The following is a 142,752-nucleotide window of genomic DNA, read 5'->3' as shown; positions in this document are numbered from 1 at the left end:
AATGTATTTGCTAAACTAGTGCTTTTTATCAATATTTTCATGGATCCTCTCACTGTTCTTTTTTTCTATCTGAAATTCATGACTGGAAATAGCAAGCCTGTTTTCTCTCTCTCACCACATAAAAGCAATCGGATTTGGAATTATGTTAATACAGTTTGCCCGAGTTGGAGGGAAAGCATTTGCAAATTCCCACTGTGAGAATATCTCTAAATATTAGTAAAACATTAGGTGGCCACAGAACACACGTGGAGGATTTTGAAGTGTGTTAACGGCGGGCTCATGAGCAACTGGCTACTTTGGCTGAAAGATGTTCCGGGGATATTTTTTCATCTTCATTTGTGTTTTATTCAGAACTCCAAGAATAAAAAAGCAGCACTATATGTAAGTCCTGGAACACTTGGTCCTTTCCCTGAACACACCATGATTTTGGCAATCTGAAAGGGAAGTCACAGTCCTAAAGTTTCACATGGAGCTGTGAGCATGAAATTTATTTTAATGTTTCTAAGTAGCATGTGTACAAATGAGGTTTGCAGTTAGGGATGCTCATATTTTCCCAAACCTCTCATTCATATATGTGGGTTTTTTTTAATGTTTTCTAATACTCTAAAAGGAAAAAAGAGAGATATTTTTCTTTAAAATCAAAGTCTCTTCTCAGTAATAAATTTTCACTTTAGAACTCAGTAGGGTTTCTCATGAAAGGAAATGAAACAGTTTTGTCTTTCTGTCTTAGTGAACAGGAGATTTCCCAAAGAGTCTACAAGTCATAATTAAACCAGTAAAAACCCCACAGTGGAAATCTATGTAAACACATATCCCTGTGTTTGATCCAAGCCAAAGTTCACCAGTTAGGTGGTTGTCTAGACATAAATGTTCTTTGTGTGGCATCATTGCATCTGGAAGAAAAACGAAAACTCTAGCTAGAGCCTGTCCAAGCAGAGACAACTGCAATGATATTCCAACTGAGGAAGTGACACCAAAGACCCTGGGAGACACAGCCCTTGTTCCCCTCCACCCGACCCTCCACACCTAGCTGGTGACTCTTCTTTGATTGCCGCCACGTCTGGACACGGACCTGCAGTGCCTGTCTTGTTTGCGTGCGGAGTAGTAATTGCTGATAACATCGATGCAGCTGGTGAAGAGCTCAGAATTGATCACTGCCATGCCGATCCAGGCCAGTGTCCTGTTCACAATGGGCTCTGCCCCCCAGGCTGGCTCCCCAGTCTCAGGACTCAGCCTCTCCTGTGGGATGGGGCTCCCTCTACGCTCTGGGGGCTTTCTTTGTTAATGGAAATGAATGCCAAACCGCTGAAAAGAGGGCCTTGTGGCATAACTCCTGGCACAGTCTGATTTCAAACTTCTAGAGAATTCCTATTGAAAACTTCTGGCAAATACCTATTGACAACTTCTAGCAAATTCCTTTTTCAAGCAGTCAGAAATCCCCTTTCGGCAGGTAATGCAGACACCTCAACCAGGTTGGTGCCAGCTGCACGGAGTCCATGAAGAACGTTTAACCAGCAGAGTCAGAAAATGAAACTGAGAAGAATCAGGTCTTTCATTCGGAACACATTCCTCCTGTTGGATGGATTTTCAAACATGCGATCATTTTTCATCAGGCCAATTTCCACAACAGGCAAAACAGATTCAGTGCCCACCTGGGGATGTTGCTGAGTTGTCCAAGAATATATGTATGTCATTTGTAGCCTCCAGCAACGAACTGACCACTTCACTTGCTCTCCTGGTGACTGCTGGAGGACCAACAGAGTGAAGCAAGCAGGCTGTGCCTTGATCATCGTCCTGACAACATGCGTGGGGGAAACCAGAGCTCTCTCCCCGAGTGAGAATCGGTGGTCTGATGAGCAGAGGCCTGCGCACCTACCAGACAGACACAGAGGCCCAAGCACTGCTAGACTAACAGCAAGATGGAGAGTAACCTGGGTTTTAAAGCAAACCCACTGGTGCTGCTGTTGTTGTTCAGCCGCTCAGTCATGTCCAACTCGTTGCAAACCTGTAGACTGCAGCACACCAAGCTTCCCTGTCCTTCACTATCTCCCAGAGTTTGCTCAAACTTGTCCATTGATTCGGTGATGCCATCCAGTCATCTCATCCTCTGTCGTCCCCTTCTCCTCCCGCCTTCAATATTTCCCAGCATCAGGGTCTTTTCCAATGAGTCAGTTGTTCACATCAGGTGGCCAGAGTATTGGAACTTTAAGCTTCAGCTGACCTCTTTCCAAAAACAAAACTGTTGGGTCACAAGCTGCCCTTTTAAAAACATGGAAACGCCATATGTGGGTCATTCAGTCCTAGGACATGGAATGAAGCCTGAATTGTGAGGTGTGCTAAATGGACCGCCTCTCATCACCACCCTGCGAGCAAGGCAGCGTTCCTATAGGTGGCTGGTGTGTCACACAGAGTTAAGGCTTAAAGGTAAGGACACGTTAGGAGGAGGAACATCAGAACAGGCGCAGGTCTGTAGTCATGGGACACATGAGTGAGGACCCCACGCTCCCTCCCCCGGCTCTGGCTCCTCCTGAGCCAGGGCTGGTCCACCCTGGGTGTGAGTGGTCCAAAGTTCAGGGAAGGACGGACAGGAGGCTGAAATGGGATCTGGACTGGGAATCACAGGGGTGCCTCAGCTCCCAGCCATCAGTTTCCAGTAAATAAAAATAAATGTAAAGTCCTACTCCCACTTTTATGTACTCTTAAGAGCTTTCTTTTTATGGTTTTGCTTCCATCAGTGTGTGTGTGTGCGCGCGGGCACGCGTGTGAGACTGGAGTGTGTGAAGACAGAGATTAATGGCTCTCCTGCAGATCAAGGCCCCGCTATTAGCTCGCCTGCGCCCGAGCCACCACATCACTCATCTAAAACACCTTATAATAGTCTGATTGAATGGGAGGGTGATTTTTATGATGTGAGTTAAATGGAAATTAGGGTGATTTTTGAAACTCTAACATATGGCCCCTACTGATTACTTTTCCCAACAAATTTTTCATGTGGTCATAATCGAAATTTAAATAAGAGTCTTTGGGGGGAAAAAGCCGGTGTATGAATGCCCTGTGCCCTCAGGCCTCCTAGGAGGACAATAAAAACCAAATTTCCTGAAGTCGAAGGAAAATGCGAGGCAAGTGGAAAATTAATGGTCAGGAAAAAAACACCTCCAGAAAAAAAAAAAAAAAAAACTCCCTGCAAATGTCTTTCCTAACAATAGTTTTCAGCCAGAATTGACAAGAGAGAGTGGAGATTTTCTGATAAGGCTGCAACCAGATCTGCAGAGCTTTGTGAGGCAATCAGCCCAAACCCTGACATAAAGCGGCTTTAATTGAGGGCACGTCCCTTCTAGATCATGCCTCCTGATACAATGCATGTGGTGAAAACGTTCCTAAACCATCTACACGGTCTTTCTCAGTCTAAAACCACCTCTTTTTAAATTACAAAAGAAACACGTGCACACTGTGGACATTTTTGAAAACGCACAAAAGTATAGAAGAAAAGATAAAAAATAGAGATATATTAATAAAAGCCCAAGACCCAGAGGTACAAGCTGTGAGTAGCTATTACCATCTTCATATTCTCTAGTCCTTTTTTTAAAAAAAAAATATGCCTTCCTAATCTAAAGTATTTGAGATTGTGCTGCTCGTCAATGTAGTCTGCTCCTTCTCACTTAATTTCATAGGCTCCACATTTTCCAATGCTGTTAAAGACTCTTCATAAAATCCTTTGTAAAACCATAACAACACATGACTGTCCACAGTGTCCACCATCTGCATGGGTGCCACGCTTTCACAATTGCATTTGTAATTTCCCTTCTCTACTACCAAATACCTAGGACTAATTTAACAAAATGTGAAAGTGAAAGTTAGTCACTTAGTTATGTCCGACTTTTTGAGACACCAAAGACTGTAGCCCACCAGGCTTCTCTGTCCATGGGGATTCTCCAGGCCAGAATACGGGAACACATTGATTAAAGAAATTGTATTCTTTTTCTTAAGATCAGAGGCAGTTTGGTAGCTGTTACTTAAATGCCCAAATACTGGAAGGGATGGAAATTTTCAACGTCTTTGGAGAAAGATAGGGGTTGAACACCAGGAATTAAGTCTTAATTTCAGGTGTGCAGCAACGAGATTCAGAATATATATCTTCTTTTTCAGACTCTTATCCATTATAGGTTATCACAAAATTTTGAACATAGTTCCCTGTGCTATATAGTAGGTCCTTGTTGTTAAATCAAATACACTGTAATTTTTAAAAAATGAAAGGAAAGAAATTGTCTTTTCAAGCTATATGGGAAGGTTTGATCATTTTAATATAGCACATTCCCAGGGATTTTAATAGATCACCTATGTAATGTGTTGTACCTGTGAAAAGAAAGACACCTTCTGTGACCAAGGCAGGGAAAGGCTCCGCGGTGTGTTGGGATCCTGGAGATTGCTCTTGAGTAGGGGTTGGGGGCCGGGTGGAGTAAGGTGCAGGGTTGGCCCCTTACTCCTCCTCAGCGACTGGGGTTTTAAAGGGCCACAGGGACCATGCAAAGGCTGAGTATCTTGCTCATCACAGGAGGTGCTCGGGACAGTCCTGCTGCTGTGCTTACAGCTGCCAATAACAAGCCTAGCAGCTATCCACCACAGTGCAATGTAGTTATTATAATAACATAGTCAATGATGGTATGGCTGCTGCTAAAAATATAGTTATTACAATACTATAGTTATTAGTGATACAATGCTAATAATAATGTCAATATTATAACATAGCTATTAACAGTATACTATAATACATAATATGCCGCTGCTGAGTCGCTCAGTCGTGTCTGACTCTGCAGCCCTGTGGACTGTAGCCTGCCAGCCTCCTCTGTCCATGGCATTTTCCAGGCAGGAATACTGGAGTGGGTTGCCATGACCTCCTCCAGGGCCTCTTCCTGACCCAGGGATTGAACCCACATCTCTTACATCTCCTGCATTGCTGGCAGATTCTTTACTGCTGAGCTGTCGAGGGGAAGCCCGATACATAGCACACTATATTAATATTCAGTTTAGTTCAGTTGTTCAGTCGTGTCTGACTCTTTGTGACCCCATGGACTGCAGCACACCAGGCTTCCCTGTCCATCACCAGCTCCCAGAGCTTGCTCAAACTCATGTCCATCAAGTCGGTGATGACATCCAACCATCTCATGCTCTGTTGTTCCCGTCTCCTCCTGCCTTCAATCTTTCCTAGCATCAGGGGCTTTTCTAACAAGTCAGTTCTTCATATCAGGTGGCCAAAGTATTGGAGCTTAGTTAGCAACATTTCTTGTCAATGGTGCTGTACAGGAAACAAAATGGCATTAACATTCTAAAGATTTGATTACACCTGTTCATTTTCATATGTGTGTATACATGTATACCTGTTCATATATGTGTATTAGAAATTAGATATGTGGGTGTATAAACTAGACTCCTTAGGGGAAAAAACTAGCTTTGAAAGGGCATTGGAAAATTTTTAACTCAAGAGAAGATGATTTGGGAAAAGTAAGGGTGGGTTTTTTTCTAAATGTTGATGCCAAAATTGGCTATCCAGGTTGGGACAGCAATTGCAGGAAAGATCTCAGAGTAGAGGGAATGGTTTTAGTCCTGGGTGGTCTGGGAATGGAAGATGGTAAAGAGGGCTTAGGAGGAGATATAAACTAGGAGGGCCAGATCCTAGAAGGGAGCCCAAGGAAGTTTATTTTGTTGGCAGGAAACAGAGAATGGGTTTCTCTGGAGGGACAAGGTCTCAGTTGCAGGTCACCAGGTCCGGAGACCCTTCCGTCACCTCAGGCTTAGCATCTGCCTCCCTACCTCCAGAAGGGAGAGAATTCTGCCATCTAAGCATCCTCATGAAGCCTTATTCAGTGAGACTCAAGCCACTGCAATCAACCCAGTGCTGAGACCAACACAGTAACTATTGTTTGAATCAACTTTATACCTGGAGGAAGTTTCAGGAGGAACACGTGAACCCCAAAAAAGAAGTAGAGAAAGAAAGCTGACGTAAGAAGGTGGGTGAGTCCCACTGAGACATCGAAGGGAGGCAAAGGCCACCCACCGGAACCAGAACTGGCCCGCAGGAAAGGCTCCATCTCAGCCCATTACCTGCAGGTGAGTGTTTAAGAAACCAAAGAAAAACAAAACACCACTTTCACTGGGGTTCATAATAAATCTAAACGCTTCGCTAATTGCCTGTCACCACTACAAATAATTCATGTTTTGGGGGAGATTTTATTTTTTTAAAGCCCTGGAAATAAAATAGAACTTTTAATTCATTTGAAGACATGGAGAAAAAAGAGGGGGCAGTGCTCAAGGATAATAGGGAGGTCTGGAGCTTTATCTGAAAAGTGCAACTGAGAGAGGTAAAGACGAAAACACAATCGAAAGCCAGCCAGAAACAAGCCTCCCAGACGATGGAAGTGCTGATTGTTTATGTACCATCTCTTCTAATCTAAAGACCCGGGGTAGCACTTGGGCTGAGGGAGGGGAGGTTGGAGGATGGGACAAGGCGTAGGGGGGGCAGCGGTTCCCAGAAGGAGTGGAGGTGAGACACCCCACCTTCTCTGCAGGCCTGTGGGACCTGCAGGTGTATGTTTACATGCTGGTTTCTTCAGCATCTCCAGATGTCACTTGTGGCTTCATGACACTTCTGTTTTTTCTCAAATGTAGAATTTAATAAAGTATCAAATTACATCACTCACTGTGCCTGGAAATCACCTCTTAACTTCCACCAACCGACCGACAGAGACGGCATGGCATCACAGGGGACGTGTCGCCAGAACACGTTTGCTGCCAGTGCACTGCTGACTTCTTCCAAGAACGGTCATATTCAAATAAAATGTTAGGAAATGTGAATGCAGAGCTTCGATCCATGTACCGATAATAATTATCACAGCAAACTTGCTGTGCTGAATCCCCTTAGGGTTTTAACAAGAAAAATGTCAAACTGAGATATAAAGTTTAGGCTAGAAATCTAGAGCAAATTATTAGGGATGACTAGATGGAGCATAGAGGATTTTTAGGGTGGAAAAAACACCCTGTGTGACACTATAATGATGAATGCTGCTGCTGCTGCTGCTAAGTCACTTCAGTCGTGTCCAACTCTGTGCGACCCCATAGACGGTAGCCCACCAGGCTCCCCCGTCCCTGGGATTCTCCAGGCAAGAATACTGGAGTGGGTTGCCATTTCCTTCTCCAATGCATGAAAGTGAAAAGTGAAAGTGAAGTCGCTCAGTTGTGTCCGACTCTTAGCGACCCTATGGACTGCAGCCTACCAGGCTCCTCCATCCATGGGATTTTCCAGGCAAGAGTACTGGAGTTGGGTGCCATTGCCTTCTCCAATAATGATGAATACATGTCACTAAACATTTGTCCAATCCCATAGAACCAAGAGTGATCCCTGATGTCAGTATGGACTCTGATGATGATGCATCCGTGTAGGTTCATCAGTTGTAACACAAGGACCACCTGGTGGGGATGTTGATGGTAGGGAAGAAAGTAAAGGGAGGGGGCAGATGGAAACCTCTGCTCCTTCTGCTCAATTTTGCTGTGAATCCAAAACAGTTCTAAGAAATTATTGTGGTTATTGCTCAGTAAGTCAGACTAAGTCGTGTCTGACTCTATGACCCCGTGGACTGCAGCATGCCAGGCTTCCCTGTCCATCACCAGCTCCCGAAGCTTGCTCAAACTCATGTCCATGGAGTTGGTGATGCCATCCAACCATCTCATCCTAAAAAATAAAGTATATTAAAAAAAATCTATAGCAAATTATTGATCAAGGCTATTAAACTTCATTCAGAATCAAACTGAGACATTCTTTTTTTTTTTCCAATGCCACTGTGAATTGCTTTAAACTAGAAGACCTTGTATGTTTACCTGAGAAGGTAAAAGGACATGCAAGTCCCTGCTGCCAGGAGAGAGTTCAAGAGGAAGAGGTGGAGGAAGTCTGAGTCTGCCCCAGACTGCATGTCCTGCCTTTACAGAGCGGGAAGCAGACTTCCTGCCGCCTCCCACTCCCGGGCCATAGGGACCCTGTCTCAGCTTCCCTTGGTTTTCCCACCCTATCCTCCACCAGGTCACCACAATCAAATCTTGGTGGTGGAGGACTTCTGGGGTCAAGGACCACACTCAGCCACACGGCCATCTGGATGCTGACAGGCACAGGCATCGAATCAGGACTTTGCTGATCCCGGAGCTCTCAGATGGTATTTTTGAAGCATGTCAAAGCCATGCTTTCATGGGAACTGCAGAGAGAAATATCAGGGTCTGTTTACCGGTCCAGGCACTTGGCCCACCCCTCTCATTCATTCCTGGATTAGCAGTGTTGACGTTTTTCCACAAAGCCAAAGCCTGGAGGATTTGGGACCTTAATTATTTGTCGGTGAAAATAATTAAAGGAAGGTGACATTGCATCCTGCTGTTTAAGTTACAACGTGGTTTTCCAGGATCCCTGCATCAACCCTTGCAACCACCCTACTCCATAAGCAGTGCTATTACTTCCTTTATATACAAGGAGACAAAGGCTCAGAAAAGCTGAGTAACACTTGAGGTCACAGGGATAAGGGGGAGGGGGAAGGTGGGGGCCTCAGATTCGACTCCCAGGGCCTTTCTTTGGCACTAAGAGCACCCCTGCCACTCTATTCTGTCCTAGGAGCTCTGACTGCTGGAAAACGAGAATCGTCTTGTTCGTAGTAGGAAAACTTTTGTTTACGTATATATATATAAATATATAACACATATATATAAATATATAACATATATATTTTAGAAAGCTTATGCATTTTTGAATAGCTAAAAAATTTGTGACATTTTAATTCCACTTGTTTGACTTAGTATGAATAGAATGCTAGATTTCTAATTTATAATCACTCAAAATTGTGATACAGTTGAATGTATTTTGGCATCTAGGATTATTGCTAAAAGTCTAGAAAATTTATTATCTTTGTGAGTAAAAAAAAATTTGAAAGAGCCTTGAATTTTCTAATCCAATTCTGAGAATACAAATAAATATTATGTTTTAAAAAAACAGAAAATTAACATGTGATATAGTATTATTAATTAAAGTAAATTTTTAAAAGGAATGTTGGCTCCAGGTAACTAAAGTAACATCACCAATATTGTAATTAAAATGAAAAGAAGGATTAAAAAAAAAGAATCGTCTCTTTTTTAGATCCAATCACATCCCACAACTGAAGAACCAGTGGGACAGCACAGTCATTCCAGTATTTGAGTCCTCATTAGAGCCAATACAGGTTTAGGTTTAGCTAATAACATAATAATCAGCAGTTAACAGACTTCCGGGGCTGATTGACCACATGTGAGTGGGTGTAACACAGATCCAGTCTGAGATTGTGTTTGTAGGTTTTGCTTACACCCACGGCCAAAAACAAAATTAATTCTCTCTTGTTATTTATTATGGAAGCATGGTAGTCATGTAAAAAAACAATAGGAAGACAGGAGGAGGCAGCAAATTTGTGGAAATAGAATTGAGGATCCACTGCCTGCATGGAAATAAAAGCCTTTCGAGCAAAACGGTGTATAAATAAAAGACAGGTAACTAGCATATGTTATAAATAATGCCTTTCCTGCCCTGTGTGTCGTAAAATGCTTCCTGAAATCTTAGAAAGTCCAGCCTGGCTAGAATGTAATGAGGAGAAGAGTAACCAGCATCAGGGGGATATGGGGATCATGTGGCCACTGGAAATGACCAGGCTTCTGGCCTCGTGGCAGCCCGTGATCCTTAATAAATAGCACGGTAGTAAACCCAGTTAGGATATAATCTGTGCAGCAGGACGAAAATTAGTACCATGCCATCTCTCACTGCTGATTTCATCACACTGTGTATGGTCGGGGGTGACTTTCTTACATGAGGATGAGTTTTTATGAAATATGTACTTTTCCTGACATTTTAAGGGGAGAAAAAGATGTGCCGTGAGAGGCAACGTATTTATTTAAGGAGTAAATGCCTGAATTTTTCAGTGAGATGGAGCTGAATGAGCGAAGGCTGGAGCAAGTGGGCCATTAATATGACAAGCAGCTGGGGGTCCACAACCTGAGCACCCATTGCCCGGCAACAGTGCAGAAAGAGGAGCCTTGCAGGTAGGACCCAGGACTCACTTCTGTTCACGCTTGATGGATTTACTGATAATTCACATTAAGACTCAGGCTTCCCAAGAAAGCAGAAAAGAAAAGAAAAAGGCTTTGTCACATTTCAATAAAGATAAATGATTCGGAGGTCAAAAAACTGGCAGAAATGGGAAATGAGAAAGCTGCTCTGTGAATTACTGGGAGACCTCTTTTAAGTACCTCTTAACTGACTGTGTTCTCAATTTAGCCCCCATTCATTTGTCTTCCTTTTGAAAATACTGTAACAAATGCAGAATTCCTTAGGAGAATGCTTTCAACTAGAAATACAAGCAAGCACATTGGGAATTTTTAATTTTCTAAAGCTCTTTGCAAAGGTAAAAGAAAACAATGAAAGTAATTTTTATAACATATTTTATGTGGGTAACATATAAATATGCTTTTTGATAACATATTTTATGTGGGTATTTTAGTTTGGGTAAACTCCGGGAGTTGGTGATGTACAGGGAGGCCTGGTGTACGGCAGTCCATGGGGTCAAAAAGAGTCAGACACGACTGAGCAACTGAACTGAACTGAACTGATTTTATGTGGCCCAATACAACTAGAGTTTTAATTCAACAAGCCATTGATACAAAAATGATGTTGATGAGGTCATTACACTCTTTTTGTGACACAGAGTCCTTAAATCCGGTGTGTGTTCCACCACACGGTGGGTGGGCCACATTCCAAGCCTCCCGTGGTTTTATGTGGCCAGGAGCTGCCCTGCTGGACAGCAGAGACTCCGGATATCTGGCTTAACCAGGTTGTAGAAATTGGATGCTCTAAATAGAATTCTAATTTTTTTATAAAACATATTCAATGCTACAGCATTATTTTCTTGGCAGTTAAGACGGTTTTGAAAAGAGAACAATGTTGTGGGCATTAAGTCAAATTTAAGCATATTTAAAGAGACGTTTCATGTTCCTACGTGTCTTGACTGGATGACCTCCTACAGATGAAGTGAGTCGTAGTTTTCATCATTTAGGAGTTTGGGAAGAGCTGAAGGATTATTAGTGCAATAATTCCAATCTGCTTTTAACAAGAAATAGAAGTTTTTAAAAAGCTGAAATTCATAGTATTAATAAGACAATAATTAGTGAATATAATAAAATAAAAACAGACTCACAGACATGGAGAACAGACTAGTGGTTTCCAGTAGAGAGAGACAAGGTAAAGATAGGGGGTACAAACTACTATGTTTAAAACAAATAAGCTACAAGGATATATTTATAGCACAGGGAATACAACCTACATTTCATGATGACTTTAAATAGAGTGTAACCTTTAAAAATTGGGAATCACTGTGGTATACACCTGAAACATATAATATTGTACATCAACTACACCACAACAAAAAGTAAGATCTAAAAAAATAATAACAACAGCATAGAGCAGACCCTAGATGTTAAATCCATGGTTGTACAGTCCTCAAAAGTCTATGAAATGAGTACTATTACTAACCTCATTTTAATACTTTTTTAATTGACTGTTGGAAAAATAAATACTCTGCTTAAGGTCACAGAGTAGGAGCCGTGTGGAACCTGCAGCCCCTTGACCCCCTCAGTGGGCACATGGGGGGCCCGGGCCATCTCTAGGGCAATGCCCCAACACACTGGTAGCCACATCCCCTCCCTCCAATGTCTTCGAGGCTGTGCTGTTGCCTGGGATGTGATTCCAGGTTGCCTGTGCATCCTGATGACCTCAGAGGGAAGCATTTTCTGGCAGAACAAAGAATTCAAGAAACGTAGAAAGGAAACAAAGCTCCTAAGAATCACTTTTGATCAACTTACTAAATGTTTCAAATGGTATTCAGGTATTCAGGAACCAAAACCAGCCACTGCGATTAGAATATGTAATTTGGGTCCATCATGGTGAAAGTGGGCTTGCTCCCTGAATCTCTTTGTTCCCTGGATTCACAAAGCAGGAATTCTCTTAGGAACATTTAGGAAGATTGCCAAGATGAGGGAAGATGATACACCAGAGAGACGTAGGCAAGGAGGAAGGAAGAGGCGGGAAACGGAGAAAAAAAACAGAAGGAATCAAAAAAGGACAGGATCACAGAGAAGCTTTTGGTTTTGTGTTTGCTGTTTTCCCTCTTGCTCAAGACCTGAGGAGGCTTAGTTCAGTCCGGTGCTTCCCCCTCGTGACTGAAAGGCAGAATGCACTCGTCATGCTCTGAAAAAGATTCGAAAGTCATAAACTCAGACCCTTCCGCCTGACCTGCACAGAAGTGGGTTCTTCCTCCATCCTGTGCTCGGAGTCCAGCCCCTGGACAGCCAGGCCAGGTTCTGCTCCTTCCCTGAACCAAAGACCCCCCATTGTTTCTGAAATTCCTCAAAACAAATTATCACAAAGATCCTTGAATGCAGAATCCTTCCAGACTTTTTAAAATTTCTCAGTCATATATGGGCATCTCCATGCATCAGATTCAACCGTGTGTTTTACCCTTTTTTAAAATATATTCAAGCAAAGCTTCCTGGAGAGAAGACGTGTCACCCATTCTTTCTGATCTCATGTTTCACGGGTTTACCTACTATTTAGTGAGATGACGGCATTTTCTACTATTTAGGAACTAGGCCTTATCTAATATTTAGTAAAACTTTGAAATTGTGGATTACCTAATCCTTAGCTAAATTTTGAAATGATATCAAAACAGAAGACACCAACTTGGAACCAAGTAGTAATGAATACATTGGTCGAGGCAGCATCGATGGGTGCCCAGCAAGCCGTGAGCATTGGTCAGGGCAGCTTGGGCCCTGGTTGGTGCGTCTGTGCTAAGTTGCTTCAGTCGTATTCTGACTCTTTGCAACCCCATGGACCGTAGCCCACCAGGATTCTCTGCCCATGGGATTTTCCAGGTAAGAATACTTCAGTGGGTTGCCTCGCCCTCCTCCAGGGATCTTCCCAACCCAGGGATCAAACCTGCGTCTCCCATGTCTTCTGCATTGGCAGGCGGTTCTTTACCACTGCGCCACCAGGGAAGCCCCTGACAAGTGCAGCCCATCACATAGGCAGAATCTGAGAAGACAAGGTCCCCCAGGGTCTGTTGGTACTGCCTCACCCCTCTGCCAACCCTGCAGTTCAAAGGGCCTAATGCTGCTGCTGCTGCTGCTAAGTCGCTTCAGTCGTGTCAGACTCTGTGCGACCCCATAGACGGCAGCCCACTAGGCTCCCACATCCCTGGGATTCTCCAGGCAAGAACACTGGAGTGGGTTTCCATTTCCTTCTCCAATACATGAAGGTGAAAAATGAAAGTGAAGTTGCTCAGTAGTGTCTGACCCTCAGCTACCCCCATGGACTGCAGCCTTCCAGGCTCCTCCGTCCATGGGATTTTCCAGGCAAGAGTACTGGAGTGGGGTGCCATTGCCTCCTCTGAAGAGCCTAATGGGAACCTGGCTATTATAGTTGTGTTAACCTATGATTTCCCATGACCTTACCCGGGTGAATGTTCAGGAGATGGCCATTTGAATAATAATGTTATGAATAATAATGTTAATAACCCTGAACCTCTTCTTGAGTAATGGGCAGCCCATCAGATGAATCGGAGAAGGCAATGGCACCCCACTCCAGTACTCCTGCCTGGAGAATCCCATGGATGGAGAAGCCTGGTGGACTGCAATCCATGGCGTCGCTGAGGGTCAGACACGGCTTGAGCAACTTCACTTTCACTTTTCACTTTCATGCATTGGAGAAGGAAATGGCAACCCACTCCAGTGTTCTTGCCTGGAGAATCCCAGGGACGGGGGGAGCCTGGTGGGCTGCTGTCTATGGGGTCACACAGAGTCGGACATGACTGAAGTGACTTAGCAGCAGCAGCAGCAGCAGATAAATGCTCTCTTTTTCAACATAGAAATAGACAGGGTTGTTACTCACTGTGTCTTATGTCCACTGAACTTGTCAGAGTATCAGGGGAATCCACAAAATATTGAACCTCTGCTTTAGAAAAAGCAAAGATGATAGATTTCCTGAATTTCAGGAGGCAGAAGCCACAAAATAACCAGTGTTTGCCGGTTCTCAGTACCAATCATTCTACGGGCTTTTGGTCTGCACGAGGTTATATCTTCACAAGGTCCTTAGCTTAATCACCCTACGTGTTTTTATGCTGAAGACTGTTTTCAAGTGTTTGAGCATCCAGTTGAAAAACAACTCTGAGACACATTTAATGAACTTCAGGTTTTGCCCCGTCATTATATAAATAATAACTTGTTATTTTTAAAATCAACTTGGGAATACGGATGGGAGATTCTAATCCTTTATTATTTGTTGCTGTGTCATCTCACCACATCTGCTGTCAGGCCGCTAGCCCGAGGCAATGCTTGTCACAGGACTTGGGTGTGGGATGAAGGAATTCCTTTTCGCTGATTGCTTTTCATCAGGAGGGCTGGCCTGGCCAAGGACACCTATGACGTCCTGGCCTCCAGGGAGCAGGGTGCAGGCTCTTCCCTTTGGGGGTGGCCTGCTGGGCAAGGACGCGGGTCTCCTGGTGACTGGTCCTGTGTTCCAGCTCCAGGCCTTGAGCCACACCACTCACTGCCCTTCCTGGGCCCCCAGCTCGCAGATGGCAGGGCAGGGCAGGGCAGCTCAGGGCCTGCCCAGCCTCCATGACAGCCTGCCGGCCACTCACAGTAAACCTGCGTCCGCCTCTTGTCAGTCTGTTTCTCCTGCCCCTCCCTCCTCCCAGACCCCCGCCTCCCACCCCAGCCCCTTCTTGGAGTAAGAGGCTCTCAGAGCCCTTAATGTTGGAAAATTGAGCCCCTCTCTAATGTCCATCTTATCTTTTCTCTCCTCTGACTGGTTTCACATCTAGTGTTTAATTTGCACTGGTCTCACCTCCCTGTGGGGCTTCCCTGAAAGCTCAGCTGGTAAAGAATCTGCCTGCAATGCGGGAGACCTGGGTTCGATCCCTGGGTTGGGAAGATCCCCTGGAGAAGGAAAGGGCTACCCACTTCAGTATTCTGGCCTGGAGAATTCCACGGACTGTATAATCCATGGGGTCACGAGGAGCCAGACACGACTGAGCGACTTTCACTTTCACTTTTCCCACCTCCCTGTAAAAACAAGTCATGCCATAATAGTAAAAAATAAAACCAGTAGTGACAATTAAAAATAAAATGACCATGATCATGAAATCTCTACATTGTCACTCATTCTTGCCAGGCCTTAATTGTAACTGAAGTCAGGAAACAGAAAACACATTATTACAGGTTTTTACATCTTTGCCAAGATGAAACTTGCTCTTTAAATATTGACCAAGAGCTGGTTTCCTGTGTTTAAAGACTTCTTGTGTTCTCTGAAAGGGAACTAAAATAGGGAAAGGGTAACAGAAGAGGAGGAGCGGACCTTGTAACGTGAATTACCCCCAAACCCCCTTGCGTCTGTCTCCAGCCCTCAGACGTGAAGCGGACGACTCCTCTCTGCCCATGGGGAGTGTCAGCCATTCCTAGAAGCCTTGTGTTCCTGTGTCTTCCTGGTCACAGTGTTGCTTTTCCTCTATTTTCCCTGCCGGTCCTCATTCTCCTGTGATTTTCTCCTTCCTTGTCCGGTGTCCTTTATCCTCTTCTGTAAAGTTCACCTTCGCTTTCAAGGGTAAATCCCTTTGTATGAGAAAGACACACGGGAGGTTAAATGGAGCTCAGGTTTTCTCTCTGCAGGAAGACTCCCAGCACCACTGACTAACTTAAGATTCTTCCACAACTCATCGGGACACAGAACAGGGGGCCGCCGTCCCAGGCCCCATCATTCTGAGACGTGCACAAGCTGAGGATAGTTGTTTCCCTTTGGGAGCACTACCTTTCCTGTTCCCTATCTTTCCCATCAAGTGAAGCCCACCTACCTAAGGATGAGGCAGAACCCAGAGATGGAAGGGGCGGGAGCTCTGACAGCATCAGCCCGGATCAGCTGAGCTGCATCGGAGCCACCCTGGACTTCTGGGTGGGAGTCAAAAAAAATAAACAATCAACCACCACCGTGTGTTCATTGACCTAGTTCACTGTGTTTCTGTGATGCTCATTAAAGAGCCTTTACAAATACAGTGACACAGCCTCCTCATCCTTCCTAATTTCCTTCCTGCCACATTTCAGATGGGAACAGGCTATATGTGGTTTACGCAACCAAGAAATCAATCGATTGCACGCAAAACTAAGTCAGTACACAACAACACTTCTCATCATGATACTTTAAAATAAAATACTGATGAAGATTTCAACCTGTATTACAGAGGACAGCAGATGCTGTATTAAAATATCTTAAATATATTTACATATTGAATTAGCTTGCTGACTCTAAATGCTATGTACATAACCTAAGGAATAGACTATGTGTAATGTTTTATTTAAAAACTATGTGATTTCAAGTCATTAAGAATATATCTAAAAAAAAGAAAATGTCTAAACTTATCATCAATACCAGAGGTTTTTAGACAGAGTATCATATTTCTTTGGAATTCCACTGCCAAATTGTCTAACCTTAACATGTGCATGTGAGCTCAACCACTCAGTTATGTCCGACTCTTTGTGACCCCATGGCCTGTAGCCCAACCAGGGTTCTCTGTCCATGGAATTCTCCAGGCAAGAATACTGGAGCGATTGCCATGCCCTTCTCCAGGTGATCTTACCAACCTCGAGATCGAACCCACGTCTCCAGCACCTCCTGCATTGGTAGGCAGAGGCATTCTTTACCACTGAGCCAGGAAACCTTAATATGCCTTGATATACATCTGAGGGAGGCAGAGAGAAAGAGAAAAATTGGAACAAAAACAGACAAAACATGTCACTGAGAAATACGTATCTGTACAGAGGGTAAGTGTTTTAATAGTTTTCATTACAATGAACATATATGGGACATATGGACTGTGAGGAAAACATAATATGTACTGAACGACAATATCAAACTTAAAAATGAAACTCTCAATATAATTTTTAATTAGCCCATCTGTATACGGGTCACCAAAACACATTTCTGTTTGGAAGAATAGCCCTCTATCACTTTCCTATGGGCTAAGAGGTTCTCCTTTCCACTAGCCTGCTGATTTCCCAGAAGAAATCAGACGCAGTCTGGGGAGTGTGATCTCATTCTAGAAATTACATTTAAGAAAACACTCGGGTTTGCCTGGGACCACCAGTCCTGCAGCTGCCAGGATGAGTGCTTACATGGAATGCGTCCTCGAGTACCATCTGAAGCGCGCATGGCCTCCGAGTCAAACACGCTGCCTGTGGGGTCGTGGGGGAGTATATCCTACATCCGGCAGGTGAATTTCAGAGACTGGAGGGGGCCATTCCTGAATTTTCTGCATGCGCGTGAGGCTCTCCAGGGTCCAGTGTGGCTTGCAAATGTTGATTCCAGCACAGAACAGAGCTATTTCTACCCCAAAACAGGTTTCCATTCCTGAAATACATCGAAAATCATGAGAAGCTCTTTAGAGTCTGTTCTGATAGACGTGTCGTTTTATCATTTGCCAAAGAGAGGCTCTTTTGTATGCTGTGAATTTTATTTGTTAAATCTTTTGAGTGATTCTGCCTCTCTTCTCTGTTCCGTTAAAATAAAAAGAGTGGTACAGAACACTTCTGAAAGCTTACATTTTATCTACTTATCAGTTAAATGTTGCCTAGAGATTTCACATTTAAAAAAAATTATTGGAGAATAGTTGTTTTGCCACATTTTTAAAAATCCCAATTTCTCATGAAAACTGGAAGTGGTCAGACTCGGACCCTGGTCGTCTGGACTTGAACCTGTCCCCATCTCTCTCCCCGTATTCACTGCAGACCCCAATAGCTCTGTTTTCCCAAGCTGCAGAACTGGGTCAGTGTCACATTTATAAAAATCAGCTCGCTGTGTTTGTGAAAATCCACTTAGAGACCCTCACTTCTAGTCTACTGATCAACCCTCATGTCAATACTACAGTGTTCGGTCATCATTGCTTTTAAGTATGTTTTAAAATCAGGAAATGTGAATCCCCTAAATTTGTTCTTCTTCAGGATTTTTTTGGCTATTCTGGGTCCTTTGCAATTTTCATATAAATTTTAGAATCAGCCTGTCGATTTCTATAGGGCAGAGAGCTGGGGTTCTGATAGGGATTGCATTGAATCTGTAGATCATTTGGGAGTGTACTGCAGTTTCATAAAAATATGAAAATTATATTTCCATCCATTGACTGTTTCTTGAAAACATGAAGAAAGTGAAAGTGTTAGCTGCTTGGTCTTATCTGACTCTTTTTGACCCCATGGACAGTAGCCCACCAGACTCCTCTGTCCATGGAGTCCTCCAGGCAAGAATACTGGAGTGTTGCCATGTCCTTTTCCAGGGGATCTTCCTGACCCAGGGATTGAACCCAGGTCTCCTGCATTATAAGTAGTTTCTTTACCATCTGAGTCATCAGGGAAGCCCAATAAAGTAAGTCATAAAAAATGTGGGGCTTCCTACTGCATATAAAGGAGAAGGCAATGGCACCCCACTCCAGTACTCTTGCCTGGAAAATCCCACGGACAGAGGAGCCTGGTAGGCTGTAGTCCATGGGGTCGCTGGGAGTCGGACATGACTGAGTGACTTCACTTTCACTTTTCACTTTCATGCATTGGAGAAGGAAATGGCAACCCACTCCAGTGTTCTTGCCTGGAGAATCCCGGGGACGGGGGAGCCTGGTGGGCTGCCATCTATGGGGTCGCACAGAGTCGGACACGACTGAAGTGACTTAGCAGCAGCAGCAGCAGTGCATATAAAAGTCTAGTTTATACTGTAGTCTATTAAGTGTACAATAGCATTATGTCAAAAAAAATAACATACATGCCTTAAATAATGTTATTATTCAAAAAATGCTAACCATCATCTGAGACTTCAGCAAGTCATAGGAGTAACATCAAAGACCACAGATCACAGATCCCATAGCAAAGAAAAACAGTTGAAACCACCAAAATGTGACACAGAAATATGAAGTGAGCAAATGCTGTTGAGAAAACGCGCCATTAGACTTGCTGGATGCAGAGCTGAGACAAACCTTCAGTTTATGAAAAACACAATGAATCAAAGCTAGATAAAATGAGATATGTCCGTACTTAGATTTTCTGGAGTTTCTTTCAACATTGGTAGTTTTCAAAGCATCTGCCTTGTAAATCTTTTGTTAAATTTATTCCTAGTATTTTATTCTTTTTCAGGCTATTGTGAGTGGAGTTGTTTCCTTAATTTCATTTTCAGGATGTTCATTACAAGTTCATAGAAACACAATTGATTTTTAAATATTGATCTTCTATCCTGCAACCTGGCTGAACTCATTTATTACTTCTCACAATTTTTAGTGGATTCTTTGGGATTTTCAATATACAGGTCATTGATTTTCATTATTTTCTACATTGAGTAAACCTTTCTATTGTGTATACTGCTTGCCAGCCACTGTTTTAAGCCCTCTGCAAATATGAACTCACCTAATCCTCGGAACAGCCTCTGAGGTGGGATGGTTTCTAGCCCCTTGGCAGATGGGGACGCGATCCCCGGGCCATCTGAAATCAGGGCAGGGACCGTGACGATCATTCCCAGCTCATCCTGCCCTCCACCCTCTGCTCACCAGGCAGCACACAGACCCTACTCCCTTTCGGTCATGATGCCGAAAGCTTGGCTTGTCTGTACAGATGCCAAATCAAATCTCAGGGACAGAGTTTTGGATGAAGTAGGAAAGGATAGCTTTACTGCTTTGCCAGGCACAGGGAGACAGGGTGGGCTCAGGCCTTCAAAACCAAATATCCCAACTTGGGGAGATAGCAAGAAGTTTTATGGTAATTGTTTAAAGAGGGCATGACCAGTCCACGGACATTTTTCTGATGGGTGGGTGGTGAGGGGGGTCAGCATTGTCAACCTTCAGGTCAGCTGGTCTGGGGTCTCCATGCTTGTGGGCAGCCATACCATCATTAATTTCTGCCACCTAGAGGGTTTTTAGTCTTGAGCAAAAGAGCTCAAAGACATGGTTGTATGTATCCATTGATGGGAAACCGGGACCCTGCCCCAAGGCTGCTCTTGACTGCTTCTGCCTGGTCTCACCTCCCCTCCTTTTCCTAGTTAACAACTGCTTGAATCTCCCCACTGGGACTCAGGGAAGGTCGTGGAGGCTGAATAAAGGCTGCTCCCTGTAATCACAGAAAGGGGGGACACAGAGGCCTTGTGCCAGGAGCTCCGCTGGGCCCGGCTTGGTGTCAGTCACTCCATCCAGGCTTTGCTGCCCCTACCCCGCCCTCTCACGGGTAAAGCTTCTGCTCTCTGGCACCACAGGGTTCTTGCTCCTCCAGTTTTCTCAGAGTTACCTGGGTGCTACATCATTTCTCTGAGGGTCAGCTTCAGGCAGCTCCCCGCCATCTATTGGACGCAGAAGGACACAGGCAATCCCAGGAAATCAGTGCTACCGACCATGTGGATTAGAGTCCCCAGCCTGCCCTGGAGTCCCTGTGTCGCTCAGGAAAGGCTCTAAGCTTTCTGGAGGAGATGCTAGGAGAACCCACGTGGGCAAGGAAAGAGCCACCCTCCTGCTAGACGGTCCTGGCGAAGACCCAAGAGTGTCCTCCAGAGTCCAGGAGTCCACTGGATCCCAGCCCCTTGTTTGTATAGGTTTTCTGACACATGATATCCTTATTTTTTATTCTTCTCTTTTTTAAGCAGATAATCACCTTTCAGAGAGTGTGGTTTAGCCTGTGGGATTTAAAAAAAAAAAGAAAATCAAACTCCAAGAGTAGAGAGTGGAGGGGTGGTGGTCAAAGGGCACTCACTTCCATCATCGGGTACATAAGCCCCGGGGTTGAACCACAGTTGAGACTCTAGTTAACACACTACTGATCGGAGACATATTAGCTCACAGGTTTTGGTTTCTGCAAAAATCCCATGGTCAATAGTATGCTAGCAGTAGTGCATTGTATACTTGAAATTTTCTAAAAGCGTGGAAGAGTGGATCTTAAGTGTTCTCACCGCAAAAAGAAAATAAAGCCATAATTATGGAAGGTGATGGATGTGTTAATGTGTGTTAATTAGCTTGATTGTGGCGATCATTTCACAATGTACGTGTATCAAACCACCACATCATACACCTTAAATAGGCACAATTCTTATCTATCAAAAATAAATAAATAAGTAACATTTGGAAGACAAAGAATTACACTTGGACCCAGAGAGCAAGTGATTGTGAGCGAGAGGCAGTTGGAAAGATGCCGTTTAGGGTTATGAAGACAGGGCAGGTCCAGGGCTGCCCGGCTCAGCATCCTGCCTGTGGAAGGGGGTTTCTTCCTAACCAATAACTAAACTGAGTCCCAGACTGAGTAAGAAACTTGGGAGGGTGACCCAGCCAGGGCTTTGGTCCTGTGGTACTCTCAGCCCAGCTCTGTGCCCTGCTCCTGGCGAGGCCCTGACCTGCTCAGTCTGGGCTCTCTCTGAGCCCTCTTGTGTGGCTGGCATGTGGGAGGGGATGGCCTGCCCACTCAGCTCTCAGCAGGACTCACTCCGCACAGAACACATGTCCCGCGTGTCACCCGGCCAAGGTGGGGGGAACCTCAGGGCCATGATGGACCCAACCAGCTGAGACCCAGCCAGACCTGGGTACCCAGGCTTGGGATGAGGGGAGCCATGTTCTCACTGGACCAGGTCAAGGGGTGGTAACAGGTCAGAGGAGGTCTGGTGACCCAGTGATTCCCTGGGTGAACCCTGCGATTCCCAGCAGTGGGCAGTGGGTATGCTGTTCTCCACCTGGGGCAGCATCAACCACTGCTCCCAGGCAGGAGAAGTTTGCATTTCCATGACAATTAATGGTATTGGTCTCTTTTGCTTCCTTGGAGAAAAGAACAATCTGTTGCTGGTGCTCCTGATTTGTGCTGGCCAGAGGGATGCTGTCAGCCCAGGAGCCTGCCCGCTTCTGTCCCTTGTTCACTTGCATTTTCCTGATGAGCCCTTCATGCTGGACACAGCTGGCAGGGTCAGAGGGCATCCTCCTGTGGAGGACGGGATGAATGGGACCAGGCTGTGCGTGAGTGCGTGTGTGGTCCAGCGCCATGCTCCCTCTGGTGGTCTCGTGCAAGTCTGCGCATCCAGGAAATGTCAGGGTGACACAAGCAAAAGTGCCCAAGGTGCATTATTCATCCAACAACACTGGACATGAGGAGGCCTTCACCACAGCACGTGATTCCCTGTGCTACAGGAGTGACATGGAATAAAAGGATGCAAGGGGTCATAGTTTGCCTCCAGAGCTGCCTGCCCTCTAGCATGAAAGGGCAAGGTCTGTACTCAGCTCAATTCAGTTTCGGTTGCTCAGTCAGGTCCAACTCTTTGCGACCCCATGGACTGCAGCACGCCAGGCTTCCCTGTCCATCACCAACTCTCAGAGCTTACTCAAACTCATGTCCACTGAGTCAGTAATGCCATCCAACCATCTCATCCTCTGTCGTCCCCTTCTCCTCCTACCTTCGATCTTTCCCAGCATCAGGGTCTTTTCCAATGAGTCAGTTCTTCATATCAGGTGGCCAGAGTATTGGAGTTTCCGCTTCAGCATCAGTCCTTCCAATGGATATTCAGGACCGATTTCCTTTAGGATGGACTCCTTGCAGTCCAAGGGACTCTCAAGAGTTTTCTCTAACACCGCAGTTCAAAAGCATCAATTCTTCGGCTCAGCTTTCTCTATGGTTTAACTCTCACATCCATACGTGACTACTGGTTTGCATTAGTGTGAGACTTTCAAAAGTCAGCGTGGATCATATGAACCAGTTATAACCACCAATGCTACAGTTTCATCTACATCAGTACAAGGGGTCACAGTGCATGGAGCTCGGTACCCAGGAGCTCGGGTGTGTCCAGGGCTGCACAGGGCAGGTGCTGCTGGAAATCACCTCATTTGATGGAGTGAGAAGCTCTCAAAGGAGCAAACTCTAGTGTTCATCCCTCTTACCGACAGCTGGGGGAGGTTGGGCCATGGAGAATGTGGCAGTGCCTGGGTTCCGAGCAGCCTGCTGTGACAGAACACAGACTGGGAGGCTTACAAACTACAGACATAGACTTCTGGAGCTCTGGAGGCCGGACTCCAAGGTCAAGGCTCCACCTGGAGCCTCGAGGGCTAAGCTGCCAGCCCTCTGGGGTAAGGCTGGAGTCACCAGGTCCCAGCACACAGCCCAGAAGCGCAACAGAACACAGATTCAGTATCTGAACACAGATATCAGTGAGGACCCAGAACACGGATTCAGTATCCGAAAGAAAGAATTTAATGTCTCCAAGATTAATCCACCCAGAAGTGAAGTGGAAAAGACATTCAATAACTTATTCACCAAAAATTGATTTTAGGCTTCCGAGGGTACATGAGAGTAAATAAGAGAGCCTTGTGCCCTCATGTCTAGGGTATGTGGGCAGTGTAGCAGCCAGGGCTCATGGTTCGAAACCCTAAAGCCATGCACACAGGGCGAAATGCTCAATGCTGCCTCCCTGAAACTTTGAACAAGGCCATTATTTCTCAGGGACCATAAAACACAACTTCGATCTAGGATTCTTAGACTTCCTGGAAAACATTCCCAGTGCACAGCTGTATTTTTAGCAGAGATAATTAACACATTGGGAAATCATCCTGTATAGTCAATTTATGAAGCTGCTTTCAGGAACTGAAAGTATGACGTTGTCCGAGTCTGAAAAAAAAAAATACAACATCAGGATAAGGAGGTTAAGATTGAAAGAAATAATGTCTTTTTATTATCTTGGTAAAATATACATAACATAAAGTTTACCATTTTAATCAATTTTAAGTGTGCACTCAGTGGCACTAATTCACATTGTTGTAAACCATCACCACCATTATCACCAGAACTTTCTCAGCTTCCCAAACTGAAAGTCTGTCCCTATTACTCAACAACTCCCTGTTCCCCCTTATCCCCAGACCCTGGACCCCACCATCCTACTTTCTGTCTCTATTACTTGATTCTCTAGGGACCTCATGTAATGATTCCTCATGGATTCATACATTGTCTTTTTGTGACTGGCTTTTTTCACTTAACGTAAAGTCTTCATCTGTGTTGTAATATGTGTCAGAATTTCCTTCTTTTTCAAAGCCAAATAATATTCCAGTGTATGTTTCTACCCAGTTTTGCTTCTCTATTCATCTGCCAGTAGACACAGAGAGGCTTCCATGTTTTAGCAGGCTTCCCTGGTGGCTCAGTCAGTAAAGAATCTGCCTGCAATGCAGGAGATACAAGAGACTCAAGTTCAGTCCCTGGGTTGGAAAGATCCCCTGGAGAAGGGCATGGCAACCCACTGTAGTATTCTTGTCTGGGAAATCCCATGGACAGAGGAGCCTGGTGGGTGACAGTCCATGGGACTGGAAGATTTGGGCACGGCTTAGCCACTAAACCATCCATGTTTCAGCTATTGTGAGTAGTGCTATGAACATCTGCTTGAGTCTCTGCTTAACATTGCTTTGGATAAATACCCATAAGTGGACTTGCTGGATCATATAGTAATTGTATATTTAATTCTTGAGAAGCTATCATTCTGTCTTTATGGTGCTGTACTGATTTCATGCCCACCAAGAGTGTAACTGTTCCAATCTCCACATCTTCACAACACTGGTTATTTTCTGCTTTAAGTTTTTTGTTGTTGTTGTTTTTGGTAATAGCCATTCTGACATGTGTAAGTGGTATCTCACTATGGGTTTGATTTACATTTCCCCAGTGATTAGAGATGTCCAGCACCTCTTCATGGCCTTTTTGGCCACTTGTGTCTCTTTTTTAGAGAAATGCCGTCAGCTCCTTTTCCTATTTTTTATTTGGATTTATTTTTTGTGTTGAGTTAGTAATGTTAATCTCTTAACATACATTGAGACCCTATGGTAACATTCCAAATATTCATTCATGAAAGATTTTTATTTAAAGATGTCTCTAAGGGGATTCCCTGGGAGTCCAGTGGTTAGGACTCTGTGCTCCCACTGCATGGGGCATGGATTGGATTGCCAGTTGGAAAGCCAAGATCCCACATGCCACACAGCATGCCCAAAATTAAATAAATAAAAGTTTAATAAAATAAAAATTTCTCCAAAAAAAATCTCAGCTGTGAATTATGAAAGCTTACCTTTATCAAGGAAGAATTATGAAACCTCAAGCAAGTTCACATGAGGTAATGTAACAGCCAGTCCATTAAATGCTTAATTCCCTGTGTATAAGGTCAAACCTATTAAACAATTTTTTGTGACCAGAAATGCTCCTTTTTGCAATACAGTCAAGACAGGGACATTTCTACAGTGGTCTCTCCTGATTCCTCACAAAGGAATTGTGAGGAAGGAATTCACAATTCACAAAGAAACTCACAAAGGAATTCCAGCACACTTTCTAGAGCAAAACCTGGCTGACTTTTTCCTAATTATCCTCATCATGGTGCGTCTACCCAGCCGTACCTATGGTACCATGCTGGAAACAGCTCACACCACTTCACAGAGTCTGTCACATGAGTCACACACGCCCACCCAGGTGGGAAGTGACACAGTGGACACAGCCTGGCCACCTGGCAGGAGGTCCTCTGCCCCACCCCTACCTCATCACAGCGCAGAGCCCAGTAATGACTCTGTGCTTGTCATTCCTGCCCCTCCCAGCTCAGAATGGGCCACCCAGTCCCGTCTTCAAAAGCAGGTTAAATGTTTGAGAAAAAGGCCAGGGTTCTCCAGAGAAACAGAACCAAAGAGAACCAACAGAATCTCCAATATATATACATATATATAGAGAGAGAGAGAGAGAAATTTATTTCAAGAAATTGACTCATTTGTGATTGTGGAGTCTTGGTAAACCCCCTCAGGTTGGGGGAGGCCAGTGGGCTGGAGGCCAGGGCAGCTGGAGCTCAAGGATGTCTACTGGACAATTCCCTTTTGGTCCAGGGAGCTCAGTCACTGCTCTATCCAGGACTTCAACTGACTGGATGAGGCCCACCACATTTGGGGGGTGGAAACCTGCTTTACTCAGGGTCTGACCATTTCAACATTACCCTCACCCATAAACAGTTTCACAGAAACATCAAGAACAGTGTTTGAGCACGTTTCTGGGCACATTTATTCCATCTGTCACAGAAAGTGTGACACATGGAATAAACCATCATAGCCAGCTAGGAGAACAGTTCCATCAGAGAAATCACCTGCATGAAGGGGAAAATGGGACATAAAAGCAATAGCCATACAAACATGGACACACTGAGTTGTCTTTATTTATAAACCTATTTCTGTGGCCTCTGGTTTTCTTAGCTGGACTGAATGATCACAAGGAAACAGCAGGCAGGCATTTGAAAGGAAAGAAAGACTCGGGGTTGAGAACCACCCAAAGCCACATCCTCCAAAGTGTGAACCAAGTTGTTTTTCCATCTCGGAAATGTGTCTTCCCCCCAACACACACACACAGTTCTAATGTAATTTTCCATAGACTCAGGAAGGCGGAATGAGGAAGAGAAGACAGCGCTGGCCCCACATTTCAGCAGTGTAGGAGGAGACAGGAGAGAAACTCGGTTCTGTTCCTGAGTGCTGTGAGAAGCTGTGTGGGGACAAGAGGAACTGAGGGGTCCAGGACTGAAGGAGATGCTTCCCTAGCACGGGGCGAGGATGTCCATCTGACTTAGCGCTCGTTCTTTGTGTGGCATCACTGACGGAGCAGGTGGGGTGCAGGCAGAGCAGGGAGCGAGGGGGAGCTGCTCACAGGACTCACCTCAGCCACAGAATCCACACAGTAAACCTGCATCTCACCTGTGCGAAACTTGGAAATGAGAGAAAAGTCATATTCTGCCCCTCTATGGGGTGGGGCTGCCCAGAGCTGGCCAGGCTATTCCTCTGGGTGCATATCTTGGGGGCAAAGACACCCAAGCTCACCTATTAATATATCTCACTTGAATATTTACTTTTTTAATTTCTTTCATTCTCCATCAGCTGCTCTAGCAGGAGAGGAAAATAAGAACTTAAAGTCAAAAACATAAAGCAAAAAAAACCAAGGAAATTGGGTATGAACCAACCTTGCAGAGCCTTGTAGATTTTGTGTGGACCTAAGTTACCTACATGGGCTTCCCAGGTGGCGCTGTGGTAAAGAACGTGCCTGCCAGTGCAGGAGACATAAGAGATGCAGGTTCGATTCCTAGGTCAAGAAGATCCCCTGGAGGAAGGTGTGGCAGGCTCACTCCAGGATTCTTGCCTGGAGAATCCCAGGGACAGAGGAGCCTGGCGGGCTACAGTCCATGGGGTCGCACAGAGTCAGATACGACTGAAGCGACTCCGCACGCTCACTCCTACACACCTTACAATGAACAGAGTCGTGCCCCAGCCCTGATCCCTGGAGCCTGTGAGCGCGAACCTAATGGCAGAAAGGACTGCATCAGTGTGATTGTATTAAGAGTGGTGAGATGGCGAGGTTGTCCTGAGAAGCAGTGTGACTACAGGGGCCCTCGGGGGAGAGAAACCAGAGAGAAGGGGCTACATCCCAGCTGTGGAGAGAGAGGGGCCTGGAGCGGAGGGGAATGGGAAGGACCAGGTTCTCCAGGACCCTCAGCAGGAACCAGCCCTGCCAAGCCCTTGGTTTTAGCCCCGTGAGACCCACTCTGGACGTCTAATTCCAGAACTGTAAGACTGAAATGTGTGCTGTTTGGGTTTTTTAATATTTGTTTATTTTTATTTATTTGGCGGTGCCGGGTCTTAGTTGAGGCATGTGGGATCTAGTTCCCTGACTGGGGATCAGGTCCCCTGCAATGGAAGTGCAGAGTTTTAGCCACTGGCCCACCAGCAAGTCCTTGTGTGCTGTTTTGAGCCCCTGAGTTTGTGGTCATTTGTTACACTAGCAATTAGGAAACTGAGGCTCCTCTGTCCATGGGGTTCTCCAGGCAAGAATCCTGGAGCGGGTGGTCATGCCCTCCTCCAGAGGTAGCATGCTCACTCACTCACTCACTCACCTGAGACCAGGGAGGAGTTAAACAGCTTCCCACAATCACCTGGGCAAAAAACTAGACCAGAGCGAGGACCGTGAGCACTTTGGAGCGAACCTGGTGGGGACCTCCAAGCACAGCAAGTGCTGGAGGTGACCTCGGGCTGGGAGTAGACTGGACACAGTCCTAGCTCCACCAGCTGCGGTGTTGCAGTACCTGTAATACCTGTGCTTACCTGCCTCACTTCTGCCTGGGAGGCAATACTGTGCTGCAGTTGACATGACCAAGCCAGGGCCAGATCTGAGCCCAGGTGCAGCTCTTCTAGCTGTGCAACGTAACCTCTGTGTGCCATGATTTCACCTTCTGCAAAATGAGGAAACCAGTGTGGTCTGTTGTGGGGTTCAGCTCTTAGCCAAGTGTCTGCTCAAGACAGAAGACCTGTGGGAGCTAGGTTTTATGATGACTGAGATGATGACAGAAATGTTTCAAGGAAAAGCAGTGCTATATTGATTTAGGATCTGCTGTGAGTGTTGAATGAAATCAATGGACAACTTCTCTATTTTCAGAATCAAAGTTCACTCTTTTTTGTGATTAGAGCCTAATATTCTGGTTTCGTTTCTGATAAAGAGCATGATTTACTGCATGACCTATTTTGTGTGTGTGTGTGACTCAGTTAAACAATCTCAAGAAGAAACTTACCAGGTACCCGGTTGCTTCCAAGTCACTCTTCCCAGGAACAGATTTACTGAAGCTGCAAAGGTAAGTTCCCTTTTCTATCAGTCCTCCAGGACTGGGGATGTGGCCAAAGGCATCCTGGAAGCTTCCACCTCCCAGGCACTGGAAACAAAATGCAGAGTGAATGTGACACTCCTCAGAGTGGTGGCTTCTCTCGAAGGAGCATCTACGACCCCAGTTACGAGCTCCCCATGTCCAAACTACACCATCCCACCATCCCACCCCCGACCAGGACCCAGGAGGGGCCGGGGTCAAAAATAATTGTAATAAAGGAAACAAAGATTTTGTTCTTGCTATCAGATCTTAGTTGGCTCTACACTGCCACTGAATTAAATTTAAAGTGTAAAAATGGTAAATTGTTAGAGTCGATCCAAAAAGAACCCCCTTCACATGCTTGCCATTAAGCCAGACATGTAAGGTTTAACAGGCTTCACTGTCACATTAGAACATCAGATAATACCAGTGAACAATAATGACTCAGAACACCAACATTTAAATAATTTAAAACCTAAGGTATTGTTTACAGAAGGGATAATGGTATTGATTCTTTATAGACATGAAAGAACTGCTTCTTGACTTAAAACATAATCTACTGCTTTGACTCCCTTGGCGTCTTAACCATCAATTTTGAGAAGCAACAAGGACACTTACCTTACTGATTAGTTTAGAGGGACAATTCAAATTACTGAGCACACATCCTGTGGTTTGTACCAAAAAGCTAAAGACACAACTGATAAACCATTAGTACCTAAAACTCTGTGCTGGGTGATGGTAGAAAATCAAGTTTGCAATGGCCCTGACCTTGGAAAGCAACTTACAAACTAGTATCAAATATGACATGTACATGTTACAAAGTAGAATATAAAATATAACATCGAAAATGCTGCATAAATGTGAATGTAGTTCAGGAGGGAAAAAAAGTTATGACCAACCTAGATAGCATATTAAAAAGCAGAGACATTACTTTGCCAACAAAGGTCCATCTAGTCAAGGCTATGGTTTTTCCAGTGGTCATTTATGGATGTGAGAGTTGGACTGTGAAGAAAGCTGAGCGCCGAAGAATTGATGCTTTTGAACTGTGGTGTTGGAGAAGACTCTTTAGAGTCCCTTGGACTGCAAGGACATCCAACCAGTCCATTCTAAAGGAGATCAGTCCTGGGTGTTCTTTGGAAGGGATTATGCTAAAGCTGAAACTCCAGTACTTTGGCCACCTCATGCAAAGAGTTGACTCATTGGAAAAGACTCTGATGCTGGGAGGTATTGGGGGCAGGAGGAGAAGGGGATGACAGAGGATGAGATGGCTGGATGACATTACCGACTCGATGGACATGAGTTTGAGTGAACTCCGGGAGTTGGTGATGGACAGGGAGGCCTGGTGTGCTGTGATTCATGGGGTCGCAAAGAGTCAGACACGACTGAGTGACTGAACTAACTAACTAACTAAGGGGGAAGTTATTAGACTTATGTTAACTTCTAGGACTCAAGATGCAATGTTCTTTCCTTTGAACCTGTCAGAGAGAGAAAAGATAAAATTTCTGCATCAATAGTGTATTACTCCACAAATACCTTGGAATATACTTTGAACCTGATCAAGAATATGGGACTTCCCTGATGGTACAGTGGGTGAACATCTACCTGCCAATGCAGAGGACACGGGTTCAGTCCCTGGTCCAGGAAGATCCCACGTGCCCTGGAGCAACTAAGCCTGTGCACCACAGCTGCTAGGCCCATGTGCTGCAGCTACTGAAGCCTGTATGCCTAGACACGTGCTCCACAAGAGAAGCCTCGGCAAGAAGAAGCCCACACACTGCAACTAGAGAGGAGACCCTGTTCTTGTAACTAGATAAAACTCATGTGCAGCAATGAAGACCCAGTGCAACCAGAAATAAATAAATATATACATAAATAAAAAAGTATAGGGACTGAACTTAAAAAAAAATAAAGATGTACCTGGGGAGGAAGAGGAGACCGTCAGTATGGTACCACTCCTGCTCACCCACACCCGAGAGGCCTGGTGCCCAGAGATGCTGCCTCTGTAATATACAAAGGCTGGTGGACTGGAAGAATGGAGATTTTGTGGCTTGATTATTTGTGTTCACAAAGGTAGTTTCCAAAATTCTTTGTTATTCAGTTCAGTTCAGTTGCTCAGTCGTGTCCAACTCTTTGCGACCCCATGAATCACAGCACACCAGGCCTCCCTGTCCATTACCAATTCCCGGAGTTCACCCAAACTCACGTCCGTCGAGTCGGTGATGCCATCCAGCCATCTCATCCTCTGTCGTCCCCTTTTCCTCCTGCCCCCAATCCCTCCCAGCATCAGAGTCTTTTCCAATGAGTCAACTCTTCGCATGAGGTGGCCAAAGTACTGGAGTTTCAGCTTTAGCATCAGTCCTTCCAATGAACACCCAGGACTGATCTCCTTTAGAATGGACTGGTTGGATCTCCTTGCAGTCCAAGGGACTCTCAAGAGTCTTCTCCAACTCCACAGTTCAAAAGCATCAATTCTTCAGTGCTCAGCTTTTTTCACAGTCCAACTCTCACATCCATACATGACCACTAGAAAAACCATAGCCTTGACTAGATGGACCTTTGTTGGCAAAGTAATGTCTCTGCTTTTCAATATGCTATCTAGGTTGGTCATAACTTTCCTTCCAAGGAGTAAGTGTCTGTTAATTTCATGGCTGCAGTCACCATTTGCAGTGATTCTGTAGCCCCCCAAAAAATAAAGTCTGACACTGTTTCCACTGTTTCCCCATCTGTTTCCCATGAAGTGATGGGACCAGATGCCATGATCTTAGTTTTCTGAATGTTGAGCTTAAGCCAACTTTTTCACTCTCCTCTTTCACTTTCATCAAGAGGCTTCACTTTCTGCCATAGGGATTAGCTGTACTTTTTCTATTGCTTTTATGCCTTGTTGTTAACATTTAATCAATTGTTATTAATAGCTTCTTCTAAAGGGCCCAAGTGCCAGGCTGGCTGGTTAGTGCTCTGTCTCTAATCAAGTCAGTAGCCCGATAGGTTGGCTTATTCTTGCTTCATAGATAAGAAAACACAGAGCAAAGGCTCACCTTGCTAGCAAGTGGCTCAGCTAGCTGCCAAGCAAAGTCTGACTCCAAAGCCCAAGCTCGTTATCTGTGAATTACTGTTATATTTAAGGGTGGGTCACTGTTGTGTGAGGAGGGCCTCGAGAGCAGTGGCAGAGCGTGTGGCTGGTGCTCGGGCCACACTGCCCGCACCCGCCCGTCCCGGAGGTGGTCTTGAGCGAGGTCACGGATGTCAGTCACTCAGCGCCCTTGACCGGTTAACGGGAACGAACAGGACTTTGCTCGCAAGGTTATGAGGATGGTCACAGGAATCAGACATGCCTAAAGGGCTTGGCTAGCACTTGGCCCCGAGCCCCAGGATCACTGGGAAACTGTTCAGCTTGATGCACCCATTGCCAAAGACACTCAAGTTGACAGCCTGTGACTGAGACCCAGCCCTGCTGTGCTGAGCTTCTTCAACAAAAGCTCCCCAATGGGGGCAATGCCAATCTGACTTGTATCATATTAGTATCTGCACAGTATTTGTTGGCTGTGATTTATAATCATAACCAACATGGGAGGGTAGAAAGTTTGCAAAAGACTAAACCCATGAGTTTGTTGTCTACCCTCAATGATGGATAGCCTGTGTCTTCCAAGGTTGCAGTGAAAAGGAAAAAAGAGGAATGAGTCTTCCTTTCCTGAAAACAAAGAAAATAAAGAGGACAATCAGCAGGCCTGATCACTCCTACGTTTTACTTTAACTGATCCTCATCTGTAGTCTGCAACAAAGCTTGCTATTATTCTTTAGCTCTATGTTAATTACATCCTGTATCTGGTGCTCACCTTTACAGCTCTCTTCAAAGACCACCCCTCAGAGTTCTTCTCTTTTTGCATTACAGAAAGAGGGAAGCAGTACCATACACAAAAGACAATGGACCCAATTATTGGGCTACCTGACATCAGCCTATGACCATTTTTCCTGAAACAACACAAGAGTATAAGGTCCTTACACCTTTCTTCCTCATCACCTCCCCGACTGTGAGGCCTCATCTTATATAATCCCCCAGACTCCTCAAGGTATGGGGGGAGGGGTGGGGAGGGGGGAAGGGAGTAGGGGGGAAGTGGGGAGGGGGGAAGGAGGGGCAGTTGAGGCACGAGCTTGCTGTATGTCCCCCCTCTGCCGGCTGAGTATTAAAACCACCTTTTTCTTTCCTCCAAACTCTGTTTCCATAATTTTTTATTCGGCTTCAGTGGGCAAAGAAAACCAAGATAGGCACAGCCACACCAGCTCAACGTGGAGCCCTTGTGAAGACAATTTTAAGCATACAAATACTTTCCTGCGTCAGATAAGTAGAACAGATACTTAGGAAAAAAATCTCAAAGATCTCAAGGTCAAATGTATGAGGCATTAATTCTTGTTTCACAGAGTAGAAAAAAATAAGACACAGTAAAGAGTTGTAGTTGTAAGTTCCTCTTTGTTGCTGGGTAATTTTAAAATAGCTTTATTTGTTTTGATAAGAGAATTTGAGGAACCCGGAGGCATCAAGTGAGTCAAAATGACCCTTTCCTCCAAGGATTAGGAAAACTAGTCCTTTGTGTATAACTAAGAATTCCATTTGGTCCCTGTGACTAAGAGAGGTGAAGCTGAGAACAAGACCTTTCAGTGTGGACATTCTTAGCTTCCCCTTCTAAAAAAAATTTAAAAACTTGAAATTAATAAATCAGAAAATTCCCAATGTTTTCAATGATCATATCAGAACCCAATCACTCCTGTAACCATAAGATTAATTGTTCCTAAGCCTTGGGGTGTTCTCTGTGTGTAGTAAAGTCAAGTCTTTCTTTTAGGAATCTTTCCCCTCTTCCCATTTTAATATTTAATGAATCAATTTTTCTATAAACGTGGGAACTTCAGGTCCAGAAGGAGAGCTCAGCTCCAAGAGGCATTCATCATGACTCAGCATCATCTTAAAAGAGACTCCTCAGAGGACTCAGAGCCATAATTAATTCATGTCTCTCCAAGGCAAATATTGCTTTCATTAGGCCCAGAGAAACCCTTAGGGCTGAGTAATGATGCAGCATGTACACACTGCTGTATTTTAAATGGGTAGCCAACACGGACCTGCCGTGTACCACAGGGAACCCTGCTCCCTGTTACGTGGCAGCCTGGATGGGAGGGGAGTTTGGGAGAGAACAGATACATGTGTATGTATGGCTGAGTCCCTTCCCTGTTCACCTGGAATTATCACAACACTGTTAATTGGCTATCCCCCAGTACAAAATAGAAAGTTCTCTTTAAAAAAAAAAAAAAAAAAGAACACAGTATACTTATGTAACACAACAGTCTCAGTCTGAAACCATCTTCCTAAAGCCCAGGTTCTGTGCAGGGGGATATTAGCACGATGTTCTACATTCCTTAGCACCAGATTCTTCATTACCAACAGCCAGTGTCAACCCAGGACATCTAGAGCAGTTTATTCAAGTGGAAGTTCCTGAAAACAAAAAGCAGCAAATCATTCATAGTACTCAGTGGAATATGAACCTTAGAGATATGAAAGGGACTTTGGTTCTAGTCACTCACAACTTCTCAATAATTGATGATCACTTTTATCTTCCATTATTCAGGAACATTCTTTCCTGGTCAAGGACCTGGATCTCACTTAATTCTCAGACCCCATCACACTGAGCTTTCTACTTCTCCTTCCAAGGCTTCTATTCCAAAATGTAGTCTGTGCCTATAAACTTGTCCAAAGTACAGTTTGTCTATTCAGTTGATTTATGCTAAACTGTGCTTCTCTCTGGCACGCTCTGGAAAACTTGGCTCAGGGCTTATAGGAATGATACAGCTCTCATCGGAGTGTGTCTTCGCTTCCTGTAAGAGGATTTGTTTTCCTCTTTCCGCTATGGCAACGGGGGTGGGGTTTTAAGCTCATTTTATTAGGAAACCACTTTTTACTTAGAAGAGGGATTGAGACTGAGTCCTTTGTTTGAGTAGCACAGTGACATGTCCTGGCTTCCCAAGTGGTATAGTGATTAATAACTGCCTGCCAATGCAGGAAATGTCAAGAGATGTGGGTTCAATCCCTGGGTTGGGAAGATCACCCGGAGAGGGAAATGGCAACCACTCCAGTATTCTTGCCTGGGAAATCCATGGACAGAGGAGCCTGGCAGGCTACAGTCCATGGGGTCGCAAAGAGTTGGGTGTGACTGAGGGACAGAACATGCACACATGACGAGTCCTACATGTAGGACTAACACTAGACTCTCTTTCTCTCTCACACACATACTCACACCAGTACTATTCAAAAACATTGCTGTTTATTTCGAGCTCAATGTCATGTGGGTTAAACACAATTATAAAGCATCTGAGACTTGATGATTATATTTACATTTTGGCTGACCAGATGTATAATGAGAACCATTCACTAGAGGACCCCATGCAACATTATTGCTTCAACATTACAAAAGAGAGCTGCAACCTAACCATGATGAATAACTACTTTTTTAAAACAGGACAACACCATCTGTGCTGAAAAGCAGTTGACTTCTGAGTCAGGGAGATTTTTCAGCAAATTTTAAATTTAAGAATCTGAAATAAAATAGTTTGTCTACATTTACAAGTGACTAATGTTCTGCATTTACTATAATAAATGCATGTCTGTGTGCATTATATGCTGCTAAGGGAAAATATTTTGTACAGATACATTATCTTATAAACATTGAAGCAATAATGAGCCATTTCATCCTTAAAGCAAATCTGTTGGAGCGTAAGACACAGAATTCCATAGCTTCAGCCTAAACTGTTTCTGTTTGAATATAACACAGAATCCATATTTTCACATCGTACAGAACATATCCCTCTCTCTCTAGGCTCGTTTGCACATATTTCCCTTGGGGAGAAAGATAATTTCTGTAGAAGTGTTTTAAAATGCAGGTTTTATTATTATTCAGGGATAGGTGGGGCCAACAGGTCAGGAGACATTGTCCTTGACAAGACGGTTTGCTCCTCATGGCTCCAAGAGGAGAGGGCCCCTGCCACACCATGCAGGGCTCTGAGGGTTTGGCCACAGAGGGGCCAGGAGCGGGGACTGGGGAGGCAGAGGGAGTAGGGGTATGTACATAAGAGCCCGCAGTGGAAGGGCATGTAGATTTAGGATTGGTACTTTGAATAATTTCTGTGGGTTCCGGGGGAAAGAGGCTGGTTGTCAGATGCCTAGCCCCGTAATTAAGGCAGGGGGAGAGAGACCAGGCATATAAAAGCTCAAGAAAAAAGGCGGTTTGCAGGGTGGGCTCTGAGTTGATTGGTTTGCATACAAAAAGGCATACCCTCAGACAAGTCCTTCAGAGTGTCCAGGGACAGCTACCCCTGGCCAGGCCCGGGGTAGTGGTCAGTTCCTACAGGACCCTAAGGCCCCAGATGTCAACAGATCAGGAAAAAAAGGCTTGTTTAACACACTAAGAAAGCATGAGTGTCTGAACCAATGCCTGTAAGGACTGCATGATTTCAGAGCCTTGGGGAATAAGACTTCCAGGGATTTTAGTGAAAAGCAAATGGAAACAGAATACAAGCCCACAGCCAGGGAGGTACTGGAGGAGGAGCAGAACAAACTGGCACTTCAGGACAGTATGCATGCATGCATGCATGCTTAGTCCCTTCAGTCGTGTCTGACTCTTTGCAACCCCAAAGACTATAGCCCACCAGGCTCCTCTGTCCATGGGATTTCCCAGGCAAGAATACTGGAGTGGGTTGCCATTAAGTGTCCCTCTAATGGGACAGTCTAGAATCTCTTAGACTCAAGAATATTCATGTAGATTCATACCAAAGGTCAGTGCATCAGAAGCCACAAAAATATCAAATACTGGGGAATAAAAAATTTCATTTTCTATCACTGTCTCATAACAATAAAAGAAGTAAAGATGGGTCATGAATAAAAGATGGTAATCCAACTTGCTGTTGTCATTGTTTAGTTGCAAAGACATGTCCAACTCTTTGCAACCCCATGGACTGCAGCCCACTAAGGTCCTTTGTCCATGGGATTCTCCAGGCAAGAATACTGGAGTGGGCTGCCATTTCCTTCTCCAGGGGAAATTCCTAACCCAGGGATTGAACCCACGTCTCTTGCTTGGCAGGAGGATTCTTTACCACTGAGCCACGAGGGAAGGACTGGTGATCAAATACCATCTGTTCAAATACAGATAACTTTGAAATTGATTTTAAGGCTTTCTTCATCAGAAACTAAATAGTGGGGAAGGACTTTTCTAGAATTGCAGCTAGACTCGTGTGGCCCAGTAACCAGCGTCAGGAGGAGGGGCCTGGGTGGGATGGAGGGTGGAGGACACCTGGCAGGTGAGGCCCAGCTCTTCTGTCAGGCTGTGTAGACTCTAGTTCTGGCTCCTGAACCGCTCCAACCTGAAAGTTGGGAGCAGCTCTGACCTTCAACTTCCACAGCAATGAAATATGGGTCCTGAGAGCCCTGCTTTATAAGATGGTGATGAGGAAAATCATACACATGCATTGCTGAAAGCAGTGTCTCACACACATCACATGCTAAATAAGCTTCAGCTCCCTTTATACGACAATAACATAATTCTAAAACCCTGAGGAGATTGCCTGTGTCTCTCTAGCTGTCCATCTGGTGATTCTGTCCTGTGATGAGCAGATTAACTAATGAGGAAGGGGCCACGGTGAAGGTTAGCGAACTGTCCCAATGTCAGAGGGAAGAGTGCTGCAGGATCTGAACCAGAAAGAGGGGAGATCCCAGCAAGTCCGTGCCCACCGGCCCAGCAGAGCACATGGGATCTCCTCCAATGGTTCCTTCCTGCTGAGAGAAGCTGAGTATCTCCAAGAACAAGGAAGAAAAGAAAAAAGTGAAAGCTGGTCCCAGGGGCCATCTATGGATCTGGCATATAAAGGCACATTTCCTAGTTTTCATAGAGAAGCAGAAGCGGTCAGTTTCGGGGGAAGAAATTCTGCTTGTTCACGAGTTCGAGACAACTTCTACCATCCTGGGGGGTGTGCTGCCATCGTGAACCATCCCTCTTTGCTATCTTTCTAACAATTACTCTTTTCCCTTAGTATCGTGAAGTTATTTAACATTTTACTATCTCCAAGTAGGATCTGTAGTACAACTTAAGGCTTTTCTGTTTGTTTCTGTCAGCATACAAAACGGTGCCTCATCGTAGAGCAGGTGGAATGTAACTTTCAGTGAAATGCAATTTGACTGGTGTGACCCATAAACAAACAAAACCAGTTTACGAAACTAGGAAGCTAGAACTTCCGCCAAATGTCCCCTGAAAACTTGTATCATGATGGCTTCACAACATGCTATCAGGGCTTCTCCAGTGGGTCAGTGGTTAAAGATCTGCCTGCCAATGCAGGGGACACAGGTTCAATCCCTGGTCCAGGAAGATTCAACATACTTTGGGGCAACGAAGCCTGGGTACCATGACTACTGAAGCCCCCACACCTTGGAGTCTGGCTCTGCAATGAGAGAAGCCTGAGCCTCTCAGCTGGAGAGTAGCCCCTGCTAGCGGCACCCAGAGAAAGTCTGTGTCAGCAACAGAGACCCAAGGCAGGCAAAAAAATATATTCTTTTAATTAAAAAAAAAGTCAACAGCTTTGATCTTCAAAGTAAAGGTTGGAAGAAATTATGTGTGAAATATATATCTGACAAAGGACTTATACCTACAGTTGACAAACAATTCTCACAATGCAATAATAGTAAGGAAAAAAAAAACCCCAATTGAAAAGTGGGCAAAAGATTTGAACAGACCCTTTGCTAGAAGTGATACACAGATGGCAGATAAACAAATGAAAAGGTCCTGAAGATTATTGGTGGTTAGGGAGATGCAATTCAATACCAGTATGAGATTCCTCCACATACCTCCAGAAGGGTTACAATGTAAAAGGCTGACTCTGCCAAGTGTTGGCAAGGATGTGGAGCAATTGACACTTCCCAGGCTGCTGGCAGGGATGTAAAATGGTAAAATGTGGCCAGTTCGGCAAACAATTTGGTGGTCTATTTTAAAATTAAACATACATGTCATATCCTTCCTGGTAATGACCCAAAAGAAATGATAGCAGACTCCTACACAAAGGCTTGAACACCATTGCCTATGGCAGTTTTATTTACTAACCAAAACCTGGAAACAACCCAACACCCATCAACAAGTGATGCCCATACAACGGAAAATTGCTCAGTAATAAAAGGGAGAATTTTCAATACATGCTAAGACGTGGTTGAATCTCAAAATCAGAATGCTCGGTAAGAAAAGCCAGCAAAAATAGTGTACATAGCTCATTACTTCATTTGTATAAAATTCTAGAAAATGTAAACAAGGTAAGGCCACTCTTTCTGTTAGGTAGGCGGGGGGAGGGGGGAAGGAGAGAGGGCTCAGGAAAAGTCTTGGGGTGATGGACACCCCACTGAGTTCTTGCTGCACACAGATCAGAACTCATCAGTACACAGTATCAATAAGTGCAGTTTGCTGTGCTTCAGTTACGCCTTAATAAGGCTTAAGAAAGAAAAAAAAAAAGAGAGTGGTAACAGAATGGCAAAAAATCAAACATACTTTGTCCTATTTAAGCCTTAAATATTTATGATAAAGCATTACAACATTCAAATTTGAAGGTAGAGTCATTTGAAATACTGAGCTCAGAGGTACTTCTATAAATTTTGGCGTCCTAAAGAAAAAGAATAAATTTATTTCAAATCTACCCTATGTCTAAGCAAGCCTTTTTATTGAATGGAGAAAGGCCATGTGATCTAACTGGAATCTATTAATCCCTGACTACATGGGGAAAAAAATCCTGGGAAGTATATCGATTTCAAGTCTATTCTTTAGGGAAATTATTCATTCTCTTCTAACCTTTTATTGAGGTATAACTGATGCACAGCAGTAAGAAGAATATATTCTAGGGACCTAGTGTAGTGCATGGTGGCTGCAGGTAATACTGCATTGTGCGCTTGAAATTTATTGAGTAGAATTAATGTGTTCTCCTAATGTTTTAATCAGGGAATCAGTATGAGGTAGGAAGGGTGGCTTAAGTCTCTGCATCCAGGGCTCTGGGGCCATCATGTGGCGAGGAGGGTGAGGAGATGTCAGAGGCTCATGTATCTGTTCCAGGAAGAGCACGATAAAGACAGAGAATGCTGTGGGGAATGGCGGGCATCCAAAGCTTGGGGGTCTTCTGTAAGACTGGGTGGCTTCCCAGGTGGCACAGTGGCAAAGAACCCGCCTGCAAGTGCAGCAGACCAGAGATGAGGGTTCAGTCCCTGGGTCGGGAAGCTCCCCTGGAGGATGGCATGACAACCCACTCCAATATGCTTGCCTGGACAATCCCATGGACAGAGGAGCCTGGTGGGCAACAGTCCATGGGGTTGCAAAGAGTCGGACACGACTGAGCACGCACACACAAAAAATAAATAAAAGCTTAGTGATGATGCATAAAATCACTTGGAGAATGAGGTCTTAGAACCTACATCTCTATTAGGCCCTGAGGTGTGGATTCCTGGGACACAGACCGTGCTTTGAGCAGGCGTGCAGAGGCAGTGAAGAGAGATGGAAACAAATCCCAAAGGGTTGTTTTTAATATCTTGAGACAAATCCGAAGAAGAATGTAGTATTGCATTACATCACACGCGCGCGCGCGCGCACACACACACACACACACACACACACAGAGTTTCTCTGACTTCACTGAACAGCTTTGGCTAAGTTTAGATCTCAGGGTTCCCAGACAGGCTGAGCTGGAGGAGGGGAAAGACTTGCCAGTGAAATCTCATCTGCTTGGTCAGGATTTTACCTTCTCAAGATTCCAGCATGGTAACACTTAAACAAAGCTTGTTTGAAATTGCTTTTCAGGTAAATATATATTCTCTAAATTCCAACCTGAGCTAGGGGATGGAGCAAAGAGGGCGTATCTAGATTCCCATTATTCTCGACAGTAAAGATGGAAATGCACATGTAGCTCAGCTCACACTCGGGAAGGATGGTCCAAGTCCAGCACACGTGGGGACCAGGTCCCTGGGACACTGAGCACTTAGGTTCCCATCCTCAAACTCCCTGTCCCCAGGCTGGGTGGAGGCCGTGAGGATGAAGGGGCATTTCCCCTGTGGACATGGATGTCCTGTCGTCCTGTTCCTTGTCCTACTAAGTGGCCCTTTGGGGCCTGCCCCCAGCCTTCAGGGAGGATCAAGAAGACTCGGAGCGGGAGAGAAGGGGAGGGTGAAAGAAGATCTGCACTGTGCCCCAGATCAGCGCGCAGCTTTCAAATGATTAACAAGTCCACTGACCCAGAACACGCTCAAACCAAGACCGCCAAAATCTTGGCTTTCTCTGCCCACCGCTGCCGAATAAAACATACAGAGACAGGGTTTGGAAGAAATAGAGGGCTTTAATCCTTTAAAGAAAGGGGGGCAGGCTAGCACCTCAAGAACTGTGCCCTCTCCCCACCTAGGGGAACTGGGGTCTCACGATCTTAGGGTAAAGGATAAGGCTCAAAGTAAAGAAGGTCTTGCATTTTTCATGGCATCAGGCAGCCGGTAATTGGGCCCATTTGTTTCTGGGGGGTTATCTTCTTTCTGCAATGCAGACAGCTACTAGGGGTGATTTGCTGGGAGAGTGCAGGAGAGCAAATACCAGGACAGGATGTAATTTACATAGAATTAGGGAGTGCTAGGTTGGCTCCTCCTAACTGACTCTGCAAATCAGCAACAGTTAAAGCAAAAGTAGGAGTGATTAACTCTTTCAGGCCTGCTCACGGTTCTTCTCTGGCCTGTTGACTGTTCCCTTTACTTTCCTTGTTCTCAGGAGAGGAAAACTGCATTTCTGCTTGTACTACAACAAAGCCATGTTTGCAAACCATGAGTCATGCCAAGAAAGGAGCCTCATCTGACCAACACACCTCTGGAAGGGTTTCACAAAGCAGCAGCTACTCTTACTAAAGGCAAAGCATTCGCATATGTCTGTCCTCCTTTGCATTAAAGGAAATACTCTGGTCACCACCACCCTCCCTCCCGCTGCCCCCCTCAAGCTGATTCCACCATCCCCTCCTCACCCCTGACACCCAGGCCCTGCCACCTGCAGCCCCTCCCCACTGCCTAAAGAGAGGCCTGAGTGACTCGGCCTTGTGACTGCAGCCCCGCCTGTCTAAGAGTTCTCCTGCCCACCCTGGCTCTGGAATCTGCCAACCCAACCCCAGATAGACTCCTCTGAAGGGGTCCAGGTTCCTGGCTCACAGCTCCGGGTTTGGCCCTGGTACAAGGCAGGCAGGGCCCCCCGGGGAGGGGGGCTGGGAGGAAGCAGCAGACACAGCCTCCTTGGCAGCACTCTGCATTTTGCATTTCGCTCTGATGTGTTTTTTGGTGGAAAGTCACAGGCCCTCACTGAGTGACAGCCCCTATCTGCCCTGAAAAGAGTACAGGAACCCCAAGGTCTGGGAGGAGGACAGGGTGTATTAATTTCAGCATCTCACGCCCAGTACTTGCAGACCTGACAGCCCAGGTCTGTCCTGGCCCCGAGGACAACCAGCAGGGGTGTGTGGGAACAGTTCCAGCCTTGCCAAGAAGCCCTGACTCCAGGGCACCCAGCCTAGCACAAGGACAGTCCCTCCTGTCTCCAAGGGAACCCCAGGGGCAGCTCCCTGAAGTCTAGATGCTCAGGGTCCCTCCAGGGCCAGCACCTGCCCAGCTGCCAGCCACTCTCCCTGCCTGCCCCCTCCATTTGCCCTCCCCCATCTGTCCCCCTCACCTGCTGGCTGCCTTTCCCCCAGCTCCCCGACACCCTTCCAGGCCTCCCCCTAGCACAGCACCCACACAAACCTCACTCGCTTTGTTCACACTCACATCCTTCCTTCCCATGGCGTCCATCTGGCTAGAACGTCCCCAGCCCTTACCTGTCCCTTAGTCACAGGTCACATCACCCTCCTGGGAGCCAGCTTGAAGCCCCAGGGCCCCGGTTGGACCCCCAAACTCACTACCGCTCAGCATGGTCCTCTTCCGGAGCTGCAGACCCAGAGGTGGTGGCAGAGACCAGGCAACACAGACACGGCAGGCGAGCAGGAGGCGAAGGAGGCCAAGGCCCAGGTAGAGGCCTGAGGCCAAGGCCTTGAACAAGGTCCCCTGATCCCAGAAAACAGGATGGAACATGGCTGGGGGCAGAAAAAGGGGCGACAGCTCCCCTTGCTTCAGCCCCTGAAAGCTGGGGACGCAGGAAGCTTGTCGACCCTCCTGGGGGGTGTGTGTGCACGCACGTGTACGTGTGTCTGCACACGCTTACACAGTACTGAAGAGTCAGGAGTCAGGGAACAGTGAACCTGAAGGAGCTCTCAGGGAACTCATAAACACAGCCTAGAACCAGCCTCCTCCGGGGAAGACTTCCAGGAGCCTGTCTCAGGGAAAGAGATCTGAGGGCCCCCTTGCTAGTAAGACTGGAGTCATTCCTGGAACATCACCAGGACATAGCTAACAAAATACGAAAACAATCTCCCATCACAGGGCCTTGCTTTCAAAATGGAGAGAGAAGAGCGGATCAATTACAGCCCGAGGGTGGAATGTTCTAGAAAAAGAGCTTCAGCACCAGCTGCACCAGCCTCTCCCCAGAATGCTGGTGGTGGGGAGGGAGTGGGGTGTGGGGGCGTCTGGTCAATCGGCCAGGGTCTCTAGGGGGGAGTGATAAATTGCTGTGTTTCTCTCTCCCCGCCCCATTTGTCCCTTTTCCATTTCATATTTCGGTAGAAAATTCTGCTCAGATAACCCATCATCCTTCGTACTCATTTCATTTATACCAAACAGGCTCCTAATTCTCCTGCCCACCTGAGAAAGCCCACACTGCTCACAAGAGGTCCTGTTGTCTTACTTCTATGACTCCCAGTCTCTAGAAGAAAGTCTATACACTGTTGTATGGCAGAAACCAACAAAACATTGTAAAGCAATTATCCTGCAATTAAAAATAAATATAAATAAAAAAGAAAAAGAAAGTCTGTAAAACGCATTTATCAAAAAGTAGGAGCTGACAGAAAATCCTAGCATTTCCTTGCTGTTTACATTTATTTTGTTTGCGTGGTTCTCGGCGAGCAGAGAAGCTCACTGCCCAACAAGCCCCGAGCATGTTTGTCCACGTGCATATTTCATCACCTGAAATTCCTACTTGCATCTGACTCACCTTACTTTAGATGTGTCCTTTTTTTCTTTTTTTCTAGTTGCCTGATTTAAAAAAAAAAAAATCTGAGGATAAGTTTTAAAAAGCAATACACTGAGGTTGGACTCTTGGAGGCAAAGTGGGAGACTGAAGCAGGGCACCTCCTGCCCCAGAAGCGACAGCCGTAGGAACAAAGGTTTCTGTGTGCGGCTCCGGTGCAGGAACCTCGGGAAGTGAGCGTGTTCCAGCCTGAGAGTCCAGGTCAGGTGAGGCTCACTCCCGCCCGCTGGGGACTGGGCGTGGGGCCCTCAGGCCCGGAAGTGAGAGCTGGGATCCCCAGGTCCCCTTCCTGGGCAGATCTGAAGCTCTGACACATGGAGCAGGGGGGACCCTGCCCTTCACCTTTGTTCCGTGAGTGCTGGCTTATTGAAGACGCTGTTTTGGGGTTATTTTAACTTTTTATTTTGTACCGAGGTACACCCAATTAATAAAGACTGTTGTGATAGTTTCAAGTGAGCAGCAAGGGGTCTCAGCCATACATATACACGCATCCATTCTCCCCGCTCCCGCCAGGCTGCCACCTGACATTGAGCAGAGTTCCCTGTGCTACACAGTAGGCCCTTGTTGGTTATCTATGTTAAATATGGCAGGGTGTACACACTCTCCCCAGATGCCCTACCTAACTGTCCCTTCCTCCCAGAAGATGCTATTTTGAATATTGGTACTTAACCAAGTCCTCAGCAACCTGCAATGCAGGAGACGCCGGTTCGATTCCTGGGTCGGGAAGATCCGCTGAAGAAGGGATAGGCTATGCACTCCAGTATTCTTGGGCTTCCCTTGTGGCTCAGCTGGTAAAAGAATCTGCCCACAATGCCGGAGACCTGGGTTCGATCCCTGGGGAGGGAAGATCCCCTGGAGAAAAGAAAGGTACCCACTGCAGTATTCTGGCCTGGAAAATTCCATGGACTGTATAGTCCATGGGGTTGCAAGGAGTTGGACACAACTGAGTGACTTTAAAAAAAGAATTAAAACCGAGTCCTCAGCAATGCCCCACGGCTAGACGAACTATCTTCATGTTTCTAGTGACTAGAAAAGTTTTGCCTTCTTTGCTAAGGGACTCCACCTTCAGGCTGTTTTCTGCCCTTCCTACTGGGTCTGAACTGTGAGCTGGCAGGTATTCTCAGCACCTCAGAACTTGGCCGGACAAGGAGCATCCTTGAGGGGCCTCAAGTCCTGTGAGTCAATAATCCTGAGTCAGAATATGCTAAAGGGCATGGAACAGATTGCATGGGACTAACCAGAGTTCCCAAAGTTTCTTCCTTCCAGAATCTCTGGGACAGAGGACATAGAAGGCACCAAACCAGTCTAATAAAAATTTGAAAAATGGGCCATTTGGATCCAAGGAGAAACCTTGAAATACATGCTTATCATCTGGCATTTTTTCTGCCACAAAGAAAGTCTAAATGCTAAGGTCCTCGTTGTAACTGTGAGGAAAGGAGCCCCAACACTCTCCATAGGAGGAGCCCTGGAGGACAGAAATCAGTTCTATGAACAAAACATTCCTGAAGGGAATTCATCTTCTCTTCATTTACATTCACCATTGTTATCTGTGTTCTCTGTTCGAAACCAAGAAAACCCAATTTACAGAGGGCATTAGGAGGCGGTGTTAGGAAATACCACCACAGAGTTCAGAAAAATATCAAGAAAAAGTCGAGTAATTGGTTTCACAAGCTGTTTTATTCGCTGGTTGTTTGGACCGACAGTTGATGACATTCAAAAGTTTCAGAGGCGGACCTGAGGGAACGGCGACTGTTTTAAACATTTTTGGTGGTTGTCACAAGCAAACACAAGGAATGTTGTATTTTTGCTTTCTCTCTCTGCCTTTCCGTATGTCTCTCTGCCCGCATCTTTCAGCTCCCTTTGTCTTCACAGCGCAAACTCTCTCCCCCTGATGACTCAATGACTCCAGAAAAGGTCCTTCCAAAGGGCTCCGGGGTTAAAGGCTGGAGTGGGGGAGTCTTGAGGGCTAGGCTGTGTCCTCTGCCCTATGGTGACCTGGACAGAGAGAAGGGGTGAGCTCCCTACACGACGTGGAGCGCAGCTCCTGTGACCAGCTCCCCACCAGGCCCTGGGGCGGAGGGAGGAACAGAGAAGTGGACCGCAGGGCAGAAGGGACTCAGAACAGGCCAGATGAGAAATGATCAGCCCTGTCTGCTGCAGAGGTGCCTCATTTGCTGAAATATGGCCCTAAAAGGATGGCCCATTCTGGTAATAAGGTTTTATAGACTCAGTAACAGTCTGCCCCAGGCAGGATCACAGGACCACATCATCAGTGGAGGGAGAGCTGGCCCTCTGAATGATGCTTTCCAAACAGCATCGTGGTGTGAGGGGTGCAGGAAGACTCCTCCGGAGGCAGGACTGAGACCCCAGGAACTGGTACTCAGTCCCTATCTGGCCTGGGTTTGGCTTAGGCTCTGAGATCAGATGGGGCCCGGGGCTGAACAGGGAGCTGCCAGAAGGAGCCGCTCAAGAGAACTCAACTTTCCGTCCCTGGGACCTGGGGCCAGACTCCATCCTCTGCCCTCTGTCCGCCTGAGTCACCAGGCTTGCATAAACTGTATGCAACATGCAGGGGTTGTGTGTGTACATGTGTATGTCTGGATGGAGGAAGAGGTGTGTAGTTTATATGGGAATCTCAGACGTTTTATTCACCAAAAAAGGTCAAAACCCCTGCTACAAGCCGGCACTGCCACTGACACATGCATGGTCCTTGTGGGCCCGTCTGCAAACTGAAAAAGCACTATAGTTCATAGCTGTGTTTCTGGGTTTTTTGGCATGTTTGCCCTTGACTGCTGGCCATGAACCGCTTCAGTTCTGATGTGGGAGGAACGGCGCTGTAAGATCTGTTGTTACAAACTTGAACATGTAAAATGCCACTGGGGACACAGGCCTGTGTGTGGACAACAGCATTTCACAACTAAAACACACAACGAATGTATTTAAGCTGACTGACTTGCCAGGATTCTCCAGTGAAGCAGAACCATCGGGACTTGTATATCTGATAACATCTGATATCTGATAACATCTGATAACATCTAGGGAGAGAGGAAGACCACAAGCTCACCTTTACTCAGCCTCGATGGGCTGGCTGAGGCCCCCCTCCACCCCCACATGGAGAGGGGATCGATTAGCTCAGTTCACTGATTCAAATGTTAATCTCATTGGAAAGATTCAAATGTTAATCTCATTGGAGAGATCTTCACACTTACATTCAGACACAATGTTTTGCCAACTATCTGGGCACCGATAATGCGGCCAAGTTAACACATAAAATTAACCATCACATGGCAACACTGCCAAAATCATAATTTCCTTTCCTAACTGGGAAATCCCTATGTAACTTATTTTTCAAAAGAACCATCCATCTTTCCTTTCCTCTGTTTCCTGAAGTAACTTGGCATTTACAATTACGAAGATCAGTTTATTCCGCCTTATCAGAACCTGTGCTCTCCTATTACAGGAAAAGTGTTGGAAGTATGAGGAAGTCTCCGTGAACCAGCTTTCAACACCGCATGCAGAAGGAAATAGTTGTTCTCTGAGAGGGTCCAGTTCACATCACCAGTGACATTTCCCGGAGGGGTTAAACTCTTAATGGCCACACACTCTGCAGAAATAATGAGTCTGGCTTTCTTTCCATTTTTTTCCCCCAGTGTCTGGATATTGACTCTAATTGGTCCAGGACAACAAGGTTCTGCGTCAAGGTCTTGGAAAGCATCCAACTGTTTTATATATAATTTAAAGTTTATCTGCTGGACATAAAGCAGAATTATTTTTAAGTTTGGACAAGGACACTGAAAGACAACTGTAGGGCGGGGGAGGGACAGGGGTTGAAGGCAGCATTTCCTTGTTAAGCAAAGTCTAGCGGACAAGGGGCAAGAAGATGAGGCGCCAGGAAAATGGCAGATGGTGGTGGAGCTGTGGTTGTAGATTAGCTCGAAATTGGCTCAGGGGCTGGGACAGAAGGGAGTTGCTAAGATGAGGGATCAGAGGAGAATCGGGAGCCCGGGGACACCTCTGCAGCCTCTGAGACCTCAAGCAGAGGGCCTGGCAAAACCCGCCTGCACGCCCTCTCTGGGATGATAAACCTGTGATATAAGTGGTCAGATAAGCCACAGAAGCTCGGGGTAATTTTTTAGGCAGCAGTGGAGAACCAACACATTGGAGATAAGCTGTGACCTCAACATGGCATGTGACTCTCCCTCTTGTATCAGAGAAGCCTTAGAAGAGGCTTCTCTTCTCTCAAACAACAACAACAAAAAACCCACCACCAGCTGAAGAAATACTAAAATAAACACAATGCAAAAGAAAAAGAAGGGAGAGATGGCTGTGTCTTTCCATAGACTCTGTGCATGCTAAATTGCTTCAGTCATGTCTGACTCTTTGCAACCCTATGGACTGCAGCCCACCAGACTCCTGTCTGTGGGATTCTCCAGGCAAAAATACTGGAGAGGGTGCCATGCCCTTCTCCAGGGGATCTTCCCAACCCAGGGATGGAACTAGAGTCTCTTATGTCTCCTGCATTGGCAGAGGGGTTCTTCACCACTGCACAGTGTGGGAAGTCCCATAATAAGCAGAAGAAAGGAAAATAAAATATCTAAATTTACATATGTGTGTGTGCGCACGCATACACACAGCTTAATGGTATTTCTGACTCTCCTTCATTTATTAACATATCCTAAATACACTTCCATGTAAATGGAGATTTGTCTTCATAATCATACCAGCAATAGAAGGCCATGTGTATATTTGCATCAAAATGTACTTAACCCATTGTTTGGACTCTTACTTTGTATCTATTATTTTTTACTGGGTTGGCCAAAAAGTTCATTCAGATTTTTCCATACCATCTTACAAACTGGCCGTTACAAACAACTCAATGACAAATGGCCAATCCTCTAAATTACAAAAATGTCAATTTTATAAGAATATAAAGACTTTGGGGCTAAAATTCAAAGTGCAGAATGCTCCAGAAAGGGATGGATGATTCTGGAGCACAAACGGGAACCTGGCTCCGCTCTCCGGGCCAGGACAGTGAAGGGCAGTCTCCCGATGCCCAGTATCTTCTCAGCATCGCTGCTCAGTTTCACTCTGTGGAGCAGGTGCGCTCAGACTCTGCAGTCATCAGAATGTGCTGCGACTTGTTGAAAATACATTTTTCCAGGCAGCATTCCCAGAAACTGGGCTTCTGCGGTTCTGGTGGAGCGGGAAAAACCAGGCCAGGTGATTCAAATGACCACGAGGGGTTTAGAAGTTGCTCCATCACTTTTGGTCAAGGGTAGAGATCAGAAGTCTGGCCTTGTTCATGTCAGGTATTTGTATCTTTTCTGCAAAAAAATTGTGATGCTCAGAGAGAGGACAGGAGGATAAGGCAAGTGCCAGATAGAAGTGAGTGCACACACCGCTCTGTCCAGGGCTACTACTACTACCACTAAGTCACTTCAGTCGTGTCCGACTCTGTTTGACCCCATAGACGGCAGCCCACCAGGCTCCCCCGTCCCTAGGATTCTCCAGGCAAGAACACTGGAGTGGGTTGCCATTTCCTTCTCCAATGCATGAAAGTGAAAAGTGAAAGTGAAGTCGCTCAGTTGTGTCTGACTCTTCACGACCCCATGGACTGCAGCCTGCCCGATTCCTCCGTCCATGGGATTTTCCAGGCAAGAATACAGGAGTGGGTTGCCATTGCCTTCTGTCCAGGGCAGCCAGGAGTAAACCACTGTCAGGCTGCTCAGGGTGTACGGGACGGCCTTGACTTAACCTCTTTTCCCTGTGTCCACTCGACGCACATCTGCTGCGCAAGTAGTAAGGAGATACTGTGCGGTCCCCACAAGGGACTGATGATGCGGCCGCTTATGAAACTCTTTTCTGGGGGTGACCGTATCCCAAGCTCAGCGCTGTGCGCTCCAAAAGACTGCGCATCCGTCTGCACCCGCGGCAGGAACCGACGGGGACCAGTCTCCCTGTTCATCCATCACCCAGCGGACCAGACACTAGCGCCTCGGTCCGGGAGTGCCCGGCAGGGCAGCGAACATCCGGCCGGCGACCCCGAACACCGCGGCTTCCAGAGTCTTATCGCCTCGCCAGGACCTTCCTGCCCTTCCCCCGCCCCTTCCCTTCCAGCGCCCAGCCCGGCGCCAGCGGTCGCCCAGAGTCCCCGCGCGTCCTCCACGACCCCAGTCCGCCTCCTTGTCGTGCGGCCAGAGCCCCTGTGGGGACGGAGCCGGCGCTTCGTCCTCGCCCGCAGGCGACGCCCACCGACTTGACGGTCCGCAGGCCAGAGGAAACGCTGGGGCGCCCGGGCCCCTAGAGCTACCCGGGCAGGAACCCTGCGGGAACGGGCGCGCGCCTCGGCGACGGTTCGGGCCCCCCAACCGCCAGTGACCCGGCGCCCCACGTGCGGCACCCCTGCACCCCAACCCGGCCTCCTGGGCTCACCGCGCGGGATGCTCTAGCCCACCTGCCTCGTTCCCGCGACCACGGTGACCCCGCCCACCTATAGTTCCGCCTTGCCCCCAGCACCTTCCCGTCGCCGGGACGCCCCCTCCCCGTTCCCCCCACCTCCGGGGCCTACACTCCGGCGGTGCCCTCCCCGCGGCCTACCAGGGATGCTCCGCCCACCTATGGGGCTGTCCCCTCCCACCTATGGGGTGTCCCCTCCCTCCGAGGTGCTTCCGGCTCGTAAAGCTCCTCCCATCTGCGATGCACACCGCGCCCCGCAACCATGTGGCTCACCCCGGAGTGGTCCTTCCTGCCGACCAGGCTCCCCTGCCCCCAGAGCTCCCCTCAATCCGGCGCCCCCAGCCCCGCCCGCGCCATCGCCCCCGCGTCCCCGCGCCCGCCCCAGGCCGCCCATTGGCGCGCGCCGCGCGGGCGTGGCCGGCGGTTCCCGTGGCGGCGGCGCGGGCGGGGCGCAGTGCCTACTGAGCGCCCTCCAGAGCGCGGTCTCCGGCCTGTTCACGATGGACGGCCTCGACAGCCCCCAGACCCCCAAGGGCTCCCTCCGAAAATTCCTGGAGCAACTCTCCGGGGCCGGCAAGGCCATCGGCGTGCTGACCAGCGGCGGGGATGCCCAAGGTGCGCCACCGGGTCCCCGGGTCCCCGGTCCCGGGCGGGGTCTCAGGGAGGGGACCAATGAGAAGGGATGTGGGGGTGCCGGGGAGAAAGGATGGGGGTGCCGGGTAGAAGGGACGCCAGAGAAAGGATAAGGTAGCAGGCAGAAGGGATGGGGGGCCCGAGAGGAGCAAGGAGGAGAGGGGTGCCAGGGGTAAGTGACGGTGGGGAGAAGCCCGGCGCCCAGGGAGAAGCCCGGCGCCCAGGAACCTCGGACGTGCATTCCCGGGGCGGGAGCCGGTGCGGCCTCGGAAGGAGTCACTACGGGACCCGCTCGGAGGGCGCGGGGGTCCCTTACCCGGAAGCTCAGTTTTCCACCTCCACGTTTATTTCCTAAATTACGACTGGCGACAGGGTCGCCTGGACTTCGTTCGGAGGTCCCTCCGCTTCCGCGAGGCGGGATGAAGCCGGACGCCCCTCCAAGGCTTGGCTACAGCGCGGCCACTTCCCATGCCGCTACGGCTGCCCTGGCTCCGTCCCAGACTCCTCACACCGCTGCGTCCCCGCGACGTGTCTGCAGCCCCGCTACCCCCGCGCGGCGCGGGCGGGGTCCCCGCTGCTGTCCCGCGGCGCGCGGCGGCGAACGCACGGGATCCCCGCCTGGGTAGCCGGGCCGCCGGGCACCGCCTCGCGTTTCCGCTGGGAGATTTTAAAAACGGTTTTCCGCCGCCCTCATCTCCTGTCTCCTTCCGGCTCGTCACCAAACCGAAAACCGAAGCGGGTCGCTAGGCCCTCCCCGCTGGCCTCCCCTGGATGGGAAGGACCAGGAAGCGGGGACTCCGGGGTGTCGCCAGCTCCGGGAGCGCGGACTCGGGCGCCGCCCTCCACCCGCGAGCCTGGAAGCTGGTCTCGGGGAAAATGGGGCCCCAAGGTTGGGGCCCGCGGACAACCGAAGCGGAGATGACACGGCCGCGCCCCTAGCGCCGGGCGCACGTGGGGGCCCGGGGATTCCTGATCCTCTTAGATTCCCTGGTGGGGCGAGCCAACCGCTAGAAAGGAGCGGGGCGCTGACCATGCGCTCGGAACCTGGAGGACCGCAGGCCAGAGACGCCTCCCGCGCCAGCTTCTGGCGTTTCTTTTACCCCCTTCCTCCTGTCCAGATGAGCTGAAAGGCCCCGATGCCTCGTTCTCACCTCATCTCACCATACGCGGTGCAGGGATGCTTAAGCGGCTGGCTCGCGCCCTAGCCTCCGCCCACGCTGCTGGTGACCTTCTCTTCGCCCTTGAGAGGGGCGGGCCGGGAGGGGAGGCTGCAGGTGGGGAGCTGTGGCCGCAGCCCCGCCTGCCCCGCGCGCGTACGTGATGCCGGGCCCGTCGCCGCCCGTGCGCCCCGCGCCTCCGACCCCGGCCACCCAGCGCACGGCCGGCAGGAGGCCAGGGGACCCCGGGTCCTTGGAGAGCCCCTCCCTGTCCTGTTGAAGGTGGTGCGCGCCTTATCTGTCACCGCCCCCGCCCCACAAGCCCGCTGAGACCGAACAGGCTGGTCTAATTTGGTATTCTAGTAAAGTGGCCCCAGTGAAGAGAGAAAACGTGATACAGCGAAGACTGGGGGCGGGGAAATGGCAGAGTGAAATTGATGACAGAGCCCACATTACTTACCTGATGTGCTGGATTGGATGAGCTAAGAGGGGCTGGATGAGCTAAGAGGGGCTTCCCGGTCAACGCGCTTCAAAAAGCACCTGTGTCTCCAGACGTGGGCTACCCAAGTTAGGAAGCATCCTGAGTGACTCTTACCGTGGGCTTGGAAAAAGAATAAAATGCTGGCACAGAAAAAGAAACTGGTCTCTTAATCCTCCAGCTTTCAAGGTCAGAGTTGCAAAGTCATTTAGAATTAAGGTGCTGTGTCTGTTAAAAAAAAAAAAAGTAGGTCATTCACTTGAATCCTTTTCCATAAATTTGCTCAGCTACCTGGTAGCTGGTGTAAAGGCAGTTGAGGTGATGATGCAATAGACAGAATCAGCATTTTCTCTGCTACTTACCTGCTATTTATCTCTGTCACCTGTGAGCAGTTATGAATAATAGAGGTCAGTAAGTCCACACCTCTTCTCAGTGGAAAAGCATACTTTGAGAATCAGAATTATATGACAACGTCAGACGGCTTGGTCGGTGTATGGTCAGGTTGATGGGAGTTGTCCTGATGCCCGGAACCAGTTGCTCTGGGTGGTCCCTGCTGGAGAGCCCCCCAGTGGCCCAGCATTTGGGCATCTTCCCTTGGGGAGAGCTGAGACTGTTATCTGTTTCTTCTTGGACTTCATGCCAAGTGCCACCTCCTGTTCGATCCTATCTGGGACCTGACTGAACAGGGGCATGCATTTCTTTCTGAGAAAGCTCGCCTCGCTACGTGCACCAGGGGGCTGGTCTCCGCAGCAGCGGACTTAAGCTCCTTGAGGAGGTGATTTCTAGAGACGATTTTACTCCTCCGTGCTCTGCCATTTTGTCTTGACTCTGTGTGATATCCATGCTTGATTTTCCCTAAGATAAGAGAGGTTTGCTCGCAGCTAAAGACCAAGGAGAATAACCACAAGTCTTAGTTTCAGAATAGTTTTCTACTCAGATGTGAAACAAAGATAAAATTCCATGTGGAGAAGGCTACAGCTGCTGGTTCCTGGGCACAGTTCATGTCCTAGGAGCTTTGTGGTTTTCATCTCCAGGCCTGATTACCGTCTTGGTTTTGGAGGTGGGGAGAGAAGTAACCTTGTTAAGGTGACAGGCTCTTAGGTGGCCCTTGGAAGGATTTAAACCAAGTTCAGCCTCAATCCCAAATGTTTTCCAGTAAGCCCCGCTCTTAAGGCTGTAACATCTAATTAATACTCAGAAGCCAAGTTTGCTCAAAATTATACAGGTGATTTTTTTTTTCATAACACCAAACTTTTCATTAGTAAGGCATTTTTCTTTCTATTTTGCAGATTAGGAAGAAGTAATTAATTTGCCACAAGTAAAAATATTTTCCCTCAAATTAGAAAGGAGTATTTTTAAAAAAATTTCTCTCAGATTAGAAGCAAAAGAAGTTAAAAATTTTAAAAGATTCAAATGGAGTTTAAGACTGTGCTTTAACAAAGTACATTGGAAGACAGGATCACTGTGTGAAATTTCTCGTACTAAAATATATATAAACTACTTAATTGGTATAAAATATCTTAATGATTTCCTCATGAAATTAATGAAGAAGTAAACTGTAATCATCTAAAGGAAAATAACCTAAAATTTCAGATAGATACTTAAACATGAGACAAACTGCCCTACTTACCAGTTAAAAGAGAAAGAATATATTACATAGATGATATAGATGATTTTTAAGCAGCTTTGCAAGTAGAACATAAAATACGTTTGTACAATGATAGCATCTGGGTGGCTAAATTGACATCACACCTGAGACTAAAGTGTGAAGCGCTTATTTCCAATGGAATTTATATTATATGATTGTTCAACAAAACGAAAATTCTCCAGCTATATTCCTGACTCCCCCAGCCCTGGCCACAGAGGAAAACTATTTCTAAGGCTAATTATTATTTTCATTCTTTGGATTGCTTTCATTGTCACAAGGAATGTCTGCAAATTTCAGCTGGTTTTCACTTTAACCTACAATAAATTTCAGGCCAGTGCACAGACTTACCTTAACAAGGTACCCACCCCCGAAGCAAGACTGTGTCATATGCCAAAAATGCTCCTTGCCTTAGACTCAAATTGAGGGCTTCTGGAGGGCCCGGTACAGATCAAAGTGTAGAGAAATGGACCTACAGGGTAGACTGAACAGAAAAACTGAGTCCTTTTTGGCCTATAGCAAAGTAAGCCAGTGTTTACAGAAAGCTGATGCAAATCAACCCTGAATATTTATTGGAAGGACTGATGCTGAAGCTGAAGCTCCAGTACTTTGGCCACCTGATGCAAAGAGCTGACTCATTGGAAAAGACCCTGATGCTGGGAAAGATTGAGGGCAGGAGGAGAAGAGAGCGGCAGGATGAGATGGCTGGATGGTATCACCGACTCAGTGGACATGAGTGTGAGCAATCTCTGAGATAGTGAAGGACAGGAAGCCTGTGTGCTGCAGTCCATGGAGTGGGAAAGAGTTGGAAAGGACTCAGTGACTGAACAACAACAACATGTAGATGGAGTCTGTATAAGCCTTTCTGCTAATAGGAAGGGTTAGCCATAAAAAAAAGAACAAAATAACGCCATTTGCAGCGCAACAGATGGACCTGGAGATTATCATACTAAGCACGGCTTTGTGACTGAACAAGTCAGACAGAGAAAGACAAATACACAATATTACTTGTGTGGAATCTGATTTAAAAAAAAATACATAAATGAACTTATTTACAAAACAGAAACAGACCCACAGATTTCAAAAACAAATTTATGGTGCCCAAAGGGGAAACGAGGGGGGCAGGTAATAAATTAGGAGTTTGGGATTAACATACACACAGTACTATATATAAAATAGATGACCCACAAGAACCTGCTCTATAGCACAGGGAACTTTACTCAATATTCTGTAATAATCTATAAGGAAACAGAGTCTGAAAAGGAGTGGATATATGTGTGTGTGTAACTGAATCACTTTGCTGTGCACCTGAAACGAAACACTGTAAGTCAACTATACTCCAATAAAATTAAAAAAAGAGCAACTAACATTTAGTGATCATTTGCTTAGCAGTAGCCACCAATGCTTCCATGCAGTAACTCATATGTTTCACACACAAGCAAGTGGGCTCTGAGATGAGCTGGCTGGGCCACGTGGCTACAGTGGGAAGCGGTGGCCCAGGACGTGTGTCCATTCACCAGGTGCAGTATTGGGGGCACCTGGCAGGTACCCAGATGTTTGCTGAATCTCCCTCCTGGAACCTCACCTAGAATGGACTGTCTCCTTCTGCAAGATGGAGGTGACTAGTCTGTCTGTCTTCTGGCTGTCTTTTCTCATGAAGTCATTTTGATGAATTAAGCCTTCACTAATCAAACGCACTTTTTTTTTTTTTTTTTTTGGTGCCTTGCCACATGGCTTGTGGGATCTCAGTTCAACCTGGGATTGAACCCAGGTCCTGCACAGTGAAAGCCTGGGATCCTAACCACTAGGCTACCACATGCGTGCTAAGTCACTTCAGTCGTGTCTGACTCTTTGTGACTCCGTGGACTGTAGCCCGCCAGGCTCCTTTGTCCATGGGATTCTCCAGTCAAGTACTGGAGTGGGTTGCCATGCCCGCCTTCAGGGGATCTTCCTGACCCAGGGATCGAACCGGTGTCTCCTGCAGCTCCTGCATTGTAGGCAGATTCTTTACTGCTGAGCCACGGGGGAAGCCCACTAGGCTAGCAGGTCCACCATGGTGTCAGTGGATTGCCCAGCAGTGCCGGCAGAGAGAAACACCCATCCAGGTGTCCTGGATGGACAGACAGTCGACACCCCTCAGGGATTGGTCTCACTGGTGTCTGACACAGGGCTTGGTGATTGGACACGGCAGGGTGCTGAGAAGGCGAGGTTGGTAATTGGTCACAGGGACGCCTTCTGAGGACTGTTTGTCCTTCCCACACCTGATTTACTAAAACAGGGAAGCTTTGTGGAGGGCTGTAGTAGCAAAAGCAAGATAAACTGTGTTTTAAGTTTGTTTTCTGACCTGTGCTGACGTCCTCCCTTTGGTCCAAAGGTGAAAACCCCATGGTATCAGGGAGAAGCCAGTAAGATTAAGCACTGCATCTTATTTTTCAAAAGAGAATTTAAATGTTGAAGTTAGTCAGGGAGTGGTTGTAGGCCCTGAGAAATATGCAGGGGAAACGGCTCAACATGGTCCAAAAGGGCCGAGCAAGGATGTTTATTAGGCTTTTCAGACCATGGGGAAATAAAACAGCCCGAATTATTTTATTAGAAGCAACACAATCCTCATTTCTTACAAATTGCTAGAAGTTTAAATTTTATCAGAACAGAATCTTAGCAGCCTTCCTTAGAGGTCGCTGGCCTCCCCAGTCAGAAAGAAGAAGTTATCCTAATGACTGTCTTACGTGCACCATGCTTTTAGTAAGCCACTTGAGGATCTGTCACGGCAGGAAGACAGTCTAACCATCCCTTCTTTCTATCACACCTAATTTGCTCACATTTCCCTCACAGCTGCTCCCTGGGTTTTTCAAGGTTTATTTTTGGTTCCTGTAACAAGTCCAGTCATTCCCTGAGGACCAGGGTTCTAATTTTTGCAAGGGACGAAGAGGTTACTCTCCAAAGACTAAGGCACTTTCTTGGTAGCAGGATGATGGTTCCCATGGAAACAGTTATGGAGGCTGTTTGAATTATGGGGCCTGGCTGCCAAAACAAAACCAAAAGGAAAAGGAAGGAAACTGACTGTGTCTGAAGGTTTACTAAAAACAGCTGTTGGAGTGCCCTGGAACCTGGGGCTGCTCACCTAGGAGACCTCAGACAGCAAACCCAGCCTGGACCCCACTCGGGGGTCACAGAGACGGCCGGTGGAAACTGGCCTTTCCTGTTGCCCTCTGCTTCTGTCCTCTGGACACTTTCTGGAAGGTACCCACCTTTGGGGCCAGTGCCAGGCAGCAGCTCTGCCCTGTGGGCCCCAAGTTCAAGCGGACAGCCGGCCTCTCCACAAACATTTACACAAGAAACCGGGCCCAATGGGCGTTTTTTCCTCTAAGTTTCCTTCCTTCTAGAGGCAGTTATCAGTACAATGGTTTTTATGTTACAATAAGGGGAAGAGTAGGGCTTACACCCCAGCTTTGCCTTTTACTCGCTTTGTTCCCTTGGCTATTAATATGTTCACTCAGGGGCTGACTCCCTGGGCTCCCAGGAGGACCAGGTCCCCAAGGCATGGTGGGCACACCTGCCCAGGTGTGCAGAGCACTCAGCCCTGGTCATCACTGAGCCCCAAGCAGCATGGCTCCGCTCAGGGCCCAGTCAGAAGGGGCCACGGGGGCTGCTGAGAAAAGCCCGCCTTGCAGCAGATTAACTGCCCTCGAATAAAAGCCCTGGGGGCTGGGCACTGAGCCTCTCAGACGCCAGGGATTCCTCTCCCAGGAGCTTGCTAGAAATGGGTGCTCAGGACCCTCCCCAGACCCTGCCCCACGGGGCCTGTTGCAGGCTGAGGGGACAGGTCAGGTTCCCAGGAGATCCCGGGTCAGCCCCTCTGGGCGGGGCTAGCATGAAGGTGGTCCGGCCTCTCGGGCAGGGGTCACCCCAGCTTGTGTTTATTTCACTTGGGGGCCCCCAGGGTCACCTCTGACGGTCTCCCGCTTGCCATTCCTCCTGCCCTGTCTCCCCCACTTGAATGTTTTAAAATCTCCCATATCCTCTTTATTCCTGCCTTTAGAACCCCCGCCGCCAGCATCAAGAGGTCTTCAGAATTGACGGCAGTTGGGGGGTGGGCAGGAGTCCGTGTTGTTCGTGCTGGCGTCCCGGTGAAGGGCTGGCTGGGCCCCAGCGTTTGGCGGTCAGGCTCGATTCCAGGGCCACAGAATGAAGTTCTGGAATCACAGGGTCTGTGGGGAGGGCACAGGAGGCGCGCTTGTCTGTGGGGTCGAGGCCTGAGGCTGGTGAGATGGGCGGCTGTGAGCGCCCAGCTGGGAGCAGTGGGGCAGCCACATTTAGCGTGCATTTATTTATCTAACGTGCATTAATTTATTTAACATGCATTTATTTGTTTAACATGCATGTAGTTGTTTAACGTGGATTTATTTCCAGCTTTTTCAGCTCCATGAACCTGGTAACCTTTCAAAATGGTCACCTTTCAGAGGCAGCAGTCTTATTCTACATTTCCAGACCTGGTTCAAAGAAGTTTGAAAATTTGTAATCGTCTTCTGAGCCAGTTTACCCTCCAAATACATACAAACTTAGTCTCCTTATCTGTGGAGTGTATTCCTGGGACCCCAGCTGCCTTCATTTGTTGCTTTGTTTACCTATAGCACCGCTTACTCTACGGTCCACCTTCTCCAACACCTTTAGTCCTGATGTTTGACTCTGAAATTTAAATTTACGAAGGATTCAGATTGAAACCTTCGGGGGCCCAGGGGCTATGAGTTTTCTGAGACTCAGGGCTCCCTCCTTTCAGAGAGGAATGGTCCTCCCTTCTCACTGTCCTCCTGATGGCTTCACTCATCACCTGGGGTGATGAGACATGAAATCCTGACCTGTTCACGTAGGTCTAGATTATGGTCCATTTCACAGATGGCTGCCCAGAAACGGGGCTTCAGTGGAAAGCAGAATGTGGTTTTGTTGTTCAGTTGCTAAGTCGTGTCTGACTCTTTGTGACCCCATGGACTGCAGCACACCAGGCTTCCCTGTCCTTCACTACTCCCGTAGTTTGCTCAAACTCATGTCCATTGAGTCGATGATGCCATCCAAATGGGGTGTAGCAGTTTTATACAAGGATACTTTGCACTTTTAATTTGCTTTAAGGCTCTGGGGAAATATGGAAAATGGCCTAGAGTTTATCTTGGTGAGGTATTACTTATAGTATACTGGTTTAACTTGAGCTTTCTTTTATTAGGATTGTGTGATTTGTTTTGTGTTTAAGGCCACTGATTAAAATTTTATTCGTTAACACTGGCAGTGGGTGATAGTTTCTCCTCCGCAGACCAATGGGCCTCTTCAGACCTGTTTTCTTTGAATTTGACTACCTATAAGAAAGCATCTCTCCTCTCTGTCGTTCTGCAATTGGATGGAATCACCTGCAGATTCATACCAGATTGAGGTCGCCCATGTCCCGAGTGTGTTTGCAGCGAAATTCAAAACAAACATCCCGGCTCCGTTGTGATGCTCCCTGCAGTCCAGCCTGTGACACAGTGGTCTCCGTACTCCTGTCCCCCGCTCCCTTCACTAGTCCTGGGGGCTCACTTTGGGACCACTGTTCACAAGAGGAGCCTTCTGAAGGGGTGCCCAGTTTTCCCACCGTCATGGTTAGTTAACTAGGGCCTCATCAGTAACGACTATCTGCCTTCCTCTGCAGGCATGAATGCTGCTGTCCGGGCCGTCGTGCGCATGGGGATATACGTGGGCGCCAAGGTGTACTTCATCTATGAGGTCAGTGTCATGTCTCTTCCCGCTTTCTCTGTGGGCCTCATGCCTGCCCGGGGCTGCCGACCACAAGCAAGGGGTGACGGGCACACAGGGTACCAGCAGGGGAGCCCAGGTACCAGGAGAGCCTGCTGGGGATGTTGGGGTCACACCCTCTAGTCTAGATGCACGTCTGTGAGATTTGTCTTAGGGAGCAGGGCTTCTAACAAATAAATGAAATAGGGCTCAAAATGCCATTTTGACATCAACTTAGTAGAATAAGGATCTCAAGCTGGTTGTATTTATTTGTAGTTCCCATCCCTATAGATATATTCACTGAAAATGCAGCCTGAATGTGGATAGACATTAAGGTAAATGGGAGAAAGCTGCCTCTTTGAACTTTTCATCATAAATGTAAAACCCAGGCTACCTCCCTAGTGTCTGTTTATATGTTGACTTAAAAACGGAGCTTCTGAAAGCAAACAGCAGGGATGGTTGATTATCCTGCTTTTGAGGTCCTGGCAGCTTAGAAGTAAGTTGTAGTTGTTGGGAAGGCAAACCTGTAGCTTCGACCACATGGTTTATTTCAACAACTATTAGAAAAAATAGCTTATCATTAGTTTTTAAATTTTAAAAATGGAAATTAGAGAATGGTTTTTTTAAATTGCTTAATTCTTCCCAAATCACTGTTAGCATTTTATTCTGATTCCTCCTAGTATTATGTATGTTAAAGACTGGAAGGAAACGTTTACATTATTAACATCATAGCAAATATATTTTGTGTACTGTATGTTTTATCTGCCACTTCGTTGTAACAGTTTTCTATGTCTGTAAAATTCCATCAACCTGATGTCTCATCATTTACCTCGTGTTCTCATGGCACTGAAATATATGTAGATCACCACCCATTTTTCAGCTCTCCTAACACACTGGAGATCCAACCAGTTCATTCTAAAGGAGATCAGCCCTGGGATTTCTTTGGAAGGAATGATGCTAAAGCTGAAACTCCAGTACTTTGGCCACCTCATGCGAAGAGTTGACTCATTGGAAAAGACTCTGATGCTGGGAGGGATTGGGGACAGGAGGCGAAGGGGACGACAGAGGATGAGATGGCTGGATGGCATCACCGACTCGATGGACATGACTTTGAGTGAACTCTGGGAGTTGGTGATGGACAGGGAGGCCTGGTGTGCTGTGATTCATGGGGTCGCAAAGAGTCGGACACAATTGAGCAACTGAACTGAACTGAACACAGCAAGCCCTAGATTAGTATTTGAAGCCACTCTATACTTTGAATCATTGCTGTGATCCCAAGATACAGCATCCGGCCAAATTAAAAGGGATGGTTCTCCTACGGGTCCTGCCAAAGTGTTCCTTTATTCCCGCTCGTACCCACTGACCTTTTGTTTTATTTCGCTTTGGGGTGGGGTTGTGTGGCTTAGAACTTGAGTGTGGGCCCCGCAGCCTGGGCTGACGGTTAAATGTGTCCCGGGGGCAGAGCCCCCTTAGATCTGGCTTTTCTGTTACATGTAATGTTTCAGACTCACTGGAGATGAACAGTCCTCCAGCTTCCGGTTCCAGCATGTTCCCCAGGAAGCCTTTGATTGCCTGGCCAGCTGGCCTCCTTGTTTCCTACCTTGGTGGGTGGTGGAGGGGTGCAGTTCCGGCCCTCCTGGCATCTTTAAGACTGCCTTGCCGGGAGGTGAGGGAAGTCAGTTGAGTTACTTCATTGAAGAACCCGAGGGGTTGTAGGCGGTGCACTTCCTCTGTGTCACTTCTCAGTCCCTGGCGGGGCTGGGACAGGAGCCGGCATGCACGGCAAAGCAGTGATGGGGGCGTGTCTCACCCCCAGGCTTTGTTGCCTTGGAGATGGTTTTAGGTCTGCCTAGGTTGAGGGGCATCTCGTGAGCCAGGGACGCTGCTCAACATCCCGCATCCACAGGGCTTGATCCTGAGGGCCGGTGACACCCTGCCTTCAGCTAGGGGCCGCACTGTGTCTGGTGTGACTGTGGGATGGTGGGCAGGGGGTGTGTGGATACTGGAACCCACACTGTAACTGGTCAACTTGAAGTCGCCCTTCTCAGGCTGACGGTTTTCGTTGTTGTTTGTTTCTAATTGGCACCATGTCCTGCGGCTGTGTCTGTATTCAGGGGATATTTTGGTGTATCCAGACGTACACCCACCAGACTTTGCACTTTGCTTAATGAAGGAATTGAGGTACATCAGGTGGCCTGGGGCTCCACATACTTGGGCTTCCTTCAAAGAATGTGTGGAGTCTCTCTGGAGGGGTCTCAACACCCAGAAGCCGTGTTCCTCATGGGTAACAGGGTCCTCCTGCTGTTGCCCTTGGGCCGAGCTCTTCATGACCTCTCGGGGTCGGGGTGAGGGGGCGCAAGGGCATGGTGGGCCCCTGGGAGCTCAGCATCCTGCCCTCCCTTGGGAGGGCTGTAAGGCCTCCTGAGGCTGAACAGACCCCCTTCACAGGACCAGGGCATTCTGCAGTTCCTCGGTCAGGAAGAAGTCAGAGAGAACCCTGGGCAGAGCTGCACTGCTGACTCTGATTCTCATAATAATCACTTTATGGGCGTCTCGGTGTCCAGCTGAGTGCTGCCTTTCAGGGTCGGCACTATGAATGACCAGAACTTGAGGGCCTTACATTCTGGAAGAAAATAGAAAGAGAAATAGAAATAGGTGGGTGTGGATGAACCGAAATCTCCTCTTTGGAAGTGATGCCATGCTTCTCATGCCACCCCTCCCCCACCCCAAAAGGAGAGCAATTCTGGTGAATGGGGCCTGTTCTTTCCACCCCTGTGGAAGGGAGTCCTTGGGGTCAGGCTCCCCTCAGGGCCCACTTGAGACCGGAGTTCTCGGTTGGCCTTGATCCAGGGCCTGGGCACAAATGGTATCAGTACCATTGCCCTGAATCCAGTCATCCCTCACTGCAGGTGTGAGGACTGTGCACCTGTAATTCTGAATTCAAACATCTCTCAAGTTTGCCTGAGTTCATTTGGGCAGCAGTCCTTGATGGGGCTGCCTGTGACAGTGCCCGCTGCCTAGCTTGACTGTCCCAGGATGCGGGTGAGGCCTGTTCGTGCTGCCGACGGCACCAGGCGACCGGGACATTTGTGCTGCTGCTGAAAACCCCAGCTTCTGAGTCCCGCACATCTCTGACCTGCAGACCAGGGGGAGCGGTTGAGGGCCCACGTCCGTAGCCAAGTGACGGGAGATCCACATGCTCACCTTCTGGGCCTGTTTCCTCGTCCATCACCTTCTGCGCTTGGAAGGACTTTCTGCACAAACCAGGCAGGGGTCATCATGTTCCAGGTGCCACTGACTCTGCTGGTTGTGGCCCGTGCAGAATCGGGGCCTCGGGTGACTCACCTCGTGGACCGTCTCAGGACTGTGGACATCCACTGTCTGGGTCATGTCCCGACAGACGTGGCTTCCTTCCTGGCTGTAGTACTGTTGGCACCTGCAGGATCCAGGTGTGGGGAGCATGGCTGGGCTGTGTATGGTGGTTAGAGCATCCCTGCCTTAGCCCCCCGGAAGCCAGGACCACCCCCAGCCCACAGCAGTGATAGCCAGAAATGTCTCCAGAAGTCAGGAGTTGTGCCCTGGTTGGGGACCACCGTCCTGTACCCAATGGGGCTCAAATTTAGAGAATGAGTTTGTTTTTTAAAGCATCATTTGGTAACTTACCCAACATATTTTTCCATCCCTAGTTGAGTTTCTAAGTTTAGCTGGAACTTTGGTGGTTGCCAACTTCAAAACAGTTAAACAGGTCCACATCAATTATTGAAATGAAGGTGCTTTGGCTTTTTCTTGGGCAGAAAGCATGTGGGAAGTGTATTGACCAGAAAACACTGGTATTTCTGCTGAGGGTCTGGCACGGACGTGTTCTGTCTGGCTGCCACCGAGCTTGCTATAAGTCTGAGACGTGTCTACGTGTGGTGCATGCCAGCCCTTGAGCACTTTCTGGGAGGGATGGGGCGGGGTGTGGATTAACTCATTCTCTCTACCTAGCCCGCTGTAGATTTGTTTGTATTTTTTCCTTCTTAAGATAGGACTTTTCCTTAGAAACATACAGGTGCCTTCAGCTTCTTGAAGGCAGTGAGGTGCTCAGGGTGGACCGTCCCAGGTCTAGGTGGATAAGAAGTGGAGCAGGGAGAGTCTGTATGTTGCCTGCTGCTCTGGTTTTGGCTGTGGAAATGGTATAGTTGTGTTTCATTTAATATACGAGCTCAAAACGAGATGCTCGTTTTCTTGAAGATGGCTTCCCTGATTGCTCAGTTGGTAAAGAATTCGCCTGCAATGCAGGAGACCCTGGTTCGATTCCTGGGTCAGGAAGACCTGCTGGAGAAGGGATAGGCTACCCATTCCAGTATTCTTGGGCTTCCCTTGTGGCTCAGCTGGTAAAGAATCCACCTGCAATGTGGGAGACCTAGGTTCGATCCCTGGGTTGGGAATATCCCCTGGAGAAGGGAACCCACTGCAGTATTCTGGCCTGCAGAATTCCTTGGACTGTATAGTCCATGGTGTTGCATGGTGTTGCAAAGAGTCGGACACGACTGAGTGACTTTCACTTTTCCCAAAGATTTCCTGGTGGCTCAGATGGTAAAGAATCAGCCTGCAATTCAGGAGACCTGGGTTTGATCCCTGGGTCGGGAAGATCCCCTGAAGAAGGGAATGCCTATCCCCTCGTGTATTCTTGCCTGGAGAGTCCCAGAGGAGATGGACAGAGGAGCCTAGAGGGCTATATACGAGGTCACAAGGAGTCAGACATGACTGAGGGACCAACACTTTACCGAAGATTAAAAAAAGTCACCATTCTGGTTATAGCTCTTTAACTATGACTAACGCAAGAGTCTTCCTCTTTAAAGGAACTCTTAGCGGCTTGCCCTGCTCAAGCCCAGCATTTGTGAATATCAGGGTTCACCCATCATCCTCCACATATTGAAGACAAGCTGAAAGTGGAGCTTCACTTTAAGTGGCTAATCTTATTATTACAGACAATACATTCTAAGTGCATTAGGTGAGTCAGGATTTTGAACTAGAAAAGAACAGTGACATCGGAGCAAGACCAGGAATTAATGTTCTTGTCTCGCCGGCCGTCAGAGGAGGTCCAGTGAATGACTTTCTCACCAGAGCTCGAGGCCCCTCAGACCAGCTTGGAGTCTGAACTGCACTCACCTGGGGCCTGAGCTTCCCAGCCGGATGTTGTAGGAGCATGAACAAGCTTTAGAGGAGCCTTGTCTCCCTTCCTTGCCTCCCTTTTACACTTTATTTTCTTCTTGGATGTGAGAAACTGTCCACTTTTACAGTTTTTCAAGTGAGAATTGTCACGTTGTGACCAAACAGCAACAAAGCTCACTTTCCCAGAGGGGACAGAGCGGGCCGACCTGCCCAGAAGCCCAGGCTGTGCTCTGTAGCGGGGGGCTCACCCCGAAGGGGATTCGAAGCTGGAGGGAGGGGGACACAGGTGGCTGTGATGGTGTCCTGTGGTCCCGGGCCATGTGGGCACGGCGGATGGTGACGCCGCCGCCCGCGCAGAGAGCAGGTTAGAAGCTCAGCTTTGGGGACACGCCTGTCCTTTTCTCTCACCCGTGGTCACTGCCTCTGCCTGCCCCCTCAACTGTTCCCTGAAGGCCAAGGAGGTGACCAGAGTCCCATTGTCTCGTCTCCTTGAGGTTTTTACACTTCCGGTTTCTGCATTTTAACTTCCTTAAAGACAGAACTCCTTAACCACTAACTAAAAACAGCCACAGTGGTGCTGGGAGGGAGGCAGAAGCTTCTTCGGGTGGCTGAGAGGGAGGCAGTGCTGCCTGGCCCTTCGGCCAACGTGCCCCGTGCCAGGTTGGTCCAGCTCCTTAATTTAATTCACAGCGGGCCGGTGACCTGGGGGACGCAGCGGGAAACCCACCTTTTCGGCAGGAGGCTGACTTGTGACCACCTGGAGTCGGGACCCATCACAGCCCTGAGCATGAAAGGGTTAGTCGCTCGGTCGTGTCCGACTCTTTGTGACCCCATGGACTGTAGCCCACCAGGCTCCTCTGTCCATGGGATTCTCCAGGCAAGAGTACTGGAGTTGGTAGCCATGCCCTCCTCCAGGGGACCTTCCCGACCTAGGGATCGAACTCGAGTGTCCTGCATCAGCAGGCAGATTCTTCACCATCTGAGCCATGAGGGGCACCTCTGTAACCACATGCTGCTCCCTGCCAGCCTCGAGCAGAATCCTTCGTGTGTGACCTGGCTTGACCGCTGTTGGCATCACTCCCATGGCCTCGGACCATAGAGGGCTAGCTCTCATTTTAGTGCTCAAGTTGCAAAAATGATCATGTCTCCCCCTGCCTCCGCCCCACCCACTGATATCACTAATTAAGCATGTAAGTCACTGAGATAAGAGGGCTGGCTTTATCCTGCTATGACTTTTGGTTTACCAGGAACTGTGTATTACGAGCTTTGGCTTAGAAATCTAATAACGCCAGAGGGCTCAATAAATCATGTTGGTTTATTATCGGGTTTCAAAAGCACAAAGTGCAGGGCTGTGCCGTGACTGTCGTGTTCCAAGCTGCTGAGAATTTTGGAGTTGATCACATCTCACCGAGGACAAAGCCAAGGGCGTTTTCCCTGAAGCCATGAAGTCAGCAAGCAGGGGTGATGGCTGGTCCTCTGGACTGGAGTGTCCATGCCTTTAGGACCTGGTGGGGCCTCTTAGGCCCTGGGCCTGGGTGTGGGGAGTGTGTGGTCTCAGGTTCGGCATGGACTCTCCTGTGGATGAATAGAACCGTCGTTCCTGTACCTCTAAAGCCGTCCGTGTGGAGAGCTGTCCCCGCCCGCCTCTTTGGCACCCACAGCTGGTCCAGCACCATGGACTTGCTGGCCCTTGAGCGGTTCAGAGCCGACCGGCGTGCTGGCTCTCAAATGCTATACACGAGAAGCTTTATTAACGACGAATTGACTTGGGAAATCTTTATTCTGTGGGAAACAAACGTGGGTGTTTGCTCGGGACCCCTGGAGAAGCCTCTGAATGTAGGTGGTCACAGTATCTAGGAAATACTTTGAAGCCCGGTAAGCTTTTTAGCAGTTGTTTCCTCTGGTCCTTGAAAGGCTTGCCATTCAAACCGTGTTGCTCCCCAAAGAATCTAGGATTTAGGAAAAGCACTGCCAAGTTGAGAAGACATGAGGACCCATGCAACACTTTTCTTTTAGAAAAGAAACAGCCTAGCCTGAATGGAGCAGAGCATCTTACCTGGCTTCAGTGCAGAATTGGTCTCAAATCTTCTGTATAAAAGAAAGCTAATTCAGTGGACTACATCACTTCATGGGAAATAGATGGGGAAACAGTGGAAACAATGTCAGACTTTATTTTTTAGGGCTCCAAAATCACTGCAGATGGTGACTGCAGCCATGAAATTAAAAGACGCTTACTCCTTGGAAGGAAAGTTATGACCAACCTAGATAGCATATTGAAAAGCAGAGATATTAGTTTGCCAACAAAGGTCCGTCTAGTCAAGGCTATGGTTTTTCCTGTGGTCATATATGGATGTGAGAGTTGGACTGTGAAGAAAGCTGAGCGCCGAAGAATTGATGCTTTTGAACTGTGGTGTTGACAAGACTCTTGAGAGTCCCTTGGACTGCAAGGAGATCCAACCAGTCCATTCTCAAGGAGATCAGCCCTGGGATTTTTTTTGAAGGAATGATGCTAAAGCTGAAACTTCAGTACTTTGGCCACCTCATGTGAAGAGTTGACTCATTGGAAAAGACTCTGATGCTGGGAGGGATTGGGGGCAGGAGGAGAAGGGGACGACAGAGGATGAGATGGCGGGAAGGCATCACCGACTCTATGGACATGAGTTTGGGTGAACTCTGGGAGTTGGTGATGGACAGGGAGGCCTGACGTGCTGTGATTCATGGGGTCACAAAGAGTCAGACACGACTGAGCGACTGAACTGAGTGACTGACAAATAGAAGGGACTATTAGACATCTTCTCTTTAAGAGTATTCAGAAAAATGAAGGTTAAGTTGCCACCAGGTAGAGTTAAAATACCAGTAACTTTCCTTCACCTTCATCTTTGTCTTCAATTTGTATAATTATTGCAAATATCTTTTCTTTTTTTTTAAGTTTTGTTAAGGTGCAATCGATACACAAAAGACTCTAGATAGTAAATATCTAAAATTTGAGTCTGGGCTTATGCAAACACATGTGATACCATCCCCACACCAAAGAAATTATACCTCCAAGAAAATAAGATAAATTAAAAATACATTTTTAGGGACTTCCTTAGCAGTCCAGTGGTTAAGACCCTGCCCTTCCACTGCAGGGGGCACAGGTTCAAGCCCTGGTCAGAGAACCGAAATCTGGCAAGCATACAGGCATGACCAAAAAATAACTTTTTTAAAAGCCAACTTTGTCGTAGCCCAAGACTGGAATTTCGTTCTGGGTCTTTAAACAGCACTCATGAGATTTCTTTTAAGAGAAAACCACCCAGGTGACCAGCTCTTACACTATTAGAACAGATTTAACAGATGCTTAAAAATACCCCTATGTGTGGCACCATCTCCTCCATAACCAGCTGGCAGACTGTGCCTGTCTTGTTCAAACTGATCTGACAGTGAGTTAAGGTGGCTTCAGAGCCTCGGACGTGATTGGTGTTGGACTGGATCAGACAGCTGAGGGTCTCCTGGGTCATCTTATGACCAGCACCAACGAGATGGTGTTACTTTTGGTCCAAAACTAAGTGAGCTTCAAAGGTTTTACAGTTTGTTTTTCTTGTGTGAGTCATAGAACTGGCTCGGAAAGGCAGATTCCAAAAGAGAATTTTAGAAAATATTTTGGGCTCTGGCTACATTGGAATAGTATTCAACATTGTAAGGAGACTTGAAAAAGCTTATCAGAACTGATAAATTATAGTAACATCTGTGTAAAACCAGTCCTCCTGTCTCAGTAACATCTTCCATATTAGCAAAAGACAATTTTAAACCGCAGTAGGTAGTTCTTCAGATGTTCCACGGGCCTAACAAGTTTGCAGTTAACAGGGTGAGTCACTTCCTACGGCCCAGCCCATGGGCGCAATGAGAGGTTTGGAGAGCACCACTGGCAAGCTCATCCCCTATTCCTTAGTTACTTTCTTTATTGTGTGTATCTAGGCTGCACAAAATAACCAGACTCTTTCTGGAGAACATTTTACGTTTCAGAATAAGTGTTATGGTCTGTAGAACAGTTTTCCATGTTCTTACTCTAGGAGCAGAAGGATTTGCAGATTTTTAAAAAAAATTAAATCCGTATTTAAATTCTCAGAAATCGTCAACTCCCAACAGGGTAGTTTTCAGCAGCACACTACCAAAGTGTTGGAGCTTCAGCTTTAGCATCAGTCCTTCCAATGAATATTCAGGACTGATTTCCTTTAGGATTGACTGGTTAGATCTCCTTGCAGTCCAAGGGACTCTCAAGAGTCTTCTCCAGCACCACAGTTAGAAAGCATCAGTTCTTCAGTGCTCAGCCTTCTTTGTACAAGGTCCAGCTCTCACATCCATACACGACTACTGGAAAAACGAAACCATAGCCTTTTACCGACCTTTCCCATCTATCACCTATCAATTACCTCCTACCTAGCTTGCTCATCACCTGCCGTCTGTGATCTATCCACCATCTGCTAGCTGCCTGTCTGTCCTCTGTTGTTAATATTCTGTGGAAATAAGCTCCCTGGAGTCCCTTAGAAGGGGAGAGGGCCTGGTTTTTCGTCCGCTCCTGGAGCAGCAGGGTGCCCTGCAGGACAGCGCCTGCCTCAGGTAGCTGACATACCAGGACACAACTGAAATAGCACCTCTGATAAGCGCTCCCTCTCCTTGAGGAGGCCTGGATCGCATCACACTCAGGCTTATCACCCTCGCCTTCCAGGGTGACAGCCGCCCTGGGCTCAGGGCTTTCAATGGAGCAGGCTAAAAATGTACACCCTCTGTGGTTTCCAGAAAGAAAGAAGGGAGATGGGGACAAAAAGATAAAAGTGATCCTTGGAGTTGGCCCAAGATGTGTCTGGAGGAAATGCCACTTCTTCTGCGTGAAGGCAGGGCTGTGGGTACCCCTGACACAGCCTGTCCTGAGGCTGAGGGAGCATCGTCATGTGTGAACCCTAGACTAGACACATACGTGCAGGTGTATGTGTATTTATGTACAATATTGATGTATAATGTGCTATATATAATGTGTGTAATTATACTGTCTATGATGAAATGAAAGTGTTAGTTGCTCAGTCGTGTCCGACTCTTTGTGACCCCATGGACTGTGGCCCACAGGCTCCTCTGTCCATGGAATTCTCCAAGCACACTGGAGTGGGTTGCCGTTCTTTCTCCAGGGGATAGAAATCCACAACAATAATTATTATAAACTTTTCTAAACAGCCAATACCTTTTCCCTTTCAGGGGTAAAATGCCCTGGAAAGTGAGTCACGTAGACAGAGTGCAAGTGAACATTTCCGTCGTTGTTGATCTTATATATTCTGTGGGGAAAATGGGCTGCATTTAGAGTTGAAAAGTCACTGTCTCTGGTCTTCTGGCCAAATGTTCATGGCTGTCCAGACCTGCTTGCAGCCTTGCTCGGGGTCGTGAGCTGGCACCAGCCCCAAGGTGAGGCGGATGGGGGTGGGTGGCATCAGCTGTGCCTTCAGACCCTGTTCCCGTGCTTGGAGAGTTGCGGGTTATCCGGTGGCTGGAGACCCTCCCAGGTTACCGAGCGGATGTGTTCCTGTACTCCGTGTGGTTGACACCACTGTTCTCAGCAAGTGCGTGTGGTATCATCAATGGTGTTGGGGTCATTCCATCCCTTTTCAATCTCTCGGGAGCCAGTGGACAACAGGCAGAATGCCCTGTCTCTGTAGCACCCTGGATTAGTCTGGGCAGCATTCTCATTACTGGAGATGACATTTGAGGGGCTCTCTCACAGTTCTGCACCTGGGAAGAGCATTAGCATCACCCCTGTAACTCGGGTCACGCTGTCTCCTGAGCTCCGGGCTCCTAGAGACTCGGCTCCATTGTCGCTGGCGTTTCTGTTTTACATCACTCATGGATCGGTTAATGTGTCAACTCAGTTGAACCTAGTCTTAACAATGTCCTTCCCTCCTCAGGGCTACCAGGGCATGGTTGACGGCGGCAGCAACATTGTGGAAGCCGACTGGGAGAGCGTCTCCAGCATCCTGCAAGTGGTACGTGCTGCGCTCGTCCCGCTCAGTTCTCTGAGTTCTCTCTGGTCTGAAACCTTTCCTGCTTGTGTCTCAGGAGCACTTAAAACAGGTGAATGTGCTGCCTGGCATCATGGAAAGAATATGTTCTTAATTTTCCATTTAATTTTTTTTTGAAGAAAGCTTTGCACACTGAGGAATTATCCTTGCAAGAACAAGTTGTGTTTGATGGCAAGTGGTACTTTTGGGGAGCAGATCAGTGTTGAGAAGTTTTGGTTTGTTGGTGCTGCATGTTTAGTGGTGCATCTCTTTGCCTGTTGGGTTTGGGGTGCCATTTGGCATCAGTGACCGTGGCCTGGGAAGGCCCCTGACCAGCAGCCTCCGAGGGCTGTGGCTTTAGTGGGGACACAGCATCTCCCCTGACTCAGGGCTGACTTCCTTGGCATGTGCAACGATGAGGTAATTCCGACTGCAGGCAAAACAGCTCTTACATGGAATTATAAAGAAGCCTGCCCGAATATGTCACGCCCAATAAATTCCAGGAACAATGCAGCTCAGTGAAGGCTCCAAGTCGATTAAGAAATAAAGAGATTATGTGGAAAGAATGGACTTCATGGCAAGTGTTTTACTTGTGGTTTGATCTTTTGAAATGTTTGTGTTAATATTAATCTGTGACTTGAGTTTTTTAGAATTTTTATTGGCACACAGTTATTCTACAGTGTTGTGCTTCTTCTGTGCAAAGGGAATCAGTTATAGTATGTATACACGGACCCCCTCTCTTTGGGGTTTCCTTCCCATTCAGGTCACCAAGAGCACTGAGTAGAGTTCTCTGTGTTATACAGTAGGTTCTCAATAGTTATTTTAAACATGGTATCAGTATCGTATATGTGTCAATCCCAATCTCCCAGTTCATCTCCCCCTCCCTCACCGTAATCATAAGTTTGTTCACCACACCTCTTCCTATTTCTGCCTTGCAAATAAGTTCATCTGTATCATTTTTCTAGATTCCTTGTATAAGCAATACTGTATTTGTTTTTCTCTTTCTGACCTCACTCTGTAATACAATCTCTCGGTCCATCCACTTGTCTGCAGATCACATTATTTCATTGCAGCTTATGGCTGACTATATTCCATTGTATATATGTACCACATCTTTATCCATTCCTCTGTAGATGGACATTTAGGTTGCTGCAATGAAAATTGGGCGTGTGTCTCTTTGTGAATTAATATTTTTTCCCCAAATACGCCTAGGTGTGGGATTGCCCTATCGCACGGGAACTCTGTTTTTCATTTCTTCAGGAACGTCCACAATGCTCTCCACAGTGGCTGCACCCGCTTACACCCCACCGAGAGTGTAGACAGACCCCCATGCCCCAGGCCCTCTGCAGCACTTATTCTCTGTAGATCTTTTTGATGCCGGCAGTCCTGAAAGGTGTGAATGGCACCTCATTGTAGTTTCCATTTGTGGATGTGGAGTATCTTACCATGCTCTTTTTATTTGGTGAGTATCATTGGCTTCCTTCTCCTTCTCCAGGAGAAGGAAATGGCAGCCCACTCCAGTGTTCTTGCCTGGAGAATCCCAGGGACGGGGGAGCCTGGTGGGCTGCCGTCTATGGCGTTGCACAGAGTTGGACATGACTGAAGCGATGTAGCAGCAGCAGCAGCATTGGCTTATTGGAAGTCGGCCCTGTTGTGATCTTTTCTGATGATTTTCTCCAGGAAATATATTGAGCACAGGTCTCATTTCCAGCCTCGATGATTCTTGAACATGAAGACCCCAGCAGTGCCTATTTTCAAGGTGTTGTTACAAACAGCGGTCACAAGGCGACAGCATTTCTCCACGCCCAACGCTGGTTTCTCAGGAAGCTGACCTTAGGGAAAGTCCTGTTCCTGGTCGTCCCTTAGAGTGAATATGTCAGAGGAAACACCCAAGGCTGTGTCTCCTGACTTCTCTCCCTTATCCTTTGTCCCCTGAACACCTCCCCATTCCTGCACCAGCAGTCTGGGGAGGGTGCTGTCATCCGTGGGTTGGGGGGGGCCCTCAGGAAGGAGGCTGGAGGTGGGAACCCCACCAGCAGAGCCATGGAGCCCAGGGGACTGTCCAGAGCTCCTGCAGCCCTGAGGCCGCCCCTTCCTGTGGGGGCAGGAGGCCTGGACTCTGCAGGAGGGACCGCCCCCCGCATCCGAGACTGCAGCTCGTGCAGAGGGTCTATCGGGGAGGGCTCGTGGGCCAGCATGTCGTCATGTCGTCCCGCTCCCTCAGCCCAGGACGGTCCAGCCTGGGGACCCAAGTGCTCGGGCTCCAGGGGTGTGACCCCAGCCCGGGTCACCAAGGCCTGAGGGGGCAGAGCCTGCGTTTCTCTTTTTTTTTCCTTTTTCCATGTTAATGTTTGTTCTGAATGGGGGTGTATAGGTTATCTATAATGTTGTATGGCTTGTTTTTTAAGGTGTACAGTAACTTGATTCACTTGTACATAGTTATGTACGTGTTATTCTGGGTCTCTTCCCATGTCTGTTATTACAGAGTGTTGAGTAGGGTTACTTGTACTGATCAGTTGGTTTTTGCTGACTAACATAAACACACTAGTATTTATAAAATGATCTCAACCTAACTTCTTCCTGGCCAGCACCTTTCCCTTTTAGCAGCCATAGGTTGCTTTCGTAAGTCTGTGAGGCTGCTTCTGTTTTGTGAAGAAGTCACTTGTGTCTGCGTTTTGATGTAACTGGGAGCGTACATGGAGTATGACTTTCCCTGTCTCTGTGACTTCACTTAGTATGGTCAGCTCTACTTCCTTTCTCGTGGCTGGGCGTGGCAATATTTCATCTCTTCCTGTGGCTGAGTACATTGCATTCTGTATTTGTACCCCATCTCATGTGTCTGTTCGTCTGTCCGTCGGCACTTAGGTTGCTTCCCTTACTTGGCTGTTGTACATAGTGCTGCCATGGTCACTGGGGCCCAGGTGCCTTGGTCTGGATCTCACCCCAGCCTGGGAAAGCTGGATCACAAAGGACTTCAGTGCTCAGCTTTCTAAAGACCTTCCCTGCGGTCCCCGTAGTGCAGGTATTGATTTACCTTCCCACCAGCAGTGTAGAAGGGTTTCCCTAATCCACACCCTCTTTTACTCTTGCAGATTTTTTGTGATAGCCGTTCTGACAGGTGTGAGGTGATACCTCATTGGACTTTTGACTTGCATTTCTCAAATAATCAGTGATACTGACCATCTTTTCCCCGCCTTTATGGCCATCTGTATGCCTTCTTGGCAGAAATGTCCCTTTAGATCTTTGGCCCATTTGTCTTTGCGTTGTATTTGTTGTTACTGAGTTGCATCAACTGTTTGTATGTGCTGGAGACAAATTCTTTGGGGGTAATATCCTTTTGCAAATATTTTTTTTTCCCAGTTTGATGGTTGTCTTTTTTATGGTTTCCTTCCTGTGCAAACTCTTTGAAGGGTAATTAGGTCCTGTATGTTGATTTTTGTTTTATTTTCATGATTCTGAGTTGTGGATCCATAAAGAACTTGCTGCCATAAATTTCAAAGTGTGTGCTGCCTGTATTTTTCTCAAGACTTTTTATTGGATCCTTACATTTAGATCTTTCATCTATTCCAAGTTAGTTATCGCATGCAGCGTTAAGGGGTCCTCGCATTTCCTCCTGTTTGTAACCGTTTAAGGCCCTGCACACTGTCCGCCCTTGACTCCTCCCACTTTAGGTTCCCAGCTTCCTCGTAGATGGGCTCCGTTTCTCCACACCTTCTGCAGCAGCTCTTCTTGGCAGGCTTTTTGCCAATGGCCATCTGACCCATGTGAGGTGATGCCTTGTTGTAATTTTGATGTGCATTTCTCAAAAATTTTAAACGATGTTGAAATCTTTTCTTGTGATTTTTTTTTAAACAGTATGAGTGGCCCTTACCTCTTGTAGTTGGCGTCTTGAAGGTTTGCCCTGTGTGAATTCTATTTCGGTGACTACCCCCAGGACATTTGTGGAGGGCAGGTGGTATTTTTTTTAACCAACAGCCCCTTGAGGTAAAAGTAACTCAGTGGTGTGTGACTGTTTGCAAGCCCATGGACCGTAGCCTGCCAGGTTCCTCTGTCCATGGAATTCTTTTTTTTTAAACTTACATAATTGTATTAGTTTTGCCAAATATCAAAATGAATCTGCCACAGGTATACATGTGTTCCCCATCCTGAACCCTCCTCTCTCCTCCCTCCCCATTCCATCCCTCTGGGTCGTCCCAGTGCACCAGCCCCAAGCATCCAGTATTGTCCATGGAATTCTAAAGGCAAGAATACTGAGTGGGTTGCCATTTGCTTCTCCAGGGGATCTTCCCGACCCAGGGATCCAATGTGGATCTCCTGCTTTGCAGGCAGATTCTTCACCATCTGAGCCATCAGGGAAGCCTACTATTAACAGACATTTCTAAGTATAAAGACGGGTCAACTTAAAAAGTATCAGCAGATACATGCTTGACTTTATCTTATCATCAATAGTACATTAGAATATGTAATGAATCCATGCACCTTTTCCAAAGGAATACCCGAGACAGAAGTAGCAATAAAGTTATAAATGACAGTCATTAATCAGGTGAAATAATTTAGATGAAGCATATCTCTCTCTGAGAGATGAGGACTGGGCAAGCCCCTTAGGCCTGTGTCACTAAGAGCCCATCTGCACAGGTTTTGAAGTTGTTGTTACCAGGCGGCAGCATCTCTTCATGCCCAACGCTATTTTCTTTTTCCCTGATAAGTTCATTTTTATATTCTGTTAGAGTAGGGTTGATTTCCGATGCAGTGTTGGTTTTAGGTGGTACAGGACCTTCATTTAGTAATACATAGATAGACCTGTGTCCAGTACTCTTGCCTGGAGAATGCCATGGATGGAGGAGCCTGGTGGGCTGCAGTCCATGGGGTCGCTAAGAGTCGGACGCGACTGAGTGACTTCGCTTTCACTTTTCACTTTCATGCATTGGAGAAGGCAGTGGCAACCCACTCCAGTGTTCTTGCCTGGAGAATCCCAGGGATGGTGGAGCCTGGTGGCCTGCTGTCTATGGGGTCGCACGGAGTCGGACACGACTGAAGCGCCTTAGCAGCAGCAGCAGCAGCAGCAGCAGACCTGTGTCTGTTCTCTATGGGGTTCTTTTCCCATGCAGGTTGTATTGTGTTCAGTACAGTTCCCTGTGCTCTGCAATAGGTCGTCTTTGATCATCTGTTTGATACATAGTATGTGTATGTGTGAATCTTAACCTCCTAATTTATCCCTCCACTTAGGTTTTTATTAATAACCATAAGTCTGTTTTCTAATGCTGTCTTTCTGTGTAAGTTAGTGCTCTTGCATGGATTTGTTCATTTCCCCTGTAAAAGACAGGATGCTTGTCCCGCTCTGGGTTACATCAGCTCACATGTACATATGTACATGTACTCATCCCTCAGTTGATTCTTGCTTCTGCTAATGGCATTTTTCTCATTTATATGACTAAGTGTACTCTATGGTACAGAGGTTGCACTTAGACTTCATTTTTCTGTTGCTGGACCTGTTGGTGGATTCAGTGTCTTGGCTCTTGTAAAGAGTGCTGCCCTGAAGACAGGGTGCACATGTCATTTTGCATGGCAATTTCTTGTATCTAAGCCCAAGGCTGGGATTACTGGCTCCTGTAGGTTTTCTTAAGGAACCTACATGCTGTTCTCATAAAGGCTGCACGTGTTTACACCCCATGAAGAGTGGAGGTGGATTCTCCGTTCCCCCAGGCCCTCTGCAGCACTTATTCTTTGTAGATCTTTTTAGTGATGGCCCTTCTGACAGATGTGAGGTGAATCCTCATTGTGGTTTTCAGTTGCGTTTCTGTGTTGATAACTGAGGGGGGGGGATCTTACCATGCTCTTTTTATTTGTGTGAGTACAGTTTACCTCTTGACATTGGCTTCTTGAAAACCAGCCCTGTAGTGAAATCTTTTCTGATAATTTACCCCAGGGCATTTGTTGAGGGCAGGTGTCCTTTCCAGCCCCAAGGCCTCTAGAACATGAAGAACCCAGCAGGGCCTATTTTCCAGAGAAGGCAATGGCAGCCCACTCCAGTACTCTTGCCTGGAAAATCCCATGGGCGGAGGAGCCTGGTGGGCTGCAGTCCATGGGGTCACCAAGAGTTGGACACGACTGAGCAACTTCACTTTCACTTTTCACTTTTATGCATTAGAGAAGGAAATAGCAACCCACTCCAGTGTTCTTGCCATGAGAATCCCAGGGACGGGGGAGCCTGGTGGGCTGCTGTCTATGGGGTCGCACAGGGTTGGACCTGACTGAAGTGACTTAGCCGCAGCCCCAGCAGCAGGGCCTATTTTCAAGGTGTTGTTACAAAAAGGGTCACAAGGCGGCAGCATTTCTCCACGCCCAACTCTGGTTTCTCAGGAAGCTGACCTGGTGAGCTTAGAGTGAATGTGTCAGAGGAAACACCCAAGGCTGTGTCTCCTCACTTCTCCCCCTTACCCTTTGTCCCCTGAAAACCTCCCCATTCCTGCAACAACAGTCTGGGGAGGGTGCTGTCATCTGTGGGTTGGGGGGGCCCTCAAGAAGGAGGCTGGAGGTGGGAGCCCCACCAGCAGAGCCATGGAGCCCAGGGGACTGTCCAGAGCTCCTGCAGCCCTGAGGCCGCCCCTTCCTGTGGGGGCAGGAGGCCTGGACTCTGCAGCTCATGCAGAGGGTCCATTGGGGAGGGCTTGTGGGCCAGCATGTTGTCCCGCTCCCTCAGCCCAGGACGGTCCAGCCTGGGGACCCAAGTGTTTGGGCTCCAGGGATGTGACCCCAGCCTGGGTCACCAAGGCCTGAGGGGGACAGAGCCAGCATTTCTTTCTTCTTTTACTGTTTGTTTGAATGGGAGTATATAGGTGATTTACCATGTGGTGTGGTTTTTTCAGGTGTACAGCCACTTGATTCACTTGTACTTAGTCATATATATATATATATATATATATGTTTTTCTGGTTCTCTTCCCATATCAGTTATTACTGAGTGTTTTATAGGGTTCCTGCGCTATACAGTTGGGTTTTTTTGATTAATACATACACACCATTATTTATCAAGTAATATTAACCTGCTGATTTCTCCCTACCCACCACCTTTCCTTCTTGATAACCATACGTTTCTAAGTCTGTGAGGCTGGTTCTGCTTTCTGAAGGAGTTCATTTGTCACCATTTTAGATTCCACTTGGTCGTGGTACCTTGGAGTTTTGTCTTTCTGATTCTCACTTCACTTAGTACGATTATCCTGAGATTGTACGTGCTCCTGCAGATGGCATGCTTTCGCTCTTTTCATGGCTGAGTCATATTCTGTTGTGTACATGTATCACTTGTTTTTATCCCCTCATCCGTTCATGGAAGTTTGTTTACTTCCCTGTCTTTGCTGTTGTAAAGCTGCTGCTGTGCCTGTCTGGGTGCATAGTTTTCTCCAAGTCTGGTTTTTTTCTCATATGCTCTTAAGAGTGGGACAGCCAGATCACAGGGCAGCTCTGTTTGTTTATATTAATGCCTTCTAAATGCACTTCCATATTGCTGTTACCAACTGCATCCACCAGCATCATTAAAAGGTCCACTGTTCTTACTTACCCCGACAGCGTACTTCTGCGGATTTTTAATAGTGTCCTTTTCCATTTCTCTGAGGTGATACCTCACTGTCGTTTTGATCTTCTCATCTCTGATAATTTCCCATATCGAGCCATTCCTCATGTGCTTTAACATTGGGAACTGTACGTAGCTGATATTTTTTTCTTGACAGTTTGCCGAAAACTAATTATTTTTGATCAGTTACCCCTGGATTTTTTGAAGGCAGGTGTTATTTAGAGCCCAGCAGTCCTTCCCTGTGAATATTAAGTGTCCCTAAGCAGTAATTTTCTGGTTGCTCCTGTGGGGAATGGCCGGAACCCAGATTTCTATCTCGCTGGCACTGTGGTGAGCCCGACTAAGAAGGGGAGCCGCGTTACCTGGGGCTGCTGGACACGGCGTTTCTCTGGCCATGGCTTGTGACTGGCCCTGGCCCACCTTAGGCTCAGAGAGTGTGCAGGGTCCCCCCCCACCCCCCATGGGATGGCCGTCATCCTCTTGTGGACTTCTCTCTGCTCCGTGCGTTTAGCTCACGGCTGCATCCTTGTTTTTCTGCCTTACTCTGTCCCCCGTGGGAGTGGTCCTCCATCTTTAGCCATTTAATTCCAGTTCGGAGCTAAAAATGGAAAGACTCCAAACTTCCACGGTTGATCAACTGAAAAGATGAAAGGTGGGAAATCTACGCCAAGTCCTGTGTTTATACCCAGCACGCATGTTCAGGGGTCTGTGCAGTTGGGAGGAGACAGATAAACAGGTTCTTTTTCTCTTCCAGGGAGGGACCATCATTGGCAGTGCCCGCTGCCAGGACTTCCGTACTCGGGAAGGCCGCCTGAAGGCAGCATGTAACTTGGTTCAGCTGGGCATCACCAGCCTGTGTGTGATCGGCGGGGACGGCAGCCTCACCGGGGCCCACATCTTCCAGACGGAGTGGAGCGGGCTGCTGGAGGAGCTGGCCCGCGACGGTGCGTCTCTGCCGCCCACCCCTCCCCGTCAGCGCTCCCACGGCTGACATCCTGCCCTATGGACTGTCCCACAGGTGTTTGTTGCTGGCAGTGCTGCAGACCTCAAAGCTGCCACCTCAGGACTCAGATTTGTGGCTCAGATAATAATAAAAGTGATTATAAGAATAACATTTATTCCAACATCCTACATGCCAGGAACGGCTCCACTTTGACCCTGGTGGTTTTGTGCCCGCACAGGATAACCATCTGGAGCTTCTGTGCTGATCCCCGCTTTACAGAGAAGGGTCAGGGGCTCACGGTGAAGCCACCTGGCCACAAGGGTGGCCCCGCTCACACCAGCCCTCAGACACCTGCGGCTGCCCCTGCCAGCTCCCCTGGGGTCCCTCCAGCCACTGGTACAAGACTTGGTCCTTTATCACCTCCAAAGCTGTGTAGGAAAGGATTTTTAAGAATCCTATATATCCTGTGATTTTTATCTTTTAAATATGTTTTATATAATTCCAATTTAATGTAAAATATGACCAGTGGAAGCAAACTGAAGTAATATTAATAGCAACCTTGTGAAAGGTGTAAGCTTGAACTAGAGCGACGACCCACACGTTCCATGAAGTCTGGGGAACGGAGGGTGGCTCTCACGCCAGACGACCCACACGTTCCGTGAAGTCTGTCTGGGGAACGGAGAGTGGCTCTCATGCCAGCACCAGGAGCCTTATGATGCTTCTGCACTACGTCTGGTGTGAGGCAGGTGGGCACAGTGGTGCTTTGGGTGGGGGGAGCATTGCTGCCCCTGCCTTGACCTTTGTGGTCCATTTAAGCAGCTCTACCAACCCTGGTGGTCTTTCCTGAGAGCGCCAAGTACATCTGTGAAATAATAGGGCCCCGCAGGCCTGTCAGGAGTCAGGGTACCAGTTGTACCACATCCTTGAGGACGGGCTTCTGATGTGGTGACCCGCCACAGTCAGAGCCAGGCCGCTCTCAGACAGAAGCCGCATCTTTCCCCCCCCCCGTCTCTGTGCGCTTCTTCCCTCCTCCAGCTTCTGTTCCTGGGTTGGTGCTCCTGTCTGGGCATCAGGTGACTGCTCCCCTCTGTGTCCTCGCCTCCACCTCCATCTGGCTCTTACTTCTGTCAGCGTGCAGCATTAGGTCCCATGGATGTGACGCGGTGGGTAGGAGATGCATGTAGGAGCACGCGCTCCCCCACGTCATCCCGGGCATGCGGCTTGTCCCCACACAGGCAAGATCAGCACGGAGCAGGTACAGAAGCACGGGCACCTCAATGTGGTGGGAATGGTGGGCTCCATCGACAATGATTTCTGCGGCACGGACATGACCATCGGCACGGACTCGGCCCTACACCGCATCATCGAGGTGGTGGACGCCATCATGACGACCGCCCAGAGGTGGGGGACGCGGGGATCAGCGGGAGGGGGCTGTGTAGACCTCAGTGCCAGCTCCGGAAAATTCCACAAGCCTTGTCTCTTGATATTAGAAACAATTTTGTATTGGTGCAATCAGTGGTTTTCCTGATTTACTCTTTATTTTCAATTTTTAAGAGTCACTGCTTTCTGATTGTAAAAGAAATGCGTTTGCAGAGAATTTAGAAAAATGAAAAAAATAAGTCATCCTTACGTCAAGTCCTGCACAAAGCTCCCCTGGAGGAGTGGTGGACCATAGAGGCCCAGGTTTGCACGGCCCTGGTCAGAGCTGGGCAAGCCCCCGCCCTGCACCCTCCTCACCTGGGGTTCCCGCCCATGGATGAGGAGTGACCCCACGTCCTGGGTTGTGGGCTCAGGGCTGAACCTTTCCCATCACGCCCTCCCTGGCTCCCTCAGGCTTCCAAAGCACCTTCACGAAAGTCAAGTGAGTGAGACAGTGGAACACGTGCCTCCTTCGTGGATGAGCCCTTGCCACCGTCTCAGGGCCACGCCCAGGGAACCGGGGCTGGAGACAAACCTCAGCCCCCATTTGGGTTCCCAGGGTTACTGGTGGCAGTTAGTTTCCCGTTTGTGGAAAGACCATGGTCCCGGGGCACAGACCTGACTCCTTCGCTCTCGTCTCCTGAGCTGATGCGGGGACATCCAGCCTGTGGTTCTGGCTGGAGAAGCTTGACTCTGCCCAGTGGAACCCTTGTCCTGGGAAGACCATACATGCATGTCCTGGTGGCGTTGAGCATGCCTGGCACGAGAACACAACCAGAGGCTTTCACTGCTGCAGCCCCTTCGCTCAGAAGAGCCTGAAACATACTCCCCATAGTGTTTGCTTGTGTGCAGAGTGGGTCGTCTGAGGGGGACAGCTGGGGCCCTGCCGTCTGCCCGGCCGTGCTAAGTGGACATTCCTCTGTCTCTCTCCAGCCACCAGCGGACCTTCGTCCTGGAGGTGATGGGGAGACACTGCGGGTATGGACACACGGACGCAGTCGGGGTGGGAGGTCCCCAGGGAGCCCCACACCCCAGCTCAAGCATCCCAGGAGGGGCATGTCTCGTCTGTGGGGTTGTCCTGGGCGGGGGCACCCAGCCCCGACGCCTCGTGAAACCCTCGCTCTCTGCCCGCAGGTACCTGGCCCTGGTGAGCGCTCTGGCCTGTGGGGCCGACTGGGTCTTCCTTCCCGAGTCCCCACCGGAGGAAGGCTGGCAGGAAAACATGTGCATCAAGCTCTCAGAGGTAACTCGCTTTCTGCCCCCTGTGGCTGCCGGCCTCTGGTCACACTGCCTGGCCTGCGGCATGGTGGCCGTGGGCATGTTCATGTCAAGGAGCTTTTAGCCTGTGGAGGCTCTCTGCTTAGAGTGGCTTCAGGCTAGTGGCTGTGACCTGGGGGCGTCCCGTCCGTCCACCTCCCGCTGCAAGCGAGAAGCAGCTGAGCTTTTGAGCCACTCGTGCAAAGCGGGCGCTCAGCCATCCCTGGAGGAGGCCACGTGAGAGCCGGGGTCTCGGGAACACGACGCCACTGCCCCCTCGGAAAAGGGGCAGGAGGCCTGGGAGTCAACACCTCCCCAAGTCCCCCAGCTCTCAGCAGGCCAGGCCCTGACAGCTCGCTCCCCGGAGGGCGTCCCCCTCCCAGCGCTGGCCTCGCTGTGGGTTTGGCTCAGGCCTTTCCTTTCTTTTCTCTGTGGGCTGTGCTTATCTCACACTGTGGGTCACTGGTGTCAGGCAGATTTCCTCTGTGAGGCCTCGCAGAAAACAAGGGTGGCTTTTAGGATAGAAACCCCACCCCAGTGTGTAGACTTTCTCTTCTTTTATTTTCACGACCATCTCATCACTGTTCTGTAGGCAAAAAATGGAAACCTACGGCAGAGGCCAGTTATCGTATTCAGCAAGCACATGCATGCAGCCAGGACCCACGATCCATGAGGCATGGCCGTCACCTTCAAGGTGATGGTTTCCAAGAGCAGATTCCCAGCAACTAATGCAAGACGCTTTGACTCAAAAACCTGTATAAGAGACTTGGTAAAGCCATCCCTTGGCTGGGAAGTTGATCCCTAGGTCGGGAAGATCCCCTGGAGAAGGGAAGACTATAATCCTAAGATACATTTTTTGCAATACTCTAAAGTCTGCATTGGCTCTTGAATTATAGCATTGGTTGGGAAGATCCCCTGGAGGAGGGATAAGGTACACACTCCAGGATTCTTGCCTGGAGAATCCCATGGACAGAGGAGCCTGGCAGGCTACAGTCCATGCGGTCGCAGAGTTGGATATGACTGAGCAACTTGGCATGCATGCACGTAGAACTGGGAGGAATCACCCCTTTGAGGCTGGAGTCAGCTGCACAGGTCCTGGGGTGACCGTGAGCACTGAAGTAACCCGTGAGCTCACTGTCCCTTGGTTCTGGCCTGGGGACGTGGGTGGTTCTCTGCTTCATGAAGGCCAGGCTGGGGCTGGGTTCCCAGGGAGATGGCAGGAAGCTGTCTTCTGGGGGAGCCGGCAGGTCTTGTCTGCAGGAGAGACCCGGGAGCCCAGCCTCAGGGCTCATCACTGTCTGGGAGTCCGGGTCAGAGGCACTGGGGGCTTTTGACCTCCTGTGTCTGCCGGCCTGTCCCACCTTCTCACCCCAGGCACCTGGACCTGCTCGTGTCCTTAGGAAGTGCTGCTGATGAAACCGGGTGACCGCGTGTCCCTGGAGAGAGCACAGTCAGTTGGGCAGAGGCCCCCGTTCAGAGTGGTTTAGGCATCTGAGGGCTTCTTCCATCTCCTAGAACCGTGCCCGGAAGAAAAGGTTGAACATCATCATTGTGGCCGAAGGGGCCATCGACACCCAGAACAAGCCCATCACCTCAGAGCAGATCAAGGAGGTGAGTGTGCTCCACGCCGTGCCTGGCTGACAGTGGGCTGTTCCAACACTTGGGCGAGGTGAGGTTTGGAGTGGGGTGCTGTTAGGTAAGTATTCCTGTTCTTCTTGATGGTTGAAAATAATTTCATGATGACCGTGGCTTCACTGGCATGAGGATCTCGCACCTCCTGACTTCTAGGGAGCCCATGCCTCTGGAATACTGTCAAGAATATTCCCGAAGGCCCCAGGCTCTCCTGATAGAGACAGAGGACGTGAGATTGGACAGGGTTAGAAGGTTCCAGGAGCCGGGGGGGTCAGCACAGTCATCCTCTCTCCTGCTGGAGCATCAGCTGAGCCTTGCTCACGGAGGAAGTGCTCTGCTGGCCTTAGTGACCGCCCCTCCACCCTGTGGGGGGCCGGCCCCATGCTCTGGCTGCAGGGCTGCTCGTCTGGCGCTGGCTTGTCCGGCCTAGAAGGGACTGACTGGGCTCCCGGTCACCCAGGTAACCGGGCAGGTTCAGGACGCGGTGCTGGGGAAACGCCCACGGGCTCTGGTGGAAGCTGCCCATCACGGGAGACACGTTCTCAGCGTGGCTTTGCAAGTTGGCATCTCCGCCTTTTCTGCGCCCCCGACCAGCTGTTCACCTGGTGATTAAAATATCAAGAGATCTGTGACAGTTGTCTGCTGGTATTTACAGAAGTAATGAGTATGATCAGAGCAAAGATTTTCTTACCCACTTAACTGAAGTTGATATTTGACTGTGGAGGATGAGAGCTGGAGGGGGACCATGGGATTCCCACGCCCCAGCCCCGACGTTTTCATAGAGTAAATGAGGGCCACTGGGTACACGGGACCTGGCCTGGCCACCTGGCTGGTTCTCGTGGCCCTGGCCATAGGGGATGCCTGGAGTTACTGTGTTGTGCTTTTCAAATACAATCTTACAAATTTAAGCTGATTCATGGGAAAATTTACATTTTTATAAAGTATCCATGCTTTTAAATACAAGCTATAGAAATAGTATCTTTAAAAACTTGTTTTAGTTATGTTCACTGGCAAAGTAGGAGAGACAATGGTGTTACCTGCAGTTAAAGCATTCCTTTTTTTTTTAAAAAAAAGTGATTTTGGCAAGCTGTTGAACATTCTTTCAGGAAGTAAAATTAAGAAGCTAGGACATTCTTGCATGTAGATATGCATACGGGTAGAGTCCTTCCCCGGTTCCCAGCCCCCTGTCCTGGACAAGATGACATGCCCGGCCGTGTCCTGTTTCCCCTCAGCTTGTGGTCACGCAGCTGGGCTACGACACGCGAGTGACCATCCTTGGACATGTGCAGAGAGGTGGGACGCCATCAGCCTTTGACAGGATTCTGGTGAGTGAGGCTGGAGCTGGCCAGGCATGTCCCAAGGCAAGGAAAGCTTCTGGGATCGCAAAGGGACCAGGTTGCTCCAAAGACTGGGTGACGTGGTGGAGCCATCAGTGAAGGGCGTCTCTGCCTACAGTGCTGGGTGGCTTTTCCCTGAAGTCCCTGGGAGACCTGCTCACCAAGGGGGTTCCTTGGCCCCCAGCCACCCACTGGGAGACCCCACCAAACATGGGGGACAACATCCAGAAGGTGGAAAGGCAGTGTTTGTGTGCAGGTTTCTAGAAATGGACCCAGGGACCACAGAGACCCAGAGTGCAGTCTCTGTTTCCTGCTTTGCACGCCTCTGAGCCCCCAGCCCCAGTGGCCGGTTCTCACTGGAGTCGAGCTCTCTGTTGGCGGGGGGTTAGAAGTAAGCAGGAAGGACTGAGTGACTAACAGAGACTCGGGGCAGGAGAAGCTAGGGGGAAGCTGAGGATGCAGCTGGTCTTGCCTGAACTAGGCAGGCCTCTGCCTAGGACAGCAAGCTGGGCTCCAGGCAGGCGGAGGGCCGGCTCTGACTGTCGTGATGTTGTTTCCAGGCCAGCCGCATGGGGGTAGAGGCCGTGGTCGCCCTCCTGCAGGCCACTCCCGAGACCCCAGCTTGCGTGGTGTCGCTGAGCGGGAACCAGGCAGTGCGGCTGCCGCTGATGGAGTGCGTACAGATGGTGAGTGTGGGCGCGGGCCGGGTTCACTGCACAAGTGAATGACCTTCCCCAGGAGCCCCCATCCCGGGGGTGTGGACGGCAGAATGGGGGTGTTGGCTCCCGTCTTGGTCCTGTGACATGAGCAAGCCGCCTCCGTGGTGAGTCTAGCCTATCCTATAGGGGGGCATCCTCTGGGCGCCTGTGTGCTTCCCACCAGGCCAGAGATAGCCCTGCAGGGACCAGGATCTTCACAGGGCAGGAGGGACAGTCTAGCCTCTCCAGGGTCAGCCTCTCCCACCCTCCTGTCCCTGAGACCCTCGCATCTGTGATGTGACATGGGTGGGGGGACCTCTCTCAGGTGACACCCTGACGTGCAGCACCTCCTCAGGCCCATTTCTGGTGGACTGTCCACTAGGTGAGGCAGCCATGGAGTTGCATTAGAAATTGTTACCATTTATTTTTCAAAGTCTCTTCATGACTATCGATTTATTTCATCTTCTCAGTGGCTCTGAGGTGTGTGGATTTTATAATGTGTACAGAGTGGTGATTAAGTCAAGGGACTTGTCGAAAGAAACCTTAGAAACGTACTTTCCAAAAGCCTGTGGCAGTAAATGAATCCTGTGTGTGTGCACGTGTGTGCATCTGTGCGTGCATGTGTGTGTGTGCAGGTGTCATGCATGTTTGAGTGTATACATGTCATGTGTGCTTACAAGTGTGCACATGTCATCCATGTGTGTGCACATGAGGATGTGCACGTTTGTGTCTGTGTGCATATGTCATGTATGTGTATAAGCATGCATGTGTCATGCATGTGTATGAGTGTGCACCTGTTGTGTGTATGAGTGTGCACATGTGTGTGTACGTGTGAGTGCATGTGTCATGTATATATGTGCATGCCTGTGTACATGTGTCCTGCAATGTCTGTGTACATGTTCTATGCCTTTATGTATGAGTGTGCACGTGTCATGTCTGTGTACATGTGCATGTGGGAATGTATGTGCATGTCGGTGTACACGTCATGCATATGTATGAGTGTGCACATCATGCGTGTGTATGAGTGCACATGTGTGTGTGCACGTCATGCATCTGTGTGCATGTCTGTACACATCATGCCTGTGTGTGTATGAGTGTGCACGTCATGTGTGCGTGTATGAGCGTGTGCATGTGTTATGCATGTGTGTGCATGTGTCGTGTGTGGAGTGTGAGGCTGTGGCTCAGAAGAACAGAACATGAGACGATGTGCAGTGGTTTACTGTGAGCACATTTCTTCTGTCCAGTCTCTCTCTCTGTTTGGAGACAGAGGTGGCTGGTACCACTGGCTTGTCCTCCAACGACCGTGCGTCATGGTGTCTCAGCCTGACAGTTGCAAGGCCACAGCCGGCCCCTCCCTGACCAGCTGCTGCTCGCTGGGTCTGTTCCCAAGGGCCGGGCGTGTGGTCATTACTACAGACGACAGCAGAAGTAGGGGGCATTTTTCTTACTGCACAGCTGAGGAAACTGAAGTTCAGAGAGAACGGTGACTCGCCTGGGATCCTGGGGCTGAAAGGGGGAGTTGGTGCTGGACCCCAAGTGCTCTGGCTCCAGGACAGCCTGCCCCCAGCCCCCCAGCCCCGCCCCTCTGCCCCTGCCCCCGGGGAGCCAGGTGGTTTCTGTTTGCTCTTTCCTCACCAGAGTCAAAGGGGATCGTTCGGAGCCCAGCCTGGGAGACTCACCTCCTGGCCTTCCTCTTAGGGGGCAGGATCCCTGAGATCTCAGGACCCACTTGCTCTGGCAGTGCCTCTAGTCCTTTTCTACGAAGCAGTCTGTGTGGCGGTCAGGTGGTGTGGGCTCACTGACTCCAACTGCCGGCTGCAAGGTCGAACCTGAACCAACCCGGGATAGAAGGGCCCAGTGGTTCTGTGTCCCCGGCCCAGATCCGGGGACACACTAAGTCCTGACACGTTCTTTCTTCCTTACAGACCCAGGAAGTACAAAAGGCGATGGATGAGAGGAGATTTAAGGATGCCGTGCGACTCCGAGGAAGGTGACTGTTCTGAAAACTGTTTCCCCGAAGCCTCTGTTTGTCAGCGTGTGCCCAGGTCGCGCTGCTTCTGTCTCAGCATAAGAAGCCAGAAGTGAGACAGGAGGCACTGCTTCTGCTGGTGGATGGTCTGGGTGGCTAATTAGAGGGAAATGTGTTTGTTTTTTGTTGAGGTGGGGGGTTGTTCAGAAGCTGAGATGAGAGAGAGCCTGACATGTGGTTGCTAGCATTCCAGGAAAGAAACTAGCTGCATTCTGGACGCAGCCCCCTCAGCCCCCTCACACAGCATCCATCCCAGTCTCTGGGACCGCCTGGGGCTCCTTTCCAGACCTGAAGCCCGCACCGCAGCCACCTGCGGCCCGCACAGGCATCGTCTGAGGCCCCTTCTCCCCGGGAGAGCCCATCTGCTCTGTCCTACTCTCTAGCCTGTGGTCCGACTCCAGCCTTTTCTTCCAGGAGCTTCGAGAACAACCTCAATACCTACAAGCGGCTGGCCATCAAGCTGCCGGACTCCGAAATCCCAAAGGTAGGAGACCCTGCCCCCTGTCCTTTCCCCTGCTTCCGGCCCGGCCTGTGTCCTGCCCGGCTTGGTCCTTGCTTCATGGAGGCCACCCCGCGCCCCTTCAGTGCATCCCTCACACCCCCGCCCAGCCGGACCTCGCGGCCCTGAGTCCCCGTGCCAGCCTCTCACTTGCGCATGCGCTCGGGGTGCAGGGGTGTCGGGGTTGGGGGGTGCGCCTAGCCAGTGACCCGCCCCTCCCCCTGACTTGCAGAGCAACTGCAATGTGGGCGTCGTGAACGTGGGTGCGCCTGCGGCTGGCATGAACGCGGCCGTGCGCGCCGCTGTGCGCGTGGGCATCTCTGAGGGACACAAGATGTTTGCTGTGTACGACGGCTTCGAGGGCTTTGCCAAAGGCCAGGTGGGTCCTGGGGGCGCCCGCGGGGAAGGGCTTCGGTGAAAGACAGGTTCTGGATTTCTGAGGTGGTGGGGACTGCGTCTCTGGGATCCCAGAAGTGGGACATTAGGTGGGAAGGGGAGCAGATGCACGCGAGGTAGTGGGGAGGTGCGCTTGGGATGCTGATGCCCCTGACTATGGGACCTTGGGGTCCAGCTCAGGCCCTGGCTCCTCCTGCCTCTCAGGGAAAGCTGTTTCTTCATGTTCGGCAAATCCTTACAGACATGCCGCCTGTCAGAGGGGCAGACTCTGAGCTGTTTGTAAAGCCTTCTCCTTCCCTTTACTTGTTCACCTCAGCTGTTTCTCTATGTGTTTGCACCTTAGATAAAGGAAATCGGCTGCGGGGATGTTGGAGGCTGGACAGGCCAAGGCGGCTCCATCCTTGGGACCAAACGGTAATTCTCCCATCTTGATCCTGACCTGCTCTCGGGGAGCAGGGTGCCACGTCGCAGGGAGAGGAACTGTGCGGCATTCATGTCCCGTCCGGGATCCGGGAGGGAAGGGATTGGCACCAGCTCGTGTCCGGGCCACACTCTGGGAGGGACCCAGGCCAGGTGTGGGGAGTGGTGAGATGCGGCCTCAAAGAGACAGCAAGCGGAGGGCCTGGGAGGGCCTCCCCGCTGGTTCCTTCGTTGGAACAAGCCGGTGGTGGCAGAAAGCCCTCATCCCGTGTGGGGCAGTGCAGACGCAGGCACATGGGCTGCAGTGACTGTGCCCTGCAGAGGAGCTAGATGTGGCTCAGCGTCCAGGGAGCCCAGCCACCAGGTCACCACCGCCCAAGGGAGGACCTGAGGGGCTCTGCACAAAACTGCAGGTTTCTGAACCGTGGATGCTCCTGTTGCGGTTACAGCGGGGCCCGGATGTGTTCCCGCCGAGGCGCTGATTTAACACAAGGCTGTTTGCTCTCTCATCTCTGGGTGCAGCCATCACTGCGTGTTTCATGTTATATGGAAGGACAGTGTGGGCACCTGGGCTCAGAGGGGCGTTGGATTCCGCACGAGTGGTAGCCTGTTGTCCAAGGGAATCATCCCAGCTTCTGCCCTGCCCTGAAGCTGGGCACCCTGCCACCAGCGCTCCGCGGAGCTGACCTAGGTGTCCAGAGCTCTTGTGGTCCTGTTCCCCAGCACCCTTGGGGATGGTGTTGTGATGGCGGAGCTCCATGCAGGGGATAGTGCCCCCGGCTGCCTCCTGGGCCTCTTCAGACCGACTGTGACTCCCCAACTCGTCTGTTTCATGAGCCCCACCCTCCCGGAGGCTGCTCTGGGGGCAGTGGGGCTGGAGGGGTGGCTGGCAGCACCTTCTCACAATGCTTAGATGCTGGGGAACCTTCTAGTCGACTCCACATGCACTCGTGTGTCCTGAGCACCCAGCCCTACAACCTCTCTACGTCTTCCCCTAGTGGAGCCCATCCCAATTGTGAAGCCTTGATGCCCAGGGGACACAGCAGAAAGGTCGGGGTGGGCGGTGGGTGGGCTCTCTCAACGGCTGAGTATCCTTTGCCACCTCCACTTGCAGCCATGTGTGGACAGAGGGTGAAGTGGGTTAAGGTGAGCAGGTGTGTGTGGAGGTGACTTTGAGTGAGATTACTCCAGACGAGGTGTGTGTCATCTGTACGTGACTTGAAAACTGGCCATTTCCATCCAGATGATTACCGCTGTGAAAGTTTGATAGTTTCCATGGTTCACCATGTCTCTAACCCAGGAGGTGGGATTTTCTGAGGTCCAGCTGTGAGGCAGCTGCAAAGTTTCTTTCCATTTTCTTTTGAAAAGACCCTCTTTTGAGACCTGACTCCTGGCTGTGCCCACCGTGGGTGGCTCCCCAGCCATGCTGTCCTCCAGCCACGTGGCCCGGGGCGCCTCCTGCCCCTGAGTGTCATGCCGCTTGGCCTCAGAGGGTGGGGCGCAGAGGGGGCCCTGCCTGAGCTCGCCCCCTTGAACCTCCCCAGCACCCTCCCTGGGAAGTACCTGGAGGACATCGCGGCGCAGATGCGAACCCACGGCATCAGTGCGCTCTTGATCATCGGTGGATTTGAGGTATGTCTGCTCGCCTGCTGGCCGGCGCTGCGGGTTTGAGAGGGGACCCCGTGTCGGCGCCCGTGAGCACCCTGCTGTCTGCTCCTCGTCGGGACCGGGGGCCGTGGTGCCACAGGCCCAGCTGCCACTGAGCACCGGCGATGCAGGACTTGGGGCCACTTGCGCCCCCGACCCCGTGGCTGGGCTGTCTGCTCAGTGAGTCCTCACGTCCGCCGGGTCTGTGGAGGTGACCCTCTCTCTTGAGTTGGAAGCCCATTGGTTACTCAGAGAGGAGGGCAGTTATGGGGCCAGATTATTATCTTTTAACTACCTGTTGGATTGTCCACCTTCGTTTTTAATATCAGCCTCATGATGACCTTGACGTTTCCTTTAAAGAAAACGGGAGAACCTCAAACAGTCAGACGCTCGCCCTGGGCCAACGCCCAGATGGCAGTGCATGGCCACCCACCACCCAACCGCCCCCCACCTCACACACTCACCCGCAGGCCTACCTGGGGCTGCTGGAGCTGTCGGCCGCCCGGCAGAAGCACGAGGAGTTCTGTGTCCCCATGGTCATGGTCCCCGCCACCGTCTCCAACAACGTGCCCGGCTCCGACTTCAGCATCGGGGCGGACACCGCCCTCAACACCATCACGGACGTGAGTGTGGGCAGCAGGGCAGGGGCTGCGGAACTAACCTGGGTCTCCGGCCCGCTTTTATGTACCGTGTGCTCGAGACAGACTGGGCTGGGGGTCTGCTGAAAAGTTTTTCTTTTTTAAAATAAAGGGACTTTCCTGGAAGCCCAGTGGCTAAGACTCCAGGCTCCCAAGGCAGTGGGTGCAGGTTTGATCCCTGACTGGGGGGAACTACGGTCCTGCATGCTGACACAGCCAAAAACGAGGAAAAAAAAAAGCCTGACAATCTACAATTCGGCCCCAAAGCTTTTCACCTCCGTTTCCCTTCACTGCAGCCAGGGTGACACCATCTGTAGTTCAGCTAGTTTTGGGTCACAGTGATGTGGATATTCGATGACACCCACCCCTGTTGTTTTCTGGCTAAATTTCCCCCAAGCCCATAACACGTTATTGTGTTATTGTGATGAAACCTGGGTCCAGGGGCCCGTGCTGTGGTGTGTGAAGGTAGAAGCTGGACTGAAGATTTTGTGAGTTCATTCCCTGACCTGGATCCTTTCAAACAATTGTCCTCCTCCTCCTGCTTGTGGACTGGGGACGATAAACCATGTGTGAAAGAATACTGATGGTACTTGAATGTTGTTTTATCCCCCCTAAAGTCCATACATGGAGAAGGCAGTGGCCACCCACTCCAGTATTCTTGCCTGGAGAATCCCATGGACGGAGGAGCCTGGTGGGCTGCAGTCCATGGGGTCGCTAAGAGTAGGAGACGACTGAGCGACTTCACTTTCACTTTTCACTTTCCTGCATTGGAGAAGGAAATGGCAACCCACTCTAGTACTCTTGCCTGGAGAATCCCAGGGACGGGGGAGCCTGGCGGTCTGCCGTCTATGGGGTCGCACAGAGTCGGACACGACTGAAGCAACTTAGCAGCAGCAGCAGCAAAGTCCGTACAGAGCATAGAAATACATTTTAATTATCATAAATTTAAATCACACTTGGGAAATCACTTGGGCTTTTGAAGATCAGTGAGGATCAGAATGCATAACTCCTTTATTTTTTTCAATTCAGTGTCTAGAATTTTCTGGTAAATTCTCACATTTTATTTTCCTTGGGAGACACAGGCCTCATGGCTGTATTTCTAGCTTTTTTCCCTTAAACCAATGGGCATCAAATCTGTCTCCAGTGCCGGTAAATAAAAGAAAAGCTTTTAAAGTAGGATGTATGCGGTAAGCAGTGCTTGGTGCTGGTTCCTTGCTTTCCTGAACCTCTTCAACTTTCTGCAGTTTCTGTATTAAAAAGCCTCCGGCGTGGCCTTGGCTGGTGTCCGCGTGCTGGACCTCCTCACCCGTGTGCCCGCCCCTTGTGCCCCCTGGGATGCCTTCTGTGCTTCCGCTGCTGTGGGACTAACTCAGCCTCTGACCGCTCGCTGCTCAAGGTCTGAGTTGAAAGGTCGTGTGTCATTACTGCTCCCGTGTAGCTGGGTCTGAGTCTGCTCTCGCCACGCTTGCAGTAGAAGCAGCTGGAGTTCGTGTCCTGATTGTCGCCTAACGAGACCCCAGGGGTGGCAGGAACTCTGGGGGCGGTTGTCGGTGGGTCCTGACCAGGGTCAGTGTGTGTCCCCTGTGGCCTTTCCCACTCTCAGCAGGACAGGGTGCTCCCACTTCTTAATCCCAGGCTCCTCTGCTACCAAGAATTACTTTTCCAAGTGACAGAGATTCCCTATATGTGGATTGTTGAAAATCTGAAAACCAGGACAGGTCTGGGGAAATTCCACATGGTCCATCCTGCTTCCCTTCAAGGGGTTTTGAGATTTATTACATGGCCCTTAACATGCAGGCTTTTCTTTACTGGAGCTTCTCAGAGCCGGGGTCACCATTGGTGACGGGCCAGGGCTGCCCCACAAATTGGGGGTGCTGCTCTGCTGCTAAGTTCGTGCCCAGTGGTCAGGCGGTGGTTGGGATGACCCTGCGCTGGGCCTGCTCAGTGGATCCTGGAGCTGGGGGATGGGAGACCGACTGGTTCCCCAGCTTGTGTGTGTCGAGCCGCAGTGCAGTTGAGTCTCTCAGGAGGCCTGAGTTTGGTTGGCCCTCGGCTGGGCCGGGCACATTCAAGAGGGTGGCAGGCAGGACCGTGCTGGGGGAGGGCCCGAGGGTCATCATTCCCAAGCCTTCCCGGGAGGCAGGAGGCTCTCCGGCTTCCAGAGCCAGCTCAGCGTCTGTTCGTCTGTCCGGTCAGCCATCTGTCCGGTCAGCTCTCAGGACAGGCCTCTGTGGTCTGGATGCTGATGGTGCAGTGCCACCTCCCGGCCTTGGGGACAGCCCCGGGTACCTCCTGTCCCAGCTGCTCTCTTCCACTCAGAGGCCAGAGTGGTCTGGCGGTGACTTTGTCCCCAGGGGACATCTGCGACGTTGGGGGACACCCTGGCCATCAGAACTGGGCGGCCGGGGATGGGGAGGTGGGGCATGGTGTCTGGTGAGTATCGGCCTGGATGCTGCTGACCGCGTGATGTCAGGATGACCCTGCAGCCCGGGGTCTTCAGCTGGAATATCTCAGGGGGCCGAGGGGGTGAACCCCGAGGTGCCTAGTGTCGTCAGGTGGCACATCCTCTGGACACTTAACCCCTTGTCCTCACATCCCCTCCTCATCAGTCTGTGTGCTGAGCTTATGGATGCGTTCCTGGAAACAGATCCCTGGGGACTTACTCCATCACAAGGTCCCGGGGTTCCGGGGAGGCGCTGGTTCTCAGGGCTCGGGTTCAGAGTCTGAAGCCAAAGTGGGGGCTGCATCTTCTCCTCTGGGCCGCACGCTGGTCCCCTTCAGAGCCGCAGCTGACGTGTGCTTGGTGCTGCCCAGGCGGCTGGCTCACTCAGCATTGCCCCCAGGGCCCCGGGCTCGTGTCCTGGGCAGGGTTCTCCTAGCTCTGAGTGTCCGTCTCATTTTCCAGAGATAAGGGGAAAAGCAGGGAGTGATGGGGGTCAGAGGGAGGGTGGGAAGAATGTACAAATGTAGAACTGCCATCAGATTTCAAGGTGCTGGTGCCCCGCCCGCCCCCTATGCCAGGTGACCCCACCTAGAGTGTCCTGGGGGGTGCAGACAGTCTGGGAGCCTGTCTAACCACGGCGCTCATGACCCCTCCATCCAGCAGGCATCCAGGCAGCCCCACGGTGGCCCTGAGCTGCACTGGGGCTGGGGAGGCTCCCCGTGGGGATCTGGGCTGGACTGGGTGGGGTGGTGATTGAGGACGGTGGTGGGGCATGGGGCAGGTGAGCAACCCCCTGACCTTCCTCACGGCTGCTCCCTGGACTCACCCAGCGTGGGCTCACCATCCATACATCCCAGGGCCATAGCCCCCAGAACCCAGCCTTTCTGGGAGTCTGGGGATGGAAGAGGCAGGGCTGGCAGAGAGCCACGCTCTCCGGAAAGCCCAGGTCGTCCTACCGGGAATTTCCCCGTACAAGGCATTGGAAGTGGCTTCAAGTGGGAGGACTAAAGACGGGACAGAGGCCGGGTTCTGCGAGCGTCTGGCTATGGGGCGCTGTGGCCTCAGGGGCGGGTGGTGGACCGGGACACTAACAACCTACTTGCACTAACGTGGAGGCGGGAGATCTGGGCCCTGGTCATGTGCTTGAGAGCAGTCTGCTTTTCTGACATCAGAGCCCAGTGGTTTCCTGGGGATCCCGAACCCCCCAGGGCTCTCTGTGAGGGTCACACAGCCTGGGCGGAGGGGGCTCCATGGGCGTCTGCCTCCCCAGCCATCCGGCACTACCTCTCCGAGGGGTCCCAGCAGCCTGACCCCTAAGGTCCCACCAAATGGCCGCCCGCATCTCCTCCTGATGATGCCAGAAAGGCCTGGCTGCTCGTCCACCACTAACTTCGCACCGCCTTGGCCCTGCTCTGCTGCCCACCTGCCCAGGCCTGTGTGCTCTGGGCCTGCACCCTGAGTCCCAGTGCTGGTTTCCCCCTACACCCTGAGTCCCCCAGCTGGTCTCCTCCTGCACCCCGAGTCCCAGTGCTGGTCTCCCCCTGCACCCCGAGTCCCCCACTGCTGGTCTCCTCCTGCACCCTGAGTCCCCCTGCTGGTCTCCTGCACCCTGAGTCTCCCTGCTGGTCTCCTCCTGCACCCCGAGTCCCAGTGCTGGTCTCCCCCTGCACCCCGAGTCCCCCACTGCTGGTCTCCTCCTGCACCCTGAGTCCCCCTGCTGGTCTCCTCATGCACCCCGAGTCCCAGCGCTGGTCTCCCCTGCACCCCGAGTCCCCCCTGCTGGTTTCCCATGCACCCTGAGTCCCCCTGCTGGTCTCCCTCTGCACCCCAGGTCCCCCACTGCTGGTCTCCCCTGCACCCCGAGTCCCCCCTGCTGGTCTCCCCTGCACCCCGAGTCCCCCTTGCTGGTCTCCCCCACACTTTGAGTCCCCCCGCTGGTCTCCTCCTGCACCCTGAGTCCCAGTGCTGGTCTCCCCTTGCATCCTGAGCCCCCCTGCTGTTCTCCCCTGCACCTCGAATCCCCACTGCTGGTCTCCCCCACCACCTGAGTGCCCATTGCTTGTCTCCCCCTATACTCCAAGTTCCCCTGCTGGTCTCCCCTGCACCCCGAGTCCCCACTACTGGTCTCCCCTTGCACCCTGAGCCCCCCTGCTGTTCTCCCCCACACCCTGAATCCCCACTGCTGGTCTTCCCCTATACCCCAAGTTCCCCTGCTGGTCTCCCCTGCACCCCGGGTCCCCACTACTGGTCTCCCCTTGCACCCCGAGCCCCCCTGCTGGTCGCCCCTGCACCCCGAATCCCCACTGCTGGTCTCCCCCTTGCACCCCAAGCCCCCTACTGCTGTACTCCCCCTATACCCTAAGTTCCCCTGCTGGTCTCCCCTGCACCCCAAGTCCCCACTACTGGTCTCCCCTTGCACCCCAAGCCCCCCTGCTGGTCTCCCCTGCACCCCAAGTCCCCACTACTGGTTTCCCCTTGCACCCCGAGCCCCCCTGTTGGTCTCCCCTGCACCCCAAATCCCCATTGCTGGTCTCCCCCTATACCCCAAGTTCTCCTGCTGGTCTCCCCTGCACCCCGAGTCCCCACTACTGGTCTCCCCTTGCACCCTGAGCCCCCCTGCTGGTCTGCCCTGCACCCCGACTCCCCACTGCTGGTCTCCCCCTATACCCCAAGTTCCCTTGATGGTCTCCCCTGCACCCCGAGCCCCCCTGCTGGTCTCCCCTGCACCCAGAGCCCCCCACTGCTGGTCTCCACTGCACCCTGAGTCCCTCACTGATGGTCTCCCCTGCACCCCGAGCCCTCCCTGCTGGTCTCCCCTGCACCCCGAGCCCTCCCTGCTGGTCTCCCCCTGCACCCCAAGCCCCCCACTGCTGGTCTCTGCTGCACCCCGAGCCCCCCACTACTGGTCTCCCCCTGCACCCTGAGTCCCCCACTGCTGGTCTCCCCTGCACCCTGAGCCCCCACTACTGGTCTCCCCCTGCACCCCGAGCCCCCCACTACTGGTCTCCCCCTGCACCCCAAGCCCTCTGCTGGTCTCCCCCTGCACCCTGAGCCCCCCACTGCTGGTCTCTGCTGCACCCCGAGCCCCCCACTACTGGTCTCCCCCTGCACCCCGAGCCCCCCACTGCTGGTCTCCCCCTGCACCCCAAGCACCCCACTGCTGGTCTCCCCGTGCACCCTGAGTCCCCCACTGCTGGTCTCCCCCTGCACCCTGAGTCCCCCACTGCTGGTCTCCCCCTGCACCCCAAGCACCCCACTGCTGGTCTTCCCCTTGCACCCCAAGCCCCCTGCTGATCTCCCCCTGTACCCCAAACCCCCCACTGCTGGTTTCCCCCTGCACCCCGAGCCCCCCCCAGGTCTCTCCCCTGCAGCTTCCTCCCCATTGGCCATCATGGATGTGGGTTCCCTGCTGACCCGCCCCCGCTCCGCTCAGGCTTTCCGGAGCTTGCTGGAGCTGTCAAAGAAACGCGACAGCCACCCTGAGTTTTGCATCCCCGTTTGTATGGTGCCCGCCACCATTAGCAACAACGTCCCAGGCACAGACCTGAGCATAGGCTGTGACACGGGCCTGAACGTGATTGTGGAGGTAAGATCTTCGCATTTGCTCAAGTAGATGGCCCATCAGGGGTCCCGCAGGGTCTGTCTTTCCCACTCAAGGAGAATCGGAACGGGGACCTGCTGGATCTTTCAGGGCAAAGGAGCCTTGCTTCTCATCAGCTCGGGTTAGCACAGTTTCCGCCCAGCCTGTCTTGGGGAGCCCACCTGTGCCGACTCTCAGTGGGCTGTTCCTTCGGGGGCTCTGGGTGAGCCTGCTCCTGCCTACCAGGACAAAAGCCCCGAGGTGCCCCCAGGTGACCAGCGGCAGTATGGTGTTGGAGGAGACAGGACACAGAGCAAGGGGGTGGGCAAAGGGACCCAGTGCTGGGCGTATGAGAGTCCAGTGGAGCCAGGGACACAGGGAGGCGGGAAGGAGATGCCCTTCCTTGGGGGCTTCACCCACAGTCCCTCCCAGCCCCATCCAAGTGGGGCCCCAGCAGGCCGGTGTCACCCAGGCTCCGAGGGACCAGCATTTCCAAGCCCTGACCACCTGGCGTCCATCGGCACTGACCTTCACCCATCGGCACCCTACTTGCCTGGCCTGTGCTGTGGGCAGTGGGACCCGTGTCCTCCCCAAGTGGGGACCCCCAGAGGTGCAGAGCCCCCTGTATTGGAAGGTTCCCGTCTCAGCTGGGCAGAGCCCTGGTAAACGGCAGTTGAGCACAGGTTCTGAGCTGATGGTTAGATAGGAAGGCTGTCACCAGGATCTCTGCCGTCGAGGCCAACGGGCACGTCTGGGTAAGGCTGAGACTTGGGTGCTTGGACCTCATAGGAGAGGGGCTTTGCCGGCTGGTGGTGATAGCTGCTGTTCTGGGTCAGGAGCGGAGCCCACGAAACCTGCAGCCGAGGGGGCCTGTGCATCCCCCATCCTGAATTCCTGAGACAGAGGCCAGGCAGGCAGGTTTTAGTGCTCAAACGCCATGTGAAGGACCCGTGGACACCACGGCCCTGTGGGTCTCCCCACCCGGCCGGGCATCCCCAGGCCTGAGCACCGGGAGGATGAGACGGGCGCGTTGACGTGGTTTCTTTTCCTGTCTGGGCTCCTGGAGAATGCGGAGCTGCCCGGCCGCTGAAGTGCACCCTGAGTTTGGATGAGATCAGTCCGTTTTGGGGGAGGGTGGTGATCCGTCACAGATGCTGGAGGGGTCATCAGGGGTGATGGAATGGGACCCGTCTGGTGATCACGTGCTTGTTCACATTTAAACCAAAGTCTTGGAGTGAAGGTCTCCCCGCTGGTGGTGGTACACTTTGGTGCACAAAGCCTTCTTCCCCCCACATGTCCCCGGAGCGTTTCAGGAAAGGAAAGAGCAGGGACATGCCTGCTGACGAGCCCTGAGAGGCCAGGGCCCAGGGCCCAGCACAGCACCCAAGGTCAGGGCTGGCCGCAGGGCGGCGTCCGCGTCTCCTGACCGTGTCTCCTCGTGCAGACGTGTGACCGCATCAAGCAGTCAGCCAGCGGGACCAAGCGGCGCGTGTTCATCATTGAGACCATGGGGGGCTTCTGTGGCTACCTGGCCAACATGGGGGGACTGGCGGCTGGCGCAGACGCTGCCTACATCTTCGAGGAGCCCTTCGACATCCGGGACCTGCAGGTGCGTGGACGCAGGGACCCAGGGGTCGCTGACCGACAGGTCCAGGGTCTCAGGAACCACTCCCATCCCCCGCCACGTCACAAACACTAGTGAGGCACTACAGCTCCATGTGCAAGGACAGGGCGACACCTGGAACAGGTTCCAGGGCACCTGCTGCTCGTACCCCGAGCTTGTAACTGTGTCTCTTACACACTCACCTGGGAAGCAGTTAATGCCCTCCCTGGAGGCCCTACACTTGCAGGGACACGGATGTGCTAGGTGCCTGGGGCCTTGCCGGCTCATTGCCACCACGTCCAGGCCTCGGGTGCGCAGGTGGCCAGAGCTCGGGGTCCCTGTGGGTCTGAGTCGGGGGAACTGCAGCAATGGAGGACAGATCCCCGCCTGGAGGAGCCCCTGGTCCCCTGTGGCCCAGGACATGGAGAGGACGACATGGGGAGGGCTGCCCAGTGCCCCCGGGGAGGCTTGCCCCAGCCAGGATGCAGCCCAGGAGAGCGTCGCCCCCAAAATCAGAACTGGAAACTCACAGTCCACCTGCTCTTCTGCAGTCGGCTTCCTTTGGAACCTGTGCTCTTGTGTCCTCGCTAAAATTCTCCTGCCTGAACATACCTGTTAGGCAGGGTCAGGAGTCTCTGTGTAAAGCCAGGTGACAGCCGTGTTCCTCTGAGATAGCAGGCGTGGGCGTCGGCGGAGCAGCCTGGGGAGCAGCCTCAGCGAGCACACGGAGCACACAGTGACGTGTCCACGGGCGGCTCACCTCTCAGGCATCGCCTGCGGACACCAAGCGGCACACTGACGCCATGAGCCCCCCACCCCCGCCCCGGCTGTGGTCTCCACGTGCCGCTGTCCCCAGTAGGTGTCGCTAGCCGACACATCACTGTCCACTGTCCCCTCTGCCACGAGGTCAGCTCACAGCAGCCGCACCAGCCACACTTGGGGCAGTGCCCGGCACACAGCAGGCGCCTAATCACAGTGTCCTGACTTTCCTAGTCCAACGTGGAGCACCTGACGGAGAAGATGAAGACCAGCATCCAGAGGGGGCTGGTGCTCAGGTAACAGCCCATGGTCCCCAAGCGCGGCTGCTCCTCCTCCGCGTGGTCTCGCTCTGCTCCGTGTTCAGACCAGCGGGTGTTTAAATGACTCAAGGGCCATTTTTAGAAATCCAATTTTGCTTGGTCATCAGTTTCCATTTTTAAGATTCTTTCAGTGGTTTCTGTCATGATGCTGCCACGGTGATAAGGAGCGAGGGTGGCATGGTTGCAGGGGCAGGACGACCCTGGGCTTGTGTGTTGCAGGAACGAGAGCTGCAGCGAGAACTACACCACCGACTTCATCTACCAGCTCTACTCCGAGGAGGGCAAGGGCGTGTTCGACTGCAGGAAGAATGTGCTGGGCCACATGCAGCAGGTGGGCTGCGGGCGGGGCATGGCCTCATGCCTTATCTCACTTAGATGGCCTGTGTTAGCCGTTTTGCAAAAAGGAAGTGTATTTCTAAGTCAGTTCCACAGTGATTAAAATCAGCACCTGAACTATGTATGCTGTCATGCCGGCTGTCATCAGCCTCAGAAACACTTTCTGTTCTGACAGTTGAGCAGATAGGCTTTGTCAGAAAACTGTCCACTTCCATATACATACTGACACCAGTTAAGTGGAAAGACGCATTCAAATTAACTACTTGATTCAGTCAATTCAGTCACTCGGTCATGTCTGACTCTTTGCCACCCCATGGACTGCAGCACGCCAGGCCTCCCTGTCCATCACCACCTTCTGGAGTTTATTCAAACTCATGTCCATTGAGTCAGTGATGCCATCCAACTATCTCATCCTCTGTTATCCCCTTCTCCTCCTGCCTTCAATCTTTCCCAGTATCAGGGTCTTTTCTAATGAGTTGGTTCTTCGCATCAGGTGGCCAAAGTATTGGAGCTTCAGCTTCAGCATCAGTCCTTCCAATGAACATTCAGGACTGATTTCCTTTAGGATGGACTGGTTGGAGCTCCTTGCAGTACAAGGGACTCTCAAGAGTCTTCTCCAACACCACAATTCAAAAGCATCAAATCTTCGGCGCTCAGCTTCCTTTAGAGTTCAACTCTCACATCCATACATGACAACTGGAAAAACCATAGCTTTGACTAAGATGGACCTTTGTTGGCAAAGTGATGTCTCTGCTTTTTAATATGTTGTCTAGGTTGGTCATAACTTTTCTTCAGTATCTTTGATTCAGTATCAGGCCTTCATACCCATTTAAACTGGAGTGTCAGACAAATGACAGTTCTTTGAGATCTGCGTGAAATCAGAGCCATTTGGACAGAATCTTGGGGTATGCACGTCAGTGCACCCCAGACAGGGCAGGCGGTTGGAGTGGAGTCGTGAGACCTGGTCCCCTGACAGCAGGCCCTCCCATCACCACGTCTCAGTCCTTGTCTCAGGAGTTTATAGTTCAGGGTCCACAAACTCAGTGACTGCCCTGAAGTTACATGATGGCATATGTGGTAGGCATGTGTAGGTCTTTCTGAAAACAAGCCCACAGAATGGACCAGCTTCTTAAGAGAACTGTGACCCTTCCCCACGGCCTCCCCAAAACAAGTTGAAGGAGTCCTGATGAAGATGCTGACGTAAGGACGATGCTCAGGGTCTGGTTGATTAAAAGCCGCCTCCTCAGGAAGCAGTGACACCTGACCGGGGGGTTTTGGCCGCAGGAGTAACAGGCTTTCTTGTGGTTTGTTTGGTCCCAGTCACATACAAGGAGATAGAAACAGACCCCCATATTTCTTAGAACTAGGACGTGAATTTTGTTAGTCATTATAACTTCTATTCCATTTTAAAAGCTAACAGTCAGGAAGGTGCTGGTGTCTAACTCTCATGTTAACTCTGACCAACCACAGGGTGGGGCGCCTTCTCCGTTCGACAGAAACTTTGGAACCAAAATTTCCGCCAGAGCCATGCAGTGGATCAGCTCGAAGCTGAGGGAGTCCGTGGGGAAAGGTACCAATTGGTGGCAGGCGGCGTGGGTTGGGAGGGCCATGCTCTGTGCAGGCACGTTTCTGCCCCATGTCCGTCTGGCTTTGGGCTGCACGTGACTTCTGCAGCTACTGTCTGTAACTTAGGTTATAACTAGGAATAAATGTACTTAAGGAAACAGAACGCTAATTACTGCAGGAGGCACTCCGCTCATGTAGGAAGAAACTGCCCGCTCTGAGGGCCCTAGAGCCGCTGTGACCTTCCCTGTTTCTCTGCTGTGCTGACGCCGAGTTGGCTTTTACCTAAGACACTTGGCACCTTCCATTATTCCTTTATGGCCTCTTTTTCGGGAAGACAGCAAGGGATGGGGAGGCACCTGGACGGCTTCCTCCCTGGCGCGTTTTCCCTCCACCTCTGAGCCCCTCCCCAGGGCAGCAGCCCTGCGATCCTTCCTTCAGGGTCTGACTTTGCAGGATTAAACCTTCAAAGACTCTGGTTTTGTGGTTTACATGAGGGGAGCTGGTCTCTGCTATGGCCTGGAACCCACCTGGCCCTGAGCAAGTGGTTCCAGCCACTGCCCAGGCCCAGCGAGGCCAGTTCCCCAGCCCAGCCTCGCCCACCACATGCTCACTGGTGGGACCCCGCCCTCCCTGGGACTCACCCATCCATGTCACCTCTGAGCTGTTGCTGCGATGGTGGGTATCCGGTCCCCCTGTGGCTGCCGGAGGCTGACCCTTCAGGTCAGCAGGGAGACGGCCAGGCCCCTCCTGCTGGTCCAGCACTCATTTATTCTGTTACTGCTTCATGTTATCTGATTGTTTGGGCTGTGTTATTTCCTAGAATTTAAAAACATTTTAAGAATTTTTGATATTGTATGTTAGAGAAGGTCCATGTTTTATATTCTGTGAGTCACAGGTTGCAGACATGTATCTCCCATTTGGCAAACCCAGTCGTTTTCTGTTAAGGTTATTTTTTAATGAAGAACTCTTAATTTAGTAATGTAGTCAGTTTTTTTAACTTTGTCCTTGAAGGTTTGAGCTTTTTGTTACTAAAATATTCACCTTTTACATTTGGATTTTTAGCCCACTTGAACTGGTATTAACATTTAAGGTCTAATATTTTTCCATGTGAATAATTACTTGGGTGCTAGCCACTGAAAAATCCATACCCCTCAATCTGCAGTACAGTTAATCTCCATCCAAGAACAGGAACCCAGAAACTTAAGGGACTGTTTCTGGATTGTTGGGTTCTTTTTTTGGCAGTTAGCAATCCTGCCAATATTCCAGCTTGGTGAACAATTACTGTCATCAGCTAGTCCTACCTGGGCTTTCTTCCAGTTTCAACTGTTCCTGACTCTTTGTGTCCATCAGTTCTGTTGGATTTTTGGAGGTGGGGATTACATGTAAATAACAAATTACATAAATAACAAATAATTGGAAGAAGAACTGACATTTTTAAAATATTTATCTTCTAATCCATTTAATCTCCATATATTTAGACCCTTTGTTACTACAGCATTGTTTTCCATAAAGCTATTGACTATAAGTTTATTCCTGACTTAGTGATTTTAAAAATATATTACTGTGAAGGGTATTACAATTTCTTACTGCTGGTGTACAGAAATACAAATTATTTTTATACACTGATGTAAATTGTAGTAATCGTATAAATGCGTCTTTTCTTGGTTTTCTCACAGCATCTGCATGGATGTGTCTTTTCTTGGTTTTCTTACACACAGCATCTGCATGCAGATCTTTTTTTTGCCTTGACTTTTTGTGGATGAGTTTCCTCCAGAGAAACCCCAACAGACGTAGTGACAGAACTCCTGTCTTATCTCCTGGATAACACAGGGAACACCTCAGTGCTTCATGACTCAGAATTCTCACTAATATTTAAGCGAAGTCTTTCTACAACTTATTTGTTGACGGTCTTTGGTGGATACTGTATGCTCTGATGTTCGCTAAGAATTGTTTCAGTCATGAAGGTTAGGACACACTTTTGCATTGAATGAGATGGATGGTCCCTTGAATTTTCTTTAGCTGACTTGCTCATGTTGTTACACTCACCTTGCCTCTCTTGAGTGTACCCCCGACACCCCTAAGCTGCATCCCCTCTGTGTAGAGGGTGGGCTTGTTCTAGCATCCAAGAGGCCTGGGGGTTCCCTGGGGAGAGCATTTCTAAGAGTCCTGATTTTGGATGTTTGCTAAACCTCTGCCTGTGTCCCGGCTGTGCCTCTGCTGCAGGGAGAGCTGACGGCTGCGTGTCTTCCATGTTTACAGACCTGCTTTTGTTTGAATCTGAAGTTTGGCATGAAGATACACAATTTACCCTCTTCTCTGCAGTGCCTACAGCTCTCCATGCCCCTTGCTCTCCAGATCTTGGTAATTTGTGCCAATATCTAGACCTCACCTCTTGTTTTCTGACATCATCTTTCTATCTTTCATAGGAAAAAAATTTTTAAGTGAGGACTCTGTGTGTGTACTGGGAATCAGCAAGAGAACACTGCTGTTCCAGCCCGTGGCGGAGCTGAAGAAGGAGACAGACTTCGAGTAAGCGCCTGAGGTCAGGGGCGGGGGGAGGCCCGCTGGGTGAGCCCCACCCCTGCTCAGCCTGGTCCCCCTGCAGGCACCGGATTCCCAAGGAGCAGTGGTGGTTGAAGCTGCGGCCCCTCATGAAGATCCTGGCCAAGTACAAGGTCAGCTTCGAGGTGTCGGATGCCAGCCAGCTGGAGCCTGTGCAGCCCCGTGGCCCCGAGGAGCCGGCCGCCATCTAGCTGCTGCCCACCTGCTGTCATGGTCCAGTTATTTATGAGCACTTTACGCGAGCATCGTCCATGTGAAGCCTGACCCCAGGCCCTGGTGCATGGGCCGCCTGTGCTGTCCTGTCTCCTGCTTCACAACCTGCGGCTCCCGCAAAATTAAACGTTTGCTACAACCCCAACCACTGTACCGTCTTTATTTTACGTGAGAGTTGAAGACCTCGGGGTGTGCGGGTGGCTGTCAGGGTTCTGTTGGCAGAAACAGACAGGTGTTTTCTAGGGAATCGGGGCAAAGTCACTGGAGGAAAAAGGCAGTGCTCTGACCTGCAACACGTGGGTGATGCCCAGCGCACAGATGGCCCTGGACCAGGGAAGGTGGTGCTGCCAAGGGGGAACGAGGGCATGCACCCCAGAGTCTGCAGAGAAGGGGCCCCAGCCCCCGCCCTGTGCGCCCAGAGGAGGGGGATGGGGGAGAGTCAGTGTCCTTCGGAGCAAAGCCTGACTGGACACGGTTGTCCCACAGCCAGTGAGTGGAGGCCAGCGTCGGGACACCTCATGCGTTTCCCCGTAAAGTCCCTAAAAGCTACTTTAGCAAATAGTCATTTAAAATAATGCCTAAAGTACAGGTAGGTCAGAGTCACCTTTTTGTTTTAAAAGGCATGCACTAGGACAGTATGGTAAAACAGCACTTAAAGCTTTAGAAAGTCTCAAGACTATATACTCTGCATCTCTGGCATTTAGTGAGGGGTGATTTCAGTTAATTTCTTTGTGATCACTATTGCCTTCTTCAAGACACAAGAGTGGTCATCTGACTTGCCAGGCAAGACCTCATGCAAAATTTTAAGAATGATATCAAATGATATCGTGTATATACAATCATATATATTTGATATATAGATAACATATACAGATGATCAAGAGTTTTGTTAAAAAAATAACTTAAAAGGTGAGGAAAGCAAGGCACTCGGCATCAGGAGGCAGGGTCACCGCTGTCTTATGACCCACGACGGGTCCTTGGCGATGCTCGCATCTTCTAGTCACCGCTGTCTTATGACCCACGATGGGTCCTTAGCGATGCTCGCGTTGTCTGGTCCGAGTAGAGCCACGCCGTGTGCGCTTCTCCGGGCGCCCAAGTACCTGGAGGCAGGGGGGCAGTGGTCACTCAGGTGCCATGGGGTCACAGGGACTGGACGCTAAGCACCTGGCTCCCACTCACCTGTTGCTCACGTCAACCAGGTCTTCGTGGCGGACGGCGAAGAGCTGCTCACGGTGTACCTGCTTCATCTCATCCGAGAGGCCGTACAGGAAGTGGTCCAGGCCTGAGAGTGAGCACAGGGGATGGGATGGGGTGGTTGTCGGGACACGCAGCCACCCCCGGCCTTCAAGCCCCGCTTCCACCACAGGTCTCAGCACTGCCCCTCATGCCCACTCCTCCTGACTCAGCTGAGACGTTGTCTCGGGAGGACGAGCTCGGGCACCATGGCTTCAGGTGTGTCTGCTACACCACACACCTTTATCTGAAGGTGCCACCGGAGCATCCACAGCAGAGAAGACTGAGAGCTTTGCCTCGTCGATGTCCTGCTGGGTGAACCTCCCGGCCTTGGCCCAGTCGATGGCCTTCATGAAGGACTGCAGTGTTTCCGTGGAACGTGGATCCCTGGAGACCGAAGGGTCAGACACTGACGTTTATCAATAAGGAACAACCAAGTATGACGCAGTTTGTCCACACTTTGGGGTCATCAGCGGCTGTTTTCACACGGTACAGACACCCCAGTGCTCTGGACACTGACGAGTGGCGCACAAGCCACCCACACTGCCCCTGGTGAGCCAGCCTGTCACCCCACTAACTACACCTCCGCCACCAGGACAGGCACTGGCCAGAGGAAACAAGACACACGTGAGACGCCCCAGACGCGACAATGCCCTGCTGAGGCCGATCTCCTGCATCCTCCCTGAGCACAGAATCCTCCAAGGTCCTCACTCACACAGGCACATGTGTCCCCAGGGCATCTGTGAAAAACGCTTGGTTTCTGTCCCTCTGGAGACCCATGGCCCCCGCACGACCACAACCACGTCCAGCCCGTGAGGAGCAGAGGGAAGCCCCTCCTTCCCTGGGGTGTCAGTCCTGCCCTCGGGCAGCTGGGCCGCAAAACGGAGATGTGAGCAGGCAGAAGAGTCTGTGGCCCCGCGGACCCAGCCCGGCCCCGAGAGTTTCCAGATCGTCTCCCACGTACCCTGGTCACCAACCCCAGAGCTGTTTCAGGATTGTCTGTCCCCACTGCTGGTGTGGTGAGAACAGGGGAACGTCTTTCTGAAGTGTGCAGTGCGCTCAGACCCACCTGTACGAGTATAGCGTGAACATCCCGCTGTAGCTGAGCCGGGCACCTCCACCATAAGCACCCCCTTTTTCTCGAATTTCCGTGTGTAAGAATTTAGCAGTCATCAACCGTGCCAGGATCTTGAGGCTGAAAAGATAAAAAGATGCACATTAACAACAGCACGGCTGGCAGAGCAGGACTGAACATAACACAGCGTGATCCACGAGGGCAAGAAAAATGCGAGCAAGGTGAGGCCTGGGTGACGGGAGGGACGGGGCGGGCCTACTCCCTCCTGCCCTGCTGCAGCACGCGGGCGTCTTAGGTGAGTGGCCTCCACTGTGAGCACGTCCCTTCCTTAGAAAACATGCTCCAACAGGGAAAGTCTACCAGGCCCCTGCGTCCCCATGACGTCCACCATGAGCAATGACAGCGTGTCGCCCCGCCCTGGGTCTCCTCTATGGCAGGGGGGGCATGTGGAGGGCGAGCCTGAGCTGGGAGAGGTGGCGGCCCGCACAGGGCTCTGCTCCCTGGCAGGGATGGGGGTGTGGAGAGGGGCAGACCCATCCACACGTCTTTTTTCAGGAACTTTTACTTGTGTGGTGTACGGGAAGTTAAGTCCTCACACCCAGGGAAGGTGGTCCCTGTCTGTTTCTAAACCCACATCTTGCTACTCAACAGAGCCATACACAGTCCTGCTCCTGAGGGCCCAGCCCCATGCACCTGGCGTGGTCCGGGGCTGTATACGGGGCGGTCCTGATGCACTCGGCAACGTAGTTCACGGGGAATGGAAGCAGGAAGTGCGTCTTCATCTGGCAGGGCTCAAAGGTGGGGTCCTGGGGCAGAGGCCAGGCGGTGTCAGCACCACGTGGCCAGGACCCTCGAGGACCCAGAGCCCTGACTGTGACGCCCTGGGCGGCAGCAGCAACCCCATCCACACACAGCAGCATTGGCAAGCTCGCCCCACACAACCTCCGCAGGGTGGAGGTGACACATCCTAGCCCACCCAGAGGCCCTGGATCCCCTCACCCCACCCCCTCCCAGGGCCCTGAACGTGTGGCCTCGTCTGGTCACTTTCCCGGGATAAGCGCCTTTGCCTTTCCTAGGGTCATCGGGGGTGGGGTGGGGGTGGGAGGTGAAGTGGTCCCGGTACAGCAGTGACGTTTGAACAGAGGTGGACTGAACACGAGGCATCCACACAGACAGCACCTGGTGGCCTCAGACACAGGCTGGCCGTGGAAGGGGCAGCGAAGTGGGGAGGGGGCGAGAGGAAGGGACTCACCGTCACCAGCCTCCTTATGACTGGGCAGCTCCCGCTGGATGCCTTGGGTGCAGGTTTCTGGAAGTGAAATGTTTCCCAGAGAAATGAGTAAACCCTGAAACGCACATGATGGGTCAGGTACATTCCAGAAACAGCCTGGATGCTGAGGGTTCAGGCAGTACAGGCTCTGTGGCCTGAGTATTCTTCCATCGTGAAGCTCGGGGAGCAGAAGTCCCCTCGTCCTTGGGCCCCAGGGCAGGCCCCCAGCCTCACCTCCACCACGTGCGGGCACACGGGCCTCTGCTCCTTCTCACTCCGGCTGAGGCTCCTCAGGAAGGCCTCCACCGCGCCCTCCACCTGCGACATCTGTGGGGCAGTCGCATTCACAGAACATCTGTTTAAAACAGTGTGTGCACAGAACCATTACTGTGAAAAGATTACTGAAGTGTAAAAACACGTACATGTAAATGTACAAGCAAAAGCTGAGTAAACCAAAAGCCAAACATCACAGCCGTCTTCTTTCGCTGCATGCTTTCTGGGTACAAAAAAGCCTGACCCTGCTCTTGGCCAGCTCAGAGCTCTGTGTCCCTGAGGACGAGGAGGTGCAGAGAACAACCCGCCCACAGTGCCTTCGGGGCCATGGTCTCAGAATACACTGTCCAGGGGAAGATAAACCTTCATTCGAGTAGCACTGTTAAGTAGTCAGAGGGTGGTGGTAGTTCTCCCCTCTCAGAAAATGTTTCTTTGTGGTTCCTCCAACCTCCACTGAATCAGACACTATCATAAAAAAGCATCTGACAAACACTGAGAAGACCTGGGCTCTTCTCTGCATGCTGTGGCCGCCCCCAAGCGCCCCCTCTGAAAAGCCTCTCCACACCACACTCAGCAACAAGGAGGTTAAGTGCAGCTGGGAGGCCAGCGCGGCCCTACCTCAGGCTGTCACAGCTCAGCAGGTGTTTCCAGATGCGCAGGAGCTTCCCCAGGACGGGTTGCAGGTCAATCATCTCCGCAATTCTCTTCATCAGCAGCACCTGAGTCAGAGAGCCCACAGGGAGAGACTGGACCAGACGTCCTGACACAGGGACACGGGTGTGTGTGTGTATGTATGGTTCTGTGCACGCATGGGATTCGCACTTGCCCAGCTGTGGGCAAAGGAGCTGAGGGAAGGGAGCTGTGGACTTGAGAAAATAAGGTGAGAGAGGACATTCCCCCCACACTCCCCCTGAAACCTGGCCAGTTCATGTTGGCCAATCTGTTAAGAGCCCTGGAGAGCCAGCCAGCCTGAGCACCTCACCTGGTCCATCCCCCCGAAGGTCTCCTGCAGGTCCCCTGCAGGTGCCAGCGTCCTGCCCGCTCTGATGGACGCATAGAGGTGGCCTGAGTCGGGGACCCCATTGGATAGCTCCTGGGCGGCCATCTTCACCAGCACACGGAAGTGCTCCTCCTCGTCAAGGCGGGGGCTGCAGTGGAGAAAGCCGTGATGAGCCGCCCGGGACACAGCCATGCCCCCTTCCCCAGTGGGAAACCTGCCGAGGGCAAGTTCTCAGGGGAAGGAAATGTCGAGACTCGACCAAGGGACCACAGGACCAGACCTGCAACCAATCACAACAGGGCAAGGTGCTCACAGGACTGGGTCTCCGGTGTGTCTGGGGTCATGTCTTGGCAAATACTTACTTATTCAGTACCTCACTCCACAGATACATCATATCTGCTAGGTTTCTATCGAGGCAGAAAGAGGAGAACAGCACACCCTAAACCAGGAGGGAAGAAAGAATTCTGACCTTCTGAAAAAGAAAAAAAGACATGGGGAAAACCAACCCCACCAGCCTGCACCTGAGGAAATGGTCACCTGCTCGTAGGTGTTGAGGTGTGAGTCGTCGGGGAGCACCTGGGGGGCAGCAGCCAGGCCACCTGTCTTCAGCTCCACCTGCTGGGCCAGCTCCCTGTAGTCGAGGCTGCCACAGCCCAGCCTGTGCAGAGAGAGCACGGAGTCACAGGGCAGAGGGTCCTCTGGGGAGGGAGTCCCCTGACTGGGCCCCCCGCCCACCAGCAGCTGGGCTCCCCCACCCCAAGCTTTGTAGCCCCTCAGGCAGTCTTGGGGTGGGGGACCTGAAAAACAAGCTTCTCTACACTCTCAAGAAGTCACTTCAACACGGATGACGCCTTGGGAGGTAACACCCTCATTGCTGCCCCGAGTGCAATATTAACTAACTGTCCCAAATAAATGAATAACTAACTGAAGCCAAGGTGACGACCGGGCTCTCCTGGAACCCTCTGCCGTGGAAGGCAGGCAGCGGGAGCCGTACTAATGAAGGGTGGGAAGCAGTGGACAGGTTCTGTGGGTGACCTCAGGCCTACATGTCATGTTTAAAGCTTAAAGCTTCTGGTGAGAAGAATTATCCTCTTCATCATCTTAAAAAGAATCTTAGTTGAGATAGCTGTGTATTACATTCACAGTTTATAAATGTATTTTAATGTACTACGTTATAGTAAGAGAGTACTATGTCCAAGGAGGAAAATTCTCAACAAATACACCACCCACCTTTCTGTAACAGCACTATGAGATTTGGAAAATAAAACCGCTCACTGACAAGTGACACTGATGCACTGAGACAGGACACAGCAAACGCCCCCGAGCAACCAGGGAAGACGCGCGGGCTCTAGAGGTGCGCGTCTGCCCCACGCAGCCCTTACTTGGTGAGGACGCTGCAGAAGAGCGGCACGTAGGGCCGCAGCTCCTCAGGCAGGGCGTTGAGGCTGGAGAAGGCTCTGAAGTAGACCACGCCGTTGGTGGGCTGCGCGCAGTACTGGACTGGCGTGTCCCCGGCTGCGGGAACAAGGGTACTTCTTCACATTCTTACCAGCAAAGTTTTAACCATGTAACCACCATGTAATATCTGTAAAACACTAAAGCTTTTCAAAGATGGAGTTTTAAATTTTATATTATATTAGCAAAAAAACGCCATTCATTCGCCATACATCATCAGACAACTTTTCTTGCTGTACTTTTGTTAGGGCAAAACCCTCAAGTCTTGAGTTGCTCTGTGAGGAACAAGAGCAGAGCAGGGACACTCTTGGGGTATCTGACCACCTGCGGTCCAGCACTGCTGCCCGCACTCAAATCCTGGGCATGGGGGGACGCTGGCGGCCCCTCCCACAACACACCCCACATGCCACTCACCCCCCAGGCCCTCGGGCACTACCCTGTGTTCTCATTTTCACATCCCGAGCGCAGTGCCTGACCTGCAGCGGAGCTGAGCACCACTGACGATGAATCACAACACTGACTCAATGACCTTCACTGATAAACCAGACCTGAGGGGGCGCTGACCCGGCTTCCCAGAAGCCTGGGCCAGAGGAGGGGCTTTGCCGACACTCACACACGAGTAACAACAGACACATCATGAGTCAGGGGTGCTCGCGCACAGCCAGAACCCTGACTCGACACGGGCACCGTGAAGGCCAGCGCTGGGGTCAGACCTGCTCGGGCAGGAGGGGCTGTCACGTCATGGCCACGGGGAGCAGCATCAGCACCACGGGCGAGGGTCCTGTGTCCAGGGAAGTGAGCAACAGGGAGCAGCAGCGACCCCTCTGCATCCCGCAAGGCAATACCCAGCGCTGTGGGCCTCTGGACCCCATGCCCTTGAGAGCCATGTGTACACACACAGTGGAACCCAGAAGCAGGGCGCTCAGCACTGCCGGACCCAGGACTAGAAACGGGGGCTCAAACGTCCTCTGAGGACATCCACCGGTGACTCTCCTCCCAGGGACACCGGTACCCGCCACTGACCTGCCTGCACCACCTCCAGCTCCGTGACCGGGATGCGGGGCTCGATGTCCGACACCCTGAGCGCTGGCAGACACGACGCGTCCGGAGGTCGACTCTGCTGAGCCTGCAGTTCCAGACCTTTGGGCGTGGGGCGGCATTGAGCATCCAGGCCGGCCCTTAGAAGGCCCTGCTCAGCCCCTCTCCTGTCCCTTAGTTTCTGTAGTCTCCCCTGGGCGCAGGGAGCCCCGCAACGCTGGGGTCGGAGGTTGCCAGAACCAGAGAAGGCAGCACAGTAAGCACCCAGCAGCAGTCGTCTCCCCAGCTAATCCTCAGTGATTTCAGAGGATAGGTTTGCTGGGGGAGGGGAGTCTGTGCAAGCAGTTCCCACCCTCGTTTTATACCACAGACTGAGCTTGTGGGCTGAAGTGCACTAACTCTGTACTCATTTACTTGTATTTCATTTTCACTCATCTTGGCAATATGCTGTGTGATCACATAAAGTTCACAAATAAAGAAATGGGTGAACACACTTTCAGGGGCTGATCCTACACTGATGTGATGGAGGGGTGATGGGGGATGGACGGACACCCTCTCCTCGAGTTCCTGCTCAGACCAGGCAGCCCATGGGGACGAGGTGCCACAGGGTGAAGTCCTGTCAGCCTGAGTCACCTCACCCCCACCCTGAGTCTCCAGCACCGGGTTCCCCACCTGGCCCCACGCAGGCCCAGGGAGCCAGCTCCACGTACTTCTTGGAGCCCCAACACCTTCAAGGCCCCCACCCGGCTGTTTCCCCCCAGCCAAGTGGAGCACCCCAACCGCTGCGCCTCAGACATGTCCTCACGTCCTGAGAAAGCCCCCTCATGCCCTCTGTCCTGGCGAGCACGGAGCAGAGGCTGCAGGCACCTGCTCCACCACAGGCCCCGGCGGCCCAGCCATGGCCCCTGCACACGGCACACACGACCCAGGCCCCAAACCGGAAGACTGACTTTCCCAACAAACTAACTCCCATTCCCACTTCTCACTGGTGCTTATCTGCAGACTGGACCCCGATTCACAGATTCTTTGCACTGAGTCCACACTCAAGTGACTTGGAACATGTAACCTGAGTCCACGCTTACTGACCCTGACGCAATGGTAAATGCACTAGGCTGTGTCCTGTATCTCCAGACCACTCTGCCGTGATCTCGTAACCAGGGCCGCCATCCCTCCACAGGCAGGCGTGGGCTGGAACATACGAGTTTTCTTAACACAAGACACCTCCACGGCCAGGCCAGGCACCTGATAATTCAGGGAACACACGACTCTGTGCTTGGTTGTGGAATTACCTTCTGTGCCACAAACAGCTTGGGAAATGGATGGACCACATCAAACTAAAAACCTGACAGCAAAGGACACTGTCGACATGAAAAGGCTGCCTACATAGCAGGAAAGTATTTGCAAATCTAACATTACTGGTAAGATAGCCAAAATATCCAAAGAACTCAGTAGCAAAAACTATCCAATTAAAAAATGAGCTGAGGACTGAACAGGCATTTTTCCAAAGACAAAGATGGCCAACAGGTATAGGAAAAGGTGCCCAAAACCACTCACCAGGGAAACGCCTATCAAACCACGCGAGCCGTCACCTCACAGCTGTCAGAAGGGCAGACAAGGGATGCAGCAACTGCTGGCGAGTCTGGAGGAAAGGGACCCTTGTGCACGGTGCATGGAAATGGGACCTGGTGCAGCCACCACGGGAAGCAGTGTGGTGGCTCCTCAAAGTAGTGAAACCAGAACCACCATACGGCCCAGCAACCCTGCTCCTGGTTATCTATCTGAAGAAAATAAAACACTAACTGCAAAGGAGACACACCCCCCAATGTCCATGGCAGCACAGCACTATCTACAATAGTAAGGATGTGGAAACGACAACCTAAGTGCCCACCGATGATGAATGGGTAAAAGTGCCCACACACACACAACCATACCACTCCACACACCCCAGAAGACCACACTCAGTCATGAGACAGGAGGAAAAATTGCCATTTGCAACAATGTGGATGAAGCTTGAGGGTATTACACTCAGTGAAGTAAGTCAGAGAAATATCTATGATCTCAATGATATGGGGAATCTAAACAATAAAAACACAAAAAAGCAAGCTCATATAAACAGAGAACAGACTGTGGCTGTTGGGTGGGTGGTGGGAGAAACGGATGAAAGGGGTCAGAGCTACAAGCCTGTAGCTCTAAGTTCTAGGCACGTCATGCATGGCATAGTTACTGAAGCTAATTATACTGAACTTAGATTTGAAAATTGCTAAGGGAATTTAAAAGTTCTCATCACAAGACAAAAAATTCTAGGCATGATAATAGAGGTTACCGTGTGTCTGTTACTGTGCCCACAATAAAATTCAGAAACAGCAAAGAACTAGTAGAAGCAGAAGAGATCAAGAAGAGATGGCAAAAAAACACAGAAGAGCTATACAAAAAAAGATCTTCATGACCCGGATGACCATAATGGTGTGATCACTCACCCAGAGCCAGACATCCTGGAGTGCCAAGTCAAGTGGGCCTTAGGAAGCATCATTACGAACAAAGCTACTGGAGGTGATGGAATTCCAGCTGAGCTATTTAAAATCCTAAAAGATGATGCTTATGAAAGTGCTGCACTCAATATGCCAGCAAATTTGGAAAACCCAGCAGTGGCCACAGGACTGGAAAAGGTCAATCTTCAACCCAGTTACCAAGAAGAGTAGTACAGAAGAATGTTCCAACTACTGGACAATTGCACTCACTTTCCATACTAGTAAAGTTACGCTCAAAATCCTTCAAGCTAGGCTTCAGCACTACATGAACTGAGAACTTTCAGATGTTCAAGCTAGTTTAGAAAAGGCAGAGGAACAAGAGATCAAATTGCTAGCATTCGCTGGATCACAGAGAAACCAAGGGAATTCCAGAAAAACATCTGCTTCTGTTTCATTGAGGGGTAGCTTTGACTCCTTTTATCCATTTCTCCCACCATCCACCAATCCACAGCCTTTGATTGTGTGTATCATAACAAACTGGAAAACTCTTAAAGAGATATGAATACTAGACCACCTCACCTGCCTCCTAAGAAACCTGTATGCAGGTCAAGAAGCAACAGTTAGAACCTTATATGGAACAAATTACTGATTCAAAATTGAGAAACAAGCATGACAAGGCTGTATATTGTCACCCTGTTTATTTAACTTCTATGCAGGATACTGCATGTGAAATGCCAGACTGGATGAAGCACAAGCTGGAATCAAGATTGTTTGGAGAAATATCAACAATCTCAGATATGCAGATGATACCACTTTAATGGCAGAAAGGGAAGAGGAGCTAAAGAGCCTCTTGATTGAGGGTGCAAGAGGAGAGTGGAAAAGCTGCCTTAAAACTCAATATTAAAAAAAAAGTTAAGATCATGGCATCTGGTCCCATCACTTCACGGCAAATAGAAGGGGGAAAGGTGGAAACAGTGACAGATTTCCTCTTCTTGGGCTCCAAAATCACTGTGGATGGTGACTGCAGCCAAGAAATTAGAATAGGATTGCTCCTTGGAAAGAAAACTATGATGAACCTAGACAGTGTATTAAAAAGCAAAAACATCACTATGCCAACAAAGGTCCATATAGTCAAAGCTATGGTCTTTCCAGTAGTCACATATGGATGTGAGAGTTGAACCATAAAGAAGGCTGAGCACTGAAGAATTGATGCTTTTGAACTGTGGTGTTGGAGAAGACTTTTGAGAGTCCCTTGGACTGCAAGGAGATCCAACCAGTCAATCCTAAAGGAAATCAGTCCTGAATATTCATTGGAAAGACTGATGCTGAAGCTGAAGCTCCAATAGTTTGGCCTCCTGATGTAGAGAGCCAACTCACTGGAAAAGACCCTGATGCTGGGAAACACTGAAGGCAGAAGAGGGCGGCAGAAGATGAGATGGTTGGATGGCATCACCAATTCAACGAACATGAACTTGGGCAAACTCCGGGAGATCGTGAGGGACAGGGAAGCCTGGTGTGCTGCAGTTTATGGGCTTGCAAAGAGCTGGCGATGACTGAGCGACTGAACAATGACAATAGAGATTAACTGGACAAACTGTGGTAATCATCTCACAGCATATAAATACATCAAATCATGTTATACATCTGGAACTAATATGATGTTACATCAGCTACTCCTCAATTAAAAAAAAAAAATTAAGAGGCTTTCCTGGTGGCTCAGTGGTAAAGAACCCACCTGCCAATGCAGAAGACACAGGTTTGATCCCTGATGAGGGAAGATCCCACATGCCACAGAGCAACTGAGCCTGTGCTCCAATGCCTGAGGGCCACAATGACTAAGTCCATGCGCCCCAGAGCCCACGCTCTGCGACAGAAGACACCACCACAATGAGAAATCTGAGCACAACTAGAGAGCAGCCCCTGCTCGCTGCAACTGGAGAAAAGCCCTTGCAGCAACAAAGACCCAGCACGGTCAAAAATAAATAAAATTATTTTAAAAAATAATAAACTTACAGTTACCAAAGGGCAAAGGGAGGTGGGGAGGGATAAATTAGGAGATTGGAATCCACATATACACACTACTAAAGTGCATAACCAACAAGGACCTACTGTAATAGCACAGAGAACTATATTCAACAGTCTGTGATAAACTACAATGGAAAAGAATCTGAAAAAGGAACGGAACCACTCTGCTGCACACCAGAAACTAATACAACTTTGTAAATCAACTATACTTCATTTACACTTTAATTAAGAACAAATTTATGGAAGAGCTTAAAGTAATTCTCTGCATATGTAAAGAATTCAAAGATTAAACGGTTATACATTGACATTAACTCTGTCTTTACAAAGTCAAATCACCTCAAACTCAGCATGATCAAGTCATGCTAGAGTCAGCTCCACCTGCTGACATGCCTGATAAATTCTTCGTGTAATCCCAGCCAACTTTTCAGGGGTGGGGGGTGGGTGGATGTGTATGTATTCCTGTGTACTGTGTACATATGTAAACGTCATATGCTACAACCTGCAACTGCTGTACAGAACCCAGTGGCTCTGACCAATGCACAGCGTGAGCAGCACACCACCATCGACAGCGGGTGCCACCGCCCCAGAAGGCAGGCCCACCCGCTCTGGCCTCACGGCCTGTGAGACTCACAGAGCCTGCATGTCCCAGTGTTCTGGCCCTTGTTATGGCTGAGCAGAATCCCACCATGTGGACACCTCAGTTACCTCTCTGTGTGGACACATGTGGGGCATGTCAAGTCCCGTGTGGACAGACACTTTCACTTCTCTTGGGTGAACGCTCAGGAGTAGGACCGCTGGGCTCTATAGGCGGTGCAGGTTTACCACGTAAGAAACCACAGACCCGTTTCTGTGTTCACAGTGCCTGCACCACAGGCACCCATGGGGGCTCTGTGAAGAATGCAAGGCTTGCATCCCCCCCGAGACCTGCCACCCCTGAGCCCACCGTGCACTCCGTCCCCAAGACCCGTCTGCAGTCAGCTACAGACTGCCATGCAGCACACACCCAGTGGCCTATACAGCCTCGGTAAGGAGAAGGCGTCTGCGAAGTGTGTAAATGCATAAACCCTGTGAAGCCACCTCTCTCCCAGAACTCCTGCCTCTCCTGCTGAATCACAGGGTGTAGTTTCTGAGGAGGTCAGTCTTGCTGGGGTTAACACAGAACCCTGCAGGCAGCCGGCAGAGACCTACTGGCTGAAACCAGCCGCCTCCTTATGCTGGAAGCTCGGTGGGACTGGGTGAGGGTGAGGCAGCTGCCAGACCTGACCTTTCTCATAGATCTGCTGCTTGTCTTCCGGGGAAAGAGAAGTGACCTTTTGCTGCAGTTTTTCTGCTTCCATCTGTGCTTGCTTCTCGGAATACTTGTTGTCTGGTTTCATGGATAAAGTCAGCTTGTGCCGATTATTCTGCAACAACCAGAGCAAGAGAAAAGTCAATTAAAAACACGGTCTTATGGAATCCAGCATTGAGCCGGCCTCCAGCAGGGTGCGCTTAGCCCCACAGTTCCCGTTTTCCCATTTCTCACGGTGATGACAACAGAACTTGCCCCACGAGGCTGTGCATGCAGAGCCTGGGAGCCACGAGCAATCCTTGAGGCCACCTGCTCTGCAGGGACCATGTCGTCCATACGCTGTTACCATCTGGAGCATAGTCACTGTAGTTCCTATGTCTTAACCACAAACGCATCGACATTCAACAGTGCCTTTACACCTTGGTTGTACAAAGAAACCACCTGCACCTTTTAATACCATAATAAACCTTTGGCTTTAGTCTAAGTTGAAGATAACAGAATTAAATAATTTTTTACCAAGTCTTCATCGTACTACTAACTTCTCAAACCAAAACTCGACTTATACAATGCAGAGAATATTCCTAATGTTCCTTTCATTATTATAAAACTCAACTTCAAAATTACAGACATATATTCTCAACTTTCTTACCTTAAAATACTGTTTTACTTTTTCTTGCAAAAACCTTGGATTTTCCTCCAGGCACTTTCGGAACTGAGCCACCTGACTTCCGAGCTTCAGGAGCTCCACGGGGTCCCCGTCGTGGTTCCAGCAGGAAGCAATGTACTATTGAGGGGGCAGGTAGGGGAGTCACGACAAGCTACCGTAACCTGCAGACCCTGTGTCACCCAGCAAACATCCAAGCCCGCCTTTGTACCAGGACTCAGCTTCTAGACTTAAAAATACCACAGACAACTGCTCATGAAGAAAATTAAATCATTTTTTTTTTGGCTAGAAGAAGAACTAAACTCATGATTTTTTCCCCCTATCAAAGTAGAAAGCACAGATTTAAAAATTACTTTTTGGAAAATATAATTACGAAGTCATGCTAAATCCCTATCCATTTAAAGTACTCTCTAAATCTATTAAAAAATAAGACACCAGAAAGCTAATGAAGTAAGCAAATAAAAACAGGAACGATGTATTACAAAATTAAATTAACAGTAATTTTATATCAGATCCAAATACCATAACTTCCCTGGTTCAAATGAAAGGTGCTGTGAATAACAATCTGTATTTTCAAGAACCACTAACTGGGCTTCCCTGGTGATGCAGCAGATAAGAATCTGCCTGCCAGTGCAAGAGACACAGGTTTGATCCCCGATCCGGGAGGATCCCACATGCCGTGAAGCAACTAGGCCTGAGTCTCACAATTACTGAGCCACATGCTGCAGCTACTGAAGCCCAAGCGCCTAGAGCCCATGCTCTGCAACGAGAAGCTACCACAATGAGAAGCCTGCACACCACAACTAGAGAAAAGCCCACACGGCAATGAAGACCCAGCACAGCCAAAAATAAATTTTAAAAAACCACGAACTAACAAAGAAAAAGAGACTGAGGAGTTTAAAAACACGCACAGACGTCAGGGTGAGTCCAAAGCTGACGGACTGGTGCTTCATCTGTATTTCAATTTTATGAAGTAATGCTTCAATGCGATCCTCTTCAAATCCTTTCCTACAGAAACATCAAGAACTCAGACGCCGAAAAATCCATATGTCTGAACAACAAGGCCACAAAGGTGACATTCAAACAGCTGCCATGAAGGAGTGCGTGTGATGTGAGCCTGTGTTCGGGAACGAGGACTCAGCCCAGCCCGGTGGACGCCACACGTACTCGATGACGTCATCTAGCGTCCGGTCCACGATGTCCTGGACCATCTGGACGTCCTTCTCTGCGATGCCCTGCAGGCCCACGCTGAAGTAGGCCTCCCGAGTGCAGCCATTGTACCTGGTATGAAAGCAGGTGACACGTCAGAATCTGCACGCCCCTCCATCGCTGGTTGAGAAGGCTCTTCACTGAGATCAGAGCCTCTACAGGACTTAGCCAGGAGGGCAGCTCCTCAGGTACCGGCTGCTCAGATACGATGGCTCACACTCACACTCACATCCTTTTAGTTTTTCCAAAATCCACAATTAAAATTCCAGAGCAAAACAAATCTAGAGAGTTTTACCAAATGCTATGATTTCAAAGGACTTCTAATGGCCTGACTTTTCAAGCAGGCAGCAACATGCCACTCTTGGAAGAGTTACCTTGTTGGGTTTTTTTGTCAATTGCCTGCTACAGAGGACATCCACAGCTTGTGCTGGAAGCACGGCTGGGGCAGGAAGAGGGCCCTCCCCTAACCACAGGGTATGGAGCCGCCTATACCACTACCCCTCCTCCACACCCCAAGAGCGGCTAGTAACCCCTGCCCTGCAGTGACCAGCCCAAAATGTGTCCAGACAGTATCAGGTGTCAGAAGTGCCCCTCACCGCGGAGTAACAATCTGATCTGACAGTGACACGCACCCAACGTCAGGAGAGAAGTCAGTGCCAAGTCCAGATTCAATGAGGGCTTTGTAGAAGGGGGCGTTGGGGCCACTGATCAGGAGTGAAGACAGAAGGCTCAGCGTGAAGGCTTCAAACGTGTTGGTTATTCTTCATTTATAAAGAGTGGGGGAAGAGAGGGAAATGGTTGGCCCATGGAAATGTTTTCAAAACTATTAGAACCACAATAAACACTTTTATTTTACAAAGCAGCTGAAATTCTACTAGAAATTCTTCCATTTCAACCTCTATTTTAATAGTTACATGGGCAAAAGAGCATTTCTTGACTTGCAAAACTCTTGCACTGTGGGACCTTGGGGGTCCCACGCCATGAGCAGACAGTGACAGTGCAGCAGGAGCCCTTCCTGCCCACACCCCTCGTGCCAGCCCGCTGGGGTCAGTCTTGAGAGCAAAGGTTCTCAAGGTCAGAGTTCACAGGGCTCTTTTCACATGCAGAGGCACTGTGACCCCAATACCAAACCGTTCCGATGCTGTTAAAGACACCCCACATCTAATAATACCACTGGAGGCCCAAATCCTCCCACGCGCGTGCTCCCAGGGGCTCTCTCCACAGGGTGGGCCGCGTGAGTCTCACACACTCACTCTGGCAGGAGGAAGCTGACACTGATGGTCGTCTGCCCCGAGGGGCCCTCAGCCAGCGAGTCCGGGGCACACGTGATCTGGAACTCCCTCTGCAAGGGCACAGGCGTGCATCAACGGGTGCAGATGGGCAAGGGCACCCAACGTGCAGGACATTCCCTGTGCTTCTCGTCAGGGCAACTGTGCTTTTGCATGGACCGCCGCTCTTCCGGCCGGAGAACCCTCACACCCACAGCATGCCCACAGCACTGCAAACACTAGGAACACGCACCCCACCTGCATGTCACATGCTCACAGGCCTGCAGACCTGTGACTCGGACCCAGCTCTTACCGGCTCATCCCAGGGCTTCTGGGCTGGCACCGACGTCCGTGGCTCAATTCTCTGAAATTTACTCAGGGCCTCTTCGTGAATTTGCTTCAGATGCTGCTCCAGTGGAAAGTTACCATAAGTGAAGAACCTGAAGTTTGAGAGAGCACCTTAGTCTACATCAGGCTTTGTCTGAACCAGAGGGTGTCCAGGATCTAACGGCCAGAACACGCCAGTCCCCACGCTGATGTCAACTTCACACAGGAACACTTGTTTCACTTAATTTAACCACAACACTGAATAGAGAGGCTTCTGCTCTTTTCTCAAGATGTGGTTCAAACAAAGCACAGATTGTACAAAAAGGATTAATTAAATAAAATCTGGCAAAAACTGCTCTTCATTTTGAATTTACTATGTGTTAGAAAAACCAAATAAACTACACATTAAAATATTTAAAACCTAAGCTACAGCACCACAATAATCCATCTAAGACTAACAACAAAATTTAAAACGTCACAAACGTCAAATCTAGGTCACAAATCTCAGCTCGCCCATGTTTTTAGGACAACACATTACTTACGGGGGTAAAGAGCATAGTGCAGACCTCATCTTTCTAGCAGAACACAGTCTGAGCTACGATTAAGGGCCTGGGAGCTAGTATCCTACAGATCCCGTCAGCCTCCCCCTCAGAGCTTAGATAGTGCAAAGCCAGCAGTGAGGAGCACCTGGCTGTGCACACTGGTCCCCGCACGCCCGACTGGTTCAGCCCCAGGACCCCTGGAGGAATGACCACGGGTCTGGAGCAGGAGGAGGCCTGCCTTTGGGGCCAGGGCAGAAATCAGAAGTCACCAAAGATGTCAAGGATAACTGTCAAGGAACTTCCTTAGGCCACCGTGGGGACAATTTGAGCACTAAAAAGTTTTAAAATTCCATCTGGTGATCACATGGTCTTAAATATATACACATATGAAACTATTTCCATGAGGTCATTATGGTCCATGAGGGGGCACCGTCCCACCAGAAAGGGTGCTTAAGGGACACAGCAAGGAAAGGCTGCCTGTGGCCTTCAGAATGGGAGAAAATAATAGCAAATGAAGCAACTGACAAAACAACTAATCTCAAAAATATACAAGCAACTCCTACAGCTCAACTCCAGAAAAATAAATGACCCAATCAAAAAATGGGCCAAAGAACTAAATAGACATTTCTCCAAAGAAGACATACAGATGGCTAACAAACACATGAAAAGATGCTCAACATCACTCATTATCAGAGAAATGCAAATCAAAACCACTATGAGGTACCATTTCACACCAGTCAGAATGGCTGCGATCCAAAAGTCTACAAGCAATAAATGCTGGAGAGGGTGTGGAGAAAAGGGAACCCTCTTACACTGTTGCTGGGAATGCAAAATAGTACAGCCACTATGGAGAACATTGTGGAGATGCCTTAAAAAACTGGAAATAGAACTGCCTTATGATCCAGCAATCCCACTGCTGGGCATACACACTGAGGAAAGCAGAAGGGAAAGAGACACGTGTACCCCAATGTTCATCGCAGCACTGTTTATAATAGCCAGGACATGGAAGCAACCTAGATGCCCATCAGCAGATGAATGGATAAGAAAGCTGTGGTACATATACACAATGGAGTATTACTCAGCCATTAAAAAGAATACATTGAATCAGTTCTTATGAGGTGGATGAAACTGGAGCCTATTATACAGAGTGAAGTAAGCCAGAAAGAAAAACACCAATACAGTATACTAACGCATATATATGGAATTTAGAAAGATGGTAACAATAACCCTGTGTACCAGACAGCAAAAGAGACACTGATGTATAGATCAGTCTTATGGACTCTGTAGGAGAGGGAGAGGGTGGGGAGATTTGGGAGAATGGCATTGAAACATGTATAATATCATGTATGAAACGAGTCGCCAGTCCAGGTTTGATGCACGATACTGGATGCTTGGGGCTGGTGCACTGGGATGACCCAAAGGGATGGTATGGGGAGGGAGGAGGGAGGAGGGTTCAGGATGGGGAACACAGGTATACCTGTGGCGGATTCATTTCGATATTTGACAAAACTAATACAATATTGTAAAGTTTAAAAATAAAATAAAATTAAAAAAAAATAAGAAAAACAGTCAAAAAAAAAAAGGAAAGGCTGCCTGTGGGCCTCGACTTATCAAACATCTCAGGGACAACTGGAAATCAATCTCGGTTAAGGCATAGGTGGTTTTATTCAATCATTTATTCTGTTAAATATGAAAACGGTGTTATCTCACATAAGAGAACATCCTTGTAAACATCTATGTATATCCGTGTATGTCTATACACGTATACATGTCTGTGTGTATCTATACATGTCTAGTTGCCTGTTTCTACATGTACCTACGTGTCTATGTGTGTCTACATGTGTCTATGCACACACCCAGAGGACGGAGCTACAGGCTGAGCACATGGGGTTCACTGATCTACTCCCTACATTCTCCTGGATGATTAGGAGCTTTCATAATTAAATTTTTAAAATTTTACACTTAAAATAGTTTTGCAAATGACTTTACATGACTGCTTAAAGTATTTGTAAACTACTGTTGTTTAGTCACTAAGTCATGTCTGACTCTTTGCAACCCCATGGACTGTAGCCTGCCAGGCTCCTCTATCCATGGGATTTCCCAAGAAAGCATACTGGAGTGGGTTGCCATTTCCTTGTTCAGGGGATCTTCCTGACCCAGGGAACAAACCCACATCTCCTGCACTGTAGGCGGATTCTTTACCACTGAGCCACCAGAGAAGTCCTTGCAAACTGTCAGCGTTTTATCATTAATCATACTTGAAACAAGCAATTGATGAGAGGTTGAATGACACAGCTACCTCTCTGGGGGCACCTCTCCAGGACTGCGTCAGCCCTGAGAGGAGGACCACAACCTCCTGTTATACCATCAGCCTGAGGCTGAGCTGCAGAGGCAGCAGGCAGGGGCCTCGCCTTGTGGGTCTGAGGGCACGTCCATGCACAGCAGTCTCCCATCCACTGCCTGTGGTCGTGAAGCAAGCCTCCCAAGCCCAACTCAAGAGAAGCAGGACACTGGGGGAAAGCAACCCGGCACCAGGCTTCCCAGGCAGCGTCACCTGGCGTTGCTGGGGTGGTAGTGCATGGCGTGGAACTGTCTGAGCTGCTCCCACGTGAGGTCAGGGATGCACAGGGGGTCCCCTCCGGAGACCACCGAGTACGTGTGGTCAGGAAGCAGGCGATTCTGAAGGTGCTGTGAGAATATCCTCTCGTTATCTGTCTTCAAGTAAAAATACACATGTATGTGAAAACCAGCACACACACTGTTCACACAATTCAACGAAGTAGCTGCATCCTGGGAGTCCCCCTGCTGACACCCCCAAGTACCCACCCAGATGCTCTTTTCAGCCATGAAATGCTAATTAAGACGTGTACATTGTTTTTTTAGACACGGTGCCACTGCACACTTGAACTCCAGAGTACAGTGTCGGGAAACAAAAACTCCCTATGACCTGCTTTCCTGCCACATTCACTGCGTGTGGTCATCTTTACCATAACTTGAGAGACACTGTATCTGTGAACCCCACCCTACACCAGGGCAGGAAAGAGCAGAAAACCAAAGTCTCAGGATTGTCAGGAACATGGTTTTCATCTGGCCGAGCCCCAAAGACCAGAGGTCACCGTGATCCCCACAACCCCGCTGAGAATTGCCATCCAGCTCATTGCCCAGCGGTGCCAGCTCACTGCACTGTCCACGCTAACGCAGGTTCTCACAGTGAGGATATTAAGTGACATAACAAGATGGCAGCCATCTGCAAAGACTGTTTGTACTCCAACATTTTATACAGTAGGATAATTTAACACAGCATGAGCAAGGGAAACACTCACAAATGCTCCCTTCATTTCATTGAAGACGACACCTTTAAAGACCAAAGGTGTCTGGGGGTCATTCGGGTCCTCGTGTTCCAGTCGCCATCCTTCCTGCCTGAAGAGTGACAGATGATTACATGGTAACAGTGACTCTATCGCTGAACTAAAGATCAATGAACCAATTGCTACATACCAGAAGTCCAGTTCCCGCAAGCATGGAAAAAAGGCTGCGTCCAAATACACAGACAGAAGGTTCTGGAAGTCCTTGGGGTTTTGTGTGGAAAATGGGTACAGGGTGTAATCACTAGCTAGACACAAAGAAGAGCAGGGTTTTAAACACAGTGGTTCCCCCAGGTTCACGCCAGCAATGTCTGTTTCAGCCTCACAACAGGTCCACGCTGTCAGGGGCACAGAGACAGCAGCACCCGCGAGGGGGTGGGGGGTGGGATTGCCCACAGGGTGCCTGCCACCAGCCCATACCCACTGCTTCCTGCAGCCACAACCCAGACACCTGCCCTGCTAACCGACCTTTACAGCATTCTTCCCCAAAGAAAACAGTGGTCACCTTTCCCAGAAAAAATTCAGATGCATTTTCCCTAAAATTCCAGGTTTTATAATCAACCCCAGTGTGGTTTTCCTAAGGGATTATGCAACAAACGGCCTCTAGACAGAGATTGGGAACTCGACCCTAGCCTCCAGGCTGCCACCCCCGCATGAGAGACCAGGCAGCCCCAGCCAGGCCCGCGTCTCACCAGTGAAGGCGTTCATGAATGTGGACAGCGACCGGTTCAGCATCTTGAAGAAGGGGTCTCGGCAGGGGTACCTCTGAGAGCCGCACAGGACCGTGTGCTCCAGGATGTGGGGGGCGCCGCTGCTGTCGGTGGGGGTGGTGCGGAACTGCACACTGGGGACATAGCCGCACAGTCAGAGCCCCTCGGGGTGCAGGCCAGCTGTGTCCCTGCCACACCCGCGGGAGCCGGGGGGGAGACTCCCCTCCCTCCAATTCCTGCTGAACCACTGCAGGGGTGGCAGACGCCCCTGCAGGGAATCAGACCGTGAACCCAGGACACAGACACACCTGAACAAGTTGTTTCCGTCCTCGCGGGCCAGGTGCAAGTACTGTGCTCCCGTGCCGTCATGGCTGAGTTTCACAGCTGTCAGTGACAGCTCGGGGACAGGGGTCACCTGAACCAACGAGGAAATGGGGGAGCTCGACTCGGTTGCAAAGGCATGCAGCATAGGGACGCTGCGTCTGGGGGACCCGGTGGACCTGGCAGGAACCTCCAAGTCGAGTCCACGGACCAAGAAGGCAAGACCTCGGGCTGAGGACAGCACCACCATCCCTCCTGAGCGCCCACTGTCTGCTAGCATCTCCCGAGTGTGCCACATGTGACTCCAGGAGGGAGGCATCCCACCCCACTTACAGATGAAAACTGAGCCTGGGGCTGACGGGACAATTTGCCAAGATCACAGAGCCTAGATAGAGTCAGACCCCTTGTGTAGCACCAGGCTGCCCTGGAAGAGACTGGACTCGCCTGGAACGCTCCACAATGAAGAAGAGCCCCGCTCAATACAAATAGAGAAAGCCCACACAAAGCAGACTCAGGACAGTCAAATAAATGAAAAGAACTATTCTATTATTTAAAAACAGCAAACTCTTCCTCACCCCCTGGGGGAGGTCTTGTCTGTGAGCACTGAGTAACTTCCACTGTCCTTGGTACTGAAGCAACTGCATCAAGGCCCCGCCCATAACCTCAGCACCTTGTCACCATGACCACCACGGGGTGTGACAGGGACCTGTCTTTACTGATGCAACATCCTAGCAGGGCAGAGGTGAAAGTTCTGCTGTCCTCAGCCTGCTCTGGGGGCCCTGCTACAAAAACTATGTGCTTCAAGTGGCCTACTGATGCCCACATAAGTTACAGCAATGAAACTGTTTACACCTTGGAGTTCACAACTGTACTTCTGTCAGATGTGATCAGTGTATTAGGTTGGTGCAAAAATAATCGCGGTTTTGCAACGCTGAACTTCGCCACTTGTTATTAGAACACATTCTTAAATGCGATTATGTCATACATCATTTTAATGTGCATTTCTTGCTTCATGTTTTTTGCTAATGACTTATTACTTACTGTGTATTTTATATTTAGACTATGGAAATGATGTTCAAGTTCAAAACAGGCGTAAAGCAGCTGAGACAACTCACAACATCAACAACGCATTTGGCCCAGGAACCGGTAGTGAATGTACACAGTGCAGTGGAGGCTGAAGAAGTTTTGCAAAGGAAATGAGAGCCTTTGAGATGAGGAGCACAGTGGCTGGTCACTGGAAGTTGACAATGACCAACTGAGAGCAACCATCAAAGCTGATCCTTTTACAACTACATAAAAAGTTGCCAAAGAACTCAACGTTGACCTTTCTATAGTCATTATGCATTTGAAGCAAATTGGAAAGGTGAAAAGCCTTGATAAGTGGGTGCCTCATGAGCTGACTGCAAATAAAAAAAAAATCCTTGTTTTGAAGTGTCATCTTCTCTTGGTCCACACAACAATGACAAATCATTTCTCAATCAGATTGAGACATGTGACGAAAAGTGGATTTCATACGACAACCAGCTCAGTGGTTGGACGGAGAAGAACTCCAAAGCACTTCCCAAAGCCAACCTTGCACCAAAAAAAAGGTCATGGTCATTGTCTGGTGGTCTGCTGCGTGTCTGACCCACTATAGCTTTCTGAATCCCAGCGAAACCATCACATCTGAGAAGCAAGCTCAGCAAATCAATGAGATGCACTGAAAACTGCAAGCCTGCAGCAGGCAGTGGTCAACAGAAAGCCCAAGTCTTTTCGTGACAATGCCTGACCACAAGCTGCACAATCAATGCTTCAAAAGTTGAACGCACTGGGCTACAAAGTTCTGCCTCATCTGTCATACTCACCTGACCTCTCGCCAACCGATAACCACTTCTTCAAGCATCTAGACAAATCTTTCACAAGGAAAATGCTTCCACAACCAACAGGATGGAGAAAATGCTTCCCAAGAGTTCACTGAATCCTGAAGCACGGATTTTTATGTGACAGGAATAAACAAACTTATGTCTTGTTGGCAAAAAAGTGTTTATTGTAATTGTTCCTATTTTAATATAAAAAGATGCATTTGAGCCTAGTTATAATGATTTAAATTTTATGGTCCAAAACCGCAGTTATGTTTGCACCAACCTAATATTTAAAACCAGTCTGCCTCTGGACTTCCCTAGTGGTCCTGTGGTTTAGAACCCGCCTGCCAAGAAAGGGGACATGGGTTCGATCCCTGGTCTGGGACGATTCCACAGGGCAACTAAGGGCATGTGACATGACTGCTGAAGCCTGTGCTCCAAAGCCTGGAAGCCACAACCACTGAGTCCGAGTGCTGTAACTACTGAAGCCCTCGTGCCCTGAGCCCATCCTCCGCAACAAGAGAAGCCACCGAAATAAGAAGCCTGCACATTTCAACTAGAGTAGCCCATGCTCGCCACAACTAGAGAAAGCCCAAGCATGTGTGCTAAGTCGCTTCAGTCGCGTCCGACTTTTTGCAACTCCATGAACTGCAGCCTGCCAGGCTCCCTGTCCATGGGATTCTCCAGGCAAGAATACTGGAGTGGGTTGCCGTGCCCTCCTCCAGGGGATCTTACTGACCCAGGGATCGAACTGGTGTCTCTTAACTCTAACCTGCATTGGCAGACAGGTTCTTTATCACTAGCGCCACCTGAGAAAGCCCATACACAGCAACAAAAATCCAGTGCAGCCAAAAATAAGTTAATTAAAAGTAAAAATAAAACCAGTTTACCTCACAAACAGCTCTCACAGTAATTGTTTCTCAAAAAGGACCACGGTTTATTATAAACTAAGTTTCCACAAAACTTGAAACATACAGGAAAAGAATCATGCCTCTGAAAAAGGTATTATTAACCAGAACTATACAGAAATCCCAAGTCTCTTGAAACTTCTTTAGGGGCCCCACAACCATGAACCCTTTTAAGTGGTTCAGAGACCCTGCGCTGAATACCCCCTGCCCCTGTTCCTGGAGACAGATGGTGGCTCTCCTTTACTTCTCCACAAATCCATCCCCACCCTGCCTGTGCCCAGAAGACCCTCCTGTGTCTTCCTGTTGCAAACCCAAGTCTTTCTGACTGTGAGCTGCCTGCCTGTTTTTATTAGCGTAAAGTACAGTGTGAAACCAACATCCAGTGGACTATGTCATGTACATCATTGTCAATTACAGCATTAAAGAAAAAAAAAGTTTAAGCCAAACAAAACAAGGTATTTTAACATAAACTAAGTACCTATAAGCCCACACAATCTCTTTTCTATAATCCTGAAACCCAAATGGCTCAAAACCAGGAAGATTTTGCCCAACTTTGGAGCAAACTTGGTTGATGGTAGGAACTTCACCTGAGTAGATGTGGGGCCTTCAGTCTTCAACACAGGTCAACAGCAATGCAGAAACAAAACCGTGTTTATTTGCTCCCTAAGCTCTGCAAAGAAGTGAGGCCTCAGGCACTCAGGGAAGGGGTCAGGGGGTCTGCTTTCATCTGAGAGTCAGGAAACCCTTTCACTTGCAAAGTCTGCTCCTTTGAGCACCTGCTGTGAAACTGAAGGAAGCGGGGCTGGGGACACAGATGAACAAGCCCACCCCCCACATCTCTGCTCTGAGCTGACACCGGAGGCGCCCCCAGGCCCACCTGGCTGACGGTGAAGCCGTGGATCCTCTCTCCAATGCGGTACTGCAGCGCTCGCTCACAGGCCTTGGTGCTCCCCCACCTCCAGGCTCCGAGGTGGGCACTGCTACATTTAAGGAAAGGAGTCAGATGATCTGCTGGAAGACTGGCTAACATAATTCAGCAACATAACAAAAACACTGCCATGTGACAAAGAATTCTAAGAAAAATGAAAACCTGCATCTTCTAAACACATTTCAGAAAATCAGTTTCCATTAAAGTCCTTTCAATTGTATTTCAACTCACCTAAGCCTCATAATATCAAACACTTAATGTTGAAAACCTTTTATTTCTACATGTCCATAAATAACTGTAATACAATCATGTCACCAATTTCCCTTGATTCTGGGGAAAAAATACAATTCTCATGTCAAGATCACAGTATCCCAATGAGCTCAGACTACAATAAAGTTTCATCCCACACCTGCCAAATTAGTGAGAATTAACAATCTAGTGTTGTCAGGGTCTCACATGGCCACTGGGTGTGCACATTGAAGGAAGACTTCAGAACAGCCCTGTCCTTATTAGATAAGCAGTTCATTCCCCTCAACATGTGCCCTGTGACCTGCACTCACTCCCTGGTGCACAAACACACAACAACGTGCACAACATTCCCAAGGGCCCCAAACCCAGCAGCCCAAATGTCCAGTAACAGAGAACAGATAAACTGAACTATTCAGTTGACAAACTTAGCCCTAAGAATGAATGGACAACTACATGTATCAAAGATGTGGGCACATGAAGCAAAGAAAAAAAGGTGCCATCTAACCAGGTAATACCGTAGTGTAAGACTATACAAGGATGGTAAAAATACAGAGGAAAGCAAAATTATTTTTGTAAACCAGAAGAGCAATTTCATTTGAGAGACAGGGAGAGTTATCATGGGTAAAGGGTAAGCTTAACCTGGGTAACTGGGACACAATTTGTAGTATTTTCTACATTAACGTTAAATCTCACAAAAAGATTCTTTATAGAAAGTATGGGCTGAAAACACTGACTCATTCAACATCATGCAATAGTATTCTATAAACAACCAACATTTCCGTTCTGGATTTAGCCAATTCTAGAATTATGGGATAGAAGATTTTAACCCAAATACCCAATAAAGACAGCCCAACGACAGAAACCCCCGTTTCCTCCCCTGGGCTAACAGCAGCTAAACTCCACCATAAAATAATTCTCTGTATCAGCATGAAGCTAAACAATTTATGTTTCTTTAGAAAGTAAAAAGTTACATTTTACAAAGTCAAAAGGAATGATGCTGATTCAGTCTGAAACTAAATGCTTTCTTTTCCCATAATGAGTGGATACTCATTAAACACGAAGTTGGAGGCTCAGACAGGGAAGAATTCATCTGCCAATGCAGAAGACCCGGGTTCGATCCCTGGGTCAGGAAGATCCCCTGGAGGAGGGCATGGCAACCCACCCCAGTGTTCTCGCCTGGAGAATCCCGTGGACAGAGGAGCCCAGCGGGCTGCGGTTCAGGGGTCGCGAAGAGTCGGACACGCCTGAGCGATCAGCCCTCCACCCTGGAGGCCCCACTCTCCAGGCCGCAGAGGCGCTCAAGCCCCCCGCCCACAACCACGGGGCAAAAAGCAAACGCCTATGGAGAGCCCTGCCCGCCGCCCCCTAGTGTCGCTCGTGTCAGCCCACTTCAGGGGGTCTCCGCCTCGGAGGCCCGACCACCAGTCCGTGCTGGGTCCTGGCCGGCTTCACCCCGCCTTCGCTGGCAGCAGCTCCCCAGCCTTGGTAACCGGACAGGGGCTCCCTCCCTCCGGGATGAAGGCCACCGCGGGGCCCGCTCTGCCGTTCTCGCACCGCGGCCTGCGAGGGCGCCCCGGCTGCGGCCGGGCTCTCGCAGCCGGAGCCCCGCACCAGGGGTCCCGGGTCGGGGAGCCACGCCGCCCCGCCCCCTCCCCGCGTCACCGTCCCCTCGCTCCCTGCCCCCAGCCCCGCCCCCTCACCCGCCGCTCAGCCTCCGGAGCGCGCCCCGCGCCCGCCAGCCGCCGCGCCACATGCCGCCAGACTAGCTCACCGCCGGCGTGACCCCGTGCAACCAGACGTACGCCGTGGGGCGGGACCAGCCAGCCGCCTCCCAATTGGCCAGCGCGCGGAGCTACGGTCTCTCCGATAGGCTGGCGGGAAGGGGGTGGGGCCTGGTAGGGGAGAGAAGGGCTGAGCGCGGGAGGGGCGGGCTTACCCCGAGCCAGGTGACTTGCCTGAGAACTCAGGCCACAGGTAACCCCGGTCTCTGGGACAGACGTTTGGGCTCCGGCACTCTGCCAGCTCAGGCGTCCATCAGCAGCTCTAGGGCAGTGGACCGAGTAGGGCTTCACCTGTCGGGTGCCTTAGCCCCTGGGTGTGTGGCTTTGTGGATGGGGTCCGAGGCATTGCCTGCTTTCCAGGGCCAGGATTCCATGATGTCACGCTTTTAGGAATGATCCCAACAAGAATGTCCCCAGCCAGAATGGATGCATATATATGTATGGCTGAGTCCCTCTGCTGTCCACCTGAAACCTATCACAACATTGTTAATCAGTACCAATATAAAATTGTTGTTTTTCAGTCGCAAAGTCGTGTCCAACTGTTTGCAACGCCATGGACTGCAGCATGCCAGGCTTCCCTGTCCTTCACCATCTTTCAGAGCTTGCTCAAATTCACGTCCATGGAGTTGGTGATGCCATCAAACCATCTTATCCTCTGTCATTCCCTTCTCCTCTTGCCCTCAAACTTTCCCAGCATCAGGGTCTTTTCCAGTGAGTTGGCTCTTCGCATCAGGAGGCTGAACTATTGAAGCTTCAGCTTCAGCACCAGTCCTTCCAATGAATATTCAGGACTGATTTCCTTTAGGATGGACTGGTTGGATCTCCTTACAGTCCATGGGACTCTCAAGAGTCTTCTCCAACACCGCAGTTCAAAAGAATCAGTTATTCAGTGCTCAGCTTTCTTTATGATCCAACTCTCATATCCATACATAACTACTGGACAGACCATAGCTTTAACTATATAGACCTTGTCAGCAAAGTAACGTCTCTGCTTTTTAACATGCTATCCAGGTGTGTCATGCTATCCAATATAAAATAAAAAGGGTTTAAAAAAAAAACTACAAAAAAAAAGTCCCAGCAAACTTCAGGGTAGCTCCCCACCTGTATTTGTGCCTGGAGAGACTACACAGGTAGCCTTCTGGAACCTAGGGGACTGGCCCCAAGAGGGTGGAGCATGAGTGGGTGGGCCAGGTAGGTGGCTGCAGGCTGGTGGGAACACTGGGGGCTGGGGTTGGGGGCACTTGGAAGAAGGCAGGACCCAAGTCTGGCCTCGGTGTCTCAAAGCTTTGGCTTTCTCCCTTCTCTCAACTTCCTCTTTCCTCCCAACCCTGCCCACCCACTACGTCAAAGGGACTCAAATCCCATGGCCCCTTTTTCCAGGCTCTAAAGAAAGAATGCTAAGTAGACAGGTGCAGTTGGTCTGAACACATGATGCTTTTCCAGCATCCTAGAAGATAGTCAGCAAAGTCTTCAGAAACCTCTCTGCAGCACAGAAGATTCTGCAGTTAACCACAGCACCTCTTTGTTCAGAGGGGACACTCGTGGGTCCAGGACAAGCAAGGGTGATGGTGAGACGCTGCAACATGAACACTCTCTGTGCAAATACCTTTCCTCTGATGAGAATCTGGCTGATGAGTGTCACTGAGTCACCACAACTTCTCTGTGATCTTGGGGGACACACTGGGCATTGTTAACCCTGTAGTGATTGTGCAGGAAACTGAGGCACTGAAGGTTCTAGTATTTTGATCTCTGAAGAATAAATGCTACATAAACCCCGTAATTGCCACTTAGTAGAATGTTCCCATAGGATAAACCTCATTGATAGCCAACCTGCACATACACACTCAGTCAGTTCAGTTCAGTCCCTCAGTCATGTCTGACTCTTTGCGACCCCATGAATCACAGCATGTCAGGCCTCCCTGTCCATCACCAACTCCCGGAATTCACCCAAACTCAGGTGTGTCGAGTTGGTAATGCCATCCAAACATCTCATCCTGTGTCGTCCCCTTCTCCTCCTGCCTCCAGTCCCTCCCAGCATCAGGGTCTTTTCCAATGAGTCAACTCTTCACATGAGGTGGCCAAAGTACTGGAGTTTCAGTTTTAGCATCATTCCTTCCAAAGAACACCCAGGACTCATCTCCTTTAGAATGGACTGTTTGGATCTCCTAGCAGGCCAAGGGACTCTCAAGAGTCTTCTCCAGCACCACAGTTCAAAAGCATCAATTCTTCGGCACTCAGCCTTCTTCACAGTCCAACTCTCACATCCATACACGAGCACTGGAAAAACCATAGCCTTGACTAGATGGACCTTTGTTGGCAAATTACTATCTCTGCTTTTCAATATGCTATCTAGGTTGCTCATAACTTTTCTTCCAAGGAGTAAGCGTCTTTTAATTTCATGGCTGCAGTCACCATCTGCAGTGATTTTGGAGCCCCAAACAATAAAGTCTGACACTGTTTCCACTGTTTCCCCATCTATTTCCCATGAAGTGATGGGACCAGATGCCATGATCTTCATTTTCTGAATGTTGAGCTTTAAGCCAACTTTTACACTCTCCTCTTTCACTCTCATCAAGAGGCTTTTTAGTTCCTCTTCACTTTCTGCCATAAGGGTGGTGTCATCTGCATATCTGAGGTTATTGATAATTCTCCTGGCAATCTTGATTCCAGCTTGTGCTTCTTTCAGCCCAGAGTTTCTCATGATGTACTCTGCATATAAGTTAAATAAGCAGGGTGACAATATACAGGCTTGACGTACTCCTTTTCCTATTTGGAACCAGTCTGTTGTTCCATGTCCAGTTCTAACTGTTGCTTCCTGACCTGCATATAGGTTTCTCAAGAGGCAGGTCAGGTGGTCTGGTATTCCCATCTCTTTCAGAATTTTCCACAAAGAATTTATAAATCATTACTTTGAGACACACCAACATAATATTAGTATCCATATGTAATCTCAATTTACATTAACACAAATCACTAATGTTCAAACTACCGCACAGTTGCACTTATCTCACACGCTAGTAAAGTAATGCTCAAAATTCTCCAAACCAGGCTTCAGCAGTACGTGGACCGTGAACTTCCAGATGTCCAAGCTGGTTTTAGAAAAGGCAGAGGAACCAGAGATCAAATTGTCAACATCCACTGGATCATCGAAAAAGCAAGAGAGTTCCAGAAAAGCATCTATTTCTGCTTTACTGACTACATCAAAGCCTTTGACTGTGTGGATCACAATAAACTGTGGAAAATTCTGAAAGAGATGGGAATACCAGACCACCTGACCTGCCTCTTGAGAAACCTATATGCAGGTCAGGAAGCAACAGTTAGAACTGGACATGGAACAACAGACTGGTTCCAAATAGGAAAAGGAGTACGTCAAGCCTGTATATTGTCACCCTGCTTATTTAACTTATATGCAGAGTACATCATGAGAAACTCTGGGCTGAAAGAAGCACAAGCTGGAATCAAGATTGCCAGGAGAATTATCAATAACCTCAGATATGCAGATGACACCACCCTTATGGCAGAAAGTGAAGAGGAACTAAAAAGCCTCTTGATGAGAGTGAAAGAGGAGAGTGTAAAAGTTGGCTTAAAGCTCAACATTCAGAAAATGAAGATCATGGCATCTGGTCCCATCACTTCATGGGAAATAGATGGGGAAACAGTGGAAACAGTGTCAGACTTTATTGTTTGGGGCTCCAAAATCACTGCAGATGGTGACTGCAGCCATGAAATTAAAAGACGCTTACTCCTTGGAAGAAAAGTTATGAGCAACCTAGATAGCATATTGAAAAGCAGAGATAGTAATTTGCCAACAAAGGTCCATCTAGTCAAGGCTATGGTTTTTCCAGTGCTCGTGTATGGATGTGAGAGTTGGACTGTGAAGAAGGCTGAGTGCCGAAGAATTGATGCTTTTGAACTGTGGTGCTGGAGAAGACTCTTTTTTTTTTTTTTTGGAGAAGACTCTTGAGAGTCCCTTGGCCTGCTAGGAGATCCAAACAGTCCATTCTAAAGGAGATGAGTCCTGAGTGTTCTTTGGAAGGAATGACGCTAAAGCTGAAACTCCAGTACTTTGGCCACCTCATGTGAAGAGTTGACTCATTGGAAAAGACCCTGATGCTGGGAGGGACTGGAGGCAGGAGGAAATGGGGATGACAGAGGACAAAATGGCTGTATGGCATCACCAACTTGATGGACGCGAGTTTGAATGAACTCCAGGAGTTGATGATGGACAGGGAGGCCTGACATGCTGCGATTCATGGGGTCACAAAGAGTTGGACACGACTGAGCAACTGAACTGAACTGAACTGAACTGCCATGTAGAAAAGAAAGATCAAAAATTGTCTATGCAATATCCTTTGTTACAATGAAACATTGTGTTAGATTAGCAACTGGGCATTCTCAGGAAAGTGTGCCTGGGACTTAGAAAGACAATCAAGTTAACATTGGAGTGTCAGGTGTAGAATTGCATTTCCCCATAAAGATATGCTGATGTCCTAAAAAACCTCAGAATGTGACCTCATTCAGAAAAACTGTCTGTGCAGAGGTAATCAAGTTAAAATGATAACCCAGTATGACTGGTGTCCTTATCATGGGGGGACAGTTGGCCACACTGAGACAGACACAGAATAGCACATGAAACTGAAGGCAAAGATGGGGGTAATGGATGAAGATGAAGGCAAAGATGCAGGTGATGAAGATGAAGACTGAGATTGGGGTGATGATGAAGATGATGGCAAAGATTGGGGTGATGATGAAGAAAATGAAGGCAGTGATGCTTATACAAACCAAGGTGCCCAAGGATTTTGACAACACCAGAAGGCGGGGGAAGAGCTAATAGAACAGACTGGCTCTCACAACCTCAGGATGAACCAATCTGCCGATACCATGAGCCCTGAGTTCTGGCCTCAAGGACTATGAAACAATAAGTTTTTGTTGTGCTAACTCACCCAGTTTGTGGTATTTTGTGACGAAGTCCTAGCAAACGAATACCAAGATGTCAAGGTTATTTTACCTCCAGAAGAAAAACAGGCAGTGGTTTAACTGACTATGTTGTTTTCCAGGATTGCATGTCATTGACAAAATGCATGCTTTTGCAAATCCTTTATTTCTGAAACCATGATAAACAGCAGTCAAGTGAGACTGCTGGAAATGCAAAGTGCCTCCGAAGTTGGCATGATTGAAAGGGATTAAATGTCAACAGAACCCAGTGCTAATAACACGCAACCAGGGGAAGAGCCTCAGAGTTAAACCTGAGGTTTAACCTAGGACTGCAATCCTAGCACTCTTTCACTTTGTCACTCAATGTTTATTCCATGTCGCTTGTTTGCCAATCACTGAACATTTCATCCAAAAAGTCTGTGTAAACCATTTCATCTTTTGTTGGGTTTGTAAAAATGAGCCCATCTGTAAAGAGAAAGAGGCCCTGATTTCCTCCCAGTTGACTTTAAACCCTAAGGTTCCATAGTTTTATCATTGTGGGTCTTAATTTTGACATTGGTCACACACTGACTTCAGCTGTGTTTTATTTTGTCTGTTTAAAATGACCCATTCAGAAATTCGGGTTAATTTGGCAGATTTTATTTCATTTCTGCTTCCAGGTACATTCCCTAACATTCATCCTGATGCATGTCACCTCGTCATTGAGCTTGGTTTAACTCTGGATGTCTTAAGTGGTTGTTTTAGAAAACCTAAGATGTTGTTTAGATTCCTCTCGGCTAATGTCTTTAAGAATAATAATACTTATAAAAACTTTACAAATATAGATAGAACTATGAAAAAGGACCAGGATTAATGATTTAGAAAAGGTATATTAAAATAACAATGGGACATTATCAAATGTAACAGTTTGATAAAACTCAAGGCTAGTGAGTTCTGTGGATTTAAAGGGATCAAGTATTTTTATGCTCTGGGAGCTATGTGGTACTATATATATTTTTTACCTTTTGAAAAGCACTTTGGCATCATTTATACAAATGTTAAATGCACATCACTTTGCCCACAAAGATCTATATAGTCAAAGCTATGGTTTTTCCAGTAGTCATCTATGGATGTGAGAACTGGACCATAAAGAAGGCTGAGCGGCAAAGAATTGCTTTGAACTGTCATGATGGAGAAGACTCTTGAGAGTCCCTTTGACAGCAAGGAGATCAAACCAGTCCATCCTAAAGGAAATCAACCCTGGATATTCATTGGAAGGACTAAAGCTGAAGCTCCAATACTCTGGCCACCTGATGCGAAGAGCTGACTCACTGGAAAAAGACCCTGATGCTAGGAAAGATTGAGGGCAGGAAAAGGGGGCAACAGAGGGCGGAAGACAACTCTTTCACCAGAAATTTCCCTTTATGAAAATTAACCTATAGCAGTATTCTCTCAAGGGCACAGTGATGTATAAAGACAGTCCCTGCAGCACTTTTTGACTATAACAAATACTAAACAATGTACAAGTCTACCAAGAGGAGTTTTCTTAAATTATAACACATTTATATAACTAGACATTTGTTGTTGTTGTTTTTCAGTTGCTAAGTTGGGTCTGACTCTTTGTGACCCCATAGGCTGCAGCTCGCTAGGCTCCTCTGTCCTTCACTGTCTCCCTCAGTTTGCTCAAATTCATGTCCACTGAGTCGGTGATGCTCTCTATCTCATTTTCTGCTGCCCCCTTCTTTTGATAGTTAAAAACAGTGATATACATCATCTTTCACATATCTATATAAATATCTACATCTGTCTGTCTATCTACCTACCTACCTACCTACCTATCACAGATTAGTAAGAAAAAAAATTCAGGGGACCCTCTGGTGGTCCAGTTAGGACCCTGGGCTACCATAGGAAGGAGCACAGGTTTGATCCCTGGTCAGGGAACTGGTGCAGCATGGCCCCTTCTCCCCTCCAAAAAAGGAAGAAATCCAGATGCATACTGAAGCTCTCACTTGAGTAGGAAAAATATATTTGCATTTGAGTGGAATGAGTCAAAAAGGAGATTTTAGTTGTGAATCAAATATAACACTTTAACGAAAGGCATTTGATAAAGACCTAAATAAAGGGCAAGACGTTCTATTTCCATAGATAGAAACTCAGTGGGATAAGAATGTCATTTCTCTGCAAAAATGCAGTGGAAATCTGGTAAAGATCCCGACAGGTGAGGAGCACCCAGCAATCCCAAGACACAGGTGAGGAGAAAAGACTCAAGAGGAGGCAAAGCAATTCTAAAGGACAGTGTGGGAAACTTACTTTACCAGGAATTTTTTAAAAAGTTTTTTATTAAGGACTTTTAGACTTAAGTCAACAAAGCTATAGCAAATAAGACAGTGTGCATTTAGCACATAGGGAGAGAAAGCAAACAGGCTGAAGGAATCTATAAAAAAGCCAGGAATAAACACCTAGAAGTAGGTCACTGGAGAACAATTTCAAAAAATCTCGTAATTTATATGGGGGGGAGGGAAATTGAATTGCTATTTCAGCTCTGCACCTACCCCAACGCCATAGTGATATTATACTTCTTCTAAGGGTTTAAAAGTTTTACTTTTCTCATTTATGCTTGTCTCTGCTTCCTGTAATAGAAAAATCCTGAAAATTAAAATGCCCTCAGAATAAGTCACTCACAGGATATAATTTTCAGAAGAAGTCAAGGCAGAGAAAGGACCTCCCCTACACATTACCCCCAGCATTCACTCACTGATGCCTGAACTACTCCGGTGGGAGACAGAATTACACTTCCAAGTCAGGAAAAGGCTTAAAATGCAAATACTCATCTTCTCAAAATTTTTCTGTGAGAGTGAATGACTTGGAGAAACCAGCCCCGCCGACAGCCTGATCTTGAATTCCCAGCCTCCAGGACTGGGAGACAACAAATGTCTGTTGTTTAAGGCCTCAGGTGAGATATGTGCCCCCTTTAGGCCCTAACAAACCAGCACAGAAGGCCACTGCTCAAGAGGGAAGAAACAGACTGACCTCAGAAACCCAGTGTATCGTGTCCAGAAACAGACCCAGAACATATGGAATTTCATGTGCAATAAAAAGCATTTTAAATCATTGAGGAAAAGATTATTTAACAAATGATGTTGAGATTAAATTAGCTTAATACTGACCCATTCTTTATACTAGAAGAGATTCCAGATGGATCAATGAGTATAATGTAAAATGACCTCATAAAAACATAAAAGATAAGCATACGCAAAACATAATTTAGGATTTATAAGTATGGTATAAAACGGGAACAAGATTTAATGGTATAAAACTGGAACAAGCTAATGGAAACAATATTTAGGGGGTCTTAGTGTGCTAATGGGCTTCCCAGGTGGCTCAGTGGGTAAAGAAACTACCTGCAATGTAGGAGATACTGGAGATATGGATTTGATTCCTGGGCTGGGAGGATCCCCTGGACAAGGGCACAGCAACCCACTCCAGTATTCTTGCCTGGAGAATCCCATGGATAGAGGAGCATGACAGGCTACAGTCGATAGGTCTCAAAGAGTTAGACACAACTGAAGCGACTGAGCACAGCATGTAGTACAAAAACCCAGAATTCATAAAGGGAAAACCTGGCACATTGGTCAGTATAAAATTTTAAAGTATATGTGCAAACAACAGTATCAATATAAAGTCAAAAGACCAACAAACCATAAAAATTTTTTTCAAATATCATGACAGAAAGAGCCCTTAGTATATGAATACGTCTCATAAATCTTATAGGAAAATACCAATAATCAAAAACTTCGGGGAACTTCCTGGTGATCCAGTGGTTATGAATCTGCCTGGCAATGCAGGGGACACAGGTTCAGTCTCTGGTCCAAGAAGATGCCACACGGCACGGGGGCAACTAGAGCCTGTGCTCTGCGGCAGGAGAAGCCACCGCAATGAGAGGCCTGGGCGCCACATCTAGAGAGTAGCCCCCACTTGCCGCAGCCAGAGAAAGCCAACGCACAGCAATGAAGACCCAGTGCAGCCAAAAATAAATAACTAAAAATTCTTTAAAATTGGAGAAGTTGGCTCAAAAATAGAATTACAAATGACCAACAAAAAAGAAAGACCCTTAAACTGACAACTAAGAAAATTAAAATTGAAGTGTGAAACCATTTTTAGCCAATCCAGTTGGCAAAGACGTAGTGTCTGAGAATGGTTGGGTGTCTCTGGGAACTCCTCCCACATAAATTGTGGGAATATTAACCACCTAGGACACTTAAGAGCCGCACTCAGCAATTGATCAAATGATAAAATAATTCACATTCCTGAGAGTGGGCGTTTTACCTCGCATGGCTTACCATTTGCATATATTCACGAATGAATAAAGTAGAATTTCCATCGGATTGCCCTTTATGTGGAAAAAAACTGCTGTACTGAATAAAACTTTGTAGTTAGAAATGTCTGGGGCTTCCCCGGGGGTCCAGTGGTTAAGAACGTGCCTGGCAATGCAGGGGACAGGGGTTTGGTCCCCAGCCTGGGAAGATCCCACGTGTCACGGGGCCACCAGGCACAGGTGCCACAGCTAGTGAGTCCATGGTCTGGAGCCCGTGAGCTGCAACTACTGAACACCACGTCCTGCCTCACAGGGAGTCTGCGAGGTAGCGATTTGGAGGTGTGATTCTGGTCCAGCGAGAGACATGTTTTCTGGGGTCCCTCAGCCCCTAGCAATGACTGTCATCGACAGGAAAGATAAAATGATTTCCTCTCCAACAGAGCTGTCTTCACAAAGCTCTCAATTTGATTTTCAGTAACAGCCACTAGATGGTGCCTTTTCCTTAAATTTCACCATTTCCATGGCAAGGATTCTGCTTTTGCATAAATATGTCCTTTACACGGTTTATTTATTTTCATTGAAATTGCTTTCATGACAGTTATTCACACCTACGACCACTTCAGCCTGCTTGGCTGGCACTGTAAAAAGGACAAGTGAGACAAAGCCATGGTCGCTGTAAATAAATCAAAAGTAACAGGGAGTTTAGAATCGCTGAGGATTTCTTTTTTTTTTTTTAAGTTTTTTATTGCTTTGTTCTTTGATCATTTCTCCAAGCAAATCTGTCAACATAGGGACTTCCCTGGTTGTCCAGTGGCTAAGATTCCATGCACCCAATGCAGGGGAACTGGATCCCACATGCTGCAACTAGAAGTTCAAATGTCACAGCTAAGACCCAGCACAGCCTAAATAGATCAATATTAAAAAATAAAAAGCAAGGCCCAATTATCAAAAAAATACCCTGTGAATATTAAAAAGGACTTTTTTGGAGAAGGCAGTGAATATAAAGTCTATCATTTGAATGACTGTATTGTAACGTAGAACTTAAGACATATTTCCCAACTTTATTTATGTTTTTATTGCATCTCGGTTCTATGACAATTCTGGTTTGATAACGTTAATTTCCTCCTCTTGTGTCCAATGGTGGGTCAGAAGCTGCTTATTCCCTAGATCCGTCC

General features: G+C 49.3%; 2 protein-coding genes across 4 annotated transcripts; one reads left to right on the top strand and one right to left on the bottom strand.

Annotated features, from left to right (window-relative positions):
- The first annotated feature begins 50,679 nt into the window (after positions 1 to 50,679).
- On the top strand, positions 50,680 to 105,249 carry PFKP (phosphofructokinase, platelet). The gene is made up of 22 exons (XM_055544167.1): positions 50,680 to 51,015; positions 59,988 to 60,061; positions 71,155 to 71,232; positions 79,568 to 79,757; positions 80,992 to 81,157; positions 82,109 to 82,153; positions 82,310 to 82,418; positions 83,948 to 84,043; positions 85,297 to 85,389; positions 85,962 to 86,087; positions 88,025 to 88,089; positions 88,543 to 88,612; positions 88,860 to 89,006; positions 89,367 to 89,437; positions 90,988 to 91,075; positions 91,561 to 91,713; positions 99,196 to 99,360; positions 100,348 to 100,409; positions 100,653 to 100,764; positions 102,240 to 102,339; positions 104,762 to 104,864; positions 104,941 to 105,249. The coding sequence occupies exons 1-22, from the start codon at positions 50,901 to 50,903 to the stop codon at positions 105,086 to 105,088; spliced, it is 2,376 nt and encodes a 791-aa protein (XP_055400142.1). The 5' UTR covers positions 50,680 to 50,900; the 3' UTR covers positions 105,089 to 105,249.
- Positions 105,250 to 105,933: 684 nt separating this feature from the next.
- Positions 105,934 to 132,374, bottom strand: PITRM1 (pitrilysin metallopeptidase 1). 3 transcript variants are annotated; one of them, XM_055544163.1, is made up of 27 exons: positions 132,268 to 132,374; positions 130,268 to 130,370; positions 126,629 to 126,735; positions 126,303 to 126,454; positions 125,744 to 125,858; positions 125,569 to 125,665; positions 124,800 to 124,960; positions 121,690 to 121,816; positions 121,362 to 121,450; positions 120,741 to 120,869; positions 120,067 to 120,180; positions 119,811 to 119,907; positions 118,885 to 119,019; positions 118,212 to 118,350; positions 112,440 to 112,556; positions 111,344 to 111,476; positions 110,499 to 110,619; positions 110,324 to 110,400; positions 109,944 to 110,109; positions 109,580 to 109,680; positions 108,923 to 109,043; positions 108,671 to 108,727; positions 108,112 to 108,224; positions 107,413 to 107,538; positions 106,585 to 106,730; positions 106,290 to 106,392; positions 105,934 to 106,210 (listed from the first exon to the last, which is right to left on the bottom strand). In XM_055544163.1, the coding sequence occupies exons 1-27, from the start codon at positions 132,318 to 132,320 to the stop codon at positions 106,111 to 106,113; spliced, it is 3,099 nt and encodes a 1,032-aa protein (XP_055400138.1). In that variant the 5' UTR covers positions 132,321 to 132,374; the 3' UTR covers positions 105,934 to 106,110. The 3 variants fall into 3 exon arrangements, with proteins under 3 accessions (XP_055400138.1, XP_055400139.1, XP_055400140.1); XM_055544164.1 differs by having other exon boundaries at positions 130,268 to 130,367; XM_055544165.1 differs by lacking the exons at positions 124,800 to 124,960; positions 125,569 to 125,665; positions 125,744 to 125,858; ... (1 more) ...; positions 126,629 to 126,735; positions 132,268 to 132,374 and having other exon boundaries at positions 130,268 to 130,286.
- Positions 132,375 to 142,752: the final 10,378 nt, after the last annotated feature.

The sequence above is a fragment of the Bubalus kerabau genome, chromosome 13 (genome assembly GCF_029407905.1).
Source record: "Bubalus kerabau isolate K-KA32 ecotype Philippines breed swamp buffalo chromosome 13, PCC_UOA_SB_1v2, whole genome shotgun sequence".
NCBI classification, from domain to species: domain Eukaryota; kingdom Metazoa; phylum Chordata; class Mammalia; order Artiodactyla; family Bovidae; genus Bubalus; species Bubalus kerabau.
This window is presented reverse-complemented; position numbering and strand designations above follow the sequence as displayed.

What these genes read in the sequence shown, in the direction of transcription:
- PFKP (XM_055544167.1), top strand. Translation starts at nt 50,901, where the DNA reads ATGGACGGCCTCGACAGCCCCCAGACCCCCAAGGGCTCCCTCCGAAAA. An exon ending in CCTCAGAGCAGATCAAGGAG is followed by an intron (nt 84,044 to 85,296) that starts GTGAGTGTGCTC and finishes GTTTCCCCTCAG; the next exon opens with CTTGTGGTCACGCAGCTGGG. An exon ending in GAGGGAGTCCGTGGGGAAAG is followed by an intron (nt 102,340 to 104,761) that starts GTACCAATTGGT and finishes TATCTTTCATAG; the next exon opens with GAAAAAAATTTTTAAGTGAG.
- PITRM1 (XM_055544163.1), bottom strand. Translation starts at nt 132,320, where the DNA reads ATGTGGCGCGGCGGCTGGCGGGCGCGGGGCGCGCTCCGGAGGCTGAGC. An exon ending in TACCACCCCAGCAACGCCAG is followed by an intron (nt 121,817 to 124,799) that starts GTGACGCTGCCT and finishes CTCAAACTTCAG; the next exon opens with GTTCTTCACTTATGGTAACT. An exon ending in GACTTCTCTCCTGACGTTGG is followed by an intron (nt 120,181 to 120,740) that starts GTGCGTGTCACT and finishes CTTTCATACCAG; the next exon opens with GTACAATGGCTGCACTCGGG.